Source organism: Athene noctua, chromosome 1 (assembly GCF_965140245.1).
Source record: "Athene noctua chromosome 1, bAthNoc1.hap1.1, whole genome shotgun sequence".
In the NCBI taxonomy this organism is placed as follows: domain Eukaryota; kingdom Metazoa; phylum Chordata; class Aves; order Strigiformes; family Strigidae; genus Athene; species Athene noctua.
The window spans coordinates 219,210,184-219,352,646 of record NC_134037.1 but is presented as its reverse complement, the minus strand read 5'-3'; the positions used below and the strand labels follow the sequence as shown (position 1 = coordinate 219,352,646).

The window sequence follows — 142,463 nt, the reverse complement described above, 5'->3', positions numbered from 1 at the left end:
CCAGCAAAACGTTTACAGCTTAATCCAGTTTCACTTTGTGCAAAGTTTTCAGATGTGATTAAAATAACGTCTTTCATTGCAGTATATTGTGACTTCCCAAAGTTTCAGAAGATATTTTGCAGGGATTCTCAATTTGCTGTTACAGTGTTCATATGGGAAATCTTTAATTCCAGAATAAGTTGTTTTCAAATAGAGTTCAATATATTTTTTCAGAATTGTTTTGTTGTAACCAGTTTTTGTTTTGAGAAAGTGTTTTGGGTAGTTATATTGTAGACTTACTCCTGCATGTAAGCAAGAATGTTAACAAGCTTTTTGTTGGTTTTGAAGGTTATTGCTTAATTCTGTTTCTTCAAAGCCATTGAATGAAAGCTGGGCCGTTCACTTTATTGATGCCCCCAAATCCATCCTTTGATCTCTATTGATAAATCTAATACACAGACTGACAGTCACTTTTCATAGACATATCTTTTGACAGAGACACATACCGTTATGAATTTGAAGTGTATGTAGCTTTGACTTCTATGAATCTTTGTCTTAACAAAACCTTGGAGGGCTACCTCTGTTCTACCAGCTTTTGACTTTCATACTAGGGTTTTATTTAAGATTCTTGTGCCAACTGCCATTACCATGAAATGTTTGGTCAGCAGGCCTTGGGGTTGTCTCAGCTTGTCGGGTTTTTGTGACGCCTCCCTGAACTCAGTGGTAACATTGCACAGGACTGCTGGAAGCAGCAGTGGAACTAGAATTATCCAGATTCGCGCCTTCTCCGTCACTAGGCATAGACAAAGGTAAGAGATCAAGGTGTAGCGAAAGTCATGTCCCCGCTGCTGACCTGAGACAGGGTTATGCAAGGGCTGTGCTGGACGCTGTCAGTGCACCCTGGAGGGAATGGGGCAAATAACAAAAGTGGCTGTTCTCATCTTTCCACACCCCTCTTTCTCAAATACAGACACAAACAGCACATCTTCCAGGGTTCTCTGGTTTTGTCCTGTATTACTTTTGTTCCTTCCTCTGGCAGCAAGGCTGTGTAGGGTTTGGATCTTCCTTGAGGTGGCAAAAACTTAATTTTTTTTTTTAAGTATTTGTGTCTTAAAATGACTCCTTGAGCAGGTGGATTCATACAGCAACTGTGACCAGAAGCTATGTAATGAAGTCCAGACCTACTTTTACTTTGAATGTTCCCTTCCAAAATATATGTTTCTGTTATTTTTTCTTATGTGGTTTCTGGAGGTTCTTCAAAGAAAACACTGCAGTAGCTGTAGATATTCTCTCCACTGGTACCTGCCCCATTCACACATAACTATGTCATTGGAGGTGCCCAGGAGGAGCCCTTTGTCCTTCAGAGCTTGTAGGACGTCATTTTTATTAGATCAAGACAATCCTTCATCAAGGAATGGAAAAAACAGATTTTTGTTGTTGTCTGACACCGTTATGTAATCTCTGTGGAAATATAGAAAGTGCCAACGGTGCATAGGAATCCTCAGCACCACCATTTTGTACTCTCCCATCTCTCTTCAGGCATCTCCAGTGGTTCCAGGGCAGCAGGCCACTAGAGGAGCACAGCTGGACCACCAAGAGCTTCTCTGAGCAATGTAACACTAATAAATTGCACATAAAGACCAGTGAGTTCCTTATTCTCTACCCCCAGCAAGTGATGAGAATCAAAAGGCCATAGAGAGGAATTTATTTTGGGAACAGAATTCATTAGAGAGAATAAATAGGATGCAACCAGTACCTTAGCCTTTAAGTTGTAATAAATCATAATTACCTATGCAACTTTTACCATAACGCTAGAGTTATAGAGTCTGGTGTTTGAGTTATATATGATAGTGTAAGTGCCACTTTAACTGTGTATATTCAAAGCTGATAATTTCCTGATCTGAGTAATTATAGTTACTTGAGGGGGGAGTACTTGTGTCTGTCTCCCCACCATGGGTATAGGGTTTTTCTTTTTTTGTTGTTTTAACAATGTCAGGTCATAGTAGGCACTATAGATGTCAGTTTCTGACTTGACACTTAAAAGTATGCATCCTAAAATAAACTGATTTATTTGTAGACCTTTTTGCGTATAGGTTGTTATGTGTTTTGAGCAGTTGCTGTGAAGTACCTCATTTCCAAAACTCCCCCTGAAACTGACTTTGTTCTGTCTTACGCCCTAAATCCTGCAGATGCATACATGCTTAACTAAGAATTTTCTCTTGGTTTGGTATTCAGATGATGAGGCTGAATGAGTAATAAGCTCTTTCATGTGGAAATGGCATATATAGCTGGAAGGAGCTCAGAGGTCACGTAGTTCATGACTACTCTCGTAAGACTGGATATTCTTATACCTAGACCATTCCTGACATATAAGGAGAGATATATATATATTTTTTTTTAACCTTTTAAAAACTGGCAAACTGGTCTACGGTACATAACTTTTCTTCCCTAATAATGTGACAATCTTCTTTGCTGCAAATTAAATAAATTAGTACAACTTTTTCTTCGATAAACTTGGAAAGGAAGCATTCCCTCTCAGTCTCATTTCTTCTTTATAATAACTACTCCTCATACTCTTAAGCCTCTTCTCTGTCTTGCCTTGAAGTGCAATACATGCAATAGCATGTACCAAACTAAGAGTAGGACAACTACGGCACCAATACAAACTGGTAAATAACCACTTAAGGCAGTGGCACTGGGTAAAAGAGTGTAGGGGTGACTGACTACAAACTGAGGTTGTGTCTTGTAAAAAAAAAAAAAAAAAAAAAGTCAAACAAACAAAAAAACCCCAAACCAAAACCCACTGTTTTGAGATGTACAGGAATATCCTATTTTATCCTATTTTTGTCTTTAGTTGCACGGTTTTAAGAATAAGATTTTGTAACTAGCTTTGCTGAATTTTCTCTTGCTGAACTTTACACCAGTGGTCTAATTTAGGATGGGAACAGTGAATTCTCATCTCCCTCTGTAATGCTCATGCGTCTCAGTTTGGGTTGATAAATAATGTGTTTGTAGTCTGTCACCTAGTTCTGTAAACACACCAGAGAGTCCTGGAATTTGAAATAACTTCTCTTGAGTTCAGTTTAGTACCTTACCCCAGTCTCTGTTGCACTTTAGAAACCTGTCCTTTACATGCATGATCTTCCTACCGTCACATAATGGCCTTTTAATCACCTTACTTAGACTGTCTGTCTTTAAATAAAATAGCAAGGCTTTTTGCCAATTGCATAACTTAAGCCCACTTGTAGCCCACTTACTGCTTTTTTTCCTTGTGTATCAGAGTGGTTACCTTGCCAAAGCAGGAAAGAAAATATTATTTATACGTTACTTTTCAAACCAAAGTGTTAACTTCCTTGCAAATAACTGTGGCTTGGTGGTGGTGGTGAATCAGCAATATTTTATACCCTTCTAGAAACTAAAGTTGGAGAGAATAGTCTAAATGTTTTTCTGACTCTTATTCTGGTTTCTTCTCATGTTGTCACACCTCTAAAGGCATCTTTATTTTTAATTTTTCAGTCAATGAGACCTTTCCAGCCCTTTAAGTTGAAGATAATTGCTAATGGCTTAGAGCATGCTCTAGAACACCGAGTAACTTTAATTAAGCAAATTCTTCCAGGCTTTGCAATCTTCAACACTTTTCTTCTATTCTCAGTTGTTGTTTTCCCAGTCCCATGTTTCTCTGAAGAATCTGACAGCTCTTTAACCAAAGATAGCCATCTTGTCATTAACTATTTATTTCCCTTCATCATATTCAATCTGTCCATCTTTTTGCTTCTAGCATGGCCACAGAATTTCTTTTAAATTTTGTCTTTAGTTACTTTTTCACTTTAACTTGCCTGACTCTTTTTATTATGCTAGGTTTGAATTTTGTTCACTTCTGGTTTTGCTAATGGGTTTCTCAGAGTGTTCCTGTTCAATCGTACTATTGTTTGGTTTAGGCTATTCAGTTTCTCATCGCGTTTTTGATAGAATACGAAATTAAACTAAACATGGTGCTATATTGATTTGATTGAACACCTACCAGATTCTGTAATAGCCTTTAAAACAATAAAGTTTTGAGCCCACTTGCAAGGGGCTGCTGGTTAGTCTCTACACATAGACAGCAGAACTGAGGTTTCCTCCTTATATCATGCAAAACTGGTGTCTCTATTAATAAAGTTTTTGAGTGGGAAACTGAGCTGTCTTGACGTGACTTATTTAAAGTAGTTCCATATATTAAAGTATCAACTGTAATGGTAAAACCTTCAGGACACTCGTGGTAGTTTCTGCAACATGTTGCTTGGCATCCTTGCTGACAGTCTAAGTACTTTTTACTGGAGTTGCAGTAACATTTTGGGGGGCCCTTTCTGGTTTAGTTTCCAGCAGACAGTGGTTGCAACTGAAGGCAGAAGAAAACATGTGAGGATGGTTATTGTAATGGGGTGCGTGTGTCTAAGCTAACAGTCTTTCCCCTGGACATCTGTGCAATGGAGTAAGGTCCTGTGCTGAGTTTTAGTGACTGTTTGTTTTGTAGTTACAGCTGAGGATCCTTTAAGATTCAGTGATTTAGTCATATTAAGCTGTTGCATTTCCTGCTTTTAGTCCAGTAAAGGTGTTGTGGAAAATTTCCATATGTTTGTCCCAGCAGAAGCAAAATCTTCAATGATTAAAATAAATAAATTGCTTAACTATATACATGAAGGTGAAAATAAAGTAGTTGCATGCAGAACAATAAAAAAAATATTAACCAGTATTGCTGGTAAAGAATACAGGTGTTGGTGTAAACAGACTTTTTCAGGAAAAAAATTGCTAAACAACTGAACAAGACTTATTTCTGACTTGTAGCTCTAAAAGAGGTAGGCTCTTGGCATAAGGGTGAACTTGCTGATTTGAGATTAGGGTCTCTTTTCTATTTAAACATGAGGATAAAAAGAGCATTTGGTGCTAAAACACTCACTGGGCACTGTTCTGCTGTCTTCCTGTTCCTTAGTCAAAGGTGTTATCTGACTGGGAGATACAGTCTTAAATTCATACTGCTTGTAAATATTTGATCAAATACTTTATCATCTCCCAGGCAATGGGAAATCAGCAAGTCCGGCAAAAATAATGCAAGCTGTAGGTGCAGTTTTATTTTGAAGTGTGTCAGGCGTTATGATGGGAGAGGAAGAGCAAAGGATCGGTGGTAAGTACGGTAAAGGTCCGTGCCATAATCTTCAAGATTAAGGTCTGAGAGCAGATTCCTTATCCAGGAGGGAAAGAGAAGTTTAGAAGTAGAGCATCATGATGGACACCCCCTTGTTTCTTCTTTTCCCCTCTGAGTGTACCTATCACTTAAAGTGGTGTTTTGCTGCCTTCAAAACCTTTCCAACCAATATAGTCATAATTCATTCAGATTTACACTTTCGCTGACGTTTATGTATGGGATAAATAGAATATAATTTATTTACTAACCTGTACTGTCAAAATTCAGTATAGAGGCCTAGACTTGGACACAATTAAGAGAGCTTACTAGTCTACTGTAGTGAAAATGCAACTTTAAACAAAATAATAAAAAAATGCGGCCTAAAACTGGTTGTCTGAATAGTTTCAGATTAGAAATAGTCTGTATATTGGTGTGCTTGGTGGTTTTGCTGGTATCTGTTATAAAAAGCTGTCACAGTTTAAACCAGCTGGTGGCCAAACCCCATGCAGCTGCTCACTCACCCTCCCCCACCCCTGGGAAGTGGGGGAGAAAGTTGGAGGGGTAAAGGGTAAGGAGAGTCTTAGGTTGAGATAAAAACAATTTCATAATTGAAATAAAATTTAAATAATGTAATACTAATAATAGAAAATACAAATGAGTAATGCACAATGTGATTGCTAATCACTCACTGACTGATGCCCAGCCTGTTCCTGGCTAGCAATCCCAGAGAAGAGAGAATCCTAAAACCACAATCCTGGAAGTGACAGAAAGCTTCTCAATCAACCCTCATCTACTGAGCGTGACGTTACATGGTATGGAATATTCCATTGGCTAATTCCATTGCTCTGGCTGTGGGCCCTCCCAGCTTCTTGTGTACCTCTACAGTGGCAGGACATGAGAAGTTAGTAAGTCCTTGATTTCTTAGCAACAACTGAAACCATCAAAACATTATCAACATTATTCTTATATCAAAACACAATACTATTATACCTTCTAAGAAGGAAAAAAAAAAAGAAATTATCCCAGCCAAAGCCAGGACAGCATCCACCCCCTATTTCATACCATTTATGTTATGCTCAGGTTCTGTGTTTTCCAATACATTTTAATTAATCACCGTCTTTTTTCCTGTTTTTTGATACATACTCACAGAATCTCTAAGTGTATGGGCCATCCCTCCAAAGTGTGTAGTGAGTTAATTTAATCCATAATTTTGGGTTCCATCTGTCACGACAGTGGAGTGGGTGTTGTTGGATGCAGCAGCAGGACGGTGTGTAGTCTCTGTTGTGTGCTCGTAGCTGGTGTATCTGGCACGGTCCATGCTCATGGTCTGCAGGTTGAAGATGTTGATCTCGAGAAAGTTTCTGGTCACCAGTTGCTGAAACTAGTTCCTTTTTCATTAACCTGTCTGATTTTTAATATGATGCTATTAGTATTATATATATCAACCATAATGATAATGATATGCAATGACAGGGTTATTTAGCAATTAGCTTCATAAAATTAAATTCATCAGCTATTTTCACCCCAAATCAAATCCTTTGAGGCACACATCAGACTTCCCTATCCTTCTGCATTACCCAACAAGTTCACTGAAGTCCTTGGGCAAAAGTGCATTCTCAGAGAAAGATTATACTGGGATGGTTTGGTAGCATATGTAGAGTTCAGATGCTAAAAGAGTAGATTATGTGTATTTATGTAATAGTCAAATATGCAGCTTATAATAAATGACAGGATGATAGAAACATGAGGGGAAAGAAAAGCTTAGGCACTTTTTTTTTCTGTTTCATGGTATAAAATAAAAGTGATTTTTTCCCATCATTTCTTTACTCTGGATAATTGCAGATATTGACAGTTCTTATTCAGCTGAAGACACTGTTTTAAAGAAAAAAATTATTGTCAAAATAAATTCCACTTTATAACAGCAGAGGTCAGAATATGGCAGGAGAAATATGAGATCAGTTTTGCACTGACACCCAGATTCTATGTGAATTCACACCCGATATCAATGCAGGTGCTCAAACAGAGGCCCCACTCTTGGATGACACTGACTGGCATAAGATATATAAGTGTTCAATAGCATATTCCTGCTCACATGCCTTAGTTAAAAATGCATTATATATAGTTAACACTTTGGTCTTAACACAAGCTGGATTTACATCCAGCTTTCTCTGGATAATTCCCTGTCTTAATGTATATTACAAAAAAAGAAATCTTTAAGCAAGCAAATATTTTTTAAAAATGGTATATGAGGGCAGGAGGAAGTGGTGGGTGATGTTTCTCCTTTCTGTAATGATTTCTGGTGCAAAACAAGAGAACTGTTTGTGAAAAGACATGTTGCTCTCCCTATCTGTGTTTTTTGCCATTTAATTATAGAGAAGCTAGAATTCCTCTAAATATGAGAGTATTGGTATCCTCCCTCTCCACCCTGCGAACGTGCTGACATACTTGGTGCAGGTCACGGTCAGACCAAGGATGCTGGGCAAGATGGACAACTAGTTTAACTCAATGGGATAATACCTTTGTTAGTCTGTAAACATTGTGCAAGTGGTGTCTGAATGCTTCAAGCTCAAATTACATCCGACTTTTTGTTCTAACAGATAATATTTAAGAGGATGTGTCCGATTAAAATGCATAATTTTGTGATGCATCCCCCAAAAATGACACCTTGCATCAGAAATAACAGCAATGATACAAAGTACCATTTATCTCTGGAATTTTGAATTTAAAAAAGCCCAAAGACGTCATTCTGCTTTGATAAAGCAGTGACCTAATGTTAAAAGCACTTCCCAGTTTTGTTTTTGTTATGGTAGGAAAAGTGTCTTCAACTGCTCTCTTGAGTTGTAAATAAAATGGTAAAAATTTTGATATAGAAATGGTAATCATGTACCAGATCAAGCAGCAGAAATCGGCATAACTTCATGCAATATGTATGCAGGAAACTGTTTAAATTGGGGGCAGTTTATGCTTTGTCTCAGTTGCTAGGCAAAACTTCAGACATTCTTGAAGTCCACATGCCCTGGGAGGCAGCTGGTCATAGAAACCATTGTGGCTCAAACCTGAAGTGCTTGAGGCATCTTGCCTATAGTAGAAGAAAATCTCAGTCTTCCAGGACATAGATATTCTCTCTGTGAAAAATTGTATGGGTTACTGATAATATTTCTCCGTTTAATGCACTGTTATTTTTAAAGACAAAAGTAAGTTAAACTAGAGACAAAAAATGCCCAAAGTACATGCATCATTTTATAATTCAAAAGAGCATCTTTTCTGTGGTTACAAGGTACAAGCATCGTCCTGCTGAATGAATGGAACAGAGTTGTCTTCCAAGATTGTTTTTACTGCTCTCTGGACAGAGTATTTTCTGGTGCAGTTTGCCTGCTTGCATCTCAGTGCTTTTCTTGTATGTATTCTGTGGGGCTTTTAATCACTGTAGCTCTATCATTAGCGGAGGTTATGTGAATAAATGTGAACCAGCCCACTACAAGTTGGAACCTCTCTGGTTTTTCTACACAGGAGTTAAGATCAGTGTCTCTCTTTGAGAAAGGATGTATCAGACATATGCCAATAACTTATTTAATATACTGTTGGATTTTTTCCAGAGGAAAATTAATGGATTTTTTCAGCAACATGGAATTTTCTAATGTTATAAAAAGAACTGGGTATTGAGGATTCACACTTCAAGTGCTTAATGGGTTGAATATGGCAACTGTGGGGTAAATTTCTGCCTCTCTCTTGCAGGGTATGGAATTGCTTACAGAGAGTCACAAACATTTCTGCAAGGATGTCATAATAAATATAAGAAAATTATAATTGCCTTTTTAATAAGGGGAAGATTGGCTGCTTTTGACTAGTAATTAAATCCTACCTTTGGGCAGTGTACATAGCAACTCTGTGTAGCTGCTATGACAGTCAGTTTTATCTTGGGCTTCTCTAAACACACCCAGGTGAGGAGGCAAGCACTCTGTCAAACCAGTTTGGCTCCTTAAATAAATAAATAAAGCTGCATTTGCAGAGAAGCAATAAAATAACTGAAGGAAGTGTCACACTGGAGGTGGTTGAGTAATGCTTAGGTTGTATCAATGCTCAGCCTGGATCAGAAGTAGAGTGGCTAGTGATGATGTCAAAGAGGAAAGATAGTAAGGGGGAAGCATTGGAAGAGTTTGGATGAGCAGCAGTTGTCACTCACAGCATCCCTTCTGTACCACAATCTCTCCTACATGCTCTTCACCTTAATTCTTTAATTGAAATTCAGCAGTTAGTCCTGTGTGGGGCCACCTGACTTCAACAGCTGCTAACGTTTCTTCTATCTGTAGCTTTGCAAACCAAGCAGAAGAGTTCCATGGAGAATAAGAGTTTGCTAGTGGTGTATTTTGCTTGATAAATACTCGAATGACTAGACTGGAATGTTCAGATAGGAAAGGCAGATGACAGGACAGTAATGGTGCAGAAAGAAGGGCCTTTTCATGTCGTCTTTAATCTAAGTAGGGTGAAGTCCTGATTTTTGAGGTCAGTGGTAGCCTGATCCCTGATTTCTGTTAGCAATGACATTTTATTTTTGTAAAGGCAAGTACATCTCAAAGAATAAAGAAGTCTTGGCAGGGGGCAAAGTATATAATTAGGAATAATGGGTGAGTAGTGTAGGCTACTATTCAGAGTGTTACCATGTGTGCTGTGAGATGACAGAAGCATCATAAAGGAGGCATAGCTGGAAGAGGATCCCTTGAAAAGCTGAAAGCTGTATCAGCAGGCACAAAACCACATTTGCTTTGCAGTTCTCCAAGTATCTTAAAGACACTATAGTAACTTGTTTACATGCTCATGAAATATTCCTTTATATTTAAATCCTTTCTATTTAAAAGAGCATACTTGGAGACAGGAGTTGGCCAGCAAAATTTACTGAGCCTAAATGTTTAAATTCCTTTGCCCAGACTGATATTCTGCCTTCTCTAGTTGTGCTCCTGTCATCTTTTCAGATGCATGCCATCCTTTTGCAGCTCCCTTGGTCTCCAATTTCCTCCATAGCCATCCTTCCTCCTCTGACTGCAATTATTTAATTTCTTTGCCAGAGGCAATTTCTTTCATCTCATGCCAAGGAGAGGGACTACATATAAGCACAAAGCCTCTGGTCATATGTCGTACCCAGCGTCTCTCATTAGATGGTGCTGCGCGGCAGTGGCAGTGTCCTCTGCCATCCAGTGCTGTAATATAGAAGCTCATTACCTGTAATGCAGTGTATTGCTACAAGCCTTGGGAAATGGAGCCTTCAAAAGTCTCACTCCCAGCTTAGTAATTTAGTGCACGTACAGTGTATTTCAAATATTCCAATATAATTATTTGTATGTGTTGATATTCCTTTAAATTTCAGATTTTAAAAATTCCTAAAAAGCACTCCACAAAACCCCTCCAAAATACTGTTTTTCTTGATGTTGCAGTCCTGTATAGCATCTGCTTACTCACTCTCATTTCTTAAAATATAAATGTAGTTTTTTAAAAAAACCCAATTACTAAACATAGTGGTATTCAAGAGCTTTACAGTCTTACTTTTATTTTGATTTGTACAGATCATATCAGTGGAGTTCTCTTAAGCTTCCCCCTGAATTATTCCAACTCCAGAGAAGAGCATAATATTGTTACAACTGAAGTCAGCATTAATTTCAGTGACTTCCACCTGATTGTTTATTTCTACATAACCACTGCTAGATAATATTCAAATTTCTAAAGGCTTTTGTTTAAGTGCCGCAATTAAAGCCAAGTGCCATAGTTTACTGGGAAGTGGTGACATGACTATTTTTTCCAGACTTCCTATGTGACACTAATTGCCTTTATGCTGTCTTTTGACCTTGTTAAATGTTAATTTCCGCACAATTTCTTTGCTCACTGTCCCTCTGTTGCCATGTTAATGAGCTAAGTCAACCTAGTGAAATGGGTTGGAAACCCGTGGGTGTAGAAGATACAAAAGTCAAGGGATGTGGGGATGGGAGGGAAGGCACGGCAAGAAGGCTGTTCGTTCCCCAAAGTCTGTGTGTGCACACATGTGTATGCATGAAAGAGAAAGGGGGAAGGTTGATGAATGTTTTTGGCTAAAGCTGACTTAAACCATGTCTCGGTATGTATGCTGCTCACAGTAATGCTTCCAGGAAAGGCTGAAAAATTTGAAAAGATTGACAAATCTCCAGTAATAACAAGAAATTACTTCCATGCATGAATAACCTTGCTAAACACACGAAAGCAATTGTATCTAAAGTGTTTCCCTCTTGTGTGTGTATTCTTTTATCTGATGCCTTTCTCTTCTTCCTGCTGAACATATTTTCAGGACCTTGAGGTTAGATCCCTGGTTTGCTCATGGCACTGGCACTGCCCTCTGGAGATCCACACATATTTAAAATACATGAAAAATCAAAGTATTAGATACACCCAGGATCAAAGCAGTCAGTCTGTAAGAGATAACTGTAATTTAGGGCAGAAGTACACTCTGGTTTTGGCCATTTCATTCGGTATCTCTGTATTGCTAGGGCACTTACATAAATAATCCCAACAGGGAGCCACTTGCAAATAGCAGCAGAGTTTTAGCATATTTTTCTTAATCACTGCAAGCAAAGTCTTTCCTATAAAAATAAATGCTAACAAACTGAAAGCTGGTATTGAAACTTGCAGCATATACTCTCTGACCTGGAATTACAATAGTAGTAAATCTGAGCTATAAATTTAGGAAATACAAACATCAGAAGGCTTTTTATAGCTTGCGTTTATCTTTCATTCTAAATGAACAATCACAAAATATTTAAAGATTCAAATATGGTGGAGACAGTACTTAAAATACTAAATATAAAATAATAGATTAAAACGTTAGACAAATGTGATTTTAGTACCTCTACAGCAAAAATGCCTAAGTTTTCATTTGCTTTAATCCTTTCTTTACGTTTGCCCTAGACACATGTGACTTTAGTATCACTAACATTTTATCTGCTGATATTTCAAGTAATGCCTCTATAACTGAAGTTTCTAAAACCAGGTTTTTTTCTTGTTCACCTAAAACCAAAGTGCTGTAGTTGTCATAAACTTTGTTCTCTACCTTTAGCAAAAGCGATGGTATAGACAGATTTTGCATAGAGTTTTTCAAGGTGTTTATTATTATTATCTGAACTTCAATTTCTTTGTGAGGGCACGTGCCTGGCCATCCCAATGGTCACGTACCGCCTGGCTGTCAGGGTGCTGAATCACTGGCTCTTTGGGTATGTTAAGCCTCTCAAGAATCTGCACAAAGTCCAAACATTATCCCTCTTGTCATCTCCAGCGTGCTGTGGCTCCAGCTCTGTGGTGCCCTTCCCTGGTGCTTGGAATGCCTGGTTCAGTTGCTGTGGTCATTTTGGGGTTGGGAAGAGGTGGTGGGATGTGCGAGGGAGTTACATGGGGATGTTTTTTTCATTTTTAGTACTATACTAAAGCACAAAGTCATCAGGATGATTGCAGGACATTTTCTAAACGTGAACCCTTCACATGGGCATGAGGAAGAGAGTGGGAAAGGAGACTCTGAGGCCATTTCAGGACAGCAAGAAAATCATAGTTTTCTTCTGTGACTGGACTGCTCAGCCAGCCCTGCAAAGCCGCCTTCTGTCTGTGGTGCATCTAAGTCTTCTTGCAAGTCCTCTCTTCTAAGCTGTGGTGTTGCTGTTAGACTTCTAGTCTTTTTCTTTCAACATCTTAAGAGAGATGTTGAGAACGTAGCAATTTTCCATCCAGGGCAAGCTTTTTGTATGCCCCAGCTGGACCCTGTATAGGAGTCCAGCTGAGACACAGCTATGCATGGATTCATTTATCTCTTGATTGTTTATTCCCCAGCTTGGAAGGGTGTTAGCAGCTTGAGGTCAGGTAACAACCAGTACAGTGCTGAAGAGGTAGATGTTTCAGGAAAAAAAAGATTAAAGAATGGTATATGGAGTGACTGACTTTCACAGTGGGCACATTCAAAATTTGGCTAGCATGAGACTGCACATGTTATGAAACATGATCACTAAAAGATATCTAAGCAGTAAACAGAAGTGGTGAGTAGAGATTCCAGTTTATCTCAGTTGATCACTTTTCTAGAAACAATTCCTTTATAATTCTGTCCCCTGGGTATGTTTAACTTTTTTTTTTTTTCTATGGCAGAAAGACACACCCAAGTCTAGTACACCACTGCTATACTATAAATTAAATTTCAGTAAACCTTTTTTTTTTTTGTATTTATGGAATTCGTTGGTTGCTTTCTGGTTATTTCAGGGGTGAACTGAATGTTTGGATGTTTGTTTTCTCATGACTACTTTATCCTTTTCCTTGTTTAGCTAATTAGGAACATTTACTGTTAAGGGGACCAATACCACCCTTCTTCTACCCCCAAGCGCTGAACTGGTATGGAGCTTAGCTGGCAAATTTTAAAACAATAATGTTACTGTTACTCTTCTGTTGTCTTGGGAAGGGGCATAAATATTCACTCTTAACTGTAGTTGCAAATACATGTGAGAAAGTAAATGTGTGGTTAAAGTTGAAATCAACATGCATTGCTTAGAATGGCAGCTTTAGAACTTGTGGGCATTTAAACTGTTTGTGGAAATAATAGTTTCCAGATAAATCAGAAGTACTTACAGAATTACAACAAAATGTCAATGACTTGGTTTTTTTCAGAGATTGCTAGTCATTCAAATTTCACTTTACATTTGCAAGTTATACATCCCACTGGAACACCTACCTCATCTAGTTTATGCTGCCTATCTCTGGATATACAGTGAGACCTTTTTCATCACACAAGATAATGTATGTTGGTTTTCCTAGTTTGCCACCTGTCAGTCCAGTAAGCTTATTCATCTTGCTGTTTTGTGAGATGATCTTGTTTTGGGGGGGGGGGGAAAGCTCAACTGACTTGATTGATCTCAAATGCTTATCCTTCCTCTTTCTGCATTATTGTTCCCCTAAATCAGGGATTCCCTTAAATATTGGAAGAAAAACTTGACTTCCGTCTTTCAGATTTTGTTTCTACATTCAATTTTACAGAACAGCTAAAAAAAGCAATCAATAAACAGAGATCTATGGTTCTCGCACCTACCACACGAGTAATTAAGTCCCTTCTTGTTTGCCCCTTATTCATTGTTTTTCTTCGTCTTTTGTAAAAATGTAGTTATATTTTATTTCAGGAGTCTTGGCATGTCTGTCCAGAAGGCATACCACAGTAAGACCCCATCATTATGTTGATGATGGAAAATAACAGTATGATTTTTTTCAATAGTCAACCATTTCCTTTTATAAATTTCTCTTCTGATTTGTTATCGAAGGCAGTTTTGGCTGAAGATTGAAAAATTTCCACATCCTCTGAAGTTAAAAGATGCTCAGGGATTTGGGGTGTGGGGTTAAACAGGAGAGTATGGCTTTGCATTGAGCAATAGAGTGGGAATAATTCCAACTAAAAAACATTAGTTCATGGATTTTGTATTACGGTTATGAAAGAGAACATTCACATGGTCCAGCATAAGTCATCAATAGCAAAAATACTCATCTCCTTCAGCCTTCTTACTTTTGCTGTGCAGTTAGGTTATACAGCAGATTTCCTGGTAGATATTTTTCTTCTTATTTCCAGCCATTTCTGGCTCTTTTCCTCAGCGGAGTCATGCCTGTCATGGATTTTAGCTATGAGGTATGAGGACTTGAAATGAGGAGCTTCCTTTTGTAGAAATCCAGGCCTCCTGCAAAGTTGTTAGGCTGGGCTGTGTCCTAAGATCACTGCTGGACGGCTGACTGGGAAAGCCTCTGTGGATACCAGCTTCCTGGGCACTTGTTGCCCTCTCAGGAGTTTGTTGGACCATGAATTAAATTGTGATCAGAAGGTAAGATAGCAACACGGTTCCCTCCATGACCTTGGTGCTTTGGACCTGGCGTCCCTCCTGCTACCAGAGGTGAAATGACAGCAGTGTTCTCCCATGGATAGTAGATATGAATGCCCACTCTTTCTGTACATCTTCCCAGGGCCCAAAACTCAGGGAGACAGATCCTGCTTGCCTCAGAAATGAGCCACTCTTTTCTACCTTTTGATCTTGAGAAATGTAGTAATCATTATGGTCAGGCTGTTTGGTGCAACACCAAAGGCTTTCTACCCAAATAGCTGATTTTGCCGCTTGTGTGTCCAAGATTGTGTGCAGCAACTCTCTTAATATGGTTCCTACTATCTGCCCTGTGGGAGGAATTTGGATAAATCAATTGACTACTGGAGCAAATTGTGGCAATATTAGGGGTTTTGGTTTGGGTTTTTTAAATAGAAATTCAGAGAGGAAGAACCAGCGGGGAGGAACAGGCTGGACGGCAAGTCTGCAAAGGCCAGACACTACAAACTCCTTCAAAGCATAATGGCAGCATTTTTGACAGCTGTCATGTATGCTATTCGAGGAGAAGCTTGTAACCTGTGTGGCATTTGAACAGGACTATGAATAGCCATGAAAGGGGGAGGCAGGACTTTGGGTAGTGCATTTGAAGGGACCCACAAAGCAGCTACTCATTGTCACAGTCCAGAAGAACCACCAGTTCCTACGGGAATCAGGAGAGGTAAAAAAATCCCTACTGCTTTTATATTACTTTTTTTGGTATTACTCTTCCTTTGTGACAGACCCTAAAAGATAAAATCTGTCAAGCTGAGGTGTAGAGTCTGCTGTTATTGACAACTGTATATAAAGTGCAATGGACTCAAAGAAATGCATAAAAATGTGTCATTAATCTACTTTGAGGCTCTTCCAAATCGTAGAGATGCCAGAGCATTGGGAGTGTCTTGAATACTTGCTTGTTGGATGTGGGTGTAGCCTGTATATGTCCATGTGCATCTTACAGTAACAGTACCATTGTGTAGTGATATATTGAATGAGGGCAGTTAGAGTCAAACAAGTGCTGTAAAAGGAGCTATGTAATGCTAAAATGATGTAAGGATGGAGCCATTTGCCATGGAGTCTGATCCAAAATTTTGGTAACTAGGGTAGGGGGAAGAAAGGCTATTAGCAAGGTAGTAATTCAGGCATTGATGTGTATGTGAGGTGATCCGCTGAGGCAGGCACTGTGACAGAAACTGGCAGGCATAGCTGAAATTCTGTAGTGGGGATCATATGGCAGTGTCATATTCATAATGTTGTCCCAGTTTCATACAGCACATGAGCAGTCATCTTTGCAGCATGATAAACTTGTCTTTTCTTGCTGCAGGCTGAGCTGGGGACCTGAAGTTCATAAATCAGTGCAGAGTCCTCGAAATTGCCATCTGATTAATTGCTTGCCCAGTGAGATCCTTGCATGAGTCTGCCTTAAGGCTGTTGCTAACATATATGTTTCAGTATCTTTCTTGAATCTTCCCTGCCTAACCTGTGACCCTACATCAGGGAGCTGTGTGCTTCATGCTGGTGCAGGTAGCATTTCTCTCAAATCGGTGCGTGGGGTCCTTTGCGTGGTTTGAGATGGTGTAGTCTACATGGGGTGGTGGCAGAGGAGCTCTGAGCGAGACGAAGAGAGTAGAGCTGGCCAGTGTGGACTGCAGAGCCGTCTGGATGGCGGCGAGTACGTGGCTTCGGTGCGGGAATGCATCGTTCGGGTCCCAGGCTGGGCATAGTGCAGTGCTGTCTCCTTGCTTCTGAGAAGCCAGTGCTTTTGTGATGGAGAATTGGTTAGCCAGTGTGCCTGTGTATGTGGTGCGAGTCTTGCATTGCATGGGGAGAGTCTAGCTTTGGTGTTTCCACCACAATAAAGTCAAACTGAGAAACCTGCCAGTCCCTTGCACTTTCAGTAGCATGTGGTGGTAAACCAACCCTTTTGAAAACATCTACTGTCCTTCAGTAGAGCTGCCTTTCTGCTAAAGCCATTCAAACCAGTGTAAACCATGGAAGTGACTTGACATGAACTCCATTAGTATTTTTTATTAACACTGAAAAATCTCAACTTTGAATAGCTTTTAAGGCAAAGAAAGGCCTGTTACGATCAGCTATATTTGGCTTCTAGTAGGACAAGCCAAAGAAATGTACTCAATGTTAATTTTGGTACTGAGGCATATAATTAGCATATTCTTCTGTGCCATGTGCTTTTTGTTCAGTCCATCATGATTTTGATGTCATGCCATCTTCAGAATGGTTGATCTTTGGTTATTTTTTCTTGATTTGCCTCCTCCAACAGGAATCACAGCAAACCTGAAATTAAACTGGCCCTCTGTGTGTGTGTGTGTAAGCATTTTTAAAATGTCTAAATTTAAGTAAAGACTTGATTTGCATACTGTTTGAAGTAAATTGCTTGGACCTGGCAATTGCAAGTTACCAAAGTATTAAAGGACGCTGTCTTACAAAAATAAAATCAAACTGTTTTATAGCAGCAATTAAATGCGATTTTATGGTATAGCCTTTAATTATGTCATTGCTGTCTTTCTAGCTATCAAAAAAGCAGAGAAAGAAGCAGAATAGATTCAGCTGAATGAAGGAGAGAAAGGAGGCATAATTTGAAAAGAGATGTTGTTCAAACATGGATAAAAATCGTGTTTGCAAGATATTTCCTTTATTATTTGGTGGTTCACATGGCCTAAGTGTTTGAAAAATTGTCCAAAATCAATTATTCCTGTTACATAAGAGTACCACACCCAGTATAACCAGTTTTAATGAATAAACAGTGACTCACAAATCGTAGACATTGTTTGAAGATGTAATATCTGAGGGTGGGATTCGCTTTGTCTTACTAAGTTCTTAAAAGTCAGGGAACTCTAAGCCAGTCCGTAGCTTTCCATTTTTTTTAATGATGCCTAGTTCCCATGTAGGCTGTAATATTACAGCTGAGCTTGATGCCTTGCAATGGGTGCAAGCCAAATGAAAGTCTGTGCTGAGAAAAGTCCTCTCTGTATGAAAGCAGGGTTTAAAATAGAGTACTTTTTTTTTGTGACATCAACAAATTCAAGGTGTTGTGCAACTTGGAAAATGTTTTGGTTTCAAGCCACCAGTGTTAAATTGTTCCTTGAAAATACCTTTTAATTATTTAATTATTAGTTAACCTTTAAAAGTCAATATTAATGAAACCTAATTAGACAGTACCAATGATTTTATTTTAATGTCAATAAACCATGTAGTTGTCAAAATCTGTGGTCACAAGATCGGTCTGACAGCTCCATCCTGTATATCAAATCAGTGTTGATTGCCACAGTGGCTGCACAAATAACTTAGTCAAAATACTTCCAGTGTAATGTCCTCTAATGTAAATTTAAGGGGTTTGCAAGTCTAATAGTAGCGTTTACAACCTTGTACTCAAGTTGGACTCTCTTGTTGTTCAAGGATGACTTCTAGTTACCTGAAGTTATGTGCCCAAAGACTTTGTGGCAGTCAAAAATGTTCCACACACCATTTTGGAGACTGAGGTGTTGGGGCTTTTTTGTGGAAAAGACCACAAGATGTGCCATGAAAGCATGATAATGAACTGCAGCATAACACTCTGGTGTTCTGGAGGGGCTGTGCTGAAGTTTAACATGTCTTCAGTAGCACCTGCTCTTTAACTTCTTGAGAATATTTTTTCAAGAGTGATCTCCTTAGCTACATGCTGCAGTTCTAGGATTATATTTTTTAGAGAATTTCAGCTTGAAGGTTGTTTGCAGATATATAAGATATCGCAGGTTTGGGATGAGCCCAAATCTAGGTGAAGGAAACATCTCGCCATCTATTGCATGCATGACCTAGCAGTAAACTGTCTATATAAACCCAGATATTTGGACTGTGTAGTCCTGTAGATGTCAGTGACAGCTTTAGAATGAGAATAACTTTTGGAATCTAAGAATTGTTTGGAGTTTGAAACATAACGATGAAGCTATGCTCACGTCCTACAGCCCCTCTTGGAGTACAGTTCTGCTGTATGACAGTCAAATGTCAAGTTTCTAGCTTGCAGAATTAAGGACTTAATTTATAATCCATATTCCCTATTACCTAGGGAACGCAAATATTTATATTTAAACTTTCAGTGCTGTTATGTTACATTGGCTAGTTTCCTCAAAATTATTATCACTGAGTATAAAAATTTGGAAGCAAGCAGCCATATTTTATGTGAAATAAGGGTAATTTTCAGATGCTGCGTTTTTAAGTGATATTTGAAAATTATATTGTTAAGGTGCAACATCTACTCTTCTATAAGAACAGACTGTTGTTAGAGGAATATTGTATAAAATACAGTTCTCCCAGGGGAATCGCTATCATCCTTTGTTGTTAAAAGTTCGTGATTTTTTCCTATCCTTGAATTGTGAAATTTTTCTTACCTTGGAGTTGATGTGCCATCATTCTTTCTCTCTCATTATTTGTTAAATCCTAGAAAAAAAACCTTAAACCCAAAAGAAGAATTTTGTAACATCTAATTTTGCCCTCAATAGGGAGGCTGAAATTACAGCTTTTGAATTAAAGGATAACCTATGTTAAAAGTAATTACTTAAGTTGTAGGATTTCTGGTTTTAGTATACTTCCTTTTGCAATTTAGAAAAAAATAGGAGGGTGATAATGTGACAGATCCTTAAAGAGCTACATCCTCTTCTTTGCTCTTTTATTGAGCAGAGCTCATTTGTTTCACTCCTAATTTCCTTAATTACTGTGGTAATCAGTCGCTTTGGTCTGGATGCATGCAGGTTCCACGGCATGTTTAATTGTGTGCCTGAAGTCCTGTGCAGTATCAGGGACGGTCAGGATCCCCAAAGGGCGGCTCGTAATTAGCTGGTCACTGAACCTGGTGACCTCTACGCTCAAATAAATACCCTTCCTTGTGTTTGGTTTCTATACCCAACTGAGTCAGAAGCCTCTTATGGACTATTTTAGGAGTATTGGCTCTTTTTCTGAACTGTGTGTGGGTTACCAATCTGGATCTCAAGAAGAAATCTGCCAAATTTGGCCCTTTCAAGGGATATGGGCAGAGGGGGGTCTAGTAGGAGAAATCCAAGTGAGTTTAGACTTGAGCAGGGTGCTGCATTTATGGTCTTGTTTGAGATGGAGGGAGATAATGCCAGGAGCAATTTTTTTTTTTTTGGGGGGGGTGGGGAGGCGGGAACAATTTTACTGAAAACCTGTAGGCAATGCTTTTGGCATTGTGTATCTTATGTCCTTTATAAGACAGTGTTCTTGTTCACTGTTTTTCACTCTTGAATATAAAAAGTAGTCTGATTTAGTATAGTCCTGATACTTGCCATGTAATGGGAATTGATGTGCATGTGGTAATACAGACTTGCTGGAGTGGTTCTTTAGTCACAGTGCCTTAAAGTACAAGTGACAGGAAAAAAACAACAACCTATTGAAATACTTTGTGCCAAATATCATGAGTATACATGCTGTAATATGAAGTAGGAAATAAAAGACTTTTTTGCACTTCTTTTTTGAAATTTATTTTATGCTTTTCAGTGTAGCTGATTGCTTTAGAAAATAGTAAGTATTCACACAGAATTTCATTGAAGATTTGATTTATACTAGAAGAAACTACTAGAAGATGTTGGATCTGGCTTCTTTTGAGGCATAAAGAATTGGTTTCTTAAATACTTATTTATTTTGAAATTAATATAAGAAAATAATAGATATTATGTATTAAGTGTTGAATTGAAAATATTTGGGTTTGTAGTACTTCTTAGATATACTCTTGCTGGTCGTGATTTTGTGTGTGTCTAATTAACTCCCAATTCTAATTTTTATAGACAGTTACTGGGAAAAGCTTTGGAACCAAAGACTTTCGAGCAGCTCTGGAAAACGGAGTCCTGTTGTGCGAGTGAGTATTGACTGACCAATTATAAAAATCCTTCAGATTAACATCAGTTGTCCTCTTTCCTTGCTGGCTGATGAATTTTTTTTTTTTTTAATACCAAAAATATTATGTAATAAGTAATTATCTTTGGTTTTTTTTTAATACCTGTTGTTTGCTGTAGGAAGGTAGAACAGCTTTCAAACATCATCTTTCAATATATCTGTGTTTCATATGTTGTCTTACATACTTCCTTGTTTGTTAGCAAAAGGGTCATGCTGATCCTCTGGCCAGCTGATCTGTTTTATTGGTTGTTATACTCATGGTATCGCCAGGCTTTCTCTTCCGCTTGTGGCGTGGTCATGGCTGGGATCAAGGCACTCACTGTTAGCAGTTATATCCCCTGTTGTTGCGGTTTGGGTTTTTCTCGCCCATCACCACACAGCAATAAGAAATCTTTGTAAATTCTGACAGTTGTTCTCTGAATCCTGAAAGCTACCTCTTCCTACCAGAGAACTTTACACTCAGAGAGGTTTTTAAAAGTACTACATTTCAGAAGTTAATTTTACAAAATTGTAAATTAAAGATAGCGGAGAGACCTTTGATTTCATGTGTCTGTGACTTACTAATACTGCTCTTATGGTTACATGCATGTATCTCTAGAATCTATTGGAAGTGCTTTGGCACGCTTTATAAAAAACTTTTTTTCAAAACAGCAAATACTTTAGGATGATAAAAGCAAATGGATTTGGTCTCAACATAACAGAAACATGTTGTCGTGTGTGTGCACGCAGTCCAGGTTTCTGTACTATGTGGACTGACTTAGTTATTATTTTCGACAACAGACTCTGACCTCAGCTTTTTCTGGAGTGCTTCCTCTAAAAAGCTTCCTTATATATTATAGGCTTGGCAATAATGGGACTTGTCTGGTTTCGTTGCTAGACTGAGTCAGAGGTGTAAAATATCCACTCGTCAGGTCTCTTTCACATATCTGTAATTGGCTTTGTACTTACTGGAACAGATTTACAGGACTGGAAGCGGTGCTAATCCCTTAGAATTTTAAGGAATGGCAGGTGTAAATGTCATTAGAACACCAGTAAGAGAGAAATCTCATTGGGGGACTACCTGGGACATTTGAAAAAAATATCTCAAATCTCAGAGCCACTCTAAAATCAGTTCAGCCAAGCTAACTTTTAGAAAATATTTATAAAGGTTTAGTTGTTTTTGGTATTTTTTTTTTTTTACTATATATCAAAAATAACCAAAGCAAATGCAAAAAGGCAACGTTTCTGCATTTTCCATTCTGTGAATATTACTGTGTTTTCTGTCCTTGCCTTTATTTTTCTCTTAGGGCCCTTTACCCATCCAGTCTATTTTGCTAGTTGTTGCTTCTGCAGTTATCTTCATGATATGGGGGAGTTGGTTCATTTGGAATGCTGTTGTAGAGATGGACACTGTATTTTCACTATTTAAGTAAACAAATGTTAACTAGACTGAATGTGGTAATAGAAATAGTTCCTACTTTTAATAAGAAGGTATTTTTTCAGGTATGTATGTAGTGGGATGTGTGTATTTGCATTCAGCTGTAACTTTTAAATAGTGTCTTTAATAATTGGCAGTGAACTGATATATTCTAATCCTCTGATATCTTCATTGTTGATGCTTATTTGGCAAAAGAATACGAGCCTCCATCTGCCAAATGCAAATCAGTTAAATTTATCTGTAATTAATAGCCATATGGAAGAAAAACATCCTGTAATTTCTTCAGCTGAGCAGCTTGACTTAGGAGGCATACAACTTTCTTTAAAGCAAAAGATGCCTCTTTATGTTGCACTAAATCATATAGCTGTCTTCCTGTGTCATAATTTTAAATTTGACATATATGAAGTACAGAGAGAAGTGATTTTCATAGAAATTCTGTGGAAACAACGAAGAGCAAGATGGGAAGGGTTTTCAGATGTCCAGTTTTCATCTAAGTAATAAAGTGCAAGATCTTAAACAATTGAGGCAAACTAGACATGACGTGGTCTATTTCCTTGGTTCACATGTGACATAGCTAATTTAGTGTCCATAGATACATTGTCTCTGGAGATAGTATATTTGACTTAAACTGTAGCAAGTAAGACCTATACTTGCACTACATATTTCTGTAGCAGTCCAGCTGGTTCATTTGGCCTTCTTAATGACCAAGTAGGCATGTTGACTGTCTGATCAGCAGCTGACAAAATAAAACCTTTTACATTTAACCAGATCTCCTGTGTATATATTAGAGGAAGAAAGTCTCTAAAGTTTTCCTGATCACATGCTACTTCATGTTCTTAAGCACAATAAAGCAAATAAAAGTTATGGATTTGCAAGATTAAAAAAAAAGGGGGGAGACACAACCCAATCTTTTTTTTTTTTTAATTCCACCTCAATAGATCACTTCTTTTGTGTGTGTGTGTGTGTGTGTGTAAAAGTCATCAAATGTATTTTGTTTAGTAAATACCTTAATGCAGTTGAAAAATCTCAGGACCTGCAGCCATCATTTTTTCTTCTTCGGGCACTTAGAAATCTATCCTCCGTTTTTTGTGTTTTGTTTTTGAAATACATTTGCTGCCTGAGTTTTAAACTTCAGATCCTGACTCTGCATTAGCGTGGGTAGATCACAAAACCTTGCTGATGCTTTGTGGGGTAAAGGGTCTGGCCAGACAAGCAGCAACAAGAAGAGGGAGCAAGTCCAAAATCTTCAAAGGTATATAAGCAGATGAAGTCTGCAGGGTGTCCTGAGGTCCCTGCTCTGTGTTGATCTTGTGGTCTAGTTTGTATTTGGTGAACCACAGTATTACCCTACCTCTGTGACTGAAAACCTGGGTATAAAGGTAGAAGGAATTCTGTGCCTTATCCTCACTGCAGAACCCCAATGCAGAGGTATGCACTGGGGCTTGTGTATTCAACAGTGATGTGTTAGTCTGTCTTATCTTCTCAGTTTAGTTATGAATCTTATATAAAGTGAGAGTGATATGAGGCACAATCTCTTCTGGCTGAGACTGTAAATGACTTGCATGTGTGAAATATATGTGCCAAAAATGATTGTTGCACATATCATACTAGGCTTGATAGCGTTACGAAAATGTGAGTTCATTTCTTACACTTAAAGTAGTATCGGTGCTTTCACAATGAACTCTGAAAATTAATATTCTGATATATTTTTAACATCAGAAATTTTATGTGAAGAAAATCTCTACATGGGAAATTTGAATCTGATTAACATCACCATCCACACAGTAGAAACACAGATCTATTTCTGCCTATGCCTACTCAGGCATTTTCTCTTTGCCATTCCCTCAATTTTTTTTTTTTTTTTTAATGTGGTATGACTTATCCCATTTTTGCTTCCACAGTCTGTTGTTGCTTGTCACTTCTTGGAAAACTGATTTTAAAAACAATTAAGGGGGTGTTAATAGATTCAAGTTTACTTGGGTTCAAGTCATATAAGTTAGGACTATATACAGAGTGTTTCTTCATAAGCATTTATACTCATGCTTAAATAAAGTTGATTATGTAACAGAAAATCATATGACTTCTTTTTAGTTTGATTAACAAGATCAAACCTGGCATCATTAAGAAGATCAATCGTCTGCCAACTCCAATAGCTGGCTTGGTAAGTAATGACACCAAATGTAATATCTGGGGTATGACACCAAGTTCTCTTTGTTTTTGGTGAATGCACTCTTACCTATTGTTTTTACATGGTCTTACTAAAAAACCTACTGTTTTCAAAATTTCAGCTCTATTCCCATTTTTGTTTAAAATTGTACCATTTATATGTGTTCTTAGACTGCAAAGGTTACCTATTCTGTGATTTGGATCTGTAACTTTAATCAGCTTGTCACTGTGTGAAGCTTCATCATCCCCAGATGTATCAACCACTGATGGTTCCTGGGTACAAGCCTATATAGTGTTACTTCTCTTTATTTAAAGGCCACCATCCTATTTTATATTCACAACCCACTTCAGATGACCCTTTATTAGGGAATGGGTAGACTGGGAAATGTTCTGTATAACTGGAGTATTTCTAGAATCTGCTTCTTCCCACCCACAGCAAAGCTTAGGTTGCATTAAAATAACTCTGAAGATGCAAAGATCTCTCTTCAGGCTTCAGTTGAGGGATTTGCCAATGTTTTGGCTGTAAACCATGTTGGTGAGGCAGGGGGACAGGAAGTGCAAGAGGGGAGATACATGTAATCATTTTCACAGGAAATTGAAAAGATTTCCTGTATACTGCCTGGCAAACTTGCTGGTCAGAGACGGTAAGATAAATTTTGTAGCTATTTAGACTCAGAAACTGTAGGTAAACAAATTCAAATATTTTTTTTTTCTTCATATTTTTTTCCTACAAAAGTCTTGTTGGCTGTTCATGTCACTAGGGTATCTAGGCCACTTAGTTCTGTCACTAGAACTATTAGCCTCATCTTAAAAGGCCCAAGGTCTTTTAAGACCAAGACAGGGACATATACATGATTCCTGTAACAAGAAGATCCCACTTTATGGTAAACATACAATCTCAACATTAGGGAAAGTTACCTGAATTCTTAATAGGAGTAGAATGCAAAACATCTCTAGACATTTGTATTTATATGTTTTAATGGGATGAGCCAACAAAACATCTGCCTTTGCTGGCCAAAATGTATATCTCTTTAGAGAAAAAGTGTAGTTAACTTGGCCAGAGGTCTTAAGATTGGGTTAACTTGCCATATATTATTGCACAAGCTGCGAAAAGTCATTTCCACATCAAATGAATGTAAAAACTATTGGTTGCCTTTGTCCCAGAAGAGCCCAGGATATTAGACTGGTGAATAACAAGTGCTGCACATTCTTTTCCCATGAGGCATCCAAAAAGAATTAAAATTAAACCAAAATCTTTCTGGGGAGGGCAGCACAGTTCTTCTATCAGCAGTTTGATTGTCTAAATGGCCTCTGAAGTAGCCATTTGATCCAAACCAGAAAACCATAGGATAGATTTCATTTTTGTGGTGACTTAATTGTTGTCTTGAATCATAACTGTAATAACTCTCATTTTGACATGCATTTTTTTCTTCTAGATTCAAAAATTTGGAGCATTCATTAGGCATGTAGTTATATTTTACTTGTAGTGTATTATTGTTTCTTCAAATTGTTTTTAGTTCCTATAAGCCTTCAAAAATAAAGGAAAGGGGAGCAAGGGTGAATGATTGAATGATTCTTGTAAACCAAAATCATCCAGTGGTACTGTTAAAATACCACTTGAAGATAGTCATTGAGACAGAGCTGATGTTTTGTGTTAACCGATGGAAAAGATTTTTACATAAATACTTCCGTTTCAGAAGATCATGACTGAGGGCTGTAATGTGAGGGTTTCAGAAGATGGTGCTTGCGATGGCAATGGTGGGAGGGGAGATGTATTTTCCCAGACTTGAGAGCAATGTGCTCAGTTAGACTAGCTTTGAAGAGCCCAGCTGTCGTCCTGGCATGTAAAACTCAAACTAAAAATGATAGGTTTGTGTATTTATAGAAAAGAAAGCATTGGTACCTGACAGACTCGGGATATTGTAGCTGATGAACCACAGGATTTAGAGATGGAAAGAGCTTACTAAGAAATTGGGTGATAGGCTTGCTTGCCATGTTCTAGAAATATTTTAATTTTTTGCAAGTTTCTTCTCCCACAAATCTGCTTCTAGATATTGTTTTGTGTGGCTCCATATAGATACTTCTATGACTCTCACTTCTGCTGTTTCCGGTGTCTTTCAGTCTCTCATTAAATGCTCCCCACCAGGCCTTTATGAGATGGAGAAGTTGGTGTTGGTAGGGGGAATTATTTCTGTTTGGGTTTGGTTTTGGTTTTTTAAACCATATGGAGTTTTTAACTTCAAGAGATGGCTTTTTTTTTTTCCTAAAGGATAAACAGATGCTGCAACGTGAATTTCAGTCTTGCGTATCCTGTAATCTGAAGATCTTTTCATCATGTTCTTTCTACAGCTCCTCTCCATGGTCCTCTAGACTCATATTCTCAAGTCCATTTCTAAAACATTTTATGCATTCAGCATTGGGAAACTAGCATCCATTTCCCTCCTGGTTTTTCTGATTAAAAGGAAACAACAAACCCATATTCTTAACACTTGTGGTAGTCTGGTTATCAGAAGAAAAAAAATGCTTTAAAAGATATCTTCTTTCTTTTTTCCTTTTTTTGTGGTTGGGTTTGGTTTTGTTGTTTTTTTTTTTCTTCAGGAATTTCTTCAGGCTTGGTTTTGTTCTATAGGGAGTTAATATATTTGACTTCGATATAACTGTGTTTTTTAAGCTTTGTGTTTACTTAAAATACTTGTCAGGGTTGGTTTTTTTCAGCAGTACAGAAATACTCAGTGCTCAACAGGCATCTTTGGCTGAATCTCCAGAAGGGTTTCATTATAGAGTTTCTTTGACTTCATGGTTATTTTAAAAACAAATTTATTGACTAAAATACAAAGTGAAAGACTGTATGAATAATGAAATGTTCTGGTTTATATGGAGTATTGTGTGCTATACTTTTTTGTATGGAGTTAGGATGAAGTACTTTTTTTTAAAATTAAGTGTTACTAATTTGTTATGTCATACTTACTTTTATGACACCTTAATGATCATAAAATCTAATACGGTATTTATATTAGCAGGATCACCTTAATTCCAAGCATATTTTAGACAACTGAAAATAAGTCTTAGCTTTGACCTTTGACTATACTGCTGTCTAGCGATTTTTGGCTGTGGATTGCAGTAGTTCAGGTATAATCATGGTGGAATGGATAAATAAATCCATGTGTTTTGGTGGTTAAATACTGAAATGAAACTTGGCATTCAGTAAACAAAAAATGCTGAATTGATACTAGGTAAACTTAAAAAATTGATTAAACTTATCCCTAGTTTAGCATGGTGCAGGAAGGCTGGACTGCAGCTTGCATGGAAGGGTTTATTAAAACTCTTTGGGAAGGAGAGTTGGACCCAACCATAACTTAATCTCCATCTAGCAGCTTACTGCTGCAGCCTGGCTGCTCCGTTTCTCTTTGGAGGCACATACATTTCATGGTTTGGGTGAGATCTAGCCATTGTCTTAGCCATGTTTATTTACTCATGTATGTTCCAGTTTGGGGAAAAAAAAAGAACTGCTTCTCTGGGGTTATGGGAAGTACCGGAGCAGTTACAGGGAAGTTGTGGTCAAAGATGGGTGACCAAAGAAGCATCTGTGTAGCTCTTGAGATGGTTTCCTGAGCAATGAGGCATGCTGTCTGCAGGGTGCAAAGGACCAACTCCAGCAGTCGTTGCAAAATATGCCTGTTGCTGCAGGTTGATCTTTAACAGTGCCAGGCAGATTTCAGAGACAGTGATGTCCCTGTATGTTTCCTGTAGGGGCAAGGGAGTTGACTCTTTGGTTTGTTTCCTTTCATTTTGGTTGTTTTTAAAAACAACCCCAAGATTTGTTTAAAACCTTTGCACTAAAACAGTTTCTGGAAAATGAAAATTTAATTTCTGCTTATCTTTCAAACTGCCTGAAATACAGTTTGTGTGAAGAGCAATGCATATATTTTCCCAAGTAGAGCAGAGCAGACAAGCCAACCAGCACAGAGTATCTGTTCCTGAAGCCCTCTGGCATTTCTGGGGGACATGGTAAGGGTAACTGAAAGGTCAGATGATTGTGGAAGCTGGGGTTTCATTACACAGTCTGCCTTAAAAATACACTTGTGAAACAGAGATGTAATTTAAAGAAAATTACTCAAATTGATAAATCTTGCTGAGTTCAGATCCTGCAAAATGTTTTGCTTAGAGTCCTTGGGGGGTGGTGGAAATAAAATGAATGCTTAGCAAAAGCAAACCCAGAGAAAACCTGGTTCTTAATAAATACAGACTTTTGAGCTTGAATCCCAGTATGTGAGATGGTTTGGATATAATCACACAAGGGGGAGGACTTTGTGGTCTGACAACGTGTCTTCCAACAAGGCTTTACAGAGCATTTTAAGGCGCATCTCTGCCTGCAGCACTGCTGTTCCCCAGAAACCTCACATTTCCAACTCAGTTGGCTGAATGCAGAGGGAATCATGAACCGGGTTGGAAGTCATAAGACATCATGGGACAGCAGGAAGATGAATGAGTTCTGTGTAGTATATGCAAGCTCAAGATAACTGTCAGATTAATACATTGCTCATTTCTCAGGATAAATAACTGTAGCAAGGCAAAATTTTAGTTGAAGTAAGTTTCCATCTGAGACCAGGTGGTGAAGCAATTTCAGAGTTAGCGTTGATATCTCCTTTGGAGAGTGGTAGCTAATGAGAACCTTGCCTTGCAACGTACTGATTTGGTTGTTCCAAGACCATCTATCTTTCCTTGCAGCTCCTGTGAGTAAGATGGAAGTGCTTTGCTCTGTGGTTGGGAAGTGTTTCATCACATCAGAGATGTGAGGGCTTCGCTCAAACCACAGGACAGAAGAAAACTATTAGGTTTTTAGAATTGTAAATGAAATTCCATTAGCACTTTCTTTTTGAAGTTGGTCCTCCATTTCAACAAGTAGAGAACTTGCTAACTCCCACTCTCTAATGTGAGTGCTGACTTAATATTATCACCAAATGTCATCTTCATTGAGCTTTGGCAGAGGGATTTTTTGGGGAACTTTTGCTTCCCTTTCACACAAGAGAATAAAGGCGCATCTCTAGACAGTCCCAGGTTTGAATGTGAGCATGTGAAATACTGTAGAGTGGAATTTTTTTGATCTAGTGGGGATTTAGGTTTCCTTTATGGTGAAGAGTGTCTTGATAGTTTTCCAGGCAGGATTTTTCAAATGCTTATCTTCCTGGTTCACCAAGGCTCAGCATGCCCTTCTGACAAGTGCTACACAAACATCATTCCCTCTCTTTAATGGAATCTAATGGTACACCACTACCTTCTATAATTTACTTCTTTAATGTATGAGAAGGTATTAATTCTACTTGCACCAAGACAACCACCTCAAATAGTGGGGGAGAGTCACTTTGTTACAGAGATCATGGGCACATACCTCTTACACCAGGAAAGCAGGGAATAACAAAGGTAAGAAGGGAGAAATACAAAAGAGAGCTATACCAAAATGAAAGAGGAAATAAAGACAGGGGTGGAGAAGATAAAAACGTTGCCATTAAAAAAATTTTTCCTGAGCCTTTGTACCTAACACTTTGCAAACCGTGGAACCGCCCTGGTATTTCCTTATCTCTTGTCATCAAGTAGAGCTGGCCAAAATTTCCTTTACTGTGGGAAAGTTTTCTTGACAGGGCTTTTTTTTTCTGTGTTGCAGGGGAATGGCATGCAGATGACATTTTGACTTTATTATAGGACACTTTTAAAACAATTTTTCTGGTAAAATCCACACTTGCAAAGTGAAGATTTTCAGTTGTATATTTTATTTAGGCCTTGGCTACAAAGTACCTTCTCCAGATTACTTAAAATCAAATTAGTTATGTTTTCCAATTAATTTAAAAAACCTGATGGTAATATTAATGTGAGAGGTTTTATTTTAATTTTTAAAAGAATCTGTTTTTTTTCAAAGCAACTCTACTTCCAAAGTTCATTCCTTCATACTGAAAATTTCTGACTGCATACTGAAAATTTCTCCTGCTGTTCACCTCCTCGTGCTTTATCGGTCCATGCTTTCCTCCTTCTTCTATTTTTTATTCTTTTTTAAAAAAATTTGAATTTTTAAATATTGAACTCCTGTTCTGTGAATTTGCCTAGTATGGTCTACATTAGTAATATTAATAGTAGCTTGTCTGATATGAGAAATGAGTATGAGAGGACTTCTCCTCCTTTCTATTCTTCATGGCAAATGAGGAAGGGCAAATACACAAAAGCGTGAACTAAGTTATGTAAAAGCTGCTGTTGTTTTCTTTGCTTTGCTACCAAACACCAAAAAATAAAGGCCCAAACCCAGATGGGTTGCTGGTTGTGCAGCAACTAACAGTGTTCAAAAACACTCATAGGAAATAGCCTCATAAATTTTGGTCAGGAGCTTGCTAATGAGCTGATAACCATTTGACGTGCTCTGTTTGCTTATCCAACCTTTTTATTTTTTTCAGTGATGAGGGAGTATTACTGAGTGTGGAACATTGCTTTTTCTTCTGAAGGTTTAGTCACCTTTTTGATGAGGACCAGAATGCATCACAGCTAATGCAGCACCTGTGAGCTCTGCCTCGAGCCCTGCCTCCATCACCCTCTCTCATGGCTGACCTGGGTCTTGGGATTTTGATTTGTCTGTGGACTGTAAATTCAGAAGTATGGGGTGAGTGCATGCACAGCACTGCTGCGAAGAGTGGAATTGCGTAAGTCCTAGTCACCTGGAAGCTGATTAGTCTGGTATTGCTTTTCATAAGGCAAGGCACAAGATGATACGTGTCATTTCCTGAGGAGGTGATTAATTTTAATGTGTAAACAAAGTTAAAGAGGCATCATTGCTTGTTTTCCAGATTAATATGCTCAGCAAGTTGTTGGGGAATACAGAAAGACAAGTATTTTAAGAGACTTCTAGTTACTTGTATAATCCTTACTTGAGCAGAGGTTTTTGTTTTATGATAGCAGTTGGTGTTTCTTGTGACTTATAACTTCAGTATGTCTAAAACTGAAAAGGAAGGGGGAGAAAGTGTCAGACTATATCCGCTTTCAGAACTCATGCCCTGCATCCAATGTGTGCTCTCATTTATAAGTCATCCTATACATTTAATAAAGACTCAGGAGCGCTTCAGACGGCAGAAATGAGGTCAGTTTCCTCTTTAGTAGTAGTAATCACCTCTTTTCATTCAATATCCTTTTTATGCTGCAGGTAACAAATTTCCCAAAAGTGTTATTTTCCTTTTTCTTTTGGGAAGCAAGATATTTGGGGGGAATGGGAAATACTGCACCTATTTTTAAAAAGGGTGGAAAGGAGGGCCCTGGGAATTCCTGACCTGTCAGCCTCACCTCTGTGCCTGGGAATATCATGAAACAGATCCTCACAGAACCTATACTAAGGCACATGGAGGACAGGGATGTGATTCAAGACAAACAGCATGTCTTCACAAAGGGCAAGTCTTGCCTGACCCACCTAGTGGCCTTTTGTGATGAAGTGACTACATCGGTGGACAAGGGAAGAGCTACAGATGTCGACTGTGTGGGCTTCTGTAAGGCCTTTAACAGTCTCCTGCAACATCCTTCTCCCTAAATTAGAGAGATCTGAATTTGATGGATGGACTGTTCAGTGGATGAGGAATTGTATTGGAGGTTGCATCTGGAGGGTAGTGGTCAACGCCTCAATGTCCCGACGGAGATCATTGACAAGTGGTGTCCCTCAGGGGTCTGTACTGGTACCAGCACTGTTTAATATGTTCATCAGTGACACAGACAGTGGGATCAAGTGCACCTTCAGCAAGTTTGCAGATAACACCAAGCTGAGTGGTGTGGTTGACAAGCCTAAGAGACCTGGACAAGCTAGTAAAATGGGTCCATGTAAACCTCGTAAGATTCAACAAGGCCAAGTGCAAGGTCCTGCACCTGGAACTGCCCTGACCCCAGGTATCAGTATGGTCTGGGAGATGGTGAAGGGATTGAGAGCAGCCCTGAGGAGAAGGACTTGGGGGTACTGGTGGATGAAAAGCTGGTCATGAGCCAGCAGTGTGTGCTCACAGCCTAGAAAACCAATTGTATCCTGGGCTGCATCAAAAGAAGCATGGCCATCAGGTCGAGAGAGGTAATTCTACCCCTGTACTCTTCTCCAATGAGATCCCACTTGTAGTACTGTGTCCAGCTCTGGAGTGAGCCCTCAGGACAGGAAAGACATGGACCTGTTGGAGTGAGTCCAGAGGAGGGTCACAAAAATAATCAGAGGGTTGGAACAGCCTCTCCTGTGAAGAAGGGCTGAGAAAGTTGGAAGTTGTTCATCCTGGACAAGAGAAGGCTCTGAGAAGACCTTATTTCAGCCTTTCCATACTTAAAGGAGGCTTATAAAAAAGATGTGGACAAACTTTTTAGTAGGGCCTGTTGCGATAGGACAAGGGGTAATAGTTTTAACGTAGAAGAGGGTAGATTTAAAATAGATATAAGGAAGAATTTTTTTGTGATGAGAGTGGTGAAACACTGCAAAAGGTTACCCAGAGAGTTGGTAGATGCCCCATGCCTGTAAACATTTAAGGTCAGGTTGGATGGGTCTCTGAGCAACCTGATCTAGTTGAACATGTTTGTATTCATTGCAGGGAGGGGTTGGACTAGATGACCTTTAAAGTTCTCTTCCAACCTAAACTATTCTATGTTTCTATGATTTTTTTCAATAAAGAAATAGTAATTGCCAGGAAGTACAGCATAACTTAAGTGATCATATTTTACTGTATTTAAAAAACAAACAAGCAATTTGAGGCACCATGTTCTCCATATTTTTGTCTTTTTTTTCCTTTTCTGCACATTCCCCCCCCCCCCAATCCAGATACCTTGGACTGTTCTTATACTTAGCTTGAAATCTGCTCTGGCAAATGATATAGTTTCATTAAATACTGAAAAGCATTTGAATGTATAGTGGTATGTTTACTTCATTGTTATAGGTAAGTGCAATAATATCTTCAGATTTTTGAAGTGCTTAAACCAGATGAAGACTTCTACCTGACTGTTACCAAACAGGTGGCTAGGATACACCTTCAGTATCTAGTTTTGTTCTGACAAGTACAATTACATGGGAGGGGAGACTTTTCTTTGATCAGTGGTCCAGCTGAAGTGCTCAAACAAGTTTCCTGGACATAAAAGAATCTATATTAGTCTGACAAAATATCTTTTCACCTGGGAAGTGACACAGCATGGTATTTCAAATGTAGACATCAAAAAATACGTTAAATTTCTTACTTCATGAATTTAGTGAGATTTTGTCAGTGCTACCAAAAATGCAAACAGAAATTAGTACGTATGTTTCCGCTGTAAAATCCAGAAGTTTCAGTTGCCATTAGTTCAAACTCCTAAGCAGATGTTTCTTCAGATTTAGGAAAATGATGGGCACACAAACTAGGGGATGAATATCCTGATATAAAAAAATAAAAAAAATAAAATAAAAACAGAAAGTTAAGACTTTTGTCTATAAATTTATGAAGTGTTTTAGAAACCTATTCATTATGCTTAAGAATTCTTAAAGTCTTGCGTCTTATATAAAACATTTTAAAAATGTTAGATCTCAGAGTACTTTGCAAAAAGCTCTTTACCATGGTTTCAGTTCTACATCTGAAGATAGCAGAGCTTGGGCAGAGGGAGTTTTAGGGGCTTTCCTGAGGTCAGTCAGTAAGTCAGCATAGGATAGGGGTGAAATTTTGACTCTCAGTCCTGTTCTTTTCTAGACTGTACTGTGAACTGCCCCCCAAACCAAACTATGCCTGACCTGAGTTCTGAGAACCTAAACTACAAATTAGCAAATGTCAGGAGTGATGCAAGACCTGATAGGAATGTATGTAGAATTAGAAATCACTTCTGGTACTCTTTCTGCTGCCTTATGGGAAAGAGGAATGTGGCTTGTATGGAAATACCTCTGTTAGACAATTAAGAAAAGAGGGTTGTGTCCTAGAAAGGAAGTATGGTTATTAATAGTTAGAGATGACATTGTTCTGTAGTCTTTCAATGCCTGATAGTGGGAGTACGTAATCTCAGCAGTGGTTTACTGATGTTTTGTGCCCTTCTGCTTGAAAACATATGGTACATTTCAGCCTTAGCTCTGAGTTTCCTTTAATTGTTTTGTGTTGCTGCCTAACCACTTTGAAATGTAGGGTGTGGGGAAAGGGGAGGTTGATGCAAAGTCTTTGTGACATTTTTAGTAGGTGCTCACGACTTTGATCAGGCAGAATGAAACCCAGACACTGGATTGAACTTGACAGGTTTTGGGTGGGTGATGATGAAGTGAAATGTATCTAGCAGACATAAGTGGGGAGAAACTATATGGGTGAAGACCCCAAGAAATGGTGGTTCAACTACTCACCTTGTCTCTAGTCAGGCGACAGTAAGTGCTGTGCCTCTTGGTTGATCTCCATGAATCAAAAGTAGTAGTATTGGGGATGCTTTAAATGAGATCATGGCTTCCAAACTGATGTTTCCAGCATGTTACTGGGAAAAGATGTCAAAATGCTGATTATTTAATTAATTGAAAAATTCTTGTAAAGTAACTGTAGAGTAATATGACTGTCAGCAAGAATTTTCTAATGTGCAAATTTTTCATCCCTCCTCCTGTTCTAAACCAAAGCTCTGAAACAGTATGACCTCTTTTTTGTCTCAACTTGCCAGCGATTTAACAAAATACATAAATATGGTTGCCAAATGAACTGCGAAAAACTTCCATTTATCAACTCAATCAGCTGTAGTCTGTAGTATACTCTGTCATTTGTATGGTATTTTTATTTCCTTAAATAACTGATGACTGTTTCTGTGTTTGTAAAGAAACATTCCTTCCAAACTGGAAAAAAATGTCAACCACATAGAAAGGGTACACACCTTAAATCATACTTGTGACATTTATAATCAGATTTCTTCTACCTTTGCCAAGGAAGCGTGGTTTTGAGATTTCTTGTGGCAGTCAGTGTTTATCTGTGTTAAATCTTCATAAGCTGGATGTTACGGTGGTTTTCTCTGGCTTGTCAAATACTTACTGATGTGCGGAGCTTAAAATTCATGGCAATTTCTAAAGAAAGTAGACGTTAATTGCAGCTGTGACAACTTTTTCTGTGATGTCAGTGCTGGAGCTGTACAGCTACACTACTCACTGTTCTGTTTGGTGCAAAATCCTCATACCACGTCTTTTAACGCCTGTCTGAACAACTCCATGCCCATGTGCCCGTGCTGAATCACCACCCTACAGTGATGTATGTAAAAGATCTGTTAAATACAGTGCCAACACCAAGTGTTGCCGAATGCAGGGTGCTGAGATGCTGCAGCTGCAGTGACTGAGCTTGCTTTCTGCTAGGCTTGAGGATGAGACATGAGGAAGCCTGTGGCTGAGGCAGATTGTCTCTGAATCCATTCATTGGTCAGGGTGTACAGGGGGAGCTCCTCTATACTGTGGGATGAGCCCACGGAGGGCAGCAAGGGTTAAACAGGGTAGTAGAATGCTATTCCTCTCAAGAAACAGAAGATGTCTAACTGCTGAAGGAAGCAAACTTTCAAATTCTCTTCTAAGAAAAGTACTAAATCATAGTCTAAAAATCAGACTACATGAATTGAGGATCTGAGGCAACTTGCTGTATTTCAAGCCCTGTGTTACAGAGGGGCTGAATTTCCATCTCTATTATATTGTTAACCTGTGTAAGCAAATCAGACAAACTTGTCTATACAAATAAAAAAAAAAAGAAAGGGGGGGTGGGGGGAGCAAGCTTTGCCAAAACTTTCAATGTTTCCAGAACAAGAGGTCTTTACTTCTTTTATTACTCATTAGGCTTCAGGGGAGTTTCACCTTTAAGTGGATTACTGTCATTCCAGTTCTGTGTAGTGGTGTGACTTGGCACTGAAGTATTTTACACACTTCGCTTGTAAAGTCTGTTTTGTATAAACCATTTCAGGGTGAAAAGCACATCACTTTTTTTTTTTTTTTTTTTCCATTGACTTTGACTGGAATGCAAGCAACTGATGTGAAAGTTAAATCTAGTCTAAACACGGAAATAGCCCAGTATGGTTATTCCGTACTGGCTTTCTGAGCCTATATGTTCTTTATCGTAAGAATACCTGCAAGTGGGCAAGTTAAATTCCTTTTGTCTCATTCAAAATTGAATGAATCTGTGAAGTGCAGAAATCCATCAATTGACGAACCCATGTGCTGTACTTTTGCCCATCTCCTTTCCAGTTGGCCTTATCTGGTAGCAGTGACATCCCAGAAATACACCTGCAGTTTACAGCCTGTTATTCACGCTCTCTTATCAATAAAATGCTCATTTGGTACATGTTGTTGCTGTAATATACATCTGTAATGTCATCGTGAAGGTTATGCTGTAGCACAGTAAGAGACATGGGCCTGGGAGGGATTTCAAATCACTGGGGACAACCGGTTACTTCCTGTGTCAACCATCTTGAAAGCAGTCAACTCGGAAGTGCTTTTTTAAAAAAACCCGCATTAATTTCTGTTGTGTCTTTTCCTTAATCCCATTGCTCCTGTTGGAAAGAAACTGTGGAGCTCAGTGCTGCAAGAGGTTGCAGGCAATGAGGTAAGAGGTCTTCTACTGGCCATTACACACAGTGGTTGGCAGTGTCAGGAACTGAGGAGCGAACTCGGGGGCAGATCCTTCAACATACAGCTTCATCTTACAGAGCTCCATGACTGGCTGCTGCCATTACAGATGGGTTTGGGGGATGTATGGGCCTTTTTGTCCAAAACCAAAATGCTTCTTGTCTGAGGCTGCTTCAGAACGTGGTTTCTGTAATGGCTGAACTCTGGTGAGACATGTGAATTGCAACAGTGAAGAGGAACTTTCCTCTTCCTGGCTATGATTTATAATTACTGATACTGGAAGCACCAAGGTAAGGGGAGAGCATATGGAGAAAGCTTCATTCCTGCATTCTGGCAGCAGGAGCACCTGTTTTTTGAGAGGACGGCTGGAAGTGAATCATTGAAAAGCTGATGTCTGTAATCGTGCATAGAGCTGGGGCAGGGAATCCTTGTGTCAAGTATCACAGTAATTTATTATTTTACACAACGTGGAAAAACAACAAAGGGCACACGGAGAGGAGTGGCAAAGCAATTAGCACTGTTTCAGATCTTTGGCCAATACAGTGCTCCATGCACACTATTATAGGTGGGATAATTTACAGAACAAAAGCCTTGAGGTCACTCTAAGTCAAATTATGCCTACAGTATGATTGTTTTAATTATTATTTTTAGTTTTTGGCCTAAAAGGGAGAAAAAAGTTTAGCTATTCTGTCTGCTTCTCCTCTTCCTTTTGGTTCCAAGTCGAACCCGTTAACAGCCTTCAGAGAAATGCAGAGAGCAGTGTACAGATGGAATGAGTAGTTGACAGGCACTGAGCATCCCGATGTGCAAAGCCAAGGTGGTAATTGGGAGTTCCTGGCTTCCAGGCCTGTGGTCAGACCACAAGGTTGGTTCAGCCCTGTTCCCTGCTCTCCCTCCTTGCCCCTTCTGTCGCCACCCAGCACTCACAGCCAGCACTAATAACCGAAACGTACCTTGGAGGAAGAGCAAGTTACCTGACTTGTTCAACAGGCTCCTGCTGTAGGTTTCTTTCCATACCCCACCTCTGAACATAAACAACGTGTAGTTGATCAAGTGATGCTGGTGCCAAATGCAGCTGTAAATTCTGTGTTAAACTGATTTGAGCCAGCTTTAGTGGTCAGTATCATGCTGTGTCTATGAAAAACATTTTCTACTTAAAAAAAACCCACCTCTTCCCTTAAGGGAGTGTGGGTGCTGCTAAGGAGGGTTTGTGGTGAATGCAGACCTGAAGGAGACGCAGTGTAAGCTTTCAAGATGACTTCAAATGTCTTCATAAATGCAGTACTAAGAAACATACCTGTTAAATATGATCTAGTCAGATGACTTCAGAATTCTGTAGCCAAAAAAATGCATCAGTCTTTCTTCCTAAAATGTCAAAAGTTTTTGTTGCTAGGCACTGTAGGTACTGAGTGGGTTTTTCTTTCTTTTTTCGGGAGCCTGGAAATTGAAAACAACTTCTGGCACCAAGTCACAGTCTGGATGATGCTGTAATACTTGCATGCAAATACACTTCATGGTTCTGGGAGTATTGGGTGCCATTATGAAATTATGTTCCCATCCTTCCCCTTCATACTCTGGGGGAAAAAAAAAAAGCTCAACTAAAAAACCCAACAAAAAAACACAGCAGAGCTTGAAAGGCAGTTGAAGTAAGGACTTTAACTAAAATGGTGAGTATTTATGTAAGAGTAAGAGACAACAGACTGTCTTCATCTATTGGCTGACACAGCCAGGAAAAACAGAAAAACAACATGTTAATTAAACTGCTTTTCTCCTAGATGCCAAGTGAATTGGAAGATGTGCCATAACTTGTATGCCTATGAGATCTCACTGTGTTTTGGTGCATGTGTAGGGCTTCAGAGAAACAGTTAACTACGGAGAAGACAGGTTTACCGCACATCATGACTGCTCCCTAAAGAAAGCAATTGTATTTACACACTTGTTTAAATTAATATTCCTGCCCCACCCAGATAATCATGATAATGAGGGATTTATTTTTTTAATTAAATTGCAACTGAAATATACAAACTGAATTTATTGTGATGTTGCGTGGCACATAAATAGTCAAAATAAGATGGTATTTGCACATTCTTATTTGGAGACCTCTCTTAGTTAGCTTTCACTTCATGCTCCTTCACTTTAGAGATTTTAAAAATTATTTTTAGTAGTTTGCACACTGTCTGTCCCTTCTCAGATAGCTTTGTGGGTTTTTTCCTTATTTAAGATCAACCCTTTCATGATCCTTTTTGCATTTCTACGTTTGTCTTCTCCCTTGCTTCCCTGTTGTTCATGTTATTTTTTGTTTGTTTGTTTGAGAGGTGCTCTTTCTTTTTCCCCTGTTTTTAGGTGTTGAGGAACATACACACTTCATCATCAGTGCTGTATGTTTTCATTATGCTGCTTCACCTTTGTGTCAAGTTCTTGTCGTGCTGACATATATTAGGAGCTGATAACAGGTGCAAACACAGTGCCACTGCCCATTGTGATCCCTTGATTTTTTTAGTGACTTTAATTATTACTTGTTAAAGGAATGTGTCTGTATTCTTGTGTTTTACCATACAGCAACTGGCTTCTTCCTTCTTCTTTGTGGTCTGAAGGATAGCGATGGGAAGAGTAGTCCTGCAGTGGCAGCCCTGCTCTTCACACCCCATTGACCTGCTAGAGGTGCAGAGTTCTGGCGTAGCCCCGCCACCCCTTGCCTAGGAGCAGAAGCATCACTGATGTCCAGCAAGGAAGGGCAGGGAAGACTCAGCTCTTTCCTCTCCTCATGTTCGTGAGATTGCAAGAGTGAGAAAGGCAACCCTGCTCTGCTGGGACATTGGAGGGAGGGTATGGACCACAGTCTCACGTTCAGTATAGGCATGGCATCTTGATTCCTTCTCAATGCTGGTTAGAGGGGGATGCTTTACCTACAGGCAGAGGGAAGGCTTTGTGGCTAGCAGTGCCCTGTGGGGACTAGAAAGGCAGGTGCATGCTGAAAGCGTGCAGTATCGTTTGTTATTCCTCCAAATGGCAGTATTTAAATGCCTGCTCGTGGATGACCTGCTTCCCACTGCCAGCTCTGTCTCTCCCGTGTTACGACTTTGCAGAGTTTTTGGGTGTGGTTTACTTTGAAGTTTGAGGCCAGAATGAAAGGCTGAATGGTAATAGCTCTACCTAGTCAATGTTCTGTGCTGTGCATTTACTGTAAGTCTGCACAGCATGTGAGAAACTGAAATCATGCTGGGAGCATCTGAAATGCTCTGCTGTTTCATCATGCATGCTGTCTGAGGGGAAAAACCCTATTGTTCCCCCCCAACTCCTTCCAACCTCCCCACGCCCTCCCACCAAAACAGTTAGAAGTAGTAATAACATACCAGAAATTAATTGCACTTGAATTTTGTGGTTAAGACTTCAGGCTTTATTTTTGTTGTGATTAAAACCTATAATTCTGTGATGCTAATTCTACCTTCAGATGCTCATGGAAATGCACCGATCGAGCTCTGTATTAAAATAATTTAGTTGATTTTGTCCACATTATCCCTGTTAATTCAGGAGCTTTCTCTTTTAATGGTCAGAAACCCTATGTTTTCTGCATAAATGTATTTGATCTGCCTGACCATGGATCCCTTGCTTTTGGACTGGGCAGCTCTTCCCTCCCCTTCTAGTTTTGCTTCCCTTGTGCTGGTAGATGGCAGCAGTATTGCATCTCGTGTGCCATTTTATTGGTATAACAGAACCAAGTTCTCCAGTTCTTGTTATACAGGTCCCTTGTCTTCCCTCATCATACTCCTCTTTCTTTGCAACTGTTAATTTGAACGTTTTTTAAATTTAAGTGGCCTGCCCTCATCTACAGAGATTGGGAACACTTCGGTGGCAGAGGGGTGTTGTGGATATAGGCATGTCTTTTTTTCTCAAGCATGCCACTTCAGTGATGTGTGGTCACCAGGAGATAGTTCTGATGTGTTGCGGTTCTCTTCTTTTGAGTTCTGAATGTTTGAAAAGAATAATTTTTGTGGAGTATGATGAGATTCATGTTGCAGTATACCCTTTGAAGCTGAAGTGGTAATGACCATTAGTCTTATTAAAGTACAGTTATATTGGTAAAAGGAACAGCATGATGGCTTCTATATTTGAGTGCATTCATCACTGAAAAGTGTTCCTGTTCACATTTCTAATGATAAATCTAATTGCAAGGTTGATAGCTTGTCACTTTTTTTTCCCCTGCTTATTTCTTCTGTGCTGTTCTAAAATTCATTTGCAGGTTCATTATTCTGGTAGAGTTTAAAATGGCTGCTAGCTATTTTGAGACTGGTAACTTTGGTGATTTACTACAGTGATTAGGGATGGTCAAGAATAACTTGGCAAGGACGGTATTTAGAAGTGCTGATTTGTTGAATTTACACCTTTTTGTATCCAAACCTGAGCAATAGCCTTTTGGGTGACATCTCTTGATGTTCTGGGGATCAGTTACAGGCCATGACCAGAGGAGAGCTGGTGTTGGGCCAGTCACCTGCAAGATGACAGGTGTGATCAAGCTGTTGTCTTGGGAGCTGGGGGGAGGCGGATTTTGAACCATGTTTCCTTCTGCATGCGAGTGCTGTGACTACCACACTGTATTCTGCCTCCTGAGTGTATCCCCCTCTGCCTCTGACCCATTTCTGAAGGTCTTGACTCATGTAGGTGATGATGTTCTCAGGGGCTGTGTTATTTATCAGGGGGTTGGTGTTTGATACATTTAATTGCTGCGACACCTTAAAAATTAATTATTTTGTGTGAACAGTTTGGTGGTTGTGCAGCTGAGCAGCTACTGGTGAGTAACTCCTCTGGTTTGTTTTCATTGTGCTCAGGGTGTAGGCAGCATCCATTTCTCTAAATCTCTGACTCGTCTTCATTGTTTACCTGCGCAGCGTGCTCATTTTCTGCAGTTCAGTTGACGTAACCCATTGGTTTGGGAGTTTACTCTGAGTTTTGGCAACTGGTCAGACCAATCAGGGATTGTTGCCTTTGTGTTGGTGCCAGTTATGTTCACTATCCTGCAACTATTTGTTTGTTCTGTGTTGCTTTCTTCCTTTGCCTTACCTGGCTGTTTCTTGGACTCCCCAGACCCCTGAATACTAACCTGACAGTTGAATGTGTTTTATTGTTTAACAACTAGTTTCTCTTTTTCTTGCAATGGGACTTTAACCTGTGGCCTCTTGCGTGCAAAAGAAATGATGCCTTTTCAAGTCCTTGGGCTAATGTGACACATATATTAATTGAATAAAACTGGTGCATCTAGTCAGCTATCCCTGTATTGCATGGAAAGAAAAAGGGGACATTGCGTGGAAATGAAAAAAATAAATGCCCTTCCTGAGGTTACACCCCCAGCCTGAAGTGCACCTTTGGCCACTTGTGCAGGCAGCTCCTTGGGTATTGCAGAAGTTGGTGCAGAGGCGAGGTTGTGTGTCCTCCATCCTTCCCAGCCCCCTCTGCTCATCTTCTAACACGTCGTGTCCCCCATCATCGTTGTCGTGTCATGTTCCCTGACAGCAGAACAGCTCCCGCTGTGGAACATTGCAGTCAAGGTTTGGGCCATAACCTTCATGGTGTGAGACACTTAGGATCTTTCAGATGTGGTAGCATGGAGCCCGCAGCCTGCATGGGGAATACCTTGTTCAGATATTTTCCTTAAATGAAGCCATGTTTACAGACTGATAAGAATCCTAGCGACCTTCAAAACAGAAGGTTGTGGGGATTCTTGGGTTTGTTTTACTTGTTTTAAAGTATTTGCTTTACTTTTTAAAGTCTGTATAAGAAGCAGCTGTTGTTTGTGGATTTATTTTGTAAATACTTTTTAAATGATGGAGTCATTGTTACATCCAATGGTTGTGTGTCAGGGAAAAAAAAAAAGAAAAAAAAATGTTCAAAGTGTATCAAATTGCTGAAGTGGAGCTTTCCCATACTGTGAAACTCTGATGCCAGTACCTTGACTTACAAACCCTTCGAATGACAGGGCTGTGTGTAGCTTATGAATTAAATAACTTCGTGTACCTTTTCCTGTGGCTTCTAGCTGAAGGGAGCAAGTGCACAAGAGGGCACATTCTTTTGTTGTTGATAGCATTCCGCCTTAACGAAAAGGAATTTCTTGCCTATTGCCTATTGTTTATGAAGTGGAAAGAGATCACAAGTTGTATAATCTCTCTCTATATTGTTGAATTTTTTTTTCTTAACCTTACTCTTGCTGTTTGGTTGATCTGCAGCAGGTGCAGCAAGTGGGTGCTGTAATACACCACACCTATATTTTGTTATATATTTGGATTGATCTTGGGGGGGGTGGGGCTGGGGAGGAAAGGGAGGAACACAAAGGAGAGAAAACCCCCCAAGTAAGGAAGAAGCAGAGCTGAGTACAGTTTGGTTTCTGTCTCTCCGGAGCTTTGCTCAGCAACCAAACCCAGACTCCAGGTGCAGTATTCCCTCATCGGTCTGTAAGCATAGAAACGGCGCGTCCCTCCTCTTCTTCCTCTCCTGCCAAGAGTTTCTGGGTGGTGAATGTCAGTAGCTGGAGTTATTTTTAAAGGCAAGAGGTGAGGCTTGTCGTGCAAAGCTAGGAAGAGGGCGTTTGTTTGCTGAGCAGAGCTGACATCAAAGTGGAGACTGCTGCCTACTGGCTCACCACTGCCTTATGCCAGGTAATCTTTAACATACCCCTCAGTCACTGAGACCGCAACTGAGCCTGCCTGCGTTCATGAGAAACGACCTGTGTTTATGATCCAGAAGATTGCTTTTTCAGTATTATTTCTGTGAGCTGGACTTTGACATTTAAAGGCTCACACTAATCATCTTGCAAAACCTGCTTAGTGCTTTTAACTAAGCAACGGCTTTCTACTTCTCTTCACAGGATAATATAAATGTTTTTCTGAAAGCGTGTGAAAATATTGGACTGAAAGAAGCTCAGCTTTTTCACCCAGGAGATCTTCAGGATTTGTCCAATCGAGTTACAGTCAAGTGAGTTTTGTGGTTTTGTTTTCTCCCTCCCCTTCTAAGCTGTTTCATGGTCCTTTTTTTTTTTTTTTTTTCTTTAATGTTTGCCTATGGAAAATTCTTCTTTTAATCTGGTACAAGCAGTTCTGAATACTGTGGTGAGGGTTTAAGCCTTGTTAAGACTGGTAGATTAGATTTGCACAAATTTAAAAAATGAAGTATTATTATGCCTTACAAGCAAACTAATTGTTAATGAATATTTACAGAATATATGAGATGGAAACCATTCAGCTTATTTTAAATTTGGAGCAAAATTAACAGTTAAGTGATGTTGAGAGCATCGCTTTTCTTTATGCTTTAAGATTACTGATGTAAAATCTGAAAGGATGAGATGGTACTTCTCATACTTATCTGAATGGCTCTGAGGCTCAGGTATGGTGTTCCTGAATGACCACTGGTCTTGCCGCTCTGTATATTAATCAGGTGTTTGTCACCGAATGTCACGTCTACTGTCAAGGGTCGTGGGTATGTGTGAATAGAAATCAAGTACTGAATTGCACAAAGGGAAATTGTCATGTTTATAGAGAAAAGAATTTTCTTGTGAAATAGCACTGGTTTGGTTCTCAAATATAATTAGTGGATTCTCAAATTTCAGGACTGCTGTGTCTCCTAGCAGGAATTTTATTACTAGTTTGTGAGAGATTAAGGTGTAATTTTACTATATAGACACTTAACAGATGTTTTAAGATATATGTGTTGTAGAAAGAAAGCAACATGCTCCAAGATGACATTTTTTACATTATTATCTGTTTTTACTGTGTTGGTAGAAAGGATGAATTTATTAAGTCTCCAAAAATAAGAAAAGCTTTAGGGAGTTTTGCTGGAAGCGTGTCAGGTTAAATGTTAAGAATTTATTCCTGTCTTAAATTACCAGTTTTATCAAAGTGGAATAGGCAGTAATCCTTCTGTAAATACAAGGAGAAAAAAATACTGTGAAATGACACATAGCTGCTTTAATTAGAAATCTTCCGTAGGTGGATTGGGTGTTAGCGTGTTGACATGCTCTCTGCCTGGTTTCAGAATGAAAGTTCGTACCATTTTGAGGTCTGAGATGGCAATGCGTTTTCCAGTCTTTGACTCTTACCCAAAGTGTAATTTCTCACTAATGTGGTGTTTAGGGACTTGGCACCTTTCCAGGACGCTGGTATTCTGTCTGCTGGTTCCTAGATCATACCAAAAGCCAGAGGGTTGGTAACCTCTGCCATGCTTTAATCCACAAACCCCTTGCTAAAGCTATTTGGTGGAGGGTTTGCTCCAAAGGTATAGCTGGGAGGGGTTGGAGGTGGTCAGGAGCTGGTCTTCAGCAGTGTCAGTAAGCGACAAGCTGAAACCCTGGGGAGGTCAAGTTAGCAAGCTGTTGTGCAAAGTATGTTATCCAACTTGTCCCTACATTAACCACAGTGCTCAAGTGAGGTCAGCCATGAAATTCATCCAGTGGGTCTGTAACCGGGTTGTTTGTTTTTTTTGTTTGGTTTTGGTTTTTGTTTTTTTTATTCTTTTAGCTCTGCCAGTTCCCTTCTCAGCTCTGAGAGCAGAGTGTAAGGCTGGAATTTGAAGTCATCATAAGGCAGTGAGGGTTTTACATCACACCTACTTGGCAACAGATTAATTGGTGGCTTTCAAAAAAGCAGACTTAAACATTGAGCATTTCTTATGGACAGCAATGCAAAATTTTGGTTTGAGTCAAGACCTGCCAGCCGTACAGCCATGCTCTTTTAATTCTTTTCAATGTAAGTTTGATTTTCCACACATTGTGTATCATATGACAGTCCCACAGTGTGTGTAAAATGCTTACAGAGTAATTCAAAACTTCTCTATGTGAGAAGACTATAAAGTGGTAACCTAGCTATACTAACATATTTTGATGTGTTTAGGAGTTTGGAGAGGGACGTGGAGGAGGTTATATTTCAAGAAATGAAGGAAATAATTTATACTAAGATAACTCTCTCCATTGAAAAGTTAATCATGGTCTTTTGGTTACCCAGAGGAGAAGCTAGTCTTCAGAGGGTTTCCAGAGAGATTCATATGTGTGTCAGGAGAGAAGTGCTGTCTGATTGTGAGCTTCATCTGATGTATTTAACTGTTTAATAGGAATAGGTAATTTCATACATTCAAGCTGAATTACAAATATCTTCAAAACTCATAGGATGCCAGGCCTCACAAAAGGGATACTATTTCATGTCCTCCTTTCATGCTATCCTCTGTTAACCTTAGAAGTAAATAATTTCTTGTTAAAGAGAGGGAGATTTTTTTTTTAATATGCTGATTTTTATAACAGATTGCATTTAATTTTTGGCTTTCTAACATTCCTAAACAAATTCATTTTGCTGCCATCACCTGAAGCTAATTGCTCACATCTTAAACCAGCTGTGATAGGTTGTATGGGATAACATTAAGGTGTGCCTGAAGCAGTGTGTATTTTGACACCTCAGCAAGTATTGCTGTGTTCTGCTGTTGCACCACTGTTAGCATATGGTTTTTATCTACCCAAAATAGATTAAATAAACTGTTGCTTAAATAGTCAGCTTTTCAGGCTGGCATAGCTGAGAACACTGCCCTGATGTGTACTGCTGGGCATAAGAACATGCCTCATTTGCCTTGTATATGGCAAATAGATAAGAGGAAGGTATTATATTATAAAGAGGCTGGGTCTGCTTCTGTTCTTAAGGAGAACATGAGAATTGTCAGCACAAAAGCAATCTCTGACAGTGGCTAGGAGGTTGCATCTCTGTCCCTGCTGCACTTCGCCTTCTGTAGACTTGTCTAATTACTCTGATGCTTCTGGTGCTGGGAAGGTCCTGCAGGAGGAACGCCTCCCCTTTGAGGACAATGTGCTCTGTGAAAAGGTGTTCCCTCCGTTCCTCCTATCTCTGCTGCCTGGCAGTTGTGTGTGGTATCTTCTTCTTACCTTGTGGGAAATCATACACCCTTAGGCTTTTGTCATTTCAGACCACAGACCTGTCCCACCTGGGCAGGCTCCCTTCCCAGCAGGAAAAGCTATTTTCGTACCTTGTTTCTGAGTGTGGTTGCTGGCTTTCACTGTACCTTCGCTGATAGCGCTCTTTCTGTCTTATCAACACCACCACCAAGCCATTGAGAGATACCAAACTTTATCTGTGTGTGGTGTAATGTTCTTGGTGTCACTTGAGTTAAGATAAAGACCCTCTGTTCCTCATGGTTTGCCAGAGCTGTACTAAGAAAATAATCTTCCTACCTGGTAAGGAGGTTACAACTTTCACTTTTATTGTTTTCTGTTGCAACTGAGATGATGCACAGGCATAATCTGAAACCTTCCTCTGTAATTACTACTAGTATCTGGGACAGGAGAGGCAAGAATCCTCTTAAATATCCAGACTCTCAGTTCCAAGTGATTATGTGATTATCTGTTTTGCAAAGAAAAAGCTCCTTAAAATTTTATTGTTTAGAAGTTTGTGTGAAGAGGGCTGGTTAAAATTACTGGTTGCTGTTCAAAGCCTTGCAAACTTCATGATTTGCCAGATCAGCGATGAGATTAGTAGTCGGGTGATGTGGAAAAAATATACTGGCATGGATGGTTTCTTTTCTGCCAGTGAAAATGGGAGTGTGGATTAATGTCTGAGATTTATAGTTCAGTCATACTGTAAATCTGCAGAAGTTATTGCTCAATGGTATAGTACAGTAACGTTTCATGTGTTCCAATAAAAATTATCCAGACAGATTTATTCCTCACATACTGTGTCCGGCAGTCATGTGCATATCTTCTCGTTTCCTGGCTAGTTATCTGTGTAAATGTGTATGCGTCCCTCTTCAGTTCTTTCAGTATATTTAATTTTTTCTAGCCTAGGATTTAATTATTTTCAATCAGAGGAGATGTTATTTTAAAGCTCAGAAGCTTGGGGGGTTTTTGGGTGTTTGGGGTTTTTTTGGTGTTTGTTTTGTTTTTGTTTTTGGTGGTGGTTTTTTTTTTCTGGATAGCAATGCAAGATTGTCTTAATACTTCATTTGATTCTCTTTTAGTTCTACCAAAGTAAGAATGTAATATGAGCTTAGTGACTCTCAGTTGTCAGCGTGGTGGTTACTATTTAAAAATGTTAAGCACTTCCTTACCCAGCTCTTTAGAGGTGACACACCCAGTTGTTCCCAGCTGGAGAAGGGTTCTTAGTAAAACCATGCTATGGAGTTAAAAGTGAGAGTTTGCTTAGGCAGCCACCAAACTTCTATTATGATGGAATGTGTTATTACATTATGTCTTAAAGGAGGCAGCCTGAACAATCGGATGGATGTCATAATTAAAATTTGTCTTGTCTTTCAAGCAAATTATTTCTTCCATCTGAAAAAAATTCTTATTCTGTAAAATGAGGTATCCACTTAAAGAATCTCATTAAATACTACTAATAAATCCAAACGATGATGGTTTAATAGATGCAAATATTAAACTAAGCAAAAAAAAATAAATTAAAAATTCACTGTTTTAATCCTAAATAGCAAACATTTTTTAAAACTACCACAAAGCCCCTGAGTCCTGATGTTGAAATTTTACTATATTAATTTAATTATTGGAAAAAATATCAAATCAAAATATTTGGCTTCTAATAATATTATTACAGGGTTATATTTAGAGTAGGTCTTGAATGAAACTTTACAATTGTCTCCAAAGATAGCTGGAAGTATCTCAGCACCTTGCAGAACTTGGTATTTGGATAAGGCCTTCAGATGTTTTCTGCTCTGTTCTTTAATTTTCATTTAGCACACAGGATTGATAATGAATATGTAAAAGTTATGAAGCAAACAGAAAACTCTGTTGAAGTCTTTCTGAAGAGGGATTAAGTGTGTACATGAGATTAATTAATGGAGCTCTGACTCTAGCCCATGCATTTCTAACTTCTGGGTAGTTTTATCTATTGATTTAATGTCCCTTTAGCTCTATTTTTCATCATTTCCTAAAGGAAAAAAGAATACTGGAAAAATTTGAATGTTATGCTTTCTGTAGCAAAAAGCTCTATATAACTAGAGTCAACTGGAGAGAAGTAACAACTGTTGTCATGTTCATCCTTGTGTTCATGCACTTCAGAAGCTGAATTTTTGAGAGGCTCTCTATTTCCATTCAGAGATAATACTTTCTGAATTTAAAATACCACAAAGAGTTGTTCAGAGATGAGATGCTTTTAAAATAAAGCCTGAGAAGATGAAATAGTTGCTAAGTGATTCAGTTGTAAGCATATATTCTGCATCTCTTCATCCATCTGGAGTGGGATATATTTCATGGGGTATTCTGATTAAATAAGAATGAGCAATTATATTCATTATAGCAACATAAACTATTTTAAGCATACATACAGAATCACTACCTGCCATGTCACAACTATTGTCCCTTTCTAAGCAACCATCAATTTTTAGGGACTGTTGAAAAGGAAGCCTTCTAGCACCAAGTTAAGGCAAACACAAAGCATCCTCTAGTAACTACCTCCTTTAGCCCATAATTCAGATTACAATAATGCCAGTGCTTCCTTTCAGTCATGAAGTTGCCTCACTTTTCTTTTTGCATGCAACCACTTAATGTGCAGGTATAATAGGGTTTCTGAAAATAGCAATGAAGCAGTAGCAGAGGGGTTGAATGCAAATGTAGCTTCTTCCAGTTCTACATTCAGTCCTTTAACAACTTCCCATTCTTCATGTGCTAGGAAAATAACTGTAGATTTTAGTTTCTAATTAGAAAAGAGGTTTTTTAATTTTATTTTTTTTTTTAATGTAAGTTGATGGTTTCTCATGATATTCACGTTCTTCCTGTCTATTCCTGGGCAATATGCCAGGTTTTCTAATTCCAATTCTGTTTCCTGCTCAGGGTGCTTTCTTCTGCAGGGTCAACAAAGGCAAAGTGAAATTTCTGTTCTATGGGATGAATGCTACCACTGCCGAATAGACCACTGAAGAAAGCAATCTGCGTAGAAATCATAGATGGTCTTTTTGAGTGGAGGACTGTTATCAGTGCTATTAGAAATCTGGTTTTTGGAGAGCTTTAATTGTGAAAGCAGTACTGCCTCTCAATTTAAGGAGGAATTTTTTTTAGGGTTGCTTTGCCAGTAACACTCAGATCTCTGAACTATCTGGCAAGGGACTTACCTGGAAGCTTGAGCTATAATGAAGGGACACTCTTTTGGGACTTGTATCGCATTTTGTGTCTTGGGAAGAGCTGCCATATTTGCTCAAAGGAGGCAGAGTCAAGAGACAGAGACAAACTGGCCACAGATTGGTTTGCATTGTCAGAGAGAGACAGTGCAAGTAAGTTTGTGATCAGATACGTCAGAGCTGGTGTTTGTTGTTGACATCACTGAATTCATACTTGGGTCTTCTTCCATATCTAATATATTTGTAGAGTTACTATACCTTCTTGAAAACTTTTTGGTTAAGAATTCCATGCTTATAAGAGTACATCATGGAGCCATACCTGAATTTGCTGAACTAATCTTTTCAAGAAACACATATTTTAATGAGTTGAAAAACCTAGGCTTAAAAAAAAAAAGAAAAAAAACCAAAATACCCAAAACACACAACATGGAACCACCCTTTCCTGCCTTTTTATTTTGTGTAGAATAGAAAGTTGTGGACTGGATGAAAGCTAAGTGCTTCCATGCAAGAAGTATGATAGTAGTTAGCACTATACTTATACCTGTGTAAGGTCTCCAGGTTATACCTATGTGACTACAAAGTCAATCACCTCAAAGATTTGGGCATAAAGATTTAATAAACTATCTTTGAATTCAAGTTGGGATGAAAGGAATAAAAGACAGCGTTTTGTGGGTCTTGAAAAGTGAAATGAAAACCATTTAACCAAAATTTAATTAGAACAATGAATGCTGCTTTTTTTTTTTTTTTTTTAATATATTCAGGGAAATAACATTTCTTACACAGGAGGTTGTAACAGGTTTTTTATTGTGGTAACTGAGTTTCATGGTGCCACTTCCATTGAAATGGAAAAGTGTAGCACCCTCACTTCAGAGTGATTCTAGAAATGTTCCTATGACTTAAAGTGTGGAATTTTTTTTTTCTGCTATGGGCATTTTCATAGAAATGAGTAATATTTACAGCAGCTAATCTTTCTTGGCATAGCCATATTCTAAACACTGAAAATGCTGTAATTATTTTGTTTAGGATGTAACTAATTTCAAGATCATGCACTTCACACCTTTAACTTTTATTCATACTGATGACAGTTATGCAAAGGTAAAGAAAATGAAAAGAGTGTATTTTATCAGTCTTGTGAAACTGCTGTACTTAGTGTAAAATACTCACACTCATGTCATTAATTTACATAAGCTTTAAATCATTCCAGTAAAATGGTTGTAGACAATAAAATATGTTCCAGACTTTGGACCATACCTGCAAGAAATTTACCTCCAACTCTTCGTGTAAAGTCTGTAAAGTGTTGGGTGTGGTGCTATTTAATATTTCTACTTTATCTGTGAAGTTTCTGGTCATTAAGAGAAATGTTTGAGATTTGTTCATTTTTTCTGTTGCATAATTTAACAGTTAATAATTTATACTTCCTTTATAGGATTATACTCTTGATAGTGTTTGATTTAACATTTATCTGTTCTGTGAGATAATTTTGCTGTAAGAATGAAAAGTTTCTGGAGTTGTATACTTGCACCTACAAGTGTACATGAAGAGTCTGAACAAACTTGGAAAAAAATGACATTAGTGTGTGTTAGTTGTATTGAGAGCAATTCAGGTATCTCTAGTGACACAGATCTACAGCCTTATATTGGAATTCAAATAGTTACACTACAAGACTGAATGACTTGCTGAAGGAAGTTACAGTTAGCTTTGCTTAAAGATGTTGGCTTGTTTAAAGTCCTCATTTTTGATCCTACTACATTTTAAAAGTATCTCTGGAATAACTTGGGGGGGGGGGGGTGTACAAAACCATTATTACTAAAAGCCTTTACTGTACTTTTCAATGCTCTTTTGCTTTATGTTAACAGAAGTATCTAAACTTTTAGGATTACCATGGGAATCCATCCAAAGCTTAGGCACCTATATTCATTTTAATATGCACATCAGTCCCCTAGCATTCCAGGATTAAATGCAGTTTATAAAACAGTGTAGTAGAAAGAGGACAGCAATTTGCATGAATAGCTGTGTGTTATGAAAGAAGGTAAATAGAAAACCTGCTTTTTTTTGGTGGTGATTTTTTTCTCAGCATACAAAAAAGTGCTTGTGTCTGAGGTTGGAAGTTGAAGGACTTCTAAAAAGAATAAGCTTGTGTTACCCTAATATCAATTATACAGAAATATGTATACAATTTCACTATCATATATTTTTTTTATATATTTTACTGCTAAATTACTGAGGTTCAGTTATATTTTCTGTAGACAGACAACTCAATAGGAAGAGTTCTGATATTTAAATACTGGGGGAAGCTGACTTCTTGAAGTTTTCCACAGATACAGGAGTTTGTCAGTTAAGTATACTCTGTAAATAGAGAAAGTAAAGCTAAAGAGTATGTTGACAGTTCTGGATCCTACTTCATACCAAATCCTACTTTTGGCCATTTTTATTCCTGAGCTGTGATTAATAATATTGTTACAGTGCTTTCAGAGACTTCAATTCTAATTGTTACTACTTCTTAATTGGAGCACTCATAGTATCCTTCAAAGCGGCGTTAACAGGTTTTTCTACTGTACTACAGAACATAATTTGTCTTGCAATAACTAATTCAAATATTTTTATAAAGCGTGTGTCAAGAGGGTTGCAAGGTCATTTTCATCTTGTCACTGGAAGCACTGAAATGAAATAATGTCTTACCAATGGTTTAGAAGACAAGAAGGGATGGGGAGGGTGGAAATGGGTGCTAGACAGTACCACACAGGCATGATCTTTTCACATTTCTTTTAAATGATAGAGTTCTGTTGTCTTTAAGAAACAAAAGGAAAAAACAAGAACAAAAGAAAACACAACTGGAGAACTCTTCTTCAGGCTGAACAGACTGGATGATCAAGCTCAGGATCTCCAGTCCTGACCATCCCAGGGACCTCCACTCAAGTGCTCCAGTTTGTCAATGTCTTTCCTGTACTGGGGATACCAAGCTGGAGATAGCAGCATTATAGATGTGGCATAGCAAGTGCTGAGGAAAGGGGTGATGATCAGGTCCATCAGCCTTCTGGCCACACTCTTTCGTACAGCCCCAGGTACTGTTGGCCAGTGTTGCTGGGTTGCTGACGTTCAGCCCCAGCAGGACTGCCAGGCCCAGCTCCCCATCCCACTCTGCAACTGTAGGGGTTAGGTCCGTGCCCGGGGCAGGACTTGGACTTTGTCCTCATTGAATGTCATAAGGTTCCTGCAGAGCCAGTCCTCCTGGCAGCCCTGCCCTCCGGCATATCGACTGCACCCTCCTCATGCTCTTGTCTGCTCAGGGAGGGAGTGCAGTATCAGAAACTGATTCAGGAAGAAAAATTTTGAAAGCTGCTGCAGCTGGTTGCTGGAACTGGAGTAAGAAGGTTGACTAATATGAATGATATTTCCTCTTTCCTTTCCCTTCTAGAAAAAATGTCCTTCAAATGTAAACACATACACACCTTTGAACCCAGTATGTACAGATATGCATCAACTGACGTGGATTCCAGTGTGTTATATGATAAAATATTTAACTGGGGCAGGGAAGAGGAGGCTAAGTTCAAAATACTTCTGCTTTTGCAAAGGCTATTAAATTACAGACAGCCACTTGTGCACTGTGAATAAATGCTGAAATATGCTTGTCAGATTTATGGCTCAGTAATGTATTCTTCTTAACTCTGTGACCTGTTGTTTGTAAAATGCTCTCAGCTGTGATCATTTTCTGGGGTGAGGGATGTACTTGGTAAAGCACTAGCTAAAAATGCCCAAGGTAACAGAAGGCACAGTATATTTATGTATGGTTTGACTTGAAGATGTGATGTATTTTCATCACAGATCTGTGCAGTTAGGGAATTACTATAGAATTCCACAAACTAATCCTAATCTGTCCAAATTTACCAGTGTCAACTACTCTAGTAAACAGTTTTTAATAGTAGTTTGCAAAACCAGCAACGAAAAAAACCCAAAGAAATGAAAATATCCCCTCAAAAATCCCACCCAGAAACAAACCCCAAGCATTGTCAAGACATATTAGGAACAGGAAAAACAGTGTCATGTCACTGTACTGCTGTGGGTAATCTGGAATTTGCTGTTGTTGTAAATGCCATCTGAATCTTTGGACTTTGATCATTTTCTGTTTCCTCACCCTCTCATTTCACCTCCTCACATTTCCCCCAGATCAAATCTATGAAACTGGAATATCTTCATCATCATGGCATTTCTCTGACCAAAAGTAGGAATAGCTTCTGCTGCAGGTTTAGTTAAACACACTAAGGAGCCCTGAGCCTGAAAGAGATGATGGATGAAGAGGAGAGGAGTAGCAAGTTTAAAACTAACAAAGAAATAAACAACAACAAAAAAAAACCCAAGCAGATGGCATGGATGAAGTGGTTCAGCTACTCTCTGTGTCCCATGTTATATGAATAATCAGTAAACAAAATCAAGGCGCTGTAGGCTTCCTTGTCAATGGATGCTGTGGATCATAAATGTTTGCTGGAGTTCAGGGGTAGTGGAGAAGCTCATAGAAGGGAAATCTGTTAGAAGTTACTTGATATGGAGAAACCACATCTAGCTTGGGAAGTCCCTGAGGTCGAAACATCTTGCCTGCTCTGTTTTTATCTTCCTTAGGCAACCACTTGGGGTTGCGTGGGAGGAGGGGATACTGAGCTAGAGAGAGTATTGATCTAGCTCCATGTGGATGTTCCTGTGTATGGTTTTGAAAAGATCACATTCAGTGAAAGCTGCTTTCAACTTCTGTAGATCTGACAGACTCCTCCAAGAAGCAAAAACTAAGGAAAAAAACAGACACAAATTTTATGGAAGCAATTAATTTGATTTGCTAAATCAATCGAGCAATCTACTGTTGTTGAACTTTAGAAAGCGTGGAACCTTGCAAGCAGAGGTATTTGAAAAGATTAATAAAACAATGGTAGGTTTCTTTATCTAGACCAGTGTCTGACTACTTCTATATGTGACCAGGTTGTGCAGTCACAGGGCAAAATATTATGAAAAAATTATGAATTCTTATTAATTATTCCTTATGAATTCATAATTTTTAAGAATAATTCTTAGGAATTGAACATTTGATGGTTTTTCATCAAGCCATTTTGAATTTTAGTAGAAGTTTCATAAGTATAATATATAAGAATGGCTGAAATAAGCTGGCACATGTATTTGCATATACTATATTCAGCATCGTTACTTAAAACCTACTTTTGCTCTAAAAAGATCAGTTAATTTAAGAGGTTTTGTTACTGATTTTGGCATAGGTAATGTAACTGTAAATTCACACATCAGATGGTTATGCAGAAGGCACACCCACCCAGATTGAATAAACCCAGAATAAGATGCATCAGTAATAATACTCTGCTATGCTTATCTTGCAAAGCACTCTGTGCAGAACATTTTATTCTTTGAAATCTGGATTCTTGTATTGAATGTTGATTGCTGTTGAGAAATCATACAGAAGTCACTTAGCACTGGTGGTTTACTCGTATTTTCTATTTCATTGTGATGCTTTCATTCCTTCAAGAGGAAAAATATCCTTGTAAAAGGATATTTTATTATTCATAAACAAAATTCTGTCTTTCTGAAGCATTTTCACTTTTGAGGTATGACCAAATTCCTTAGTTTAATTCTGTCTTCTCTAATACTGTTTGAATAATTTGTGAATGTATTCAACAAACTAGTTTGTTTATTTATTAAATAACCTATACAGAAATCTCCAGTTATCCAGGTGGTATAGTCAGTTTGGGGTGGTGACCATCACCAAAATTAAGTGATTGAATTTGTAAATTACTTCTATTTTCTGTTCAGTATTCTTTTTCATTGATTGGATAATATTTTAAATCTATGAATCCAGGGACTGATGGAAGAAAACAGCACGAGTCTGTGTGTCCGAGCTGTGCTTGCTTGGCTACCACATGAGCGATGAGTGCTCAGTAGCTGCTCTCAGCTGTGCACCAGGCTGCCAGCACAGGACACATCAGCTCATCACCTGGTTTACCAGTACTGCTTTGGAAGAGTGTACTGGTTCAGACTCAGAATAAATGGAGGCATGTGCTCCGTGCTTATGCTGTGTTAGGTGTCTGCCAAAGTTGCCTGATAAACTTCCTTTCTTTAATGGACAACATGATCAACAATTTTATCAGGAGAAAATCTGGAATGAAAGACTGGTGCTTCTTGGTTTTCTCAGAAAGTGTATTTACAGGATGGGGCACTGCAGTGGAAGGGCAGATAAGTGGGGGGAAGCTGGGCAAGGTAAAAACCAAGAAGAATCTGAATGCAAAGAGGATTCAAAATCCATTCTCAACCTGGAGCTTAATCTGAGCAGTTGTGAAATCATCACTGAACTCAATTTGATCAGAAATAGGGCTTAAAAGAGATAGGAAATCTTAAGAATGAATTTATTATATGAAATAAGTTCACTTCTTAGCACTTTTTTTTTTTTAGCCTTTACTATATATCCTTTCCCAAAGGATGAATTTTACTTTGAAAGTGTGCAACGGCTTGAACAACCGTCTAAATAGAAATAGAAACAATATATGAGGAGAATAAAAGACAGAGACTTGGTTCCCTCAAGCAGCTAAAGTATGAGCGCTTAAGTGAACGTGCTGAAGTAGGTCAAAAAACAGTGAATGCTTCTTCCCGAGAAGCACAGTCTGTGGAGGAGAAAGGAGTCCACTGGTGCAGGTATTACGTAGCTTCCCTTCATTTTACTTGATCGGAGGTAGTTCTGATCTAACCATCTAACATGAGCACTGCCTAAACTACTGTTTCCTCTGCAGAACTTGTTAGAGGACAGTGTAGCGAGGACTAAAGAAATTGCAGCAAAATTTGATTCAAAGATAATGTGAAAGAGTCAAGCCCTTTATTTCTTCTGTTAACAATGATGGAAAAATCTATCTCAGCTGGTCATTAGTATTAAAGAAGCATTACAAGTTACTGTCAGCATCACCAAAATGCATCTTCTCACTTTCAAATGGAATACTTGATATGCAAATACCTACATTCTGCCATACCTACAGATTTTTAGGGTTTTTTTCTCAGGTCCAAGAGAAGCCTGAATTGAAAGTTTCTATATTGACTTAATTCTGGTTCAGGAGAGGTGGGGAAGCAGTGAACACTGGAAATTTCTTCTTGTCTGCTGTTGCCCAGGAATGTGTTTGTGTGGTTTCCATCATGTAAAAATGATCTATTGCTGTCTGATCAGTCAGAGGAGAGAGAGAAGCTCTCACTTTTATCTCCCAGGGAAGGAATCTCTTTGATGGACGTGCACTGAAGGCATGCATACCTTACTTATAGAAGGAACTTTTGTTTGAAGAATTTTTGTCAGGAAAGCAAATATGTTCAAGCTCCTAGAAACTGTTTGGTCAAGCTTAATTGCATGTAGGTTTTGGCATACAATGTTTAATGGATCATGTTCCTGTTATTTGTGCATCTGTAGTTGCAGAAGACTGAGCTCCTTATAAGCTGAAATAAGGAGCAGTGAAAACAGTGGAAGAAAACTACTGAGCAGTGTTTTCTCTGGTTTCACCCATAAGAGAGTACTCTGGCTAATTGCTTCAGGTTACTTCAGCCCTTGGTACTGTGATTTCCTTGTTAATGCTGTATGTTTAGTTATGAAGACTCCAGTTTGAAAACAAGTGTATTAGGATTAATCTTTACCTGTAAAATACTCTAGAATCTGCTTTTATTGTAAATGAAGAGGCGGTAGCATCTTCTTGGTTTCTAGTTCCTTGGCTGTAGGTGGTCTGCATACCACCACTGCTGTCATTGGGAATAGCCTTCTGATAACTCTACAGGCTAATTTGGGATACCCAGTGAAGATGCTTTCTTGCTGTTTTCATTCTCTGTTGTTCAGACATCTCTGCCAGGCAACTCATAGAACAAACAGCAACGCTGGGTCAGCCTCAAAGAATGCACACTTTGAAGTAGAAGGCAGGTGATGGTTATAAAAAGTTAGTCTTTAATGATATTACAAAAGGTAGCTGTAAAGGTTTCCATGCATTTGCTTATTAAACTGTGTAATGCCCTGATCCTTGCATACAAAAAATTATTAGTGGGTAATTATTATAAAAATTACCTTGTATTTTCCTTGGTGGTGGAGGATATAGCAGAAATTAGTTTATAGCCAGGATTTGAAAGCGTGTGGCTCTTTTTAAAGTGATGATCAACACAGCAAGATACAGGGGCAAAGACAAGAGTATAAGACAAACTGCATATAGATGGTCAACTTAAAAGCCTTGTAGGAGAGAGGGGGCAGAAAAAGAAGTTGTCTTATTAAACAAAGCAAGTTGCAGTCCATTCTATCTTTGTTCCTGCAATAAAATTAATAATTGAGTTAATATTGTGATACGTGTTCTTTGGGTAATTATATGTTTCATTTTTCATAGAGAATTGCTTTTTGGTTTGACCAAATGCTCTTTTACCATTTGTGGTGCTCCCTGGCCAGTCTTGAACTTGTGAAAGCACTTTGGCAAGGCACAGTTGTACCCATGAAGCATAGGATCCTCTGTGCAATCCAAAATTAGCAAAAATAAAAGCCTTTTTGAAGAAAGCAGAATTGCAAAGCAGTTTTTATTTCTGTAAGTAGCTCTGGAATCATGAGCATGTTAGTGAATGTATTTTTGAGGGGAATTGTTATGACACACAAAAGTAGTGTATTTGAGATTCTACACATTGTAAATCAGCACAGAATGAATTTAAATGTGCATTTATGTATTTTAAAAGCCCTGTTTACTTCACATCCAGTCTGCTGATTTCTATGCTATCAGCCCTCATCAATGCTAAAATTTCAATGTCACTGCTTGACAAGAGAAGTGATTTGGGAGTGCTTTTGACAGGAGTTTGGTGGTTTTTTTTTTCTTTGTGGAGAATGATACCTCTGTGCTTTTACTTTTATTATTCTTTTCCTGATGGTTTTCCTTTTTGAAGCATTGCCTGGTTTTTGTTGGTAACTTTTATCATACAAAAAAGTTCAGATATATTCACCTGTGTATCTATCATGTGTCTGTTAGGGTTTTTCCTTCAGGGGCTTAAGTAATAACTATGTTACTTTTGATAATAATAGTGCAAATAATTACACACTTGCGTGAACTCTGGATAGAATGTCAACAGGTCTGGATTTCTTTCCCCAGCAAAAGCTTCCATAGGTTCTTTCCTACCCGAAAAAAATTTCAGGGTGCATACTTCTACATGTAGTCAATGTGCTGTTTTCCAGGTGAAGAGCTTTAAATGCAGTGTGGCAGAAGACTTCACGTTCATCTTCTTTCTCTTTAAGCAACAAATAGCTGACTATTGCAGTGGTTCTGAATCAGTATCTTCCAGTAAATTAGCATCAAACAGATGGCTGATATGTTATATCATGAGCTGGTTTTAATAGTACCGATTTATTAAAGATGAGGCTTGCATAACTTACACTGCTATTTTTGAGTGTCTTAGAAAACTTGTACACTGTACTACTCTGCCATGAATGTATTTCCTTGATGATGAACTGTTGCATGTCTTTGTACCTTCACTTGCTAAAAAACATCTACAACAGTGACTTGTATTAAATTTATTTTTGAAATGTGTACTCCAGCAGGTTAATTGGGCTACTGATTGTGTCTACACTGAAATGTAGAGAGAGATAATATGTTAAGAGTACTCCAGATATTTTCCATGGTCTTCTCCACCTATCTAATGCTATGCAGCAAGAAGGTGAAAGTATAGTACAAAAAGCTTTCAGTGTTGTGTGGATAATGTGGTCAACAGTTTCCCATCTGGCAACCAAACATGGTGATAATGCTCAAGGTTATCTCCCATGTATGCTATCTGTGGGTCAAAGGGTAAAGGTATTTCCATCCTGGTTTTTTCTCGTGTATTTTATGGGTATTGCCTTTCTGTCAATGGGCAGCTGAGTTTTGCTGCATTGTGACAACCTATTCCTAAACTATCAGCAGGTACTGATTTATCCTTTCCTCATTGGAGGATGCTACTGGTTATTCCTCCGTTGCACTGAGTTATTCTCGTAGCTTTGTTAGCCTGGAGGTGGAAAGGAGGGGAGACCTTGGAAGTTACTCTGAGTCTCACTGGTGCAATGTGTATGTTGGTCATGAGACCTCTGAGATGGCTTCCTGTGTGATTCTTTCCCAGTTGCAATTTGTTTCAGGTAGGCTACACTAGAATTAAGTATAATCAGGAGATCATCTGACTGGTTTTATCAAACAGCCTTTGCATTTCTCATCTTGTCTAGATGACCAGTCTTAATTGGTAGATGATAAGGTCTTGGTTTTTCATGTAAATGTAAAACAGTGAATATAGTGACAACATGTTGTTGTTGTGACTTCTGAATCAAATAGTGATAAAAACTTGAGATCAAAAGGGCTGCTTCCATGGACGCTTCCATTGACACTTCCAAGGCAGCAGGTCTAGTTTTAGCATTCACTAATGTGACATGCATACTGTCCCTTATGAAGCTGAGCCTCGTAGCAAACTGGTGCCATTGAGTACTTTGCAGTTTAACCATTACCTTGATTTAATCTTGGCAATGATTAAATGCAATAATGATTGCCATTTGCAGGGTTTTGGAGAGACCCTTAGTCTTCAGAAGCTAGTTTCCTGGATTCCTAGATGAGAATTTCAAGGTTTCTGTTAACCTTATCCAGGTCCAAACCCCTGTCTGGTCTTTGTGTAGAAATGATGAGGATTGCTGGGGAGAGGATTTTTAGAATAACCTCTTCCAGAGCCCAAGGATTGCTTTTGTGTTATCCTGGCTCTGTGGTTTGATGGACTTCTGGGAAGGATAGCTTACAACCACCATGTGTGTTTTAAGGACCTTACTTTTTCAGTGCTTTATCTAGCAAGACAGTTGGTGAAATTCTGCAGATGGCTAACTGTGGTTTCCAAGACTTGGTGCATATAGTATCTTCTTTCTCATGAGAAGGAAGATTCCTAATTTAGCATTTACTCATGCACTCATTAAAGATGTTGGGAATATTGCCATGGCCTCACTTGGAGCAGAATCCGATCGTTTTGTTCCACTCCCTACCACCAGACTTAGTTGTAATAGCTTGTTGGAGCATTTTGGTGCCATCTTAATTGGTGTATTAAGCTTTTTTTTTTTTCCCTCAGTCATCAGTTTTGTGCTACAAATTACATACTTAATGAGTACCAGTGAAAGAGAGGTGTGAGATCATCTATCGTTCCCTGGCTGGGATTGTTTTCCCATATCATTAATTTTGTTCAAGTTTTTATTCTCAGACTCCTCTAACTTTACAACAGAAACTCTCAAGTGACTAATAGCACATTTGGTTTCAGTAGGTTAGGATGCTCAGAACTGATGTAAATTCTCCAACTTCAGAGGCATATGGTCAGACTAGCTTAACTTTTCCCCTCCTCCCCCTTTTTGCCTTCCATACAGGCTTTCTAACATTCTGGCAAAGCAAGTATTTGGACTTTTATCCATTCTCTCACTTTGCAGTAAAGAAGCATTCATTTTTCCAACATTAAAAACTTGGCCAGAAAATGTGGCCCAAAAAGCTTAATGTTTTGAACAAATGTTTAAAAATACCCTCAGTCTTGGCTGCTCTAAGTAGCCTTAAAGCACTGTTGTCCACTGGGGTGAACCAATTCTTTTTCCTCAAAAAAAGCTAATTAAAAAAGCTAATACTTATCCAATAATATTGATAGCAACAAATTGAATTTAGTAATTTCAAATGTTACAGAAATATATCTGAAGCCATAAGGAACCTGAATTACAATAGTTATATCTTTAAGGAGCTCCCTTATGTGTGGATGTTCCAGGAGCTGAAGATTGCAGGTGACAACTGTAGCACATGTGGAAAATAATACCTGCTTATCTTAGATCTTGTCTGTTTCCCAAAAGGGCACATTTTTGCTAAGAGTAGTATACTTTGTGAATTTTACTTGATTTTTGTATCTTGCTTTTTTTTTTTTTAAGATTTTATTGCTGTTGCATACCATGTCTTCTGGGAGAACTGGTTCAAGGGAATACAGCCTCTTTCAGTAGTATTTTCTGATAACGGTGAATAGATTAACATTTGACTCTACATTAATTGAAGTGTTCTTTCCTGGCTCTAAATATGTCTTCACAAATGAAGGCAGACCAAGAAACATAGGAAATAATAACATTCAGCTGTATCTGTGTACCTCACTTTTGGGCATATATGCATCAGCATGTTAATAGAGAACTGACTTCAGTAGAGAGAAGTCAGGTTCAGTCTGTGTTTCATACTTTTGTGCTCTGATGAGTGATGGTGTTGTGCTCTGTGTTGCTAGGGTAACCCAAAGAAACAGAAAATACAGCAAAATTTCAAAGAGGAAGCATTATAATTTCTTCAGTGCTTCTTATTTGCTTGTGAAATATTTTGCCAAAACATTACTGAGAAAACCCAGTAGTCCTTTAAAGTTTTTATTGCAAATGTAGAGACTAAACTAAATGATGCAGTCATGAAGTAGTGATTTATTTCTACTTAAGGACAAATTCCAACATCCCTTTAACTTGTTTCCAAAATCTTTATCGTGGAATAAACTGCGCTTACCTTGTACCTCCATTTTGTCATCTTCATTCCGTCCATCTCTAAAAATAAATGTAAATTCTTTCCAAAATCCTGGCTCTATGACACTTTCCCTAAAGCTATGCTTTCAGTAATCCCCCTTTAAACTACTAAAACAGTTTGTTCTTTAGTAAGATGAAAAAGTTTAGAATGAAAAGAGGGGCTGCTCCAATTCTGTCCTCTTCTACAACAGTTTGGCCAGCACTATGTTGGAGTTGCTCTAGGGGAAAAACTGAGCCGTCAGAAATCTATGCAGCAGCTCCCAGGTGCTGCATATCTCACGTACCCTCAAAATGCAGGGGTCAGTCTCATCTCAGGAGGATATATTCATCCCCATTTATGTACCTGACACTTATGGGTCTTGGTTCCCCTGAAGAGATGGCAATTGGAGTGGACTGAAGTCTGGGTTACTTCCCGCTCAAGAGCCATGGATAGGGCATCTGTAGTTTCTGCTGTTAACTCTCTGAGTCACCTCTGTGCTGAATTGTTTTCTGTGTATGTGTTGGAACAGCAGCTGAGCAGATACCTATTTGGACTGGTGAAACTCGATGTTAGCATAAGCATGAACATAGCAATACCCGGTATAAGTTACTGTCGGTCATAACTTTTTTCCTTATCAGCAGATATGTTCATTGTCAAATATATATACTGTATAAGTTATACAGGATAGACTTGAGTTATGGTTTTTTATCTTTTTTTGCACACCCTGAGAAATCAAATAAACCTCACTATTGAGTGTTATTAGCTGCAGTAAACTTTTGCTTATACACAAGGCACTTGTACATCACCACCTGTTTGCTTGACACAAAAGTAATGAAGGATTACGTTTACCAAATCTTTCACTGAGCATGGACCAAGGGAGAAGATTGAATACAGGAGGATTTGTTGGTTTTGTTTTGGATTGGTTTGGTTTTTTCTCCTCTCTCATTATAGAGTCTATAAAAATCTCTCTGAGCAAGCGAAGTTGTATAACCTGCCAAAATCGTAGCTCTTCCCAAGGGACCACCTCTGAATGCTTTATCCAAATTGTATTAATCCTGGGGGTTGACAGTAAGAGAGTGCACACAGACAGTTGCTGTGGAGAAGCTGGTAGATGGAAAATTTTTTACCCTAACTCACCTTCCAGTAGTAACTTGTTTATCTGTAACTGGAGTTGGTGCAGAGGTGTCTGAGTGATGCTTAGAGGGAATAAATGAGTCAGTATTGAGGGCTATTCTACAAAATTACCTCTGGTATCTGCCTGTGGAAAGAGGGGATGTTGAAATACTTCAGTTAGGTATAAGACTGGGAGTAAAAAGGACAACAATTTTGGAAATAACTTGATTTAGTAATGGCAAAGAGGCATCAGGCAATAGAGAAAGTGAATTTCGGTATTGTCTTGAAAAAATGCTAACTGTGAGTTGCCATGGTTGCTGCAGCTTAGCTAAAGCAAATAATATGCTTTATACAGAATATTGTTTTGTAAAATACTGTGGAACTATTTCTGTGCTATTTAGCAGCTGCACCTTCATGTGTTTTTGTATATATTTCTAAAATCTTACAGGATTGCACGTAATTGCCTATTTTGATGCTTATTTTTCAGAGTGACTCCCCAGATATACCAACTATTTCTCTTGGAAAGAATGTTAGCACAATTCTGTGTTCCCCATATGGATTTCTCTTCAAATTAATCTACAAAATTTACACAATATGGTCTAGTTTTGTGTATGGGAGTGAAGGTAGAGGATCTTCAAAACTAAATGCAAGAGAAGTTAACGTAGATGATGATCCTGATGATTACCAGCATGAGCTCAAGTCCATTGATTCTTGGGAGGGGAGAGAGTAAAATCTCAAAACTGTGAAAAGGTACAAAGAAGGAAAAAGGTAGAAGTGGTGAAGTGGTAATATTTAGTGTAACCCTGATGCAAAGGTCAAGTGAATTATGTACAGGATAAAAAAAAAAAAAAAAAAAGAAAAAAAGGCAACAGGGAGACAAGAAGAGATTCAGCAAAGTAGTATACTCCAAGTTCTAAAGACCAATACTTTGGAAGTTGTGAAAATCTATAGGGTGTGTAAACAGTGATATGATAGCTGTCTAACAGTATATTTAAGTTGTTGTATATTTTGAAGTGTTTTTTCTTCAAAAGAATTAATTTCACCTCTGAAATTCAAACATACTCTTGAATATGAACGAACTGATTACCTTTGAGAACTCCTAACACTCTGTGGGAGCTTGGTGTCAACTCCGCAACTTCTAATTCTTTGTAGAGAGTCCATTATTTCTTTTAAAAGTCGAGGTATGTTCTCATGCTTCTTGGCCAAAGTATATGGCACGTGACTGGTAGATTTCAGAAATAAAAAGCCTGCTATTTATTTTTGCATAGGTACCTGTCTAGTCCTGGAATTTAAAGTGACCAATACAGACTGGGGAAAAACTCTAAAATCGCTCGGGAAAAAACAAACAAGCAAATGAAGCAATAGTAAAAGAAAACCAGTTTAATTACCTGTAATTAGTGTAGCTGCTGACTTTTAAGAGTTTTTAGGAATGAAGAAGAAGACACAAAAAGGGACCCGTCAACAAAGCTCCAATTATGATAAATACTTCAGTTTTCTTTAATACAGCTTAATATTTGAGCAGGAAGCTGCAGGATCCTATCAGTCTCCTCTTTCTCTGCAAGTTGTTTCTGCAGTAATGCTTCATCCCTCTTCCCCTGCCCACCCCTGAGACAAGAGCCAAGGAGGGCTCAGGTTATCAGCTAAGCATCTCTGCATAGGCTTGTTCTTCTGAGGATGGTTTGGGGAGTTTTATTTTTATTTTTTTTATTTGACAGGTGTGCCTTCTGCCCTACGTGATTCTGAATATTAGTTTTCCCTTTGGGAGAACCTGTAGATTAGACTGGCATATGAGGAAGCTTGGAGAGATGGACCACCCAGGGAGGGGTCAGAAAAGAGTATGAGGAAATGGATAATGTTAGTGTCTGGTAACTTGCTGGGGCTGATGCAGCCTGTTTTTGTTTTGATAAGAGATTTAAGAATAGCGTGGAAGCATAATGGGTGAGATCAGCAAGGAAGCACCATGCTCATGAGGCAGTATGAGAGGACAGGCTCTGAGACGATGGACAGGGATATGTTCCCATGGAGGATACTGGCTGGCTGCATTCCCATTCTGCCTTTCCTCTCTTGGGCATTTCTTCTCCACCCCTCAGCCCCTTTGTTAGTAGGCAAGAGTGCAGGGTGGGGTCAGGCTGCTTGGTCATCAGGGCCCACAGAGCTCCTTGCTGCCAGCTGGCGATTTTGTAGGAGCATGGAGAAACGCTTTTCCCATCATTTTATACCTGTGCACTGTCACAATGTAAGTGGCATTGGGTCTGGTGGATATGTTGCTATGAAAAATACATGTGCTTTTTATAGTCAAATAGAAAGTTGCATTTCCAAAAGCTGTTCTTAAATGCTGTGCCATAACCTGACTGTTTTATTTGCAGCAATCTTGGCAGTGAACTGTGGCTCTTGGAGTTGAATATCAGTTCACTAAGAACCCAAGTGCTGGAGGAATGTCCTCATGTTTCTGTACCCATGCGGCTGCCCCATCTTTCACTGGAGCCTTTCTATTCTCAGCAGCATGTGGGAATTCAGTGAGATCCGATAACAGCAATATTAATAGCAGTTGAGTAGGTGGCCAAAGAGGTTGAAATTTAGCACAAGCCCGTTGCTAGTTGGATAGCCGGCGTTCATCTCCTGCGCAGCATACCTCAGCGGGGGTGGAGAATCCTTCAAACCCTTCAACATTCTCCTCAGAAGCGTAAGTGAAGCTGGTTGGTGTCGGGCTAGAGCGCCTGGAGCTTGGTGAGGAGCTCAGGAGCAGGCTGCTTCTGCAGCCTGCTGATCTGCCCCAGCTCTCAGACTAGGGCATGGCTCTTCCAAGTCCTTCATAGGGCATCTGGGAGGTAGAACTGCTGCTTTGGTGGATAGAAGCTCAAAAACAGAGCACCAATACTTCTTTTTAAACAGAAATCTGTTCAAGTCCTGTGTTTGTGACATCTGTAGTACAGAGGAAGGGATGGAAAACAGATAGCTTTGGCAGCTGTTGGAGTTTCTGGAGTATTCGTCACCAAGGGAAGGGTTTGGCACTGGGCAGGGTGCATTTGTCACTGGCACATTCCTTTCTATCAGTGGGAGTGTCTCTGCCCCTTTCTCCCCGTAAATGGATTCAGATTTGTCATATCTCTTTGGGCACGACCATGTGGCCTCTTCTCAGCAGATAACACTCATTTAGGGGAGGGGAATTCTCTGATCTAGCTTTTTTTTTTAAAAAAATCATGGTTTGATATCTATACTGTAAATATGTTTCTACATGAGAAACAGACCCTTTGGAAAACCGTGCTTTCTGAATGACATGCTGTAAAATAATTCTTCAGAATTTTGCACCAACTTCTTTTTATGTTGGATTCTGTCTTGAGCTCCACTTTTGATGTTATCCCTGGAAAAAACCTAAGTGAAGTGTCAAAGATGATTTGACATAATGAATTGATAGTTTTTGTAATCTAATATGTATTAGGATGAGCCATACCATATAGTGTGTTAGGAAAGCAAAATCCAAACTATACGGTATATTTCATTAAAAGTCTTGAAATAAGTTAATGCAAACATAGCTACCTAAAATGCACTGCTCTTTTATAAGGAGTAACTGGAGAGGTATATGTGTGTCAGCACTGGCAATGGATTATTTTATAATTGCTTAAAGTCTAGTTCATGATTTCTTGAAGTACTGCAGTCTGCTAGCTACTGTAAGGTATATGACTGTCTTGTATAATATTTTTTTTTAAATTTTTAAAGTACCTCAAAGTGCGTTAAAATAATACTAGCAAGCTTTCCTCACTCCTCAAAGCTAGGTGTCAGCAGATGAAGGGGAAGCACAGAGTGCCTCTGGCTGGTGTTTCATCATGCGGGGACTTTGATGGTACTGGCGTGTGGAGCAGGGTCCTCCTTCACCGAGCCCCCTGCCTGATCCCCTCTGCGGCAGTGTGTGGGCTCTGCAGCAGTGCTGACACAGTCACTTGTACGAGTGTGTTATAAAACAGATGAGCGTGTAAATTTGGGATTTGAAAATGTCTATTAGGAGAAACCCAAACAAAGATATAGGCACAGCCCTCTGGTCCTGGTGCGCAGTGTGGAACCACAGTGTGATTCAGAGTCGTGTTGGCATAACCACAGGGGCAGCAAACAGGAGTGGCTGGAAGAGAAAGGGAGACCAGGAAATCCTTAAGCTTGAGCTGCTGCCAAAGCTTTTGTATTATCAGGCTAGGGCCTCGGTGACTAATTTTGCTATTTAACCTTGAGCAAATAGCAACTATTTAACCTTGAGCTGAGAATAAATTTCTTGAGCTGTGGCTCAGCCTGCTGACCTGCCATGTCACTTTGTTTTATTCTTGTAGAGTGGTCCTCATTAGAGAAATGTCCATCAGTCCATGCTGGCTAGGCATAAGTGATGTCTGTGAATGTGTTGTGTTCAGATGTAAGGGAGCTATTTGGTCTCTAAGCGCATCACCTGCTACCAAGTGAGAGCTATTTCTGTTCCATTTCTCTTTTTTTCTGTTTTCTAAAAGATTGATGTAGATGAAATGATTTACAGAGAAGGTGTTATTTCTCCACAGGTCGTTATTTTACATCTTTTTGCATCAGTTTTCAACTTGGAATCATGCAGTTGTTCTTCATAATTATTATAACTCCCACATATTGTTATCTCATGGCCTTTAGACTTTCATGCTATGTTTGATAGATACTTTCCAGAATGGCTAACCTTGAAGTTGTGCATAAGCTTTTATTGAAAATGCTGCCAACAATTAAGGTTCGTGCTTTGTGGATTAAAAGCTTTTAAAATTTTGAGACCGACCCCTTTGTTAGCTGAGGTTTGACATTGGTTTTGACATTGTTTCCTGTTTTTTCTTCTGCTCAGCCTACATCTATCATGACAAGTTGCTCAAAAGGTTTAGAGACCAGTAAGAGTTAGTTCAGAGGGGAGCTGACTAAGGGCAGAGTTTTTCACTCCTTACTAGGCTGCTGAAGTGTGGAAGCTACTTTAAGGCATACTTAGCAAGGATATGCATGGCCTCTGCTTTTATAAATGCAAATAACAGCAGAAATTCTGCTAATAAAAGGCTTTGAGACCTTGAAGCTAAAGAATGTAAACCTTTAAAATGCTTTCTTTTGGGTATTGAAAAGTGTAATGGTTGATACACACCACCACAAGAATAATATTCCATCCACTGCTTGGGAAACCAACCTGTCTCTATTCAGCACATTACGTTACAGCCATGGTGTGTCCTGAAGCATGGACACTGGAAAAGAAATCTGCATACTGAAGAAAAGGAAAAGGAAATTCTTTTTTTCAAAACTTGTCTCCAGTGAAAAAAGAACATTGATGCATTTCAGAGAAGTTTAAAAAAAGGGAAAAAAAAAAAAAAAAAGGTAAAGAGGTCACCGATGACAAAACCAATAGCATCTCTGACATGTGATATGATGAAGACTGTGCAGGTCAGATCCATCTCAGGATTTTGTGTTCCTGGCAGCCTGGTTTCTTGGTGTGGGGTCAGGCAAGGCAATTACAGCCGCACTGAGTTGGGAGAAGGTGCTCTCAAACTAGGAAGAAGGAGAAGGAGGAATGGTCTGTGTTCCTGCTGGTTGTCACGTTGCATCAAATACTGTATTTCTGTGAAGAATGACATCTACATTGACCAGACCCTGTCATTATTTTGCTAACTCCTAACTCTCCCCTAAATGGTTTATTCTGCTTTTTCCCTGCAACCTTTGAGCTTGTTCCTAGACAGTCTGAAACAGGATAGGTGACCTGATAGGTAGTTGGTGACCTGATAGGTAGTTGGTATGACTTGTTACAGGGCTCTGCACAGGTCTTTCTGCTAATGTATGTTAATTCTTCACTTTTTTATTGGAACCGTTTCACACTGCTGTATGTGAAGCTTGCTGCTGAACCAGCTCCAAACCAGCAACATCTGGGGCAGGTGAAAAGTTGTTTCGATGTGTTTAAGTGATTTGCCCTTCCATAACTGCTGGCAGTGTGGGTGGGAGTGTTGTTCAGCTGCTGTCTCCAGTCCAGCCCTGAATATTTACACCTGAGGACTCAGTCTGTGGTACCTCACCTTTGGGAGGGTCCCATCCAAAAAATTTCTTCATGTACTTAAAATAAGCAGGAGGAGAACAGGACCATTGTGTGCGTGCGTTGGTACGCTTCTGAGGTGTGCCACAGATTGGCTATATATTGAAAAAAACCTACTAATGTTAGTGATTGCATGTTTATTTATTTTTTGAGAAACACATAACACATCTTACATAAAAGCAAACCAAACCTCTTCTTACAGCCCTACAACATCTCTCTCCAAATGTCCCAATTTCAGTTTCTATTGTTTTTGTCTGAAAAATGCCCTAGGCTGAAGTGTTCTCTGTGTCTAGGAGGAATATTTTAGAAAACATAATAAAATCAGGGAAAAGTGACAATTGAAACTGCTTTCATATGTACCTAAAGATCTTCCTGGCTAATAGAGGCTGTATTTCCCAAAGTCATTAGCTTGTTTTCCACTTCTATTTTGTTGGTAAGGAAAAACCGTAGCTAATTAAAAAAGCCTAAAGCCTTTCTGAGTACTTCTCAAATTAGAAACTGTAATAGATCAGTTAGTTTCTTGCTTTATATGTAATCATTGAAATAATACAGTTATGACTATGAATTCAAAGCAAAACGCTTTTTACTTCTTTTGTAACAGTCATAGTTGCATATTTTATACTGGCCTCTAATTTTGGGCTTGAAATCTTTTAAATCTTGTATAGTAATTAACAATGTCAGATATTTTAAAACTTTTTTTTTTTTTCTCCTCACTCCCTACCCTACTTCAGACCGGAGGAGACCAACAGAAGAGTGAAAAATGTAAGACAAATCTTCTTCAATGCTTTCTGAAATGATTTCACACTAATTCTGTTCTGATTAAATATTTTTAAAACAGCTCTGTTTATGGCACTGTCATATTTACCTTATTCTTCAGCAGTTCATTTATCTGATGCATCATAAGATGCAGCTTACTTTCTCAAATGAATGTAATAATTGGAAACATTGCTTATACCTGTTTACTTGAGATACATGAGATGCATTCTAACACTTTAATTGGTTTTGATAGAGATCATAGCTAATGCTGTAAACAAGGTTTTACAATTCATTGTGGAAAACATCTCTAACAGCATTCTGAGATTCTTTTATACTGGTACATGGTATGAGAGGAAAGTAATTGAGCTTGCATTTGTGTTTGTTTGTTTTTAGGTTTTGATTACATTATACTGGCTTGGGAGAAAAGCTCAAAGTAACCCTCATTATAATGGTCCATACCTCAATCTTAAAGCATTTGAGAAGTTATTAGGGCAAGCATTGACTAAGGTGAGGAACCCAAAAAGTACAATAAACAAGTAGCCTGAATTTTATAGCTTGCTATACATCAACTCTAAGCAATCTCTTGGGGCTTTAATTTTATTCTTAGTTTGGAGAATATAGTAATCTGTTTTGTTTGTTTTGCTTGCTATCAAACTCCATGTGAAAGGAATGACTTTTAGCTTACACTGGTGTTTCTGCTACACATGAAATTCAGAATCCACATGCTCTGATTGATGCGGTAAATTGTGAAGAGCCCTGTCTTGATTTCCTTTGGCTGAGATAACAGAAATTTAAGACTTTGTGTTGAATCTCTTATCTATCCAAGCTGTTGTATATGTTTTTAGGGAATTGTAATAGTCCTTGTAAAAGTTTTGTTTGTGCACTCAAAATGCATTTTTAAAAAAATTTTGAATGAAAACTCACAAGTACCATTTGCATCTTAAATTACTGTAAAAGAACTTCCAAAACTTGTTCTCATAGGCGCTTGAAGAGTCCAGCCACCTGAACAGAAGTGGCAGGGATAGTGGGTACGGTGATATTTGGTACGTTGACCGGGGAGAGACCTTTTCGTCTTCAGCTAGCCATAAAAGAGACGATTCCTTTGATAGCTTGGACTCTCTTGGTTCAAGATCCTCTACAAGCTTTTCATCAGATATAACCTTAAAAGGTGGCAGTGAAGGTATGTTTTCCTCTTCTAAATCTTTTTTTGACCTATGTCTTATGAGTGTGGGAGAAGGCAATGTATGGGCCTAGTACTTCAGGTGCCTGTGCTGGTTTAAGCCCTGCTGGGACCGGAGACCACGTTGCCGTTGCTCCTCCCTCACCCTCAGCCGGTTGGGCTGGAAGTGAGACACAAACCCCGGGTTAAAATAAGAAGAAATTTAATACAACAGTGTGATAAACAATCTGAACAACAACAGTAGCAATGATAACAACAATAAACAGCAATAACAGTAAGCAAGACAAACAATATACAGAGAAATACCGCAAATGGCCACGGAACAGCTCCCCACCACCAAGACTACCAAGGAAAAAGAAAAAAAAAAAAAATTCCCGTGCCGGACCTGACATCAGCATGGTATGAATAACCCGGCTGGAGATCCCTTCCCCCTCTCTCTCTGCTGGGGAAACTTAACCATATCCTAGCTGAACCAGGACAGGTGCCCAATGCTTAAATTGGCTTGAAAGGCAACTTCAGTTTTGCAACTGCTGCAGTTGCATTTTGTTTAAGCAAATATTGACCTTTAACAGTTGGTAGAAACAAAGCAATGCTTACATGAGTTTTCCTAGGAAGGGTTGCTGGGACTCGTGCTCTTACTGCCCCATTAGGGGGTGTGTATATGCAGGGTATTTTCCTGTAGTTCAGGAAGGGAGATTGCTAAAATTCACATCCTGGTGGGCTCACGTAAAATTCAACAGCTGAAAAAGTCTGTTGACTTCTTCCTAATGTGGATATGTGACACCTCTATGTGATGAATATTCAATAGGGTTTTCCCACCTAGGTTAAAAATCAAGGAATAGTTCTTACTTTGATAGTTTGTCACAGAAAGAAAGGCAACAAGAAGAAAGTTTGTGACATTGGATCCCTACAGGTGTACTCTAACCTGTGTTTCCCAGTTTTAAAATTCAGTACAAACTTGTAGTCTAACTTAGTTATAAAAATAGTGAGCTTTTACATTTTGTTTGATGTGAATAACAAAATCATTGGGCTGAGGCCACATGGAGCATTTCTGATCTGAGCAAAGCAGTGTGTAGCTGTGGTACATATGTGACGTACCCTGGACTTCTACTGGACGTTAATCTGGTGAGATGAGTCTGTTGCTATACTATTTGCTGGTAACTTTGTTAGTGAATTTGAGTGGCAAGTATATTTTTAATTAAAAACTTCTGTGCTGTTTTACATCTTCAATCTAGAGGTTAGCGCTGCAGCAAGCAGTGATAGCGAAGGAATGGAACAAATGTAGTAGGAGCATGCAAACCAAACTCAGCTTAATGGACCTTATCGCAGCTTTGGCACAAACTTCTAAAAATAGCTCTCCCACTGTCCTGTCAGTAGCTCAACAAATTTGCAGCTGAAACATCCTGAATATGGAAATAAATCGATTTTTTAGAAGATTTTGTCACAAGTTCTAGCTAGAAGCTTGTGTTTAGAGGATAACGTTGGTACTTTCCCTTTTCCCCCCTTTCTTATAAGGTTGCGACAGTGACACAGACTCGGAACTGCCTTTCAAAATGCATGACTCCCATAAAGATGACAGGTCTTACCGTAGGATTTCTGTGATTGAACCAAAACCTACTGCTGACTTCAATCGCTTCTTACCCAACAAAAACAAGCAGACGGCTTATGTGCCAGCACCCTTAAGGAAGAAGAGGACAGAGAAGAATGAGGACAACAGGAGGAGCTGGGCAAGTCCTGTCTTCACCGAGTCAGATGGAACGTTTTCAAGGTACTGGTGTGCGGTCTTAGTAACGTGAACTTTGATTTACAACTTTTTAAATAAATTAATTTTTTATTAGTTAAAGAAAAGCTGCTGTTGCTGCAATACAAAGTAAACTATTTGAGTCTACGTATTTTAGCAGGGCGGGGGGGATGTTTTGGTGTGGTTGGTTTTTGATTTTGTTTTGTTTTTTTACTTTGTTCCACATAACTAGTTTTCTGATGTTTGAGTAATGTTTTGAGGCTGTTCAGACTCCAGACAGAGGGGATTTAAATGATCTTAAATGCAAGTTCATGAGAGGAAGAGATCTACGGTTTTACTTTCTCTTTAAAGTCTTCCACAATATGGTGATGAATTTCAGTTGTCTGGCTTCTTGGTGCATACAGATGAGATTAGTGGGCAGTTCTTGGGTCTCATCATTGCCTTCGTGACTTCACTGTCTTAATTCTGTTCCTGTTTTGGTCAACCTCAGTGGACGTGAAAGGAATCCTGTAGCTTCCTGCCAAAATAGCAGAGCAGAGTGCGGGCTCACAAATCCAACTTCCCTCCAGATGATCTATGAGTATGACAGTGGCTCTGATTCAGAAGATGAAAGAAGGCTGCCTGATGTGGTTATGGATGACTTAGCAAAACGTAGATTTCTAGTCAAAAAGAGCCCTATAAGCTCTGCCACACCTGGACATCATTTCGTGTTGCACAATGACTCTTCTAAATCTTGCTCACAAGAAAGTTATCCAGCTGTTCCACTAGCTGCAATGCTTGAACCACTGAGGTCAGAGATACTAATCCAAAATTCAGTAACTATTGTATTACCTAAATTGCAGTCCATAAATAACTCCATAAAGTTAGCCTTCTAATCGGCGTTTTAACACAGCTGATATTTTGTAATGCCTTTTCTGTCAAACTCCGTGTTTTTGTCAGAGGCGATAGGATGCTGATATAACCATTTAACTTTTTTTTTTTTTTTAATATATTTTGTTATTTCTGGTGCTGCAGTGATGGAATTGAGAACTAATTTGCTTCATTCACAAGGTTGAACTCCTGAGCGAAAAAGCATGTCTTTTAGCATTTTTTTATGTCAAGTTGCTCCTAAACTATCTTAACTGATTGGGTATTTTGAACAGTAACCAGAGGAGGCAGAGGCAGTTGGATACTAAAGAGGAAAACAAACCGAGAGGTAACATTCCTTCAGAATTATCTGGGTATTTTGATGAGGACGAGGAAGAAGAAATAGGCATCCCAAACATTGAAAAAGATGATCTCTATTTTCGCAAGCTAAGTTCTTCAACGGCAAATACAGTTGTTGCTTTTGACAAATTTCTTCCTAAATTTTGGACTCCAGAAGAAGAATTGCTATGGAAAAAAATCAGAAAATCCTCTTTCAAACCCTGGTATAAAGAGATTCAAGGGTTCAGGTGCGTTTTCATGCATGCCCCTGTTTCTCTTCTGTGTGTAAAACCTATAAATAAAGTGCAGTTGTGACTTTGCTTTTATTTTTCATTTTTATTGCCAGTGTAGCAGCAGGATATGTTTTCTCATTTTTTGAGAAAATAATTGAAAAATTATTTTCATTACACTGTTTTGCTGTTGCCACTGTGCATTTTACTCAGTGAGTACACTTTTTTTTTGTTTGTTTCCCTCTGCTCATTCTTTGTGCTGCTGTACAGTAGAAAGAAATCGGATTCTGAGGATGAGGAATTTGCTTACAGAGAGAGCTCTGCCACTGTTGTTAATCAACCAAGACCAAGTTTTGACTGGAACAGCAGTTGCAGAAGGGATCAGAACTATAAGCCAGCTGCTGAGTATGTGGGAAGCTCATTGTCACAGATTGCAGAAGGAAAAATCTTGGAGGCTTCTGATCAGCCCAGGTTGATATTGCTGCATGAGCTGTGCTCTTGATGCATAATAAAGAAATGGTTGGATATGCAACAGCTAAATGAAATTAAACCACATCCTGTGATGTTGTGCTTTTTTGGTTATTACTGTTTTGGTGGTGGTTTCATTTTTTGGTTTTGGGTTGTTTTTTTTTTAAATGTAGCTGTAAGTTGCTGATCTTCTGAAACATGTAAATACAAAAGTGTAACATGTTGGATAGAGTTACTGGCTTTGTGTGTGAGCATGTAAGTGTGCTGTTTCTGAGCAGGTTAGTATGCTGTGATACTTTTACACTGGTTGCTGTGTGCCGTGCTACGGTTAGTGGTGGTGAATGCCAAGTGATGTAGTTATACTGCTTGGGATACTGCAAGTTTAAACCAAATGTATACCACAACACATTGTGATCTGCTTGTCTCTTGCTAGTTAATGATATTTTTACTTCCCTCCTTTTGTTTTATATGCTTCAGTCAGTTTTCGTTACTTCAGGCCCTGCAAAAATACTCTGACTACTTGTCTTCTGAAATGAAGACCAAAATTGATCCTACTTCCGGCCCTAGGCTTATAAAATGTAGAAAGAATATTTCCTTTGTACCAGGATGCAAGCAAGGAGACACAGAAAATGGATATCTATATCCAGATTTAGAAAACGATGACTTATTCGTTCGGAAAACTGGGGCTTTCCATGTGAATCCAGTTGTTCTCCAAGACCCCCGGTATTTAAAAAAATTCTCTGAGCATGAGCCTACCCTGGAAGGTGAGATAATTCTGCAGCCCAGAGAGGGCCAACCTGTGATTCCAGATTTGGAAAAGGATGACATGATTTTCCGTAAAATCCTCTCCCAGAAAAAAGAGGTGCCTTTATCGGGTGCTCCAGACAAGTATCACCCAGCACTCTTTCCTGATCCGTGGAGTCTTCCAGAGGAGATTCGCTCCAAATTTCTGTGTTTACTTGAAAAAAACACGACACCAGAGGAAAGAAAGAGCAACGGCAGAGTTCTGTCGCCATCTTCCCGCCATAAGAAGGATGATATGCTGACCCGCAAAATTGAATCTTGGAAGGTGGGAAGCAATGTCCAGCCAGTAAATTTCATCCCTGGTCCATGCAGTGAAGAAGACTGGAAGAAGTGGGAAGCCATCAGGGAGGCCAGCAAAGTTAGACACAAGAAACGGCAGATGGTGGAGAGGTTAGGTTGTGTCATGCACGGATTGTGCTTGAGTGCAGTTGAACCCTTTCTGTTCAGAAAAGTATCGTCTTGTGCTGAACCATTCGTAGAGTGCCAATCTGCTGTTTGTTCATGGCATCCTGGACAAGCTTTTTACGTGCTTTGAATAGAAGCTCATGACTGCAATACCATATTTTCAACAACAAAAAAAAATCAGTGTTTTCTAGTTTTAGGCTGCTATTTTAGAGAAAACATGTTGTCATTCCTTCAGGCTCAAAGTTCTGCATAAGTTTCGTGCTGTGGTTGAACGGGAATATTGATTATTCAAAAAACTATGGAGGCTAGAATTAGTTTCTTTTTTTCCCCAATATAATTGGTAAAAACATTTCTGAAACACGCAAATACTTTAACAAGTTCTGGAAATGAACATTCTGATATTCTTGCTTGCACCTAAGTTTGAAAATGTTTGTAAACTGTCCTGCCACAGTTTTGAGATGATCAGATGAGTTGAAAAAAAAAAACATTAGTGGTGTTTTGCCCACCCAAAGACATGGTGCGTGCAAGGTGTGTGTCCATGTAATATTAATTCCCACTGTGACATATTTTATTCTGCCAGTATTTTCCCACTGCTTTCATACAGTCCTGATTAATACTTTCCCCTAATTCTTTCCTGGTATATGCAAAATTTCTCTTCCCTGACTGAATACTGGTTTTAACTACTTCCTAGCTCTCCTTTTGGATTTTGTACTTACTAGGGGAGAGTGGAATTACAAATGGTTTTTTAGCTCTGAAAATACGGCATTGCAAGTTGCAGTTCTCCCAGCTGTGCATCATTACTTTGACTAAGACACTTCCATGTTCCAGTTGATACTTTGATGTTGCTGCATTTAATTTTTAAGCTTAATACTGTTAATAGAGTGCGAGCTTCACTGAGGAATATTTCTGAAGTGCTTGAAAATATTTAACGTTTTAAGAATTCATTCAGCAGAATAAAATACTCATATTCAAGAATACTAAAATTCCTCTTGAATCACACTGCATTAATTTGGTCCTCCATTTAATGTGCTAAACTTCTGTATATGCCCTTTTATTCTTATCCATTCCAAGTATTACTTTCATTTAGTATCAGAGATGGTTGAAGTAACAAGAAAACACCCTCTGTAAGCTAGACTTCTTGTTGGGACTCAAGTTGGCATTAATTTTGATTTCTTGAAATGAGTATCTTTTGAGCATCATGTTGTTCAGCAGCACTGGGATAAACGGTGCAGAATTAATACAGGGCTCTGTTCGTGCAGTACTGCTAAACGGGAAACATTGAAAACTTGCAGGCAGCCTTGTTCTGTCAGTTTTCTGCCCAACTTACACATCATGCAAATCCTGATACATTTTTTGACTAGTGTCAGTTCTCCAATGTGCTATTCCATGCTGGCTGGTCCTCAAGCTTTCAGTTTCCCCTTCACTTGGTGAAAGTGCTGGTGTACTGATGGTGTTAATGTTGTTATGAATATCAAGACACTGAATCTTTTCTTTTTTGGTTTCTGATTTCTTAGACTGTTTCAAAAGCTTTCTGATGAGCAAGGGTAAGTTTTATAAAAGCTTGAAAGTTCATAACACTCTTTTTGCCTTTTATTTAAATTTTCGTGCATGCCCAGTAGCTAAAAACTCATGCTGAAAGTAACTTGTGCATGCTGCTGTGTTTTGTGCTTGGGCAGTTTATGTAACGAATGGAAGACTAAAACCTATATGTCTGGCAAAAGTTCTCTCTGGCAACTAGGGTATCTGAGTCATGGTTATCATGCATTTTGAATTCCAGCTCTGATATTCCTGCTGAAGTACTTGGTGTTCTGTATGTAAATGAATCTTTAAAACATTCAGAAATGTAAAGAGAGATTAGTAAATATTTTATTTTGAAGGCTCTACAGATAGAATCTGAAAATTATTAATGACATGGTGTTTATCATGGGAGTGATGAATGTTCTGTGGTTATTTTATATACTCCAGGTTATTGAATGCTCAGTGGTAAACTTAGTGGTTAGTGCTGTATGAGCTTAGGCCTTGTTTGTAATGTACTGTGTGTGACTCAGAAATATTCTTCCACTTATGGGGTGATGGCCTGTTAAGTATTTGGTATATGCATGGTCTTCTAAGTTGTTACTTTTAATGTACATGTATTTATTTACTTATTTATTTTCACCCTGAGGCAAAATCTGGTAAATGACTAAACAGTTCCAGAAGAAGCAAGAAATGTTTCAGAAGAAATAAGTTAGGTGTTAGGGGAGGGAGGCTCAGAAGACTTAAGTCACTTGTTAGATTTTGAAGTTAAGACTAGAACTGAAACGAACATCCTGTTCCTTGGTATGAATATATGAATATACCCTTGGGGTATATTGTATTTAGGTCTAGAATTTCCCATTTTGTTGCAGGAAGATACAGAAACTTGAGAGAAGGAAAAGAAAACCCTAGTCATAAATTTTCTTGGACGAATCTGGAATGATTTTGATACTTACATACAGTTTGGTTACGAAACACCATTTCTACTTCGGATATAACAACCATATATAGATAGATAGATAGATAGATAGATAGATAGATAGATAAAAAGGCGAATAGAGAGAACTGTACAAGAAAATAGCTTCTGCAATTGTGACTGGGAGATTTTTCACTAAATTGGGCGTCATGCCCATTCAGAAAATAAACAAGCAAATAGGCATGAGTTAATTCCCTAGCCTTTATTTCTAGAGGCCAAAGTTCAAAGTCTCATGTTACCAATGAAAGTGAGTTGCACCTCTTGGGAGGATGTGAGAGAGTCTGGTTTGTTAGTTCAGAGGTCTCCTGGTATGTAAGAGATTAGAACAAATCCCTGTGTAGAATCAGTTTTGGTTTTAACCTGATTTTCTGTTGTATCAGAGAAGTTCCACATTTTCAAGTCCTTTTAGAACTTGGTTACACCCCTCCATCGTTCAGATTTTGTTTGCATAAATGCAAACAAAAGTATTTTTGAAAAAAATAAAAATGAAACCCAGAAGCCTAGCTTCCCTTTTATATTACAGCATTGAACCTTGTGATGAAACACCTGCATTTTGCTTTGTGTCTCAGAGGCTTGTGGTCAGCACTGAGCAGGAGTCCTCTCCTATACCTAAAGTCCTGTTATGTTTATCACTGCAATGTGAAAGCATAAAGGAGAGGATAGCATTGAAGAGAGGGAGAAAAACAGTGAAAGGTGAGCTTTGAGGAATTTCGATTAAAGGGAACTAGTAAGTAGGAGTTCATGGAGGAAACTTGTAGCTTTGTTGAAGAAATTAGTGAGAAGATGGCAGTGTTAGCCATCCTGACTTGGATGGAGAGCATCAGGGAAGCTTGGAGAGGAGTAACGTAGGCTAGTGAGGCCCATGGCATGTGTCAGCTGAGCATTCAGCAGTGAATGACTTTTATCTTTTAGAAACCTGCATCAATAACTGACTTGATTTTATGATGAGTCTAAGGAAGGAAAGAACAAGAGGTGATTCTGGGGCTGTTACTGGAGAGAAGTGAAATTTGGAAAAAGGTGGGGGGATGCCCTTTAGGTCAAAGAAAAAGGAGCAGGGTCAATAAAGAAAATAAGTTTAAAAAGAAGTAGCAGTCGGGTAGGAGGAGCTCAATGTGAATGATCAGCGTGGAGCTACTACAGAGCTGCTTATTCCCTTAACCTGATTTTATTTGCTCATATATGCAACTACTGGCTTGACTGCTGGTGCTGGAGCACATCCCAACCTTGCTCGTTTAGCTGCCCATGTGTTTCCTGTTGTATTCAAAATAACACTCAAGAGCGTTCAGTTGTACTAATATAAATCTCTCTCAGGTTTCACTTGCACAGATGATATCTAAGATGTGATAAAGCAAAGTACTCTTTTTCCTTCTAGGAGTAAATCTTTGAATGATGTCAGTGCAGAGGAGCTGCAGTCATTGCGCAAAATCCGTTATGAAGAGCTACAGAGGATAAAAGAACAGTTACAAGAACAAGATCTGAAGTGGCAAGAAGTACGTATTCCTTTTTACCTCTCCTCATGTGTCCTGCTGGGTGCCACCTGCCTTCAGTGTCCCTAGAAAACAGGCTGTGGTGTGTGTGCAGCAATTTATGGGGCTGTCTTCTAAAATGATCATTCTCGTGCAACTACTAATGGTTTTGGGGATGTCTGTTTAATGCAGAATTGAAATTATTTTAAATATCATAAGTATCTGATTAATGCTTCAGGATAAGACGTATGTATTGTAATAAAGCCTTCAGGCTTGATTTCTGTGGACATAAAGAAAAGTGAGGGCACACTTTCATGTGTTACCTGAAATTTGTGAATACATTTTTTGTGAAACAATTGGAATCTCTGAGTATTTGATCCTTTGGGAAAAGGAAAGGAAATAATATTTCCTTGTGCAAATTCTTGAGGCTCCTGTTCCCCAATAATTCTGTCTTAAATCCAGCTTGTAAACTGATGGTGTAGCTTTGCACAGCATCATAAGGTTACCTGAAGACCTTTTATTTTTTATTAAAATCTGTACTTGGCAGTGGTTACCAACAGGAAGCTGAAATTAAGAACAGAACGCCAAGCAAGCAGTTCATTGTTTAACGCATCTCAGTTCTAATATTCAGTACATGTCTTAACCAAGCTCTGTATTTTGTGGAGAGTATTACCAGTTCCCATGGTTTTACAGAAATGAAGAAAACATAGAAGTATATGTTTCAATTTGAAATGTAAGGCGTGTTTATTCTGAAGCCAATGTATCAGTTTAACATACTAATGATATGGAAAAAAAAGTAATATCCCAAACTTGCAAAGCTTACAGCAAAGAAATGCGGTTTTCAACCATGTGTCGTCGGGTGAAGTATTCTAGAATAAAATGGATGTCAAAGGGTAAAAAAGAAAGGACAAAACATACACTTTTCCACTTGTAGTGCAATAATTAAATTTTTAAACTCTAACAGGCCTGTAACCCTTACTTAAATATGAGAGCCCCTTTTATCATTTAGGGGGAAGGTGCATGAAAATGTGGCCTCGATGCAGACACACAAGCAAAGTCAGGGCAGTAGGTAACACATGATGGGATGCCTCTGTAGATTTACAACATCTTGAGGAAATGTGATTGTATATGTTCACGTTATTCTTGTAGGATCTAGCAAAATGGAAGAATCGTAGAAAGAGCGTCACTTCCGAATTGCAAAAGAAAAAGGAAGAGAGAGAAGAAATAGAAAGGAGAGCCTCTGAGGTTTCTGAAAGGAGTACCAAGTCACTGAAAGAAATGCAGCAGGAGAGGTAATGACCCTAATGGGAGTAATGTTGAAGAAGTTAAATCTGAGTGGTTTTATTCCCTTGAATTCTTGAGCAGCTTTTACTGGTCATTTGCAGTTGATTCTGCAGACCTCTCAACAATTTTATTTGCAAATTATAGTGTAGAAATCTAGGCAATTGAAGGGCGGAATATGGTCCACTAACACATTGTTTTCACAGAATGTTAAACAGTTTTGCTCTATAAATGATGTTTTACTTTGCTATCCATAAATAAATGTAAAGTGGATGCAAATATGGACTTCTCAATGAAGAGGTTAAAACAATGAACTGTTGAACTGGATAATTGCCTTTTTGATTCTTGGATCTGCCTAACTATTCCTCTTCCTCTACCATTGCACTTTCTGTTCTTTTAGCCACTGTGGATAAATATAGGAAGAATTTTAATGTATATCACAGAACTGTAAACTTTTAATTTATTTCCCCAATTGTTCCTCTGGGTATTTACAGAACAAAATTCTCTCTGAAGAGTAAAAAGTATGAAATTAATAGAGTGGTACCATTTTTCCTGGTTTACAGGTTCTTTTATCTTTTTTATTTGTTTGGGTTTTTTTTTTAAAAAAAAAAAGAAATATGCACATAGCATATATTCATAAAATAAATTTAAATAACTGTTAAAACAGGATGTTTTGAGTTTCTGTATTTTTCTACTTATTTGTGAGGACAAAAATTAGTCTCCTGAATAAAAATATTTATGTTAATTGTATTGAATGTCCAGTATTGTCAGAATCTTAAAAATTATGTAGTAAACATTATCTCCATGGTGGTTGTTCTTTTATGACATAGGAATGAATAGCAGAAAAAAAAAAATAACCTGAGCTTCAGGAAACCATCTCATTTTGTTATCTGAAGTTTAGTATAGCATTTTCATAGAGACGAGATATCAACAGCACTTTACAGTTCAGGCAGTGTTATGGGACTACCTTCTTCCCATTCTTTCCTTAATAACATTTGAATTTCTGAGGATATGTAGCTTGAATAGCTATATAATTTTCTTGGCAGAGAGATTTCTGTCATAGTGACAACCTGATAATGTGCCTGCGTGTTATGGCAGTGTTGGAACGGGAAAGAAGGTAGATTTAAAAATATATTAAAATACTAATATTTTTAAATGGTGCCATTCATTTTCATTTACTAGAGATTTGTTTCACAGTTTATGCTCTGCATTGAACATCCAGTAGTTGAAAGACTTAGAGCCCAACTGTTTGTCAGATCTTTTTAGTATTTTAACAAGCTTTGTCCCTACAGGGAGAACAGAGACCAAGACTCGTATCGGCAGCGAAAACATGAACACAGATGGACCTATTCACTGAGTGATGATGTGTTTAGTGAAGAAAAAGCACCTTCCACACAGTCAGCAGCAAAAGATTATCTTTTGGAAGAAGATACCTCCTACAGCACTAAGGAGAGCAAAAATGCGTACGCTGCACAACTGCACAAGGAGAACCTGCTGGAGAATTCGGCTGTTCATGAAGCTCACAGTCCGCCAAAGAGCCTGGCAGAGGAGCAGAGCTCAGCTCTTTTGTCTACCCGCTACTCGATGAATGCTCAAACTGGGTCAGCTCAGGTTTCAGCTTCTCTCCCGAGAAGTTACCAGAAAACTGATACCTCTAGGTTAACATCTGTGGTTACACCAAGACCTTTTGGTGTCCAGTCAAGAGGAATCTCATCACTTCCACGGTCATTCACGGTAAAATTCCGCTTCATTACTGAAGTTTGTAAATGTTGGGGTCTTCAACAGCTAGGGGAACAGTAGAATTTTAACATTTGTTGTTTCTTAAAAAAATGTATGCTGTTTGAAAGCTGTGTTAATAGAGCAGGCAAGTCTGTCAGGGCTTTAGATGTTTACTCATGTTTCAGTGCTTAAACGCACTCCTAGAAATAAGGCTGATAAAAGATAATTCTACCACATACATTTTATTACTTGTAGTAAATTACCTTAGTATTCCTTATCAAAAAACCTACCTTCGTAGAATGTAATTGTCTGAAGCTAAGTTAACATAATTAAGTGTTAAAGACAATTTTTTCAGATTGTTTACTCTGCTCTGCTTTGTTGAAATTGGAATATCACGCTAGCCTAAAATTTGCCTGCTCAGTAAAGCACTGAAACACAGAAATTGATTCCCCACACCAATTACCATGTTGATTTTCATAGCTTTCTCCTAAATCCCTATTTTTCTCAGTGTTAAAAAAAAAAAAAAAAAAAAAAAAAAAAAAGTAAGAATGCAGATCATTCTAAGTAGATGACTTTAGCAAGTTTATCTTAAAAAGTCTGGGCTATTTAGTCTGGAAGCACTTCAAGAGAAAAAGATATGTTGCTCTTCTTTATAGTGGGTAATTAGTAATGGGTACAGTAATAACAATTTGTGTGAAGAGGGTTTTTTGCTGAAAGATCAGAGACAATTTTTAAAACACATATTTACCGAACTGTCTTTTTTTTGTCCTAGATGGATGATGCCCAGAAATACAACGGAGAAGTAGAAAAAGCTAAAAGAATTCAAACTTTGTTCACTAGCAGTTCATTTTCACAACCAGACTCCACACACCCTCTCTCCACTAGTGCATTCAGAAGCAGAGGTGAGGAGGAGGAGGAGGAGGAAAAAGAAAGTGTTCAGTCAACACCTCCTTCTAGTTTGGCATTACCTGTAAAATCCCAAGACCAAGATACTGGCAGCAGTATTCTTAAACCAGAGTATTGCTCTCCTCCTGATTCTCTTTCACTTGCATCTTCTGCAGAAAATGTGAGTCTGCCAGAGCCTGAGGATTCAAAATCCCTGGTAAGTGTGGAAATAATGTGATTATTTAGTGTAACTGAATGTTACAGCAGAGTAAAAGAAAAAAAAAAAAATTACATCTAATGCAAGCATTTTTTTGGTGGTAAGAGAACAGCTCAGAGAACTACTATTTCCTTTTATTTAATTTAAGGGAAAGAGAATATTTGGAAAGAAAATGATTGGTTCTTTTGCTGCATTTTTTCCATACCCTTTATATGTCCTGTGCTTAATTATATTTCTCATTCTAATTCAAAATAGATGTTCTAAATATTGTTTGATTTTTGCAGTTTTTGTTATTCTCTAAATTAGCACATCGTGTGCACAATCAGGTATGTCAATTAGACGAATGATCTGAGCTGCTGTAGCATTCATTTGCACTTTTAAACTGGTGGTGGAAAATAAAGATCAGCTTTTCAAAGGCCAGCCTTAAACGTAAGTATCATACTAACCTTTTTTCCATCTGTTGTGGCTTGAGCTCCCCTCTTTTTTTTAAATAGTAATTTACTTGAAATTAACCTAATTAATGTTCACATTAATTAATTTTAAAGCAAATCACCGTCTCTGTGTATGTGCTTATCCAGAAGTTGGGTCTTTCAGTGGTTTTTGGAATATATATCTTCAAGTGCTGTTTCCTCCAATTGATCGTGTTCTTCACATATGAAAAATGTCCAACGATAGCTTTAATTGTTAATACCTTTCTGTAATATCTAATGAGGTGGTTCATACCCCTTGACAGATTAGAAATGAATTCTTTGCATTCCTGATGCTGCTGTAAAAGTTAGTTGTGCCAGTTGCTTGGGTGAGAATCATAAGACCTTGGATGCTGATTTAGGGAATCAGTTCCCACACCAGCTTTTTATAAATTCAGTCACTTTGAATCATTCTTCTTCCTAATCACTCGTGGAAGAGGAACACATTTCAGTTTAATATTCCTGATACCTCTTGGCCATTGCAATTAAATTATCCTAATTTTTTGAAACTTTGATTGTTGTGTAAGGAAAAAGATTATTTTTTTTCCTGTGTTGTAGCAAATACAGGCAGAAGGATTGCTGTTCTAATCAGTGAAAACATAGGTTAGATATGGGTTCTTTGTATCACTTTAAGTGAGCCAAATCAGAACAAAATGTACTAGATCCATATTTTTTTTTGTCATTAGTCACAAGATTATAAATTTTATTTCCTGTAAATGAGTAAGGTGGGTTTTTTTAATCTTTTTTTTTAATTATTTTTTTTAAAAGCTTGTGTTGTGCCTCCAACAAGCTATAATTTAAAGAATGCATGTTCCATTTGGCATGTTTGTAAATCATTGCCAGAGTTGAGAGATTGATATAGTTCACTAGTCATCAGGGCAATAGCACCAGGTTTGTGGAGTGCTAAATGTTTTGGAGATGACCTGTCCAAATGATGAAGTTCAGTGTACAGAGTTGCATTACTCCTCTGACAAGAGGTAGGTTTGAAGAAGAGCCAAGTTGAGATGGTGGAAATAAAAATAACAACAGTAATTTCCAGGAACACACTCAAATTCAAAAGCTTTATATGTTTTCTAGCCCAGTGTGCTAACTTGTCTATTTAATGTACTGCACTCACCTAAGGACTTGGGTTTAATAGAAAAAAAAAGCCAGTTTCTGTATGGAAGCATTTGCAAGCTAGTAGCCATAATTTGAGTAAAAGACTTAATTTTTACCCTGGTCTTAGAGTGAGAGTGTTTTTCTGGGAATATTCATGTAACACAACACAAAACCTTTTGTGTTGAGAACGTTGTTCTCTTCTGCACCCAGTGCTTGGGTACTGCTCAAGCCCCCTGTGGCTGCATCCTGCTCCGAGACTCTGGTGAACTACATCTGCTGTGCAGTGCTCCCTGCAGCTGCCTGTTGTATCCTGCCAACATAGGAGCTTTGGGGAATTGGCTTAGATACCTAGACTTTTAAATATTTTAAGTTAGGGAAAATGAATCCCACCCTTCAAGAAGGCTGGTTCACTAGGCAACCAAAATATATACACTTAATGCATGCATGTAAGCATGTGGGGTCTCCTCCATGCATGCGTTGCTGGACTGTATCTATTTTAACAGTGTTTGACAGAAAACGTTTAAAATATAATTTTTTTCCTTTTATGGCAATACCAGTTCCAGAATAATGAAGTGAAAAACATGCATTTGGGCATTTTAATTTTTTTTTAATGAGTTCATATTAAAATGTTAATGTATGCAACACATGTTCCTAATATATTGTGGGATTGAAAACATATGTTCCAAAATGTTTTCCCAATCAAATATTGCTGTAGTTTAAAATAGTAACGTTGGGTTTTCATTCAGAGTTTGAGAGCATTTTGAAAGTCCACTAGAATGGAAGATCTGGGCTCTAGCTAATTCTGGGGTTAGTTTTATTATCTAAGGCCTCTAAAATTAAAAAAGATGATTGTTCACTCAAGTAAATCCAGTTGCAGCATTGAGCTTAAAGGAAACTGATGATGGCTACGGTAGGATGCGCAAGAAAATTATATGATGAATTACTGTTAATCTAGCTTTTTCACATCTCTGTTTGGTTGATACTTTCTCAGGAGGCAGCGCATTCTACAAATTCACAAGACTATCTGTAAAAATGCATTTAGGGTTTTAGTTTCCTCAAATTTGTTGTATTTTGTAGCATCATGTTAGGAAACATTTAAAATAAGATAAATGCACAGCTAAATATATGTGTACAGAAAATACAAATGTAAACTGAAAACGTACCTGTTTGAATAAAAACCAGGTTAGTTACTTAACTTCCGTCAATGCTGTTTCCTTTGTCTATGATGCTAATAATAGATGATTAAAGTGCACACTGTGAGCAGCCTCACTTATTTAGAGGATAAACTTTCCCTCATTTAGATTCCTGTGATACCAGATACTGCAGTGTCATGTTTTATTTTTCAGGAACAGTACAGTGAAATGAGAATCAGTATAAACCAGAGACCTGGCCACAGTCGCAGCTTTGGGTTTACAACAAGTTGGAATTCTTCAGGGGCCTTTGTACAGACAGTTGAAGAAGGTAAATGTGTACTAACTGTATAATTTGTTGTTCTTGTGTTAGTTAGAGGCTTCTAAATTAAGGCATTTGCTGTTAAGAATGTTGCAGTTATTAAAAAAACTAAATGTGATCACTCAAATATTCACCAAGCCCCTTACAGAACAGTAATAAGGGGCGCATACAGTCTTCTAATATCCAGATTGGTTTTTTTCAGCTAAGTTTAAAATGTTTCATTTTGTTCGGTTTGTAAACATATGTGGAGGAAACTTGGGAATTAATATTTTTATTTTAATTTTGCTTTTCTTAGTTATGTTGAATTTTAGAGACAGTTAATATTTTTTAGCACTTGCAACTTCTAAATTGATTTCCAGTGCGTTTTTTTTTCAGATGTGTTAATACTGAGGAAAAGCAAACATTTTTGTCTTGAAGCGTACATAAAGTTTATTTCTAAGCTTTGTAGTCTTCTGCAGAGAAGAATCTCAGTTTTCTTAATTAAAAAACCCCAGCAAAATACAATAAAACCCCAAGGAAATCACATGTAAGGCTTGTTCTCTGAACAGTGATCTTTCCCATTTCCAGTAATACTTCAGGATATTTAATTGTGCTTTTTCTTCCAGCTAACACAAGATCATCCTGAGAAAGGAGAAATATCTAAGAACATCTGATTTAGTTAGCGCTTCATTATGCTTTCCAGGGAGGGAAAAAATACCATTTAACAGTACTTACTGAACAGCCTTTATTTTTTTTTCCTTTTCATTTCAAAGTCAATTTTTAGACCTCTCTTTACTATAGCGAGGTACTTCTCATAATTAGATTGTAACCATTAATAATCACTTTACATGAAGAATAACTTTCCATTTACTTTCCCTGCTGTTAGACTTACGGTTTAATTTTGTTATTTGGGGAGGCAGAGGACTGTTTCTTTGTGCTGCCAGATGTGACAGAGAAATGTGAGGGTAGCGAATGTTCTGCTGGTCATTCACAAAGGTCTAAAGGAGTTTTATCCCCAGCTCTGTAGGCAAGGAGAAGATGAAGGTCTTGTGGCTGTTATCTTGGTTATGCATTATTAGCGTTCTTACAAGGAACGGCACAAAGTATAAAGGCTGAATGGAGCATGGACTGCATCTTGGTAGGGGCCTTGGAAGGGACCTTGGAAGTTCACCTAGAGCAAACCCCTGCTCAAAAAAGTGTCAAGGTTTAATTCAGACTAGGTTGCCTCAGGGCTTACCCAAGTGGGTCTGAAACTTTCCAGGGATGGAGACTGCACAGCCTCTCTAGGCAGTGTGCTCCAATGGATAATTATCCTCGCAGAGAAAATTTTTCCTGTATATCTAGTCAGACTGTCCTTTGTCTCAGTTTTGTGGGGTTTGACTAAGCCCCACAGCTGCTCGCTCACTCCTCACAGCGGGATGGGGGAGAGAATCAAAAGTGTGAAAGTGAGAAAACTCATGGGTTGAGATAAAGACAGTTTAACAAGTTAAACTAAAACTGTGCAAACAAGCAAAGCAAAACAAGGAATTCATTCGCTGCTTCTCATTGGCAGGCAGGTTTTTCAGCCATCTCCAGGAAAGCAGGGCTCCATCATGCCTAATGGTTACTTGGGAAGACAAACGCCATCACTGTGTACATCCCTCCCTTCCTCCTTCTTCCCCCAGCTTTACATGCTGAGCCTGATGTCATATGGTATGGGGTATCCCTTTGGTCAGTTGGGGTCAGCTGTCCCAGCTGTGTCTCCTCCCAACTTCTTGTGCACCCCCAGCCTACTCACTGGTGGGGTGGTGTAAGCAGCAATGGCCGCAGCTCACTTTGATCCCTGTATTATCAGCGCTGTTTCCAGCACAAATCCAAAACATAGCCCCATACCAGCTACTATGAAGAAAATTAACTCTACCCCAGACAAAACCAGCACAGTTTATAATCACTGTGCTGTGCTCTTCTGTCATGAATTTCAATAAAGAGCAGGCTTTTCTTTCTCAGTGACCTTGCTGTAGGTACTGGGGTTGGGGGTACTGCTGTTAGGTCCCCCTGCGGCCTTTCTTCTCCAGACCGAACAAGCATTGTTCTTCACAGGGCAAGTGTTCCAGCCTTGACAATCCCAATCGCCCCAGTTTATTGCTGTCTCTCTTACAGTGGGATGCAGTATTGTCGATGTGACATAACAAGCGCTGAGTGAATGAGATAGTCACTTCCCTTTATATACTGGTCAAGGATTCATATGGCCCTGGGTATTGTTAGTCCCATCACTGCCAGGGCCTGCTGCTGCCTTATATTCAGCTGAGAGTCCACTAGGACTTCTCCAGCCTGTCAGCCCCCAAACTATACCCTCATTGTGGTTAGTCCATCTCAGGAGCAGGGCTCTGTATTTGGCTGTCCTGAATGTCAGGTTCCTGCTCTGAATGGCAGCCCTGCCCTCCAGCATGTCAGCTACCCGCTCCCTTTTTGCATGGTTTGCAAACTTGGTGAGCTGGTTATTGGTGAACATGTTAGAGAGGACAGGTCCCAAGGATACACCTCTGGAGAGCTCCATTTGTAAGCAGCCTCCAGGCTGAATATGAACCATTAACTGCCACCCATTGAGCCTTACAGCTCAGCCAATTTTTCAGCCAACCCAGGTTGTTCTGCCCTGTAGACAACACCATCCCAACTTTGATAACAGGATACTGAGGAAGATCATGTCAAAAGCCTTTATTAAAGACAAGGTGGATGGTATCCACTACTCTCCCTTCATCCACCGAACTAGTCATGTCATCACTGAAGACAACCAGGTTGATCAAGCATGATTTAGGCTTGGCAAATCCATACCAACTGTTCCGAGTCACCTTTTTGTCTTTCATGAGCCCAGAACTACAGCTTTCAGGAAGACTTTCTCTGATTATCTTGACATACTTGTCTTCCTAACTAGCTAGATGATTTTCTTCAGGTGATAACTTGCATTTATCTTTCTACTACTTACAAATTATTCTGTATTCTACATATGCTTTTCCTTCAGAAAATAGTTAAGAAAACTACTTGGCAAACAAAATGAACTTCTTATTAAGCTTTTGAGAATACTTATAAGAGTTAAGCTTGTAACACATATTTTGATGAGGTCCATTTACCACATATAAAAGAAGATAACGCTCATTTTTACTGGAATTTTCAATCTTTACGGCAAAGATAGGTAAACTGAAAGCCTTGAAGCTATTAATCTAGACACTGTTCTGCCAGCTTCCCCACTGCTGTATAATCTTTATTAATAGTTTTGGTGCTTTCCCTTTCACCCACCCTATTTGCAATCATTTTTTTTGAGATGGGGTTGATGTAGAAGTGCACAGCTCTAAGGTTAAATGCTTACAGGCATGTAGGACAAAGTGAATTTGACCCACTTCCTTTAAGTTTTAATTTTTTTGTATGATTGATCTAGTATTTATGTGTTGTAACAAGAACAGATAGAGCTAGGTTAGAGATAACTAAATACGTATGGAAAATGAGTATCTGTTTGGTTTTGTAGGGGTAGTAAGAAAGAAAAATCTTTTATCTTCAGGGAAATTTATGGAAAACAGAAATACATGTTTTATGTAATGTAACCTAAATCCTCTACAGGGGAATAAAGAAATTATAAGTAAATTCTATAATCTTGGAGGAGCTGGACAGAGAAAGACAACTGGCACAATACAATTCTCAGCACCTGAATTGCCAGCTAATCCCTAGGCTTCTCTGGAGCTGAATCAGAGCATAAGCCCAGTATAGGAGCTCTGGCTTTCACTCTTGAGAAGCCTTTCTATTCCCACACTGTTACAGGCAGTAGAGGAAAAGCAACTGACAAAGTTATGTGCTAGAAATTCAGTGATGTAAGTTGTTCTGTCTGTGGTAGGTCTACACATGCAGTGAACCTACCACAGACATGTACATTCAAACCTGTATGGTTGGGATATAGTCTGCATTTGTTTTTCTGGTGATATTATAGGAGGAACTCTGCAAACTTAAATGCCCTTTCTTTTGTGAAACCTAAATTGGTAACCCACTTTTTCCCCTCATGTAACTGAATTGAGGTATGTTGTTCTTACCTCTGACCTGGGTCTCATCACAGTCAAATTATCTGAGTAAAATGAACATCAACTTTTATTAATTCTTAGGCCTTGCTCTGTCACAACAGAATACAGATAAATAATCAGTTCTGATGACGCTCCTTGAGCCCAAACCCTTCTCTATACCATGAGCATAAATTTCAGTATACATGTGGTCAAACTATATGGTACTGAAAATATTAAATTCTGAAATCAGACACAGTTTTAAATGTTGTATGATGTTGTTGAAGGTACTAACTTCAGTGGTAGTATCTTCAATAGTATCCTTTAAAGTACCTTCAGATAATAGATTTGACAATCTTTTAATTCTTTAACATCTTGGCTCTAAGGAGATGTATTTTTTTCCAGTTTGTTGCCTGTGTTTTCTTCCTCCAAATGGAAACTCTACATTTTCTTCTATAATACTGTTTAAAAGTAATTGGTATGTTTTGAACATTTTACTGATAGTTGCTAATGGAGTTTTTAGTCTATACTTTAAGAAGAATGCAGAAAAACATAATATGGAGCTAAGCTTTTCCAGCATAGAAGTTAATGGTGGGTGTTTTTTTGTAAACTATGATGGATCACTGGTTGATGCAGTATTACAAAGCGTAGTATTTCTTAACTTCCTCAGGTGCCAGGAATATTAAAAGCTATCTGAATCCCTTAGTGGGTGATCCAGACTTCCAGCAGCATTTTACTAGTGTGTCAGAAGAATGAAGTGTACAGTGTCTAAATTCTTCTGTCATGCTTGTCCACATTTGTTTCTGATAATGTAATGAACATTGGTTTTGGTATATTTTAAACAAGATGTGTGGATTTCACTACTTATTTTGGAAAACGTTCCTATCATGTAATTAAGATTTGTTTTATTTTATTAACATGAGGATTTATTGTGCAAGCTTTAACCACGTTTTGACTTAGCTTTTCCATTTTCTATTGTGCTAAGGGAATAATTGTTAATGGAAGAACCATTCAGATGTAATTAATAAAATCTAACTTAGGGAAGACTGAGTTTCTCAGATCATCCATTTTCAATTTCCAATTAAATAGAAAAAAGTTTATTAACTGGTCCCATATGTTCTCTGTCCTTAGGCTAGTGAGATTGCCTGCCAGTGTTTAGTGGTAGATGAAAGAGTATAAAGTGCAGCCTGTCTTGCAAAGTATCAGTAGAATTCAAAGTCCAAGCTGCAATAAAATTTGCTTTTAAATGACAAAGTAAGTAGAATCCAGAGGAGTCTAATGGGACAGCACCCAGCAATATATTGAGTCCAACCACCAGTCAATTCAGAGCTAACAAACTATTTTAGCAAAAGTAATAAAGCAGCATGTCCTTGTCAGTAGAGCCCAGAAAATGTAAATGAAAATACGAAAAAGGCAGCTTCTATTGGAATTAAGGAAGTGGAGGCTGTGTTTTTTGGGGCAAATAAGAGGGTTACCCAAACATTGGCTGAATTTCAGTTAATTGTTGGCCCCTCTGTCTCTTGCTCTATCTCTCTCCAGATGATAAAGGTGAGTTAGTCAAGGCAGGGATGGGCCCAGAAACTGTTTAGTAAATGGGCTAGCCAGAATGTGAACACTTGCAAGTCGAAAAGACTGATGTCCTTTTTCATTTTTCATAAGTTTCAAACTGAAACACTACTTTGATATTGAGTTTACATTCATGGTGCAGTAGAGTTTTTAAAGACTTTGGGAATATCCACCAATAAACATTTCTTTTGGGGAAAAAAATTCATAATTGTTCTAAAAAAATAATTGTGAATGGAGACATAATTTTGTTTCTTCTGTTTTCTACAGGTAGCCCTGCAGCACTTTGTCAGCTGCATGTAGATGATGAGATCATTGCTATCAATGGCACAAAGGTTTTGTGTATGGACTATAGTCAGTGGGAAGAAGCCATCAGCAGAGCACTAGAAACTGGAAACCTGGTCATGGATGTCAGACGATATGGAAAGAATGGTGAGTTGTTTTGTTGGGCAGATACAGTACGCTCTGTAAGGCAAATAAACTTTGTCTCTGCTGTACCTGACAGCTGAGTCCTTATTACCCTTACAGTAGTAATATGTATCTAAGCTTGAAGTAGTTTGCTAGCATGTTTGTTGCATTTTAACACAACTTGGCTTTTTTTTTAACTACTTGTGCATTAGAACTGTCTTGACAAGCAAATCTACAAAGCATTGAACTACTGACCTCTCTTGTGCTCTGTCTTGTTTCCGAGAGGCTGCACAAGTGAAAAAGTGTGCAACCACCACACAAGGGAATATAACATTTTGTTCCCTGCCATGCCACAAAAACAAAGAGGGACTGATCTCTAGTGGATATTAATTTTTAGAGCCTCTCTCCTTCAGCAGCTCCTCTTTTCATCAGGGAAGGAGGATTTTGTGTCCCTTTTTTCAGGAAGTGTTTTGGGTGGCGTATGAGCTTGTGGGTGATGTAGCACCTCTGTGCTATGATTTTGACCATTGACTCAAATATTGTGATGCTGTAATCCCTTCAGAATGGTACTAGTCATTCTCACTAGTGAGGGTTTCCATCCTGACCGAAGCCCTTCTAGCATCTCTAGACTTGCCATGGGTATGGTCAGGATACTCTTTCGAAGTCCCAGAAGAATTTTTCCAGAGTTGTGTGACCAGTGACTTCTCTCACATTATAAATTAAAACCATTCTTTTAGTGGGAAGCTAGGTAGACTAAGTTGCCAGCAAGTGGGAGGAAAAAATAGTGGTGTGGGGAAGAGGCAGAAACCAAATCACAACTTATACAGGGTCTAGCACAAATGAAGAGTGAAATTAGTGGAGAACTTGTCATTGAATAGATTTTAGAGAGTTGGGAGAAATGATGGAATTGGAGTGCGGATAATGATTTACCTTCACCTCATCAGTTTCACTAGTTCAGTTTAGACTGCCTTTTTTTTGCCCTCTGTGTGTTTCCTGAGAAGCACGGATGTGAAAATGACATTTCCCTGGATAGTGTATGAGTCAAACTGTACCTTGTGTGAGTAAAGCTCAAAGAATTTTCTTGATCCTTACTAATGCTCATGAAATAGATTCCAATGAATACTAATTACTCTGTAATGTTAAGCTGCTATAGACCATGTTAGCAAAATATCTGGAAAAGTTTTACCTGGCTTATGACTAACACTTGCATTTTTGGGGAAGGCGGTCTGCTCATAAAAGCCCTTTTTCCTGTCTTCGCAAATTCCACCTGATTTGTGTCTCCCCCTCTTCTGTTATGTGTCTTATTTGTGTTATTTTAATGTTTTCTCATTAACTCTTGTTCTGTTCTTTGACATTACTGTCTACATTAATTTCTTGATCCTCCACATACCAAAAAGACTGGGGCAAAGACCAGCCTTCCCTGCCACATGTAAGGCATAAAATCCTCAATCTCACCAGTATGGCTACCAACATTATAGGTACATCTGAAAATAAATGGATTGATGCAACTTCTGGCGAACATGTTTCAAATGTTTCCACCGTATCAACAAAAAGAGATTTCTCCACCAGCCTTCAGAGTTCTGTGAGTATGTTTTTGAAGGGTCATGGGATCTGGGGGAAGGAAGAAAGTAAAAAATTTAACACCTTGATAGGGGGAGGATGGAAAAAAGACCTTGCAAATCTTATTTTTACTTGTATTGCTTAAAGAACATAGAGATGTAGCTATGAACTTATTAAGGTAAATAAGATGTTTTAAAGACTTGCTACTGTCCAATCATGAATGGACACTGCTAAGTGATAAGTACTAAAATGTTTCCAGACTGTGTTTTAACAAAAATGTATAGAGTCTTTATTCTTTAGAAGAGACTTTTACCTCCATTATTAGAGTAATTAAAGTTGCAGTTGGAAAGAACAAGCATATATGCTTCCAAATTACTTGCAAATAGCACCCTGCCTGCCAAGGAGCTGAAGTAGGAAGTTGGCTTCTGGCATTTTTTTGCAAACTAATGGGTTTTATTTCAGTCACCAATTCACAACTGGTTATTGATCCCTTCAAATGCCTGCAGTTGTTCTATCATACAATACACTCAGGAAGTTTTAGATTGCTTTGTATTTCTGTGGAAAGTGTTCAGAAGTGTTTCATGATATACAGTTCCTGTCAGGGATGACATGTAATTGGATAAACGTCCACAAATCTAATGAACCTAAGACCCATATTTTTTATATTTTCAGGATAAAGAAACAAAATTGATAAATGGAATGCAAGGAGATCTTGGCTCTAACGAACAAAGAGGTAAAACACTGTTGATTTTCACCCACTAATTGCGTGGGTTTGGAACAAGCACGGACACTAAACCTGTAATAATCACAAGCTTTATGCAGTGGGTGAAGTGAGACCTTAATGAACTGAAAGCTAGACAGGTATCACAGAGATCTAGTTGCATCCAAACTGGGTGTAGTTTGCTTCTACGACATGCTAGGCAGTGACAAACCCCTCAGTGTCTGCATTAGTGGCTGTAAATTTACTGTGTGGTAGGGGTGAAAGAGAAGAAGAAACACAGTTTACTGTAATTGCTACTGCATTGTGTGGAGACTGAGTCAGTATGAGTCATCGATTTATTTCATTGCCCAGGAAGAGTGTAAAGAGTCTTCAACTTTTTGGTTTTTTTCCCCTATTTCAGTTGTCAGGTTTTGGGGGTAAAGTTTGTTTTATCTTTATTATTTTACTTTTATTCCTGGAGAACAATATTGTTGATTCTGGTATGAATAATAATAACTTATGATGCTATGAACAGTTAGAGCCGTACTTGTTGACAGTGAGAGGAGCCAGGTATGTACACTTCCTAATCAAACAATAATACTTAAATGGGAACTTGGTATTTGAATTCACATGGTGATTTATAAAAGAGTTCCCTCAAAAGATCAGTTGCTCTCTGGAGATGCCTTTCTGATGACCTTAAATGGTGATTAAACTCCTCAATCCAATTATTTGTCATCTCAGTTGAGGAGGCTTGAATTAGACAAGGAGAATCTGAGTCCAAGTTTGACACTTGTACTGTTGTTATAGTTGGACATTGTTAGTGACAAAGTGAAATACTAATCTTTATACAATGTAACCTACTAAAAACTGTATTTGTTATTATGAAAGATGAAACTTCATTTGAGTTTCAGGGTCTTTTTATTTTTCTGAAGTGATGTTGCTGTAGATCCGAGGTTTAACAACTGAAGTTTCTTATCCAATGGTGGTAGTCTATTTTTGAGATAGAAGATGACAGCACCTCATTGACTTGTTTGTACTCTTTGTATTTTTCAAATAGCATGTGAACCTATTTCTTTGAAAAACTTAAAAAGACGGTCACAATTTTTTGAACAAGGTAAACCAAAGAGCTAACATTTCATGTACTTTCATGAAATTGTTCCTGCTGCACACTCTTCCTAACAGGTCTGGTGCTGGGTACTATACCTTTTCAGCATTGTTTGTTGCAGTTACAATGAAGCAACATAATTAATTTCCCTTCTTTTCCCAGGGTCATCAGGTTATTCTTACAATTCATGGGTCTACCTTTGTGGTAATGGGTCTTTGTGTGTTCTCTTATATCTATAGCTGTTTAAGTGTCTTCTATGTTGTTCATACTCTTTTTTTTTCCACTGGGTAGGAGTAAGGATAGCACTCTCTGTTCAGGTTTGCTACTACCTACAAAACAAGAATAACATTGAATATGCCAGCAGAGGCTTAGCGCAAATCTCAAAGAGCTGTTGATAAAATACTTAACTCTGGATTGGAGTTTATCTTGAGTTGCGGCTCTGTGCTTTTATCTAAATTGGTGAAAAAATATAGTTGCTGGCTTTCCACTGTGTGGTCATGTCACAAGATCCCAAGAAGACCGATACAAATTTTGAATTGAATATGCTAGCTTTTAAAGGCAAAAAATGAGGCACTCAATTTTGGTTTTGTAGGTTGCTTATTGGTGTTTTGCATGTCACAACTCACATACTTCCACTAATGTTGTATGTCTAATGCTATCTTCAGACAATGTATGCCTTGCTGTTTTGCTGTAGCCTGAAAGAGTGAAATTCTGGCCCACTGAAAGTTCAGTGTGAATTTTGCCAGTGATTTTAGTGGGGCCAGGACTTTGCCTTCAGTGGTGATTGCTTCTTTTTTTTTTTTTTTTTTCCCAGAAGTGATATGTGAAGTGCCACAGCATAAATCTGTGTTTGTGGTTCTGTTTGCTTTTAAATATTTTTAAGTGCTTCTGATGTGTTGTATCTGCAATATTGTTGTTGGTTGTTTTGCTGGGTTTTTTGTTTGATTTTTTTCTTTAAAGGCTGGCTATGAAGTTTGGTTTTTATTTTAATAAATTCTATAGCAATATTTGAAGTATTTCATTTGTGCTTGAGGGGAGGAGAAGGGGATATTTCTAGAGTGTACGTTCTGTACAGTTTTGTTCATTTTATAACTTTACAGTGATATGAAAGAATTTTCTTTCTAAACCGATACAGGCCAGCATACGCTTACAGGGATGAGAGAAGAGGGGATCAAAGATAGGCATAGGCAGCACCTTCCCTTAGCATCTCCTGGCATCACTGCAGGAGATCAAGTCTGTTTGTCCTGTTGTCACTGTAGCTGTTGCAATCTGATAATGAAGACAAAATTGTGCATATGTAGATTGTACACTAGTTTATGACTATTAGATCTCTTTCGTATCCTAAATTTGACCTTTTCTCCACTTCATGTGGTCATAATTCAGAAAACTGTTGCAACTTGTTGCTTTTATGGATTTTTGTTTTAAACTGTAATTTGGACAGCTAAGTAACAAGTACACTAGCAACAAACAAAAATAGTGATGTTGCTTAGGAAAGAATTATACTTAAATCTGTCCTCTACATTTTCTCAACTTTTGATATATTAGCATAATACACATCTCTCTCTAATAATCATCTTGGCACAACCTAAGACCAAGCATAATAGCCTCAAATAGAACAAGGTTTGTGGTGAATGGTGACAAGATCACCAAATTGAAGTGTGCTTTTGGGAGTAGGAAAGGGGAAATACATGGTTTTGCGGTAGAGAAGTTGCTTGTGGATGTCTGTTGCTCTTAACTCACATCAAGGGCAATGGGTGAGTAGCAGCTCTACCCTGGAGCAGTGTTCTGGGTATTGGTCATGCTAAACAGTTGGGTTTCACAATAGTAATGAGAGGTGTGGCAAAGAATCTTTGTATTGCCACAGTGGGAGATGTACTGCTAATTCAAGCAATTGCTGATGGCACTTGTAAGCATGTAAAGCTTTTAAACAACTGTGCACATTAGTTGAAAGGACCTAATGAGTTCTGACCTCAAGTAAGTTCTGTAGGGCAAAATGTGCAAGCATGGCTTACTAAGGAAACAAAAATTAGTCTGAAGCTCAGACTTTCCACCTTTACACAAGTGTTGCAGTAGTGAATATGTATGGTTCTAATGATTTCTGGTTTTTGCCTTCCAAATCTCATAGGAGGCCCAGAGCCTGCAATGCCTGATGTAAGTACTATTTACAAACTACTAATTAGTTGTATGAACCTGGTCTTCTCAAGAGTCCCACTGTTTTCTGTTGGTTTCTATACTGCTTTAGAATTGTGATCAAATCTGAGAATACTGACTAAGATTTTTTAATGTGTAATGGAATGGTTACTTTCCATCCCTTTGAAGAAAAGGCTAATTCAGGTCCTTGTCACTATAAGGCTGTACTATTTGTAATGACTTTTATTTCTCACTTTAAAAAATGCATTTTAAAATGTAGAGTGTTAATTACATGCAAGAAGATAATGTTATTTCATTTCTGTGTTATATTAGCTCCCAGTTCCATCCATTAGTGCTCCTAGTCGTCGGGTTTGGGATCAAGAGGAAGAACGAAAACGACAGGAAAAATGGCAAAAGGAGCAGGACCGTTTATTGCAGGTATAAGTAACCTTCATAATCATAGGCTGGCAATCCTTTAGGTGTGGAAACTGTTAGGGAAGAAAAATAACGTGACTTTTGCAATTCTCACTGATGGCCTAAGAGGACATTCAAATATATTGGCTGGGCTGCACAGTTACACACTCTAGCAATTATTTAGCCAAAGGAGAACAATGCATTACTGAGCTTCATGAAATCAAACCCAGACTGTGTATTCACTACAGCTGGAAGTGCTCAGTCATCACAAGGCTGATATGCTCTTACTGGCAACAGAATTTAAAGAATAGGCAAACAGCTAAGGGGCAGTAGTTTTCACTTTTGAATATGAGTTTTATTTTTTCCCCTTAAGAAAATTCTCTCTAGAATAAGAGATGAAGAGAAGCCGACAGTGCCATGGTTAGATGCCTGCTAGCATCCTGTCGCTTAGCAATCAACTAATCAGTTGGAATCAGTCTGATTTCCAGGACCACTGTGAGTCAAGAAGCTGAACTTTGCTAATCAAAACCACCTTGATAACCAATTGCTAGAGATGGAGGAGAAGTGTTGTAGAGGGAAGGGGCAATGTTTGCCATCTTAGGATAGTACAAAAAAACAAGCACACATCTCTAAAGACTTCAGCTCAGTGAAGCTTAAGCCCATTCAGCCGCGTTCACCAAGACACATCTCTGCAAATTAGTTTATTATCTAAAGTGTGTTGACTAGTAGAGACATCAGTGCACATCATTTACTCTGCACAAGCCCTCTTAAAAGTTTGATGTATTCATCAGAAAACTGTGATATCGAAGTACAGCGTAGCAACTCTACATTTTTGTATATTTTATCTTTGGCATTCCTTTCCACTTAAAAACTGCAAGGCAAGAGCTGTGCTTTCCTAAATATGTTTGTAGTCTCTGCTATGGCTTGGGTACTCCGTTTGATGCCTGAAGAGGTGGCTTTAAAGAATATAAACCTTGGCTCCCCTTTCTTGGGAGCACTCTCAGCTGTCTGCCATCACTTTTCCTTGCTTCTCCTTTCTTAGGCCTAAAGTAGTAAATTTGGCCAGAGTAATAATGTTCTTTCTCTTCTCCATGATGCTAGTAATGAATTCTCAAATAACAGAGAAAGGAAACAGTCTTCCTTATTTACAACATCTTAGAAGGAATACTTTTGACATCCTTAAATATTTTGCTTTTCCCAAGGTGAAAGTGTTGATTCACAAACCCATCAAAACATTTACTGTGTACCTTGAGTAATGCTTTAAGACGTTACATTGGTTTCATACCAGATCCAGACATAGGATAAATTTGAAGGTCCAGAAATTGGGTTTTGTTTAGGTAACATTCCAAAAGACCAAGAGTTCTTGCTCAAACCGTACTACTGCCTCATTTAGTGATTGCTTTATATTTACTGCATTAATGTGCCCAGTTCCAGTTAAATATTATCACTACATCTTTCAAGAAATACCTCAGCTGATTTTTGTTTGAATGGGCACTAAACTGTAAGATGGAGAATATAACAGATGTAAGGTCAGTTGTTATGAGACTTAGCATGTAATAAACCTGGATTCTCCAAAATCAATTGCAGAACTCTTTTGGATTGTATTTGAGCTAGGATTTCACTCTCTCATAGCAGACCTAATGTCCTAATGGAGCTCAATCATGTTTTTACCATGCTGGTCTGTTAAAAAACACATTAAATACCTGTAGTGCATTTTAATGCAAATAAAGAATACTGTGTTTCTTATTTGGGTGTTTAACTTCAATCTAACATAACAGGAGAAATACAAGCGGGAGCAAGAAAAACTGAGGGAAGAATGGCTACGAGCTAAGCAAGAAGCAGAAAAAGAGAGCTCCAAGTATTTTGATGAGGTAGGCTATGAATATGTCTTCACTTTTGACTGTTTAGTTTCGTGATGGCTCTTTTCCCTTATAGTAGATGCATGGGAGCAGGCAAATAATTAATTTTGCTATGTCATTTATCTTATTTTGAAAAACAAATTGTTGTCTGTGACTTGATAGAAGGAGGTTACAAAAATGGGAAGGAAAAAGTAAATAGGATGTTTTGAGATCTGTTGAATTTGAATTTTTTCCTTATGGATTGATTAGTTATCTAACACAGGAAATACATTAGCAAAAAGTTACAGCATGTATTCATTATTGTGATCAAAATTAAACAGTCACCTTTGCTATATATTTACCTCCTGAAGACACTTGTTGGAATTCTGCTTCAGTACTTCATCCTGAGGCGTGTTCACAAGTGTTTGGCTTATTACTGGCAACCAGTTAATCCCATTGCTGATAAATTTACATATCAAATCAACTTCAGATTTGCTATCATACGTTTCAAGACATTGAATGCGTGTGGTTTCTGTAGGGATGACTTTTTTGGCTGTTGCTTATAGAAGGATGAACAGGTTTTTTCCCAAGGGTAGGAGGTGTCTGAGATATCTCTTCTTTATTGCTGCTGGAGTGCTGCTTCAGGCATCCTAGCTAGATCAGTTGTGTTTATACAGTCACTAACAAGTAGACTGTAATTTAAGGCTTAGGACTTCAATAAGAAAGCTCTTTGAGCTGTTAGAGGACTTTGCTGTACAAGAATGTAAACCATTTCATATTTTTTCTATCATTAGAGGTTTGGATGAACCCGTAAACAGTATTTGTCCTCTGCAACTAAAACATCTTTTGACCACTGAAAGACCTTTTCTCATGTTTGAGAGAAGAGTCAGTGTGGTAGGTCTGAGATTTGACTTTCAAATGGTAGCAGAATGGAGGAGGGTGGGGGTTTCCTCCCCATAAGGATTCATGTGAAATTTATTGGTCTGATACACACTTGCAGTGTATATATTTTTGTGTAGACACTCTTAGGTAGATCTCAGATTCCTAAGCCAAAAAAGTAGGCAGAAATGCTGGTTATCATGGAAGAGTTTGTTTTCGATGGGATGGCTTGAAATGTAAATGATACTTCAGAAAAGAAGAATGTTTCACATAGTTGTGGCCACGCTGCCTGTGGTGCTCACTAAGGCTCCTGTGTGGAATGAAGCTCTTGCATTAGGAGAATGTGTTAGCAGGCACTCAAAACATGAAACCAGAGTACGCCCTGCATCTTGCTTTGAAAGTGTTTGGTATGATTTTACAGTATTCCTCCACGGAATAAGCGAACTTTTCTGAGTGAGCAACCTGATTTAAAAAACAGCTCCCTTCCCTAAAAATGTGATTTTTTTTTTTTTCCCCTTTTTTTTTTTTTTTTTTTTTTTAAATTTGCTACAGGAGCAGACTGTTTTAACCTTAAACACAATGTCTGTCCCTGCACGGGCTCCGTCTGCATCCAGCTGGAGAGCAAGCCCTGAAGCAAATACCCCTGAGGAGCCAGAAGGAGATGGAGGAAGCGAGCTGGCAATGCACTTGCTGGGTGAGGGAGAAGAAAGGAGGAGGCTTCAGGAGGAACGGAGGATCCAGGAAGAAGCAGCCCAGCATTTTGAGCGAGAAAGGGAACTCCAAGAGCTGGAGCTTGAGAGACAACGTAAAGAGAGGGAAGAGCAATATGCTGAGGAGCAGAGGCGGCAGGCAGAAATGGAAAAGCAGAGGCAGCAGGCAGAGATGGAGGAACAGAGGCGGCAGGCTGAAAGGCAGAGGGAGGCATCAGTGGAGATGCCTCAGTACCAAAGGTGTGCGCTTGTAATGGGGTGTACTCTCTCTTCCTTCTACATTAAAAATTCAAATACATTTCTGATGGGAGTGTGTATGTCCTGAATATATAAGGGTATTCGTGTAAGATTCATACTGTACTCAGTCAGTGCAAGATACCACAAGATAGCCTTTCTTTGTAAAAGTAGAATGATCAGGCATAAAACAAAGTTGTTCCTCATGAATCAAGTGCTCTATTAACTCCCTTCAGCTCATTTTTTTAAATAGAAAGTGTAAATACAGTAATTACAGCCAAAGCAAAGATGACCTGAAGCACTTAGTGTGAGGATTTTTTAAGACCCCTGCATAAGCCTGTAAATTGAGAGGCAGTGGCTCATCCTACACAGCTTTCAGAAGAAATACCAAGTTAACTCTTTTCCAACAAATGCATGACTGATTATCTTGACTTCTCTCATTTTAGTTCGACAGTGCAACAATAAAGTTTAATTGCACTACTGGGTTAGTCAATGAGGGGTATCATGGTATATGAGTGAACAGATACTGTTTTAGATATCATAGTCTGTTAGAAATACCCACTGTGGATATATTTATTCTAGAGCATGAAAAAGTTCCTTTCATTGCCTTCTTCAGCATCTTGGTTTTTAAGAAAAAAAATGAACAAAACCCCAAAAAATCCCCCACCCAACTATTAGTTTACAAGTTCATGTTCTTGCCCAGATGTTTTCAGATTACTATTACAGGCATCATGGGAGATTAATCTGTCTGAAACAGATTAAAACAGTAACTTTTCCTTATTTCTTGTGCATTTAGCTTACTGCTTTGTGTATGACTAGCTTTGCTTTCCTCTTGAGGATTTTCCCCTGTTCTTATATAAGTAATAAGAGATGACTGAAGATAATGCATGATATCAAGTTAAGTCTTAGGAGAAGAAAATATGATTATAAAGTTGCATGTATTTGCAGTGGAGATTGAGAGACCTGGAGTTAGTTAGCTCATTGTAAATGACTGCTGCTTGAGACCCCTGCTGAGCAAAGGAGAGGCACAGTTGTTACAATGGCTAAACAGGTTCTTCTTGGCAGCTGAGCCAGGGTATCAACAGTTTTAGCTTGCTCCAATTGCAAGATAATAAGACTTTGTGCAGTAACTTACTAAGCTGCTGTAATATCTGCATATCTAAATCCTTGATATGTGCTTTAGTCCCAGGGGATTTAATTGCTTCTGAGGTTGCTGCCAACCTGCTGCCAAAGGATGTGTTTTGCTAAACAAGAATGGCTTTGCTTAATAATGGAGTAAGTTCAGTGAAGCGGGGATTTAAAATGTCTGGTGTTAAATGTTTGCTTTATGATGATGTCCAAATATATGACTTGAAATCTGAAATGTTATTTAAACATCTGTGAAGGCATGATGCTTGCTGAAAAGACCACTAAAGTTGGGGACATGAAGTTGGAAGAGCTTTGTTTATGGAAGTTAGTGAGTGGTTAGAAACTGCACCTATACAGTTTTCTAGAATATACGTGTAACTTTCAGAGGACTTCTGTGTTTGGACAAAGCTTACCTCCTGGCTTTGGAATGGATGAGATAACCACTGATACTTGTAATTTTTGTGGCATCTTAAAAAATTTTGGGGGATTTTTTTCTTCATGTATTTTCATGTTTCTAACTACCACATCTGAACTTTCTCAGCTTTCCCTGTGTATACTTAGTGTTTGTTCAATTTTTAGAAAGTATTTTTTTTGTTTAATACGTATTTTCTTTTATCTGTATTTTGCTTCTAGACATTATGAGCGCTATGAAGTATCTAAAACAATAGAGGATCGAGCTGGCCATCCTCTCGTTGACAGGTAATAAGATATTGAATTGATAGGTAGGTTGAAACATCTTCAGCAATAAGCATTGGCCATTTTGGCATGCTCAAGTTGGAATTTCTTGTCACTTCCAAAAATGTATTTCCAGGCAGTTTTTCTGACAACCTTTCTTTTTCTACCTTCTTCTGTTAGTTGTGTTTCTGACTGGTAAAGTTAAGCCTCCTTAGAACTTTAACTGTTTTTTTTCTTTTTTTCCCTTAAAGATCTCTTTTGAATATTTTTAGTAGGAAATATTTATGTCTATGTATGTCTTTTTCTGTATATGAACATGATGCATATGTTGTTGTTGTTTTATAGGCATTATGAGCGTTATGAAGTTTCTAGAACCATTGAGGAGCAACCTGACCAGTCATTTGCTGACAGGTATGTGTGAAACTGAACCTCAGCTGTTTCTGTGTCAGAAAGCTTTGAAACTTTCAATAAACTTTACTGTGGCAGCTAAGTGTATAGTTTGTATTGCTGCTGTGTTTTGCAGTATTTATGACACGTTTTCATATTGAGAAAACAAGCAGACAAACTTTTGGCAAATTATATACTGTGCTGTAAGCAACAGTTAGTCAGTCAATAGGATTGTACTGGGAGAAGCAGAACTGTGAGGAAGTAAATATGTGGGTGGTACTAGACTTACCTGGCTGCAAAGCAATTTCAGATAATACTGTGGTTGTGTCATAATGTGCTATCCAAACTAAGGTGCAGTCATCCCAATCAGGATTGTACAACCTAAGAGAGAATAAACAGGGAGGGAAGTGAGAGGCAACAGCAGCGTATTTATCAGTAAGATAGTAGATATACCACTTGTTAAGCTACATTCTTACCTTGGCTATTTTCCATTTTGCTTTGCTTGGTGGTTTGTTCAGGGATTTTGCTGTTGGTTTTTTTGGTTTGGTTTTATTTCAATAGAATATATTAGCCACTGCAGATTTGGGCTCTTCAAATAGACAGCTTTTTCTTCTCCCTTTTCTAAAAACTGGGCTATGGTTAAAAAATGCTGAAGTAACCTAAACCCAGAAGGTTTGTATCAAACATTTTGTCTTAGATGGCATCCCACAGTAGTTCTGAAAGATCACCTTTTCTGCCTATTTAACCCGTTCTTACAGATGGATGAGCATACTTTTTTTTTTTTCTTTAAATATTAAGAGGAACCCCAAAATTTACAGGGCACAACTAATGAATCTATTACTAATGGAAGATCTAAATCTAACTTCAGAAGGTGCTTGTACTGAATAGTTACATCTTGGATGTATGTGTAAGGAGGATACTCAGGTGCTAAAAGTATCCCAGGCCAGGCTGACCTGCTCTTTGGCACTCCTGTTTGCTTCAGGCATCTGTGAAATTGTTGTATCTTCTCAAACATAATAAAATAGGTATGCACCATAGGACAGACAACCAGAACTTGGGGGAGCAAGAAATGTGATGCAGTTTATGCATCATTTATCTATAGACAAAGGACAAGATTCCCTTAGACCACTGTTATGCAGCCAGTGCTGTACATGTGAACACATTAATGTAGCAGCTTTGAGTTGTGACCCACCCAAGGATTTCTGTTCCCGTCTGACGTATTTTAAAATAAGAAACTGGCTGTATTACTTAAAACTAATAATACAGTACAGAGGTGTTGCTCCTGCTCTGTACTGTCAGAAAACCAGTGTTTTGCCATTTGTCTTCTTGTATATTGAATGTCATTTCTTGGCTAAAGCTTACTAAAAAATTAATGCTGCTGGGTATAATTGGTGAATAATAAATTTCCTGAGAACAATCCGCATGTAGTGTTTGAGGAGGTGTTTTGCTTATGGTCTAGTAATGGTTCTGAAGTATGATTTAAGTTTCTCATGAAATCAAATGATTTGTAAACCTGCTTTGAAAATTATCACTTGTTTGACTGTATTACTGAGTCTTCACAGAGCTTCCACAGGGAAGGACTTTGGTTTTTACATGTTTTTGTTGAAGCAAATACAATGATTATTCCCTTATACCTGAAGCACTGGGAACTTTTAGTACACAATTTTAACTTTTAATTGGTGATTACCTATTGACATCTAAATATGGACACTTCCCCCCCCCTCTTAATACCTTGTTGGTCTTTAGGTATTTTTGGCTCTAGTTTTAAGTGCAGCATAAGCTCTTGATGGGAGGTATGGTGAAAAAAGAGGTTGTGTATCTGTTGTCTGTAATGATAAGATTTTTGTCCATGATAAGGTCTCCTAGTTGAGGTAGAGAAATTAATTTTTTCTGTATCCTTAGGAATAAGTCCAAGTCGACCTCAGAACTGAATGAATTCAATGCAATCGGAAATGGTAAGTAGCATATAATTTCCTTTTTTTTTAAAAAAAAAAAGGTGTATTGGATGTAGTTACCCTAAAAAAATTAATTGTCAAAGTGCTTTTTGATAACTGTATTGTAATTCAGATTCATACCATGACACAATTTAATGAAGTTTCAACAGCAAGAGAAGATTCATAGAGTCAGTATATAAGGCTAGGACAAATGCAATTAACTGCTCTCTTGAACACATAGCAGTGATTATAAACAGGTCCTAGATGCCTAAATTTCAGGTTATATGAGAATAAACAAATCATGTAAGTATATCATTGAAGATGTATGTGCTCTTGATATGTTGACTCTATCAATAGAAAAAGCTGCACACACCAAGATGCTAATATATTTAATACAACTGTTTGCTCTTTCAAACTTTTCTTAGTGTAGGAGTAACACAGCCAGAAGTCAGCTCTCGATACTGTCACAGTGGCTTGTTTCTGGACTCCAGTTCCTTGCTGCCTTTCTTGAGTTGTCCTTCAGTTACATTACTGCACTTTTAATGTGTGTAAAGCAAACAGACAAACCAGGTTTATAAATGCGTTAAAATAGAAAATGCCTGAAAGCTATTTCTGTGTCTAAAACACGGTTAAGAAAAGTAATCAGAAGTAATCATAGAAAATTAAATGCTCTATTAGAGGACATACTGCAGATTGACAACATTGCTTTCACACATTAAAGCTTGGTCATTGAAACTGATGAGCGAGTAAACTTCCACAGTATTTTATAATGGTCATCTATAGCAATAAAACCAAGAGCAATTCCATAGACAGAGAAGTCTTTAAGGGGATTGAAATTGCAATTGAATGACTTACCGCTGAGTAATTTCTTAGTCTTACTATAAAGAATCTCAGAAATAAAAACATGTCAACATCAGATATTGGAGAAAGATGACTTGTTTCTTTCCCCTTCCAAAATTTCAAAGGCCATCTATACCATAAATCTTCATTTCAAGTGAGTACTTAACACAACATCCAAATCATAGAGAAACTCTCTGTAAGATTTCCCTCCCCCCTCCCCCACCCCTATATATTTATATAAAGCAAGATAAAGCAATATGTTTAGTGCCTTGAATAGGAAAGAATTCTTGAAAACCGGGACAAGTTACAGGAGGAAAAAAAAAAAATCAAAATTCTTAAAGGGAAGAAGATACTGCACCATTCTATATTTGCTTCAGTTTGTATTGGAGGAAGAGTCCAAATTGTAGCACTAAGAGATCATGCCCTTTTGAAAATGCATGTGTATGTGTATATATATGTAAACACAAACGTATATGCATATACACTTTGAAGATGAAAGAAGATACCTACTTGTATTTAAGTTAGACATCATGTGAAAGTCACACTACTGGAAACATGAATAAAAGAATTGTAATAATAATGATGTATTGCCAGGTTTGGTACTGATCACCTGGCTATAAAAAGGAACTGGAGAAACTTCGTGAATGTGGTGATGAGCCTGACTTTTAGAGTTATAGCCAGAGTACTGAAAGTGTGAGTGTGATAACTGCTTTTGTGCCTTAAGGTGTCTAGCTGAAGTTTGTGCATGTTGTCCAAACAGGTACCCAGAGCAAATATTCAGAGAGGTCCTGGAATGCAGGTGAGTCGCAGAAGAAGTCTCAGAAGGAGCACAACCTGTCTGCAGCAGAGTTGGAGAGACAGCAAATCCTTCAGGAAATGAGAAAGAAAACATCTCTACACACGGACAGCAGCTGGATTAGGCAGCGCAGTTCCAGTATACACAAGGAGCCTATTAGTCTGTACAGCAATAGTATGAGGAGGTAGGAATCGCGTTAAAAATTAACTTTGTGTCTCATCAAATATTTTTGTTTGGTTATTCTAAACTTCAGCTTGTATTACAGAGCACAGAAGCAAATTGAGTCTGTGAAATGCTGTAAGGTAAACTGCATAGCAGTACAGATGGAAGAAAGTAGCTGTATTACAGCTGAGATAAAATGTATTTTTGCAAGTAAACAATATGGGTGTGACCTGTAAATAACTCAACTGCTTATTTTTTGGTTGATATACCAGCAATGGAAATTAATAGTGTGCCTTGTCGTTGACGGATGTGCTTAAGAACTTCAGCATGACAATTTATTGTGGAAATTAACTATTATGGCTAAGGAATATACTTCTTTATTTTTTTTCTTTTTTTTTTTTTTTTTTTTACGTAGACATATGTTAGAAAGCCTGGAGTCTGTTTCTTGCTTTAAGTCACATATGAATGTTGGATTTGTCACTTCGGAAACAGCTGACTTACCAGTTAGGAGAGTGTTTGGCTATTGGGCCAACACCTTGTACCTAGATGATACTATCCCGTCTGGATGGATTGTTATTTTCAATCTGGTATCCCTTGGAGAAAACAAACAAATCTGGTATCTGAGGTCTGTTGCCGTGCAGTAGATTTTGATACAGTTCACTCTGATAAGGCTGCAGTGAAGAGTGTTTTGCCTTTATTCTGTAGTGGTTAAGTGCCACCTATCTTTCACCTCACCTCCTTTTTCCCATGAAACTAGAACTGGACACAAAGGATAACTTGTTGCTCAGACGTTTTAAATCACTATGTTCAGGGTGATCAGACCATCATTTTCATGAGAGAAAATTTTAAAAATGCTAGAATAATGGTTTTCTTTTTAAAAATATCAGAATATAGCTCTTCTGCTCCAGTCTTGCTGCCATTTATGTTTGTATGTGTACCTGTTACAGGGGGGAGTCTTTGGACAATCTTGATTCTTCAAGAACGAGCTCGTGGAGACACCACTCATGGCTGAACCAGTCTGCCTCCTCTTCAACTCTATCCTCTACCCAAGATTTCAGTCGCCCAGTGTCCACTTCAAACCGAGCCTACATGTGCACTCCTTCCTCCAACAAAGCACCTCCTGCAGCCACCTCTGCGAGAGCCCCCTCCATGTCCCAGGCAGCCCCCCGGGCTCAGTCTCCCCTCTCTACTTCCCAGCCAGGGTCCCAGACACGCAGCAGGTGAGTGGGCGCCCTTCTGCTGGGAACATATACAAATCGAGCTGCAATAAAGAGTGGACTTTGTATATATGGTCATCTACAGCAGTGTTCATGCCCATAATATTGATTAACAAGTCTGAAAACTACCTGTAGTTTTTTGGCTGTCCGGGACACTGGAAATATGGGCTGGTATTACAGTTCTGCTCCAGTCATTCAGAAAATTCCCCAGGTTTGTCATTACTGCTTGACATAGGTTAAAAAAACAAAGGAACTGGAATAATAAATCCCTGGTCTCCAAGGTGTATGTTAGCTACCAAAATGATTAGTAAAAGCCTACTCCAGATGGCATTTCTGACATTTTCTTAAGTTTGTTTTAACAAAAGATTCCTGAAACCCACGCTTTGTGGTTCTCATCTTGGTCTCTCCTCCCCCTTCCTGGCATGTGGTCAATATCATCTCAAGGAGCACTCTGGAATGCTCATAACCCATGACCTTGGAGGATTAGAGTAGGTTGTTGGTTTTACTTTAGGAGGAGAAAGCAAGAATTGCAACATATTTTGAAACAAAAATGGAATTCAGTTGTGGTAGGGTAGATAACTCTGCTGTTTATGTACTTGAAACATTTTAAAAATACCTTGGGATAAGACTATTGAGAATCATCCCACACAATTACTACATGTAATAACAACGTGAACACTGCTTCACTAGCTCTTACACTCAGGAGCTTTGTGATAAATTGACCCCTTTTTTAAAGCTAGGCTCATACATTCTTTATAACTTAAGAAAATCACCTTCTTAACTATGTTTGCTTATCTTGTTCTTACTTCCATTTGCTAACATCTTGGTAGATCTATGGAAACTGACCTCTGTATGGTTTATGTTTAAGGAGTTAACATAATATTGTAAGTCCAGGACTAGTCTTCTGTTACCTAACAAGGTGCAGATGGTGGGACTTGACAGGGGTGCTTGCTAAAATTTAGCATTCAGGATAATTCCCCACAAATAAGGCAGGAGCACAAAACCTGTGTTCTTTCTCTCCAAACATAACAATATACTTTTTATGTTTATTTGTATAAGATATTTAATAAAATGAAATATCTCCCAAGAATGTGACAGAATTTCTTAATTTGTTCTTATGTAACTTTGATCTAAATTATAACACTTCAGTTTTCCCTGGCTTTCAGATCTACTGTAAATAATATTAGTTTTCAGTTTATTTTCCCCAAGCAGCCTAATAGTCCCCTTTTTAATGGTGCATTTTTATTTTTAATCTCAAAGTATTTGATAACTTTTCTTTGTCTTTTAAACAAATCCTGGTTTTAAGGATTTTCATTCTGTATTTAGGTCAGTCAGTGGGAAGAAAATCTGTTCATACTGTAATAACGTTCTGGGCAAAGGAGCAGCCATGATCATTGAGTCTCTTGGTCTTTGTTATCATTTACATTGCTTTAAGGTGAGAGCTGGGAGTCACATCATGAAGGAACAGGAGCTAATCAGGAGCACGCATGGCTACTCAATGTTACGCTCACAGGGGCTCTACTAATCACCTGCTTTGCCTTCTACTCTTGACAGCGTGGTGCATGCATATTTCCATGAGGCAGTCCTATCTGCAGGCATTTAGCACTCAACTCTAGAAGTATTTCTTAAGTGGCAGAGCTAACAAGTAGGACTTTGACAAATAAGATGGGCACATTGACTGTGAGATCAAAGTTTTTCATTCTTTAAATAGGCAGCAAAAAATCAGAAAGTGCTGAGCTTCTTCTCCCAGAGAAACCAGCTTCTTAAAAAAAAAAAAAAAAAAAATAAATTTCAGCCTGGACCCTGGCAATTGAATCATTTAAGATGACCCATCACTTCTAAGATAATCCTAGCAGACAGTGTTCACATAGTGTTTTCCAGGCAAAGGCATGCTGGCGGGATAAAACCCAGCACCAAACCAGAAGCTGTGTTTGGTGCTACTCAACCCTGGTCAAAAGCTAGGTACATTATTAGCACATGCTCAGCACTGAGACACTGTTACCTGATTTCCAGTTAGCTTGGGACATATGCAGAGTTAAAAGAATAAATGCCTGCCTGCAAAAGACGTAAAAGCACTCCTAGTTCCCTTGCTCTAGGACCAGATGAGGAATTAGACTCTGATGTTGAGGTGCTGTTGTACTTCTTCCATGGCTTTAAAAAAGAGACTGTGTCTAGTTTAGAACACTTGTCTTCTGTGCCCAGCTCAAAGGCATTACCTGGAGTATTACAAGGGATTGACTCAAAGCTCTTCCTCGTCCTGCCTGCCTGAGCAGGGGGAACAGGAGTAATCCATGCGGACTGGTTATCATTCCCTTTCTGCACAACTTGTATTCTATGTGAGGAAGAGTCCACCTATAGTTCCTAACCTACATAAGAAAATACCAAATTTCTGTTTTTCATATTTCTTAAGAGCTGTTGGACAGACTGCCATCTAAAAGATTCATTACTCATTTAATCAGGCAAACTATCTGTCCTTCTGTAGTCAGCTGAATGCTTTGCTTCATAAATTGAGTAAGGAGTTTTGGGTAATATACCTTCCAGAGGTGCTTCATATTCACAGTAAAGACGTGTTCAGCCACCATAAATAGTTTAATGTTATCATGAAATCTATCAAGACCCTTATTCATGTGTTTATACAAGAAAAATGGAATCGGCCCCTTCTCTCCAAAAAGAACTTGTTTTTGTGATGCAAACCCAGGAAACTGGGAGTGCCTAAGTATTTGCTGCTTTGAGTGCCAAAGGGCTGAGGACACCAGCAGCGTATAGCGCCACATGGAAATCTGCAACTAGCACACCCAGGTGTTCTGTGCCAAAATTGCTGTTGTCATCTAGAGAAAAATTTTTTTTCGTGTTGAGCCAGTTTTAGTTTTCAGAGAAACCGAAGTTCAGATTAGATTTAATGAACTAATCACTAAAAACTGTCTGCTTTATGTTTGCTTAGTTGGTGTATCTCTGCTATTCGTTGTCCAGTCATTGCCTTAAAATACTTTCTCAGGGTTGGTTGCATTTTGATCTACTAATCGTTTACATTTGCTTCTAGTGATTGTGGGTTTATGGTTCAAGCTTTGTTGAGCTTAATCCAAGCTGCTTTTGAACAGCATTTTAGTTTCTTATTATTTTGTAAGGAGTTGCTAATTATTCACCTATCATACAGTGTGTTGCCTGTGGATGCGACCTTGGGGGATCCCGCTCTGGAGCTGAAGTCAGGATCCGAAACAACAAACTCTTCTGCAACGACTGCTATATCAGATTTAAAAGTAAGGCAATCCAGTTGCAGTGTGCATGACTGTAGTTCTCTGTGCTGTACAACCTCAAGTGTTTGCACAGCTGAGCCACTTGATAGCTTTCGTGTTTAAGTTGGTATATTAGTGAATAGGTTCAGCAAGGTTTGATTTCCAGTTTCTGTCTTTTGTAGGGTAGTCATTCCTTACTTTTAACTTGCGGGTAGCTGATTTTACCACCTTGTTATTAAGCAGCTTCAAGCAGACAACATGGTATAATCATCCTGCTTTCTTCATAGATCTGAGAAAGTTGTGTCAAGAAGTTGTCAGTTGCTGAAAAGGTTTGTCTTGATAACACAGAAGTCTTTCTGAAAAATTCTCTACGTTTTTTAAAAAAAAGTAGTCTGAATACGTATTTAATTCAGTCCTAATGCATACCTGGAAAGCTATTAGTTTATCCTGTGCAGGTGGCACAAATGCTGGTTTCTTTTTGCGATGCTATTATTTGAATTATAGGTCTGTGATTGGTTATTCGTTTAGGTACAAGTTCAGGAGGAATTGATTTACTTACAGATCTTAATTAAAAGGTGCAGTATAATTTTTTTCCTTTATTGTGGTTTGCAGAATTCTGATTTACTGGAGCATGATGTTAAGGCTTTGAATAATGGTGGTGTTTTTTTTCTCTGCTGTCGTAGGTGATGGTAGACAATCTCCTAATTTTGACAAGTCTTGAGAGTATTATATGGCTCTATTTTTATATAACAAATATGGAATTCTCTATAATGATAAAATTCAGCTACGGGAAGGCATTTCTGAATTACTTCCTGGGAAACATGTCCGCGTTTCTTCATGAGCTCGGCACATTTTTCTCATGGTGGACCAGAAGGCAGTGAAAGGAACAGAATACTCATGCTACAACACTAGAGCAGGGCTTCGGCATCTGCTGGTTGAGAAGCCTAGCTCAGAAAAAGAGAACCTCTGCATCTGATGCTGTTGCTGTTTTCAGGCTGGTTTTGGCTTTCGGGAAGAGGAAAAGCTGCCTGCACCACAGAAATGATTGTGTGGTGCCCAGGCTAACAGCAGAAAAACCCACACCTATCCTTGATGCTAACATTACATTCACAGAGGCTAATGCTGGGTGCAAGGATTCCACTAAGATCAGTGAAAGGAGGAAGAGAATCACCCCCTTCCATCTGGAGGCGATCCAGAGCACTGGATCAGTCAATCTGAGCAGTCTCTCTGAGTTACTGTTAGGAGAATTTATCTCCTTTTTGATGGAAAGATTACACTGACATGACTGTGCTCCTATTTGAAGCACCCAGATGTGTGGGAGATTCAATCTGGAACCTGCTCATGTTATTTTCTCTCTTTTTTTTTTTTTATTTTGAGGAAAAATTGCTGAATGATTTGAATACTTTGGTATTGGGGGGAAAAAAAAAAAAAACCCTGTTTTTTATTATTCCCTGCCAAGACAGTATTCAGGAATTTGATGGTGGCAGTAACCAAAAAGTTTGATGGATAAATTGCTATTTAGTCTCTAACATTATAGCCCATCAAGTTACAGCAGTACCTTTCAGAAGCAGAGTTGATCTGTGAGGAAACGGTTCTATTCCCTTCCCTCCAGACTGCATCTACTTGGGCCACTGGGCACCTCAAAACATAATTGTTTGAGATAGAAGGAAATCAGAAATTGTAAGAACTTGTAAGTACAGCATAAAGTATTTAAATTAGTAATTAGTAATGTAAATTAGCTATTTGAATAATACAAAAACCAGCTATGTGATTACTGCAGTGACAGCACAGCACAGATCTGTGATGCAGATTACTTTGTTTGCAGTTGGTATTTGACATCAGCCTGGCTGGTTACCTGTTAGTTTGGAATGTAAATGTATTGGATAAAATGTTTGATAAACTATAGCATTGTTAATATTCACTGTGTAATTTAATGGTGTGATATTTTTGCACATTTTTATCTTACTTTTGTGGTTTAAACATAGAACATTGTAGCATAACACCAGTGTATTGGCAGATGCCCACAAATACATGCAGAGGGAGAACAAAAAAGATATTTTTAAATATTGTTACAGTTATTTAGCAAATTCTATTTATTGAAGGGTAAATTTAGAAAAACTGTCACCCTGTCTCTTCGCTAATACTAAAAATAATTCTTAAAAACTTGGTAAGGTGCATGTTCTGTGGAATATTACTTGGCCTGAAATACTTGCAGTGCTGTAATTGGATTAAACTCAAATTTGTACTGTTCATTAAATTAGGATTGTTAGATTCAAACCTTAGTTTGTGTTACCATTTTCAATAGGTATTGGGAATACTATTATCTGACTATTTTTAACTTGGATATTTTAGTTTTTGTCACTAAGATTCTTCAGTAGTTAAGACTTTAATTACAGTTTCTTCTGTATCTCTCTAACAGCTGGACAACCAACCTCCATGTGAAGCAAATGAAGATATGAAACCACTGTTGCAGATAAAAGAAGAGGTGATTGCTGCTGATGTAGATCTATAAATATATATGTTGTGTGTATGTGTGTTTTTCTAAGAGTAACGCTTGTCTAGTCTTCATAGCAATGCATTGTATTCTTCATATAACTATTTTTATTTATAAGAAGGTAATTGCAGTAAGGAAATATCTGGGGAAAATGCTTTCACTTTTTCAGCTTCAAGTACTGAGAGCACAAGGGAGAAGAAGTATATTTTCAGTAATAACTTCAAAATATTTTTGAGGCTTATAATCAACTAGTTGACTTTCCAATGGTATATGAAGAGGGTATTTTGTTTCTAAGCTCTTGAAATGAGCGTTAGAGAAATAGCTAATATAAATATATATTTGCAATTGCTGTCTTTATTTTTGACATATATTGAAAGTGAATTCTCTAGGTTAATATGAAGCTGCATTTAAATGCACACAAATGTGTTTGCTTTCCATATGCTGGTTTCTAAAACTATGTGCTTTTTTGAAACTTAAATACAAAGAATAATCTGTTTGCTCAATGGTGTTGGCATAATATTCTGTGGAATCCATTTAAGGGGAAGAGTTCTCTTTTCCCATTTGGAAAATGTAACTATCACTTTTTCCTCCACAAACTGAGTGGAGAATGGTTGTTGGATTACAGTATATTTGTAAATAAAATTTCCGATGTTGCATTTATTAGAAGGTTTTTTTCTTTCTACCCAGCTAAATGTGTCTAAGGTGATTTGCTGAAATATAAAATTGTTTGAATCTCATGTTGGGAAAATATTTTTTATGAAAGTATTATGATGTCCACCTACATATGTGCAAGAACAATAGTTCTTGCTTTTCTCTTTCCCTTTACAGTAAACATCAAATTTTGTATATAGTTCTCCCATCAAGTTCCACAAGCTCTTTCCCTTCAGTGTTTTAATACAAGTGGTGAGACTGATTTTGTCCTATATGCTCATCCCTGAAGCACAAGGCAGAGGAGGTTGGAAGAGGTGAAAGTTCCCCAAAACTTCTCTGCTGTGGCTAGAAATGAGGTGCTGAAAAAATTTTGGGTTAGATCCTACCACTCCTGAAAATGCAGCTGGAATGTGTGCTATGTGTTTTTCAGCATTGCCTCCCAAATTGCTTTGGTCAGTGGCTTCCCCAATTCCTTTCATGCCCAGTTGAATATCCTTCTGTGTCCATGTCACTGGAAGCAGCGAAGATGACATGTGATGTGGATCAGCGGAATTTGGGGGAGCATTTTGTGGATGAAACCAAGGAAGAGGAAAGCTGGGAGGTGTAGGAGGGTGGTGGGGCTCTAAGATAAGCTTGTACATGACACCATGAGGAGTTTCAGTGTAGTAGGAGAACATCACCTGTGTGGGCCTCCTGTAACTTTTGCTTGTAACTCTGCCTGTCTCCAATTTTGCTTTCGTTTATTGATCTTTCCCCTGAACAGATGGGTCTTGCTTTGCACCAAGGAACTCCCTGCTAGTAAATGCTGCATTACAGAGTGCCAAACACTATTTCCAAATTTTGCTTTAAAAACAAACAAAAAAAAGTAATCTAAAATGCCTCATCAACCTGAAGTTGCCAAGCTCCTTGTTCAGCCACCTTTGTAACTTGGCCTTGGCTTTTGGTGTTCAGTTAAAGTGTCTCCTGTGAAGTGGACTGGTGAAGGTGCTTCATTTGGTTTCCACTATTGTGGTAAGTAATGGCATGGTAGACCACAGGTGAGAACCCTGGGGTATGAAGACCCTAGTGCTCAAATGCAGCCTATGGAGGGACATTCACACTGCCTGCTCAAACAACTCTCTGGGAGCCTGGGGTCCTGCCTGCTGCTTGTGGAACATTGCTTACCTGAGAACTACTCAGAATAGGAACCCAAATTGGGTTCTGTGCTCATCTAGCTCTCGATTAAGGCACGAACCTAATGGAGATGGTGTGGATGCCCCTCTGTGCTGTCTAGTTTTCATTCTTCTTTTATGGTAGGCAGCATCAGAATATGAACAATTGCTCCCCCCAGCCCCCCCCCAATAAATTCTGGATCCCCATGATCTCCATCACCAGCCTGAAATACACAGAGACAGAATTTTTGTCACAAGTCAAAGTTTCTCAAGCACCGAGGCATTAATGAATTTATCCTAGCTTATCCATGAGTTCCCCACTCCCAGTATGGTGTTGTGCAGCAAAGCTGTGGGAAAAGTCAGGAACGGCCAAGCCATCTTTTTCATCTTGAGCCCGGTTGTATTGCCCTGTTTCTGGGAATCACCTGGGCACAGAAATCACCTGGGGGTGAAGAATGAAGGGAGAGAAGAAAACTCAGCAACATGTGGTCTGTGATACTGCCAGAGCTGCCTGACTGATGTTGTGTAGCCTGGAATGATATTCTCTGAGCCAGGCTCGCTTTTCCTAAAACTGCATTAGTTTGTACCAAATTGCTTGCTTGTGAGCAAACAGTGAGTGGAATTTCAGATTTAGTGGGGCTCAAAGGGCTGAAGTTGAAACTCTTGCAGAGTTAAAGCTGAGTTTCTCACCCTTGTTAAAGGCCTAGTTTAACAAGGCTCCTTCAAACCTGTGTTTGTTAATTCAAGTTGGGAAATGTGAGCAATGAAAACTTCTTCCTCCTCTCCTTCCCCTGGACAGGAACAGGCAGAGAAGCTCACTTTATGAATGCTGTTGTATCTGTGTATTTTGATCCTCACTAAAGTACTTGGACTGTGTTGGGCTCTGTTTAGCAAAACCGATTATCCACTAGCAACACAAGATGGCACTGTGTAAGTGCAACTCGCACAGTAAAAAGCCCTTTCCATGGTTTTAATCTTGTATAAAAAGTCACGTTTGCTAAATGATACTAAAGTTGCAAAGTAATGAGAGTTGTAGAGAGAACTTTCTCTTAATCTTGGGCCTTTTTCCCCACCTGGCATCATGGAGGTGTGATCTGCAACTGAATCTGAGCAGTCTCACTTGATTTTGTTTGCTGTTTCATTAATTAATTGCTACTTAAACCAGCACTAAGTAGGGATAGAGGTAAAGATATCATTTCCTGTAAAGAAAAATAAACTAGATTATTTCTAGTGAGGATTTTGCTGTATTTTCTTGTATTGTTTTTTAAGATGCTGTTCAAGGAAGAAGAACCAATTGCTCTCCCTCAGTTCACCAGCTTCAGACACTGTTTAAGGTTAAACCTTAAGTGCAGGTGTCTGCAGGTGAGATAGGCCTCTGTGCTGCTGTTAAAAATCGGAGTGGATTTAGGGCTGTGCTCTGTTCTTTAGTCTTGGGTGTCTGGTGCTGCCTGGGATGTTGTTGAGTGTCTAGGACATCCACCCAGGGCTGGGGGGGGATAGGGTGCAAGTCTGGGAGATACTCATGCAACTGCCAATGCAGGTCTCATGGAATGCTTTAGAGCATCTGAAAGGACAGCAGCGATTTGTGAGCAAGCAACTGAATCAAGCTCAAGTCTCTACAGACAGTGGAACAAAGGTGTGATTTCATGGGCCAGTGAGCAGGTGTCCACTGTCAGGTGAGGTGCTTGGCTGTCTAAGCTTCACTAACAGGCATGTGGACCCTGACTCACATGTAGACACCTGAATTTTTATATGCCAATGTTTGCCTATCTTAATGCTGACTGAATTCTTCCAAAAATATCTGAGAAATCCTGATTCAGCTAAATCTATGCTATCTTCAGGCTGCCAGCTAATACATTTCAATGTACATTTGAATATGACTTTGGAACTGAGTGGCCTGTGGATAGTGGCTCTGCACATGGCAATGTTTAAATAAAATGGCACTTCAAAAACAGAAATGTTTTTTGTAACTCTGTGTGAACTTGCTGTAGGTTTTCTCTAATACATCAGAACAAACAAATCAAGCACCTCAGAGTGAAATTTGAGGTATTGCATATGCTCTTAGTTTTGTTGAGATTTCTTTAAGAATTTTATAGATCTGTCAGAAATTTCAAGCTCAATTAGCTATGCATTCATCTCTTCAGGCAAGCTGCAACACTGCATGCAATGCTGGTTAGTGGCAAGATCTATGCAGCAAGGACTTTGTAAGAACCTAGTGTCTGAATTCAGAGCTCACACTGATACTGTAAATAGGCAGAGGCAGCCTCATAATTTTCAGGAAAGTACCTCACAGGTGAATCCCAAGGAGTGTCCAGGTGATCAGTTCAACACTTCCCTTAGGTAATAGCTGTTGTAATATGGACCACCTTGTTGCTTTCAGAGCATAAAAGGGTTTAGAATCTGTCAATTTGAGCTCAGTGTGAAAACTGGTGTGTTTGCAGCAGTGTTTTAAATTCCAACCAATCATTTGTAATGGATTAGCAAAACCTGTGCCATAGCTGTAATGGAAGGCTATTAGCAGCAGGCATAATTGTATGCAAGAGCAGCTTCAGGCTGGAAGCTCTTCAGCATTTTCATTTTAGCTCCGTGCTTCTTGGGAGCTAGAGGCACCAACATAAAACAGTATAGGCGGATGATGCAGAGCACTTGCTCACAGAAGGAATATTCTAGGGTGAGTGGTAGAGTATTAGTTTATTAAAGCTGAAGAATGTTTTTAATTGGTTCAACCTACTGGAAACAAACTTGCTAAGTAGCTGCTGTAGGCAACCAACACTGAAAAGAGATGCGTTGTGCAATGGGAATTATTGGCTTTATGGGTTTGCCTTAACAGTTAATATTGTACAAAGAACCAAAGCACTTAAAAAAAAAAAAAAGGATGTACAAGGGTGTATGTACACACAGATTTTCTCTATTAATCATAATAGAAGAAAAAAAAAATAAGGCTATTGAATGGACAGTTGATAAACACACCCTCATGAGGGCAGGCTTGTGGTCAGCACAGTGTGACACCTTAAATGGCCTTTTGTAAGTAGCTGTGCCAGAGCAAGTGTTTCTGATTCCCTGAACTGGAATTTTCTTTTGCCCCCAGGCAGTCAACCAGATGTGCCATTTATTGGTGTATCAATTGCATATGGCCCTTCCAGAATGGAAATTCACAGATTTCAGGGTCAGATCAGGCTACTGCAGTCATTTTCTTGCCTATATCCCCACAAAGATCAGAGCCTCTCACCCAGTAATCCCAGTACTGAACACAACTTCTGTGTGGACAGCAGTGTTCTTTGTTGGAAAGAAGCCCTGTGTAGATCTGAAGTATGCAAATGATGGAAAATCTACTACATGTCAACATAAATTGTTCCAGTGGTTAATTAGCACTCTTAAAAATGTTAATTTTATTTTAAACTATTTTATTTTAATGAGCTATCTAGCTTATTATGATTTTATTTTCATTAATTTAACTTGATTTAGGCTCTTGACACTAGATTAACTCTTTTTTGTTTATTTTTCTCTCATAGATTGTACATGTGACTTTGATACAGTCCTTTTTTTTTTTAGTTTTCTGTCTTATAGCTGTTTTATGCCTTTATAGCCTTATTGTTCACATCAATCAGAAAATGCAAGATTACCTCCAAGGGATGATACTGTGGATAGACTGGCCCTCTTAGTGAATTGCAACACAAAACTCTCCTAGGAGAATATCTAGAACAGCGGGTAAATAATCTTTAAGAACATTAAAAAATCTGAAACTCTATAAGAATGTTGTTGTGTGCATAGATTCAAATAAGAGTTTATGTCCACAAGGGAATTTTGCTGCATAAAACTTCCAGCATAATTAGTAAGGCATGAATTACCTTTGTGGGAATGACCATGCTCAAATTCCTGTGTGGTTCTGCTAATTTTCCTGTCTTTGGGAAGCACCTATAAGAGATTTCCATGCTGATATGTCTCATTTGACAAGGGAACAAGATTGCATTCCAATTTTATTGCTCAGCATGAAGTGTCAGCTGCAAAAATAGAATTAGTTCCTGCTATGTTTGGCAGATATTGATAGTGGGAGTCCAACTTGTGGCCCTTCATCAAACTCTAGCTCTGTAAATATAACAATTACTGTCTTTTAATGCCCATGTAAACAAGACTCCTGCAGAGAAACATTAGTTTTACTTGCATGTGATACTACATTTTAAGTAAAATTCATTCCGACTGAGGTAACTATTGCATTTATGAAATATATATGTGCTGCACCTCTTTATTAAGTCCAGAGGTTGTACCAGTGTACTCCTGTCTGCACAAATCAGAGAAGAATCCTAAAAGACTTTAAGAAAAACCCCACTGATTTCAGTGGAGCATGTCAGTAAACAAGCAGCCTTCAGCTAGGCACAGCTACTGTCTGTTAATAACTCCTGGCCATCCAGCACAGCACGCTGCAGCATGGCAGTCATGAGCTATGCTAGTCAGCATATTTTATGCAAAATTCATGTGACAAAGGAGCATGCATTTCTATCACAAACTTGAATGCTTACAAGCACTTTTGGACTTCAGCAAGTAAAAAATGTGACAAATTATTTCTTTGCCCTTTGCCATTTGGGCTAATTGGATGTTGGCTTTTGACTGGTGGACTCAGTATTCTTGGAGTTTTCTGTTGCCCATGACCATTCACAACATGTCTAACACCTGCAACCTTGGAGATTTTGTGTTCCCTCTCCCTCAGCACTGTGTCAACTGACCAATAAAAGAAAGGCAGTTCTGAACTGAAGGTCATCCTTATCGATGTACAAGAGTATTTAGGTTGTCCAGAACATTCTGTGTTACACCAGCCACCTTGGTTTCACTATCACCTAGACTTTTTTATTTCATGTGCTGCTTCTAGTGATGTAGTGCTAAATGGAAACCAAAAAGCGAGAAGATAAACACTGGTTTGGTACTGGTAGATGCTAAACAAGAGGGGGTATACAGGCTCCACAATCCATTTACCCTTACTATGCTAGTGCTCTCTCTGATTATTCCCTATAGCACTTTGAAGACATACAGTGTTATCACATAGCATATTCTTGTTATCATATGTACTTATGTTCTCTTAAATACTTTTTCTCTGTAACAACTTGGACTCAGAGCCCAGAAACTTGCCTATTCAGAAACACTTTTATATGATTTTTTAAATCCCAATCTCTTTGCTAGATCATGAATTGTTCATAAGACTAAATTGTGTATAAAAATACTAACTGCAGGTACTAACTTCATCAAGCTTGTAAAACCAAAGCATCCCTTCACCTAGCACTAGAGAGCATTTGAATTTTTCCCTTCAGTGTCTCAAGGCTATGACCTTGGAAGTATAAAAGTATCAATATACAAGGGCAAAAATGTTCCTGGATCAGTCCCCCAAGAATCAGATGTTTACATTCACTGACTTTCATAGTCAAAGTATTATTTTTTTCCTCTCATCAGTCCTGCTTCACTGTTTTCTATCATGATAACAACAGTTATACTGCTCAGCAAATATATTTATCTTCTGATCAGGCTTTGTGCTGAGGCAGCAAAATAGATGCATTTATAATGTTGTTCTCATGCACGTAGATCGATTGCAAATCTCTGATTCTCACAGAACCTGATTGGTTTTAAGCAGAGCACTCAAGAAAAGTGAGCCTGGGAGTTGCCTGCCCGCCTCTTGCCTCCCAGGCTGAAACAGTGTCTTTGCAACAGCACCGTCATTCTCTAGCCTGGGAAAAATATTTCCCCCTGCAACCCATGGGTATGTTCTGCTCTTCAATAAACTGCAGTGGCTTGTGTGAAAGGAGAGCCTGCACCACAGATTTACTTCACTACTAGCCAGTTAGAACAGGAATATGACTTGGATCAGTAAGGCTCATTAGTGAGGATGTGATGTGATAATCTTGACTGAGATAAATATGAAAAGTTGTATTGCTGGACAGTGTTAGAGAAATTAGCTCTGTTGTTGTGAGAACTGCGCTAGTTTGCCTCAGCTGGGGAGTATGCATGGTGCAGATGAAATTAAAAGTACCTTGTAATTCTCATCTCTACTTTTAAGTTTTTGTATAGGTACTGTAGACATCTTGTACAGCGATACAGGTTTCACCAGGGTTTTTTTTGAAGCTTGGGGGAGTAGATGAAGATTTAAGAGAGTGATGAAAACAATATACTGTGATTATGTGAAGATGTTGAATCCTCACCTATTTTGTTGGACTGTAAATCTCTTTTGTGATGTTCTTGAAGCTTCTGATTTAAAACTCTAATTAAATGGTAATTTTTATAAACCAGGTGACTATTTTTCTCCTTAAAGAGAAAAATGACACTAAATCAGGTAGTTCAATAAAAAATGAACTTCTATTGACATTTCTTCAGCTAATGAAATGTGAAGAGCCCTAGAACAGCTTCAATCAAAATAAATACCAAGGTTGAAGTCTTTCTTAAATTATAAAATTCATCTCTGGCCCTGCACTCTTGAGTGATGGGTTCGTGATCCCCCACTACTTTTAAAAGGAGTCTGTGGGCAGTATTCTCTAATTTTTCTAGTTGGATGTTTATAACATGGATCTGTGTAGCTGTAGTGATTATTATTTTCTGCATGAGGACTTAAGTTTTATATTTTCCAGACGTATTTGTAGCACCCATCAGCTGTTAGTAAACTTCAGTATTCAACTAACCAACCTGCGAGGAGAACGTTTAGAAGGATGATAAATGTTTCTGTTTAATCTTAAATCTAATTTACTCTGAGATCTAAACTTTTTCCTCTTTGGCACACTGTTTCTCTGTGTGGACAACACTCTCTGGTGGGATTGGGAGATTGAACTGTGATGTATCTTCCTTCTCCAGCGGTGGTAGAAGGTTTTGGGACTCAAATCTCTTGCCAGACAAGTTCCTGTCTACTGCATTAGGTCAGATTAGAAGGAGTAGTGTTTGTTTCTTTTCTCTGTCCAGATATTAAACCCCGAACATCTAAGACCTGATACAACACTTAGAAGCTATAATGGGTAGAAATGGCTTTCATCTGCCAGCTTTTCAGTACATGACTGGGAAGATAAGAATCAGGACAGGTAAATGCCGGGGAAGTTCTGCTGTCCTGCTTCCTCTGGCATTGGAGTATGGACTATCTTCTTTCTGCCAGTACAGCGTTTGCCCTGTGGGCTGCATTGAGCAGAACTTGACATGTTTAGCTCGTCTTTTCTGAGCACAACAGTACTTTCTAGCGTGTTTTCTTCACTGATGGTTCTGTCCAAGAGAGCTGGACATGCTGCCATACTATGGCTGCTGGTTTTATTTTCTCCATTCTCACATTCCAGCACTAAAGTCAGATTTTTGCATTCTTGACAGCTGAAACAGGAGGAAACCTGATGTTCAGCCTCTATCAGCCTCTCCCTGTAATGTCAGTAATCAACTGTAGCATTTTGCTTGTCAAGCAGCAAGCCTTGGAGTTCCTGCAGACACACTGGAGAGTGAAATGTGGCAGTCTCCTCACTTCCCTACTTTACTGTCAGGTTGGCTGTGATTATCTGCTGACAGTCATGTTGCTGGCAGAAAGAGTGATGTCTCTTTGGCAGCTAGCCCACACGTGTCTTGATACTTAAGTTATTTCATTCCTTCAGCCCTGTTTCAGCAGCCCTTTACAGATTCAGCTGGGTGGGGCCATGTTCCTTTTCTCCATTCAGTGTGCTGAGGGGAACTCTTCCCTGTTGACCTTGTAATTAAGTCAAGTTGTAGGTTTCATAAATCACCTGCCTTTAAATGCAAAGCATTTTTGGAGTTTCCTGATTTCTATTGGCTGTTTATCAGTCTGCCACCACACAGTGGAAGTTGCTTATTTTCAGCAGAAGCCACCTCTGCTGTCAGAGGATCCCAGGGTACAGTATGCTTTGACCCTTTGGCTGTCTAAATCAGGTACTGAAGGAACAGTATAAATTTAGACTAAATAAAACAACTGTAAGCTGTTTATCAGGGGAGCTATTCATCCCTTGTATCCCATCCTCAAGAAGAGCAGAAATATGGGGAACTGTATAAACGGTTGCCTTCTGGTTTTAGGTGGTACTGTGATGAGTGTGTTCATTAGATGAGACTGTGATGAGTGTGATGGTATATGCTGGCTGCAGGAATTGGAATGAAGGCAAATCACAGCAGGAAAGGGCTGGGCCCAGAATAGAGAAAGGCAGCTTTCAACTTCACTGGTTGTAGTCATTAAAAACTTTCTTTTATCATACTTCGAGTTGTGTGATCATTAAAGAAAAAATTAGAACTTAACAGGATAATGGCACAATGCAAAACAATTTCTTGACATTTTCTGACAGATGCATCTAATTCCTCTTTCTAAGAGGTCATAACCAGTTTGGTGAAAACCTCACTCTACTGAAGGGCTATGTGATGGAAGTATGGCTTGCATAACATGGTGGATAACGGGATACAAAACTGTTTACATCAACAAAGAGTATTATAGGTTTGATTTCTTGTTTTTTTAGGCTGTGATAAACCCCTCTTTTTGTATTTCAATCAAAGACGCCATTTCTACAGGCCTTTCTCTGAAGAATTTAGTTGGGACTGACTCAGCGACAAGAGTAACTGATCCACTGGTACTAGAGAAATGAAAAGGCTGAATTTCAGAGATTTGTGTCTGAAAAATACTGAGAAACCTCAGAGGTTTCATATTCAAGCTCTTTGTAGGTTTGACCTTGCTTCCCTTGTGATACTTGAGGGAATGCCTCTGGCTTTGCAGACCCATACAATGATTAAAGAATTAGATATGCCTTTTAATTAATTTTTAATTAAAATGCAGGAAGTGGAGAAGAAAAAAGGAGACAGTACTAAAAGGCTGAAATCTTTGTTCTGCTCTGAGCTGGCTTCTGTTGTTGTTATGTTTAAGAACTACAGTTGATTCAGTCTTTCTAGTTTGGTTAACTGGCCAGGGTACATGGACATTTTCTTAGGAAGTGCATTCAGACTTTGAGTTCTCTGTTGTCCCTATGTGCTCTGATCTGATCCTAAATTTGGAAGCCATGGATCAGAAATCAAAGCCCAAAGAAGCTCACAGAGTGTACTGGCCACTTAGGGAAATATTTAATATTAAAATAATTTTGCGAGACTGCATCCCTTAACGCAAAGCTGTTATACATTTTTTGACACCACGTAATTACCTTCTTTTCACCTCTTGTTCACCTTCAAAAGTCTTGTCAGCCAGCATGAATCTCATCTGCTCCGGCTAAATGCATTTAATAAAAGGTCACGTTCTTTTCCATAAATGCCATTTAAATATATTTAATGAATGAGTTTAAAGATTTTTCTTTAAAATGACACTATAGTTAATTGCCTTTTTATGTCGAGAAACTATATTGGAGTTAATGAACTGCTTTCATAGCTCAGTATAATATTCAATTAGGTGAATATTCCAATTTCTATTTTATTTGATACCAGTCTAATTTGCTAAGATTGAGTTTTGGCTTGCTTTTAGATTGAATTCAGATAATCATCAACTGTGTTTTCCTTGCATACACTTAGAATCCTAATAAATGGAATGGAGCAGACTAAGTCTTCTAAATTATATTAAAATGCAAGTTGTTATAGATATTATGTGGTTGTTATATGTAGAGGCTATGTGACGCTGTCTGACTCTCACATTAATTTTAAAATCATTCAAAATGCTCTGTGCATAACTGTCCCATTGCTTCTAGATTTGTTTGGCCTAGCAAAGGGTAGAAAGAATATATGATGATTCATGTATAAATGCATTCAGGAGAGAGAAGGAGGTAAAGAAGACTAGATCTTTTCAAGTTAAAAGGAAGTACTGGCATGACTTCAAAGTGTTGTATACTGATCATAAGTTTAGACTGGAAATTGGAAGTTTTCTGACCATTTGAAGAATGAGGTCTGAGCTAGTCTTCCAAACATGACAGCAGAGACAAGACAACTTTCAGAGATACATGGTGGCATGTGTATGGCAGAAAATAGAGGAGTTACTGGGCATATTAAAAAAAAAAAACTCTTGTGGCTCAAATCCCTTTGTGTCTGATATATTGGCATCTGGCAGGGATGGGGTTGAAAGGTATGTTGATTTGCACATGTATTTTGTCTTAATATGATTTTTTTGGATGGTGAGGAGGTGGGGAGTAGCAGTTTGGTAGGACTGGAATTAAATTTCTTCCCTCTCTTTATGATTTCTGAGTCATGATAGTTTGGTTACAACTACTAGCATGAGTAGGGTGTGTTGGTCCTTCTAAAGTATATTTGGTTCTTCTAAAGGCATTTGTATATTTTGCTAGTCCCAGGTCTGTGTACTTTGATCACCCACAGGATTGACTGGATTGCCACTCTTGGGATTTGGACAGAGCCCTTCCCAGGCAGGATGGCTGGGGCTTGCCAATGTGTGGGACATGCTAGGAGAGAAGAGGAGCTTTACAAGGCAAATTCCCTGTTGCTAGCAGGATTAAGGACAACGGCAATCCTCTTGATCTTTCCTGGTCTATTTCTATGGCATGTTATAAAAAATGCAGCATTTGGATGTTAGGTACCTATGCATTAAGTCTTTTTCATTCTGTGCAGGTGGATGTTTATCATCATATTCCTATCTAGTTGAGACCTACATCACGTATTCTCACAGTTCTCCCTCCATGCTGCAGTTTGCTGGCTTCTTTGTAATTTTGTGTCCTGTGCTGATCTGAGTTTTCTAAGAACAGTGAGTCATTATTCCTCTTCATTAGCTGAGGTCACAAGAATACACTTCCAAAATATGTATGATTGTGCTCAGATTTAATATATTCTGTTTTCCACGTCATTAAAGATCTTGCCCCCAAACAGTCTGAAAACGAAATTCTGAGACATCCGTGGTTAGCCTCTTCTTAAAGTTCCTCCAGTCTTTCAGTTCACAGCACAGAAAGTCAATACTAATTGATTTTTCAGATGTGATGGTAAGATACAGTATTTAGAATTTTACTAGATCACGATAGTTTATGAAGCCTCTATTCCTTCTACCTGCCTTCTAATGGTCACTTCTATTTCTGTGTACATCAGACTTAATGTTTTCTTTCCAGAATTTAGTCAGGTGGCAGAATACATCAGAGCTATGAGTCCATAAACTCTGGATATGTGCATAAATATACTTTTTAATCTTTTTCTCTTGCCGTATTAATGAAATGCGTAGGCCAAATCCTCAGCTTCCTTCCTGTCATCTTTGAAAGTGAAGGGCAGTGACTGTTTCTCAACTTTAGGGAATTAAGCCAATAATTCAAATTTATTTATTTGCTATATTAAGGATAATTTACAATGAATATATATTAAAAATAAAATACTTGTTCTTTGATTTTATCACTTGCTTTTCAAACTGGGCAGTGAAAATAATGCAGACTTTTTTAATCAGTCTGTGAGATTTATTCTTCAGTTATGATGTCATGGAAACAAATTCAGGAAATGCTTAAATGTTGTTTCCTAAAAAATTCATGCATGTAGAATAGTTTCATGCACATCACAAAGAGAGAAGGTGTGAGCTTTATATTAAAAACAAGTAAAAGTTTTTCTCTTCCCTATTGTTCCACATTAAAGGGTAGTGGCTGCTTCTAAAAATGACCCTACTTTTATTTTCTTCATATGCAATAAGAGCATCTATTGTAGAAACTGATGAATGTGTATTTGTCAGAAAGGATCTGATCTTTCATGACTTTCAACACAGAGAGACTTTGGAAGGACACATTTGATGATTTTCCAAGAACTCTGAACTTTAGCAGCTTGAGGTGAAAAAGGAAATCAATCCAAATCAATCTATTACTTTGAAAGTTAGAAAAATGCCTGGGAAAAGTGAGGATTTCTCTCTACAACAGCTTATCTTTTTTTTTTTTTTCAACTTTTGCTCTTGTTACTTATTTCCAAACATGAAGTAAGCTATGAATTGAAATAAAAACTAGCAATCCTCCTGTGCATTTTATTTTTTTAGCTGTTAATCACAGATTACACTGGCTACCTAAAATGTTTTTTCCTTTTATTTTTAATAAGTTGGTAAGTACTAAGTTTAACAATAGATGGTGATTTTTATTAGTTACCATGGCAACCTATTCTATGGAATTTCTTCAAGAAATAACTTTTCATTTGCTGTGTCCCAAATCATATGTTACATAATTTAATTTAATGTGTCTTAATGCAGTAAATACTGCTGTATTTTATGCTATCTTATGAGTAGCATATTAAGTCATCCATGAGCTTTGTGTATAATTTTGCCAGTGGACTTGGTAGACAGAGGATCTTAGTTGATTAAGAATGTATATAAAAGCCATTATTATTATTATTTTAATTCTTCTAGTCTGCTTTTGCAGGTTAATTTAAGTATGAGCCCTATGTTTTGGGTTTTGTCTTCCCTATTATTTGATGATGCATGTGATGTTCACTGACATCCCTTGCATCTCTTTTGAGGGAGCTGAACCACTCTTCCTTCTCCATCCTCTGTGGGAGACATCAGCCTGTCAGCCTTGCAGTCTCTGGAAAGCAGCTAGGCTTTGAAGAGAAACAGGCCTTGGGAGAAAGATAAGAAACTGCTGATTTGTGCCAAGGTGGCAGGGAAAAACAACGGACAGATGCAATGCTAAACTGTGGAAAAGTACTGAACTGTGAGAAGTTACCGCTGTGTGAACAGCGCGTGAACAAGAAGTTGGTCTGCACAGCACGTGTTAGAGTGGTCTTATGATGATAGGCGAAAACGTTGATAGCTGTCTAACTGCTGATTTGCTAATTATGAAGTAAGAGCTTTGGCAAAAGCATAAGTATGTCCTATTAGAAAAATAAATGGCTTTGCTTGTTATAACGCTCATAGAGTTGTGCAGGTCCAATATCCTCCCGCAACAATCCTCTCCACACTGCATAGTATCTCTGCTGAGATACTTGCATTAAAATTCTTACAACTCAATGTGGTTTTAGTCATTAACTTGTATATATATTTTCAAGGTGATATGAATGAACTATATGTGGCATGATTTAAATACTGTATTTCTGAGGAGTGCACAGTCTGCAAAAAAAGGCCAAATAAATACATTCAAAATGATTTGGCAAGAATACAGCATGGTGAAAAATAATTTCTGGTACTAGGCAGTGGAGTTAGTTTCCCTCAACACATGTTCTTGAAATTATTTTAGCATCTAGAGATTCAGGTTTGTGGGTCAGGGCTGGACCATCTCATTGTAGAAAGCAGGAGAATCCCACAACTGGATTGTGATGGCCCCATGTGCTATACTGTAACTCAAGATGCAGATTTGAAATCATAAATCAGAACAGAAGAATAATATGCAAGATTATACTGGCTCTGTTTATACTATCATAAATATTGAATACGATACTATTCATCAATGATTAATTTCTAAAACATCTTATACAGAGTAAAATTGTGGTACTTGCAATATTTAACAAGCTCACTTAGTTGCTTCTGTTAAAACCTTTCAGTTTTGCACCCTGTGAATCAGGCTCAGTGATAATGTTGAGTCAGAGTCTTTCTGTTTCTCTTGTAGGGTCCCAAAGGTAGTATTGTTTTTCATTATCTCTAAAATCATTAGGATGTTAGTCTTGCTGTATTTTTGTATTACTATGAATATGTCAGTGGACCGTGATACTCCAGCAAAGAGAATTTTTGCACATTTCTCATCACAACAGTGCAGTGATTTTTAGAGTGGCCCAGGTACTACTCCCTGTCCTTTGGATTTCCCTTGAGGTATTGTTGCAGAGTTGCTGTTTTCTTTTAAAGGTTGCTTTTCTGTTGCTTGAGATAGGTATTCATTTTATTTTTTATTTTTTTTAAATACAGCGATGACAACTCTTGGCTATTGAATGCCATTGTGTTGTAAAGGCTCTCCATTGTTACTCTTTTTCTTAACACTGCCTAGCACATGGTACTGGGAATCTCCCTCAAGGTAGAGAAGACAGTAATAACAAAATAACTCTGCTGGGTAATGGAACGCTTTGGTTTATTTGGCTACTTGACTTTCAGGCAAAGTAAACATCTGTGCAGCCCAAATTTATCACATAGCATCTCACTAAGTCTTGCAGAGGGGTTGCACCTGTGGAAAGAATAGCTGACTGCTTTACAATGTGTAACCACTGTGCAGAAAACATATGGATTAGCACCCTCAGATGTTAACAGGCTTCCTTTTTTTCTGACATCTGTGTGTAGGAAAAGATGACAATCGTGCTTAGGTATGGACTCACCCTCTTAATGGGAATAGCTTGTTGATGTCCATGAGCTATGTAAAGTGTCTTCCTCAAAATAATCATTGCTTAAATGGCTCAATGCTATTTCTCTATAGAGTAGTAGAGGTTAAACCCACTTGACAGTCTTTCTGAAGGAGTAATGCCTGACTCCAGTAAAATATTCAGTAATGAAAGAAATCTATAGTCTCTAGCCTAAATCTCCAGCTCAGACTTTCTGCTGGCAGAAATATTCTGCCAGCTGTTTGTAAAGTCTGTTGCTGAAGACACTCTAGCAATAAGACATCAGAGGCCTGCAGCTGTTGTGCACAGATTCATGTACGTTGTGCTGAACAGAGACTTAGAAAACAGGAGTCATGTTGTCTTCGTGGGTGTAGGGGGAAACCTCTCAGACCGGAATGGAGAAATCTATCATTTCTTCATTACTGAAAAAGAAAAAAATGCTGTTAGTTCATTCATCGCCATCTGTCTTTTCTCAACCAATCGATTCACTAAACACAACTGTATTTTCCCAGTGTTTATCTGCCTGCAGTACAGGCCCAGATGCCTCTGCTGTGCAAATCGAGACATTTCTGGATACAGTTGACACTGCCAACATCCACTTGGAAAACATGGCTGACTGTGAAAAATAAAAGCTCTGCAAGCACACAGCCATTTAATTCAGCTAACCTCTGTCATATCCACTTAATGCTGTCTGGTTCTCTTCATATAAAGATGAGTTACAACAGCAACTTGAAGGAAGCATATTCTCTGGTGGCTGCTATGCTCCCAAACAGTTGACTGCTTACTCTTGAAAGTAAGTTCTCTACTCGCAAGGCCATTACCTCATTAGTAAGTAAAGCTCACCACATCGTGGCTCATCACTTCCTTGAAATGGTTTTGTGGGTTGTTGTGCAGTGTAATTCCAGAGTTTGATAATTCGTTTTTCTTCTCTCTTTAAAGGTTTTATTTAAAGATCATTGTCAGAAAGACCTTTGTAGATCTAACAAATAACAAAATAATGATCATTCCAACAAAATATTTTTTTGTGTGTGTGTGAAAATACATCACAAGATACCCTCAATGGAGAATGTGTTGTCTGAGGAAAAAAGAAGGGAAAATATGTTCTTAATGGCAAAAATTCTTTCTTTCTTATTTTGTTTTGGAAAAAGTGTTATTTTAGCTTTACCCCAAACATGACACAAGCAAACCACTGTATGACATGTTCATATAAGGAGTGCAGATAAAGAGATGGTGAAACTTTCGTTTAGGGTATTAAAATACTATGAGAAGAATTTCCCTCTTTTTCTGCTCTGGGCAAAAAGAAAGAGAAAAGTAAAAACAAACTAAAGCAGTTATTATATGGTTCAAAATTGCTGCTTGTGCAATTCTATGTAAAAAATCGAGCTGCTCATGACATTTGCTTAGGGATCTCTAACTCATGTGGTGAAAAGCATCTACCTCACCCTGCTTCTTCCTCCATTTCCACCCTATTTGGTCAGCCTCTCCCTGCTGTCACTTCTTCTGTCTAGGTGTTAGGGAGAATGACACGCAAAGGTCTATGGCATTATTGAGCAAAGGTGTGCATGTGTCTGAAAACAGGAGAGACAGCATAAAGCCAGACCCAGACCCAGGCCCAGGGACATAGTCCCCAGAAAAACCTAGAGAGTTTCTCTGGGTGAAGAAAGAGGGCTGGAGCTGTGGAGCTGTGAGTAGAGAAATGCCTCATTTTAAAAAATCTGAAACAGAGAAAAAAAAAAAAAAAAAAAAAAGGTACAAATTCTTTAAAGCAGATTTCCAAAGGGCTTTCAGTGAAACTTTTTTTTTCAGTGAAACAGGAGCATTTTAGGTCTATCTTGATGGGCAAAAATGCAGAGAGACAAATACCAGAAGAGTTTGTAGAGTCAGAAGTGCAGTATGAGGGAATCCATAGAGTCCTACCAACCCCTGAATTTTCTTCAGCCAACGCAAGCGCTATGACCACAGAGCCACTGCGTATTCATGGAAGTTGCTGGGTCTTGCAATTTTTTTTTTAGAGGTCATGGCACTATTCTCCCTTAGAAAGGAACAACTGCTGAGAAAACAAACTTTCCCATGATTGGGAATTGCTTTCTGATGAGACGGGCTGTTGCTTGCTGCTGTCTGACTCCTGTTGTGTTCAGGGAAACTGCCTTTTCTCTTCTTCTTTGCTAATAAGTTGCAAAGCAGTAAATAAATACTGGGTGAAATAAACACTGATGACTTCTCCTAACTGACTCTGACTCCACTTTAAATTCTACCTGCCTGCTTTCAACAGGAAAGCAATGGTTTCTTTCTAGTTTTCCTTCTCTGTGTCTTTCACTGTTTGCTTTCTGGTTTTGTAACTCTTTTTCAATCCATAGGTGTGTATGATAGGTTTATGCTCCTTGCTCTTCCTCATGGAAAAATCCAGAAACTCCTGGATGAAATATGAAGATTTACCTTTTCTGTTCAATGTCTAGCAGACAAAAAACCCCAGGAAACTCAGCATTTATATTGTGGCTATTTATTTTAACATGGCTCTTACTCTTCCTCTGACATCAGTGCACCACCAAACATAGGTTTTGCTTCATATTTTGTACAAACTAGATACTTTCACTGGAAGAAGTGCACTACTTTCAATTTACTTATCCTCCAGGATGAGTGAAATAGGTGTCCCACATTGACTTAGGAACTACCCTTGAAATCTGGGGGGGGGGGGGGGGGGGTGTTCTGCTTTTCTATGAGTAAAGGGCTTCTGTGATTGCATTGTTTCTGTCAGGCTTTTGTTGGCTGATATCTATTTTAACCTGGCAGAGATGTGGAAATCTTAAAATAACTACATTCCTGGGGGTTCTGTGAAAATGCTGAGTAGATAGAAAAGGCCCAAATCAGTGCCTGCACTGAAAGCTTTTGATAGAGATGGATCCAGGCTCGGCTGCTACATGCCTTGGCTAACATGTGTCAACTGGGTGGCTCTCAACCTTTCAAGGCTATTCATGGAGATATCGCAGGGGTTGTGGGGAGGTGGAAGTGTGGTAATGGAAAAGTTTTGGGAACAGAGGCCACAAACCCATAGGCAGCCAGCAGCAGAACACTTCTGCTGCTCGTGCAAGCAGTCATTTTTGAACAGACATGGAAATAGCTTTTCAGTGTATTGAAGTCTTGTCACGTTGTTTATGCTTTGGTGCCTACTTGTGGGGTTTTTTCCTAGGTTTTTTTTCCTGCCTTTCACCCAAGTTTGTGTTTAAAGCCAGGAACATATTTTTTGCATTCTTCAGCTTCAACAGTCTTGAAAACAGAAGAGATAATGTGAAAAGCAAATGAAATCCTTTTCAAATAGTCTGTGAGGGAGTGTCTGGAAAGTATCAGTGACTAGCTCTCTAATGTCACAGCACAGTTGATGTCAGGCAGAGAGGACAGAAACAGTGTTTAATCATTGTTATGAACACTTATTTAAATAGAAGTTCAAGACTGTTCCAAATTTTGATGTGACTTTAACCTTTGTTAAAAGTACCTGTTTATAAATCCCACATATATATATATATATATATATATATATATATATATAGTGTTAACAAATTAGGCACATTACCCAGGGTAACTCAACAGGGCCCAAAGGCAGAAAAAGAAGAAAAATACATATGGAGGTGGTTTTTTTTTTTAATGTCTGTAAATGCTATCTTTTTGTTTTCCTCACTAAGGTAACAAGTAGGTAACTCTCATAAATGCTAGCAATCAGTGCACACATGTTTGGGAAAGGATCTTGGACACACAGATGTTTAGTTCACTTTGGATTGAAAGGAGTTAATTCAGAATTAGGGATCCTCTCTTCTTCAAACAGAGATGTTTGATGCATGCAAGCACTGTATCAAGCTCGAGATTCACGTATTAATGTATATGTCTACAAGCCCAACAGTGTGTGAAGTGTTTATGCTCTCGCTACACTCTGAGGAAAGCTAATTAATACAGTCAGTAGAACTGTTTGAGAGGGATGGCTATGCATTTTATCTTATACCAGTCCTGTTCAGTTGTTAAAACCCAGGCATCTAATGCTGTTTCACAGAATCACAGAATCATCTAGGTTGGAAAAGACCTTGAAGATCATCCAGTCCAACCATTAACCTAACACTGACAGGTCCGAACTACACCATATCCCTCAGCACTATGTTGACCCGACTCTTAAACACCTCCGGGGATGGGGACTCCACCACCTCCCTGGGCAGCACATTCCAACACCTAACAACCCGTTTTTGTAGCGAGGGGCCCAAAACTGAACACAGGAATCGAGGTGCAGCCTCACCAGTGCCAAGGACAGGGGTAAGATCCCTTCCCTGTCCCTGCTGGTCACGCTATTGCTGACACAAGCCAGGATGCCATTGACACTCCCAGGTCCCTCACATACTGTTTGGAACAATCATGGATATCTGAGGCATCTTCATGGAACTTGCAGATATGAGGGAAGACCAGCTGAGACAACTGAATTGCATGCCTACATTTGTGCACTGAACTGCTCTTCTGATCCCCTTGTCCGTATTGATTAGATCTCCACTAACACCAAGTGTGGACACTTCTGCAGGTATCTCCATTAAGATGCTGTCCTGGTTCAGCTAGGATAGGGTTAAGTTTCCCCAGCAGGAAGAGGGAAGGGATCTCCAGCTGGGTTATTCATACCATGCTGAGTCCGACGCGGCAGTGCGGGAAACTTTCCTTTGTGGCTTTGGTCGCGGGGAGCACTCGAGCAAGCTGTCTGTATCCATTGCAGTATTTCTCTGTATATCGTTTGTCTTGTTTACTGTTATTACTGTTTACTGTTGTTATCATTGCTACTATTGTTGTTCAGATTGCTTATTTCACTGTTGTATTAAATTTCTTCTTATTTTAACCAGGGGTTTGTGCCCTACTTGTGTCCGAGGGTGGGGGAGTGACAATGGCAACGTGGTCTCTGGTCCCGGCAGGGCTTAAAACCATCACAGATGCCCGAATCTGGATCTGACTCCTAGATTCAAATCCCAGTGTTCCAACCCAGGGCTTGATGAAGTTTCTCCATAGACATCATAGCTATTGTATGACTACAAAAATGTTCTCAGATGAGCAGGTCTCAAACTGTCTGGGACTTTATATTTGCAAACCCAACACTTTAAACAATGCTTATGTAGCAGTCGGATGTTTGTAGAAATAAATAATATGAAGGTCATGGGAAAGAGCTCCACTAAGCAGCTAATGAGCTTTCCATGTGGGCACTCAGAGGCTGTGCCAATGCAGGTAGGAGGCAAATTTCAGATATTTTAGATGGATCAATTCTGCACATAAACTACTTTGCACTTAAGCATTATTTTCATGGTCTCAGTTGAATCAGCAATAAGTTACCACCATTTCTCTGTGTCTTCTGCCTCTGTTGTTGTTGGATCTATCCTTTTTCTGTCATTAACTCATTGGTTTCACTCTCATTTTTCTTACAACCATAGAATTTGCTTCCTTCTTTGTTGTCCTGGACATGCTCTGCATAATAGAGACACCTGAAGGCATTTCAGCTAAGACTAAAAAGTTACTCTACAGCAAACTATGTCAGAGTGAGGATGAGCAGAATGAGGTTTTAATGACAACCATTAAAAATCCTGCAATAATATACAAGCCTTTCTTGAAGGGACATGAGATAGCTCGGAATTATCAAAAACTTGGTTTAGGATTTTTAAAATTCCTACTTTTTTTTTTTTTTTTCTTACTCATGAAGAATGAAATTGAGACCTCAGCAGCACTGAAACCTGTACTTTGTGTGCATGCTATGAAATCCTGTCACCAGCAAAGTCAATGGACATCTTTCCATTTATTTTTAAAGAAAACATGATGGTATCCTGCTGTCATGACCTTTATGTATCATGTAGTTCCTAGGCGGCTTTGTGCTTTCTAATTCTTCATAGAGCAATTTTGGCATGAACTGTTTGTAACAGGACCACCAGCAAAGCAAAGAGCTGCCTTACAAAGAAATCAAAATACAGGGAGTCTGCCATCATCTGGGAGCAAATACAATCAGCAAATGTCAGAAGGCAATCCTCAGAAGGTTTAGCAGGTAAGACATTTAAGTGACACATCTAGTGCGATGTTTTCACCCTTTTCCTTTTAGCTCTGACATTTTTCTCTCTTATATGGGGCAGAGGGAAAGAATAACTGGCATGTGTCTGTATGGGTAACACAGGGAAGTTGTTGTTCATTATTAAAATGGTTAGTCTGACTTTTGGAAAAGGCCTCCACACTTTTTTTTTTTGGTACTCAGTAGGTGAGATACCTTAAATAATAGGCGTTAAAATCCAAGGGTGCGAGTACATCACTTCCAGAGCAAAATCCTTTAAAGTAATTTAGGCAAAGTACAAGGATCTTAGTATCACTAGTTACTTTTGATAGCCCTTTAGAAAAACTGGCTAGAAACACCTTGTAAGAGTGAAGAGCAGTGATCCTGACGTGTGAGGAACTGTGGCTCCCATCCCTATTCCATCAGATGTGATCAATAAGAAAGCAAAGGCAAGAAGGGACATGCTGCTATTTTTTATCTTTAGCAGCTGTTGCATGAGGCCTCTCTTCTTTCTGCCTCTATAGGAGGCAGAGGTGCTGGGGAGCACAGGCTAATCCCAGGGCAACCGCTCCCTCTGCAGGAAAAGGTCTGGAGGGATCCACTCAGGGCTGGGTGAGAGCAATGTAGTATTCATGTACCAGCACATGAATGAAGCAGAAAATATGGGGGGGACACGACATGATGATGGTGTCATGACCAACAGATGTTTTACCTGCCAGCAGTCCATGTAACTTCAGAATTTGCCGGAGGTGAGTCTTGAAGCCCCTATGAAAAGCAAGTCTGTCTAATGGAGGACAGCAGAGAGAGGGCTGCTGTATCCAAAGAGCACAGTAATAAGGGAACCTGTATTTTCAAGTGCTGCTCTGCTCTCTTCTGCTTAGCCGAGCCACACAGATCTCTGAAGTCTGGTGTATGGTATCTTACCAGTGCTAGGAAAGATTTTTTTTAAACCATTTTAAGAGCTGATGACTTTGGCTGTTAAGACAGGGAAATCTGTGTTTTTACTGAACTCAGGCATTGTGTCTCGCTGTTAATCTCTGAATGTGGTCTCATACTTTCCTCCCCTGATGTGCTAAAAATAATTCGAAGCTGACCCAGCACTGCGATTTTAAGTCAGCTGCTGGACATAGGCATGTTTTTGTTTTTAATAGAGAGCTTCTGGGCAGAAGTCAGTGATTTTTATATTGTCTATGTAAAATAATTCATGGGTGTTCTATGGTCAATCTGATATTAAAATGATATTTAATATGGAATTTTGACTTTACAGCATGGAGCAAGAGCTCTGCTTCTCTTCAGTTTGGTTAACAAACTTCCTATAAACTTCCTGAATGTATGTCTAGAGTAGATGCTAAAAATTTAACCATAACAATGAACTAGGTTTTAAGAAATCCCTAAATAAGTATTTGCCTAGTTTGGTATTTAATTACTATGCATACAAACTTACATGATAGACCAAGATAGAAATGGGCTGAGACTACAGATTTGCTTCCAATCTTCTGGTCTGTTCAGAAATCACAGATTTTTCTGTATAGTGAATAGTAGCTGTTCCTTCTATCATTCATGAAAGCAGACTAAATAAATGCAATGATGTTGTCTGGCCTTGACTATATGAATCAGTTTTAAAGAAATACCCCAAAACAGTAGAGATCCATTGACCTGCAAATGCTTAAGTCTATCATGTTACCTTTACAGTAAGGATTATATATCTCATCAGTCTCTGGATATAACACAGACTGAATGATTATACACATTAACTCACAGTTGGCTATTCATGAGGATAATTTTTTTTTTTTCTGGGGCAAAATATGGACTCGTTTAACAAGATTATCTGATCTTCTCCATAAGCAGGAACAAAAATTGGGAACTGAAATTTTGGGTCTTGTGGAGATATTCCCAACATTTACAATAAGAACATTTTAGGTACTTATTTCAGGTTAAGAGCTGAAGTTCCTTACAGACCATGGGAAGAGTTAACTCCAGAGAGTAATTTGGACCAGTGAGATTATATTTACTTTTGCTTTCCTATTTAGATGCCTTCCAGATGCTTTTCTTCACAGATTGTATGAGGAGTCAAGACTCTCCAGCTAAGTCTTTAAAGTTAAGATGGCGTAAAGTCAGGAGCCATTTCTGAGGGACAATAGACTTAGTTTTGGTATTGCTGTACTCATGAATCATAAGTGCAGGCTGCTACTGCTCCCTTTTCCCCCTAAAAAAATAAAAGAGAAAAAAAATTGTCCAAATACAATAAATTGTGTTTAAAAAGCTTTAAAAATAATATTTTTTAAAAATACGTATATGTATGTATATGGAAATAGTTCCATAGAAATATTAGACTGAAGAGAAAACGAATCCCAACATTTTCAGGTAATCTAAGACATGGAATTCTTTTCATAAACTCTCACAATGAATATGAGAGAAATGGCTTTTCTTCTTGGAGACATTTCTTTCAATACATGCTTGAAGGAGATGACAATTTAAGAAACACCATTTCTTTTCCTGTTTCATTTCTCCTTTTCCTACAGAGCATTGAAAAAGGCCTCAAGCAATCATAGTCACAGCAAAGCCCAGCAGCAAAGTGAGGGGCATCCCTGCAATTTACTGCTTTCGTGTTAAGAAAATTGAAAATGAATGAAGGGGATTTGGTCTATTTGTGAGAATGCAGAGGGCTTTGCTTACAGCAGTAGGGTGGAGCACTTGTACTGTGCCTTTAACTTTCCACTTTAAAGTACTCATCAGAGTGTTAAACAAACAGAGTCTTAACTGCTGCTTTGGCTGTAAGCTCCCGTGTGTCTTGTCTCATTCCCCATGTCTTTCCTAATTTCTCCTGTCATGATTTTAGGTGCTAAGGTTTGAAATACAGCAAATATACAGAAATTGTAGACCGAAGGAATCTGTGTACATTACTTTGCCCATGTTTTGAACTAAGCATTAGCTTAATATCTTTAGAATGGGACTGGAGAAATTTCCATTTTTTTTCATTGTGACGTGTTAAGCAAAATTCAGATGACTCATTAGCAATCTTATAATATTATTCAGGAATAGCCTAGCCTTTTAAATCCTTATGTTTGAAACAAGCAATTCAATACAGCATGAAATATAATTTCAATTTAAATTCTGTGTTGTATTATCAGCAAAAGAAACCTGAAAAAACTTCTCTGGCAAAACCAGCAGTTACCATGAAGATTTCAGAAGGATATTGAAAGTTAGCTTATTTTTTTGTTTTTTACGTGGATATATTGTAGAAAATTTTATAATTAATGAATAAGCTACTAATCATGGCTAAACACATATTAGATGATATTCTATAGTAATGGAAGGCTTTCTGCCCAGTACCCTAAAAGTCACTGCAAATCTTTTCACTGATTTTACCAAGACTGAGATCAACATCTTGCCTCAGTAAGACTGAAGATTAACAGCTCTTCCCTCTCCAGGCTGTGGATAGCTTGTTTTCTTCCTTTCCTTCATTTTTCTCATTTTAGACATTGAGGTTAGCTGCATTTTTGTTCAATATTAGTTTTATTTTCAGACCCTGTGTCTGAGGAAGCTTAGGCTGCCAACAGTGCTGGGGAATATGTTATTTGTTTAAAACCAATCTATTTCCATAGATGTCTTAAAATAAAGCCAACAGTACAGTTCTATAAAAGCTTGGCTTTACAAAATATAAATTCTGAGAGAGTAAATCTGAGTCAAAAAGGTTCCTTTAAATCTGTGCCTTTTCTGCAAACCTGATTTTTAATGACTTGTCCTTGTTTAGGAATTGCTGTCTATGTGTGAGCTTTCTGACTGCTGCAGGGGAATAAAGTGATATCTCTCTGTTTTCTGCTGCAGAGCTGTTTTCAAGAAGGCTCACAGTAAAGCAGAGTCTTTTTCTCTGTCCTGTTTTTTCAGTCTGATTTTGAATTTTGTCTCTGCATGGTTTTGTCCAGCTTTAATAATTGTGTATTTAATTTCCGCAAGTCTTTTTGCTTGATTTACAACAGTGGGGTTTAATCTGTGTTTCAGGGTGAGGGGGGACCTCCGTGCATGATTTCAAAGGGGTCTGAAAAGGAAACTAAGAAAAACAGTGGGCTTAAATCTGGGCTAAGAGTGTCCATACCTCCTTTGGAAACTTTTCACAATCAGTACTGCAAATTTCAAACAGCTGCTCACTGCAATACTCATCTTAATATCCATGCTTTTTGGCATGGGTAAGGATGACATAAAAAGCCTAACAAGCATCCCCCTGTGCTCTGAATTTTATAATGTAAATCTAGTCTCTGATCCTACAGTCCTTTATGGAGCTGCAGCAATTCATATCCACCAAGCATTAGTTCCAAGTAAT

At 38.5% G+C, this 142,463-nt stretch overlaps 1 protein-coding gene across 3 annotated transcripts; it reads left to right on the top strand.

Annotated features, from left to right (window-relative positions):
• The first annotated feature begins 20,817 nt into the window (after positions 1-20,817).
• LMO7 (LIM domain 7) lies at positions 20,818-116,785 on the top strand. Of its 3 annotated transcripts, XM_074911948.1 has the most exons (31): positions 20,818-20,887; positions 24,434-24,503; positions 43,933-44,039; positions 70,607-70,637; positions 71,025-71,138; positions 71,613-71,811; positions 73,327-73,579; positions 75,913-76,629; positions 78,159-78,188; positions 80,508-80,625; positions 81,751-81,893; positions 83,175-83,616; positions 84,374-84,703; positions 87,615-87,729; positions 93,552-93,713; positions 95,087-95,271; positions 95,922-95,982; positions 97,007-97,063; positions 99,180-99,205; positions 99,518-99,622; positions 101,377-101,469; positions 102,868-103,265; positions 105,021-105,086; positions 105,408-105,473; positions 107,352-107,404; positions 108,984-109,203; positions 110,129-110,401; positions 111,725-111,833; positions 113,553-113,655; positions 114,160-114,206; positions 116,051-116,785. In XM_074911948.1, the coding sequence occupies exons 7-30, from the start codon at positions 73,365-73,367 to the stop codon at positions 114,201-114,203; spliced, it is 4,131 nt and encodes a 1,376-aa protein (XP_074768049.1). In that variant the 5' UTR covers positions 20,818-20,887; positions 24,434-24,503; positions 43,933-44,039; positions 70,607-70,637; positions 71,025-71,138; positions 71,613-71,811; positions 73,327-73,364; the 3' UTR covers positions 114,204-114,206; positions 116,051-116,785. The 3 variants fall into 3 exon arrangements, with proteins under 3 accessions (XP_074768049.1, XP_074768059.1, XP_074768069.1); XM_074911958.1 differs by lacking the exon at positions 75,913-76,629 and having other exon boundaries at positions 20,822-20,887; XM_074911968.1 differs by lacking the exons at positions 75,913-76,629; positions 114,160-114,206 and having other exon boundaries at positions 20,824-20,887.
• Positions 116,786-142,463: the final 25,678 nt, after the last annotated feature.

Coding starts and splice junctions, on each gene's coding strand:
- LMO7 (XM_074911948.1), top strand. CDS start 73,365: ATGCATGACTCCCATAAAGATGACAGGTCTTACCGTAGGATTTCTGTG. Junction 81,894..83,174: donor AAAGAAATGCAGCAGGAGAG/GTAATGACCCTA, acceptor TTGTCCCTACAG/GGAGAACAGAGACCAAGACT. Junction 93,714..95,086: donor CAGACGATATGGAAAGAATG/GTGAGTTGTTTT, acceptor CATACCAAAAAG/ACTGGGGCAAAGACCAGCCT.